The sequence below is a fragment of the Neoarius graeffei genome, chromosome 21, assembly GCF_027579695.1.
Source record: "Neoarius graeffei isolate fNeoGra1 chromosome 21, fNeoGra1.pri, whole genome shotgun sequence".
Classification (NCBI taxonomy): domain Eukaryota; kingdom Metazoa; phylum Chordata; class Actinopteri; order Siluriformes; family Ariidae; genus Neoarius; species Neoarius graeffei.
The window spans coordinates 63,257,642-63,401,820 of NC_083589.1; positions in this window are offsets into that span (position 1 = coordinate 63,257,642).

Consider the following 144,179-nt stretch of genomic DNA (forward strand, 5'->3'; position numbering starts at 1 on the left):
CAGTCAGACAAATTGTGTACAAATGGAGGAAATTCAAGACCATTGTTACCCTCGCCAGGAGTGGTCGACCAAAAAGATCACTCCAAGACCAAGGTGTGTAATAGTCAGCCAGGTCACAAAGGACCCCAGGGTAACTTCTAAGCAACTGAAGGCCTCTCTAACATTGGCTAATGTTAATGTTCATGAGTCCACCATCAGGAGAACACTGAACAACAATGGTGTGCATGGCAGGGTTGCAAGGAGAAAGCCACTGCTCTCCAAAAAGAATATTGCTGCTCATCTGCAGTTTGCTAAAGATCACGTGGACAAGCCAGAAGGCTATTGGAAAAATGTTTTGTGGACGGATGAGACCAAAATAGAACTTTTTGGTTTAAATGCGAAGCGTTATGTTTAGAGAAAGGAAAACACTGCACTCGAGCATAAGAACCTTATCCCATCTGTGAAACATGGTGGTGGTAGTATCATGGTTTGGGCCTGTTTTGCTGCATCTGGGCCAGGACGGCTTGCCATCATGAATGGAACAATGAATTCTGAATTATACCAGTGAATTCTAAAGGAAAATGTCAGGATAGCTGTCCATGAACTGAATCTCAAGAGAAGGTGGGTCATGCAGCAAGACAACGACCTTAAACACAAGTCATTCTACAACACCAATTACAAAAAAGTTGGGACAAAGTACAAATTGTAAATTAAAACGGAATGCAATGATGTGGAAGTTTCAAAATTTCATATTTTATTCAGAATAGAACATAGATGACATATCAAATGTTTAAACTGAGAAAATGCATCATTTAAAGAGAAAAATTAGGTGATTTTAAATTTCATAACAACAACACATCTCAAAAAGTTGGGACAAGGCCATGTTTCCCACTGTGAGACATCCCCTTTTCTCTTTACAACAGTCTGTAAACGTCTGGGGACTGAGGAGACAAGTTGCTCAAGTTTAGGGATAGGAATGTTAACCCATTCTTGTCTAATGTAGGATTCTAGTTGCTCAACTGTCTTAGGTCTTTTTTGTCGTATCTTCCGTTTTATGATGCACCAAATGTTTTCTATGGGTGAAAGATCTGGACTGCAGGCTGGCCAGTTCAGTACCCGGACCCTTCTTCTACGCAGCCATGATGCTGTAATTGATGCAGTATGTGGTTTGGCATTGTCATGTTGCAAAATGCAAGGTCTTCCCTGAAAGAGACGTCGTCTGGATGGGAGCATATGTTGCTCTAGAACCTGGATATACCTTTCAGCATTGATGGTGTCTTTCCAGATGTGTAAGCTGCCCATGCCACATGCACTAATGCAACCCCATACCATCAGAGATGCAGGCTTCTGAACTGAGCGCTGATAACAACTTGGGTCGTCCTTCTCCTCTTTAGTCCGAATGACACGGCGTCCCTGGTTTCCATAAAGAACTTCAAATTTTGATTCGCCTGACCACAGAACAGTTTTCCACTTTGCCACAGTCCATTTTAAATGAGCCTTGGCCCAGAGAAGACGTCAGCGCTTCTGGATCATGTTTAGATACGGCTTCTTTTTTGAACTATAGAGTTTTAGCTGGCAACGGCGGATGGCACGGTGAATTGTGTTCACAGATAATGTTCTCTGGAAATATTCCTGAGCCCATTTTGTGATTTCCAATACAGAAGCATGCCTGTATGTGATGCAGTGCCGTCTAAGGGCCCGAAGATCACGGGCACCCAGTATGGTTTTCCGGCCTTGACCCTTACGCACAGAGATTCTTCCAGATTCTCTGAATCTTTTGATGATATTATGCACTGTAGATGATGATATGTTCAAACTCTTTGCAATTTTACACTGTCGAACTCCTTTCTGATATTGCTCCACTATTTGTCAGTGTAGAATTAGGGGGATTGGTGATCCTCTTCCCATCTTTACTTCTGAGAGCCGCTGCCATTCCAAGATGCTCTTTTTATACCCAGTCATGTTAATGACCTATTGCCAATTGACCTAATGAGTTGCAATTTGGTCCTCCAGCTGTTCCTTTTTTGTACCTTTAACTTTTCCAGCCTCTTATTGCCCCTGTCCCAACTTTTTTGAGATGTGTTGCTGTCATGAAATTTCAAATGAGCCAATATTTGACATGAAATTTCAAAATGTCTCACTTTCGACATTTGATATGTTGTCTATGTTCTATTGTGAATACAATATCAGTTTTTGAGATTTGTAAATTATTGCATTCCGTTTTTATTTACAATTTGTACTTTGTCCCAACTTTTTTGGAATTGGGGTTGTACCAAAGAATGGTTAAAGAAGAATAAAGTTAATGTTTTGGAATGGCCAAGTCAAAGTCCTGACCTTAATCCAATGGAAATGTTGTGGAAGGACCTGAAGCGAAAAGTTCATGTGAGGAAACCCACCAACATCCCAGAGTTGAAGCTGTTCTGTACGGAGGAACGGGCTAAAATTCCTCCAAGCTGGTGCGCAGGACTGATCAACAGTTACCGCAAACGTTTAGTTGCAGTTATTGCTGCATAAGGGGGTCACACCAGATACTGAAAGCAAAGGTTCACATACTTTTGCCACTCACAGATATGTAATATTGGATCATTTCCCTCAATAAATAAATGACCAAGTATAATATTTTTGTCTCATTTGTTTAACTGGGTTCTCTTTATCTACTTTTAGGACTTGTGTGAAAATCTCATGATGTTTTAGGTCATATTTATGCAGAAATGTAGAAAATTCTAAAGGGTTCACAAACTTTCAAACACCACTATATTATTGTAAGTCCAGTTGTACGGTAGCTCTGGAAGAGGCAACCCTCAAGAGGACAGCTCAAGATAACACTGTGCAAAATACCCCAGAACCCACAGATGGTTTTGTCCGGATATTTCAAACTATGACCCTTATATGATGAAATCCATGGTGGGTACTTTCCAATCATGGTATTCTCAAAAACATCTCTAGATATGCTCCAGATATTATCCTGATTCTTGAAAGAATTTAAAAAGATATCTCCAGATTCTTGGGGTTTTGGCACAGACTAAGGTACCTCTTTAGAAGCCAGCTCCGCAGAAGCTAGCCCTTGAGACTGTATTACTATAAAAGGAGATGTTAGAGCTGGATAAGACAGTCCTGAGAGTTCAGTGAAGAAGGAGGGGCAAAACAGCCATAGAGAAGGGAGTTCTGGAGGCAATATCCTTAAGAAGGCAGCTGAAGATAGTCCTGAACTATGTAGCCCTGGAGAAGGTAGCTGTGGAGAAGGCAGTTCCATAGAAGTGTAGTTCTAAAGCAAGCAGCTCTACAGAAAGCAGGGATGTTGAAGGCACCCAAAGAAGGTAACCATTTGGAAGATAGCTCTGGAGAAGGCAGACATAGAAAAGGCCATTCTTGAGAAGACAACCAAAGAGAAGGCTTGAGAGAGTGTTAGATAAAACAGCTGCTCTTCTAGAGAAGGCAGCTGTAGACAAGGAAGCCCAGGAGAAGGCAGCTGTAGAAAAGGAATACTGGGAGAAGGAACCCAGGAAGGAAAAAGCTCCTTGAAAAGGCAACCCTAGAGATGACATACTGTATGTGTAGAAGGTAACTTTGGAGAGAGCATCTCAAGATAAAATAGTTGCATGGAAGACAATTCTGGAGAAGGTATGCCTTGAGTAGGCAATTCAGAAGAAAGCAGCTCTGGAGAAGTAAGGAATATAATAGGTAGCTTGAAAAAAAAGATGGCCAGCCAATGATGAGGTAGGTGTAAGGATGTTATCCCTGAAGATGACAATCTTCAGATAGGCATCATTGGAGAAGGTAGCCAATGATGTGTAAGCCATATGGAAGTTAGCCATGGAGAAGACACATGAAGAGAATGCAACTCTAGATTGGGCAGCTCTGGAGAAAGCCGGTCCCAATAAAGCAGCTCTGGGGAAGGCAGTTCTGGAGAAGGTAGCTCTGGTAAAGCGGCCCTGGAGAAGGAAGCTCTGGAGAAAGCTGTTCTGGAAAAAAAGCAGCACTGGAAAAGGTAGCTCTGGGGAAAAATGCAACTCTGGTGAAGCCACCCTGAAGAAGGCACCTCTGGAAATGGTAACTCTGGAAAAGGTAGCTCTGGTGAAGCAAGCCTGGAGAAGACACCTTTAGAGAAGGCACCTCTGGAAAAGGCATCCCTGGTAAAGAAACCCAGGAGAAGGCACCTCTGGAAAACAGCTCTGGTGACGTTAGCTGTAGAAAAGGTAGTTCTGGTGAAGGCAGATCTGGAAAAGTCAGTCCTGAGGAGGGAAGCTCTGAAAAGGCAATCCTGAAGAAGGTTTTTCTGGAAATTATAGCTTTGGACAAGACAGTGCTTGAGAACGTAGGCCGAGAAAAAGCAGCTCCAGAGAAAGTAACTCTAGAGAAGGCATAAGTATTCGTGCCATTTCATAAGACTTCAGGGCACTGTGTGTGTGTGTGTGTGTGTGTGTGTGTGTGTGTGTGTGTGTGTGTGTGAGAGAGAGAGAGAGAGAGAGAGAGAGAGAGAGACTATGATCTCTGCTTATGTGGAACATACTGTGTGTGTGTGAAGCAGAAAATGGAAGTGTTGGTCAATAAGATGGAAAGCGTTTGTGTGCTCCCGAGCCTGTGTGCTTTTTGTTGTCTCCCTTTTCGCTTCATCTCAAAATCTTGCAGCACTGACATTTGCGTCACAAACATTGTCACGGGATTAATCTCATATCATGCTGTGGTGGAGAAAAAAGTATCTCTTCCAAGAACTAAACACAATTTACCCATCATGCTCCCTCTTTCAGGACTAGAGACAAGCATAAATAATATCTCTGCGGTCCAGATTCACTAATTTATAAGCTTAGCATTTCCAAATGTTATTAGACGAGCCGAGGAGGTTTACGAAGCTGCTTCCGGCAGTGATTTGTTATCCGGCCCTTCAGTGTGTAAGTGTGTGTGTGTGTGAGAGAGAGAGAGAGAGAGAGAGAGAGAGAGAGAGAGAGAGAGAGATGGCATTAAAGAGACATACCTGACGCCCACCCCATCAGCCCTAACCTCAGGGGCATGCATTCTTCACTTGGCACTCGCTTCTCTTCTTTCTCCTCTGTCTTCCTACAGAGACACTCTCTCTCTATCTCTATCTCTCCCTCTCTGTCGCTCTCTTCCCCCTCTCTCTCTCCCTCTCTCTCTCTCTCTTCCTCTCTGTCTCTCTCTCTCTCCCTCTCTCTCTCTCTTCCTCTCTGTCTCTCTCTCTCTTCCCTCTCTCTCTCTCTCTCTTTGTGCCAACTCCAACCTGTACTGTTTTGCATTACAAAATCTACACGTTACACTCTTCCTTTCCAAAAGTAAATTATGACCATCAACGGAAAACAAATTCCCAGAACATTTTGTCAAGAATTCTGGCTTTTATTTATTTATTTATTTATTTTTTGTAAGATGTGGCCACACCTGAGCTGAGTGACTAGATGAAGATTTAATATCAGCATCTCTTCTTCTCTTCATCTGGCACCAACAAGGGGAACTTTTGTGATGGAATAAACAATCTAAGAAACTTTTTTTTCTTCTTGCTTTTTTTTTTCTCTGGCTTAGTCAATTACACTCAAATGTGTGTGTGTGTGTGTGTGTGTGTGTGTGTGTGTGTATATATAAGAATATTTAAAATATTATGAATTACAGTTATTTTCAACTGCTTACACACATTTTCAAAGCTCTGTGTCTTTTTCTCAAAACTTTACACACAAATCCAACTATTGCTCACACAAAATGCAAAAAGCGCGCTGTCTCCTGCGAAATGAAACACAGTATTCAGAATATTCTAAACACACCTCAAAAGCAAGCATTTGTCTCACATCATAAACACGTTTCCCACAGTATCACATACGTGTGTATATCATTTACACACTGTTGCTCTAAATCTAAAGCTCTTTTGTTTTTATGTTTTTTTATATATTGCCATACAAGAATGAAAATACAGTATTATGCAAATAGAAGTCAACACAAGCAATATTGGAACCAAAAATATTAAATTTTCTGAATAAATCGGTTGCTGTTGTGAATGCAGTATTGTACAGCATATAAGAAAAAAAGAAAGCAAAGTGCACCAACCACCACATAATGGTGATACAGCAACCAAAAAAATAGACATGCATGAAAAAGTGTGTGTGTGTGTGTGTGTGTGTGTGTGTGTGTGTGTGTGTGTGTGTGTGTTGATGGGGAGAGCAAGTTGGGTGTGTATTTAGGATCAATCTCTCCTCCGGGCTGGGTCTGGCCACAATATTTCATCAACATCGCATGCTATATTTTCTCTTGCCAAACATCGAGGAAAGAATCGTCTTGTGTGGCGTATCCAACCTTGGACAGAAGCAGCATCAATGTCACCACATGCTTCCTCCATTGCCTGGAGAAGTGTAAGGCGGGCATAGGGACGATGATCATACACTTTCCAACGCCATGTTGAGAAGAATTCTTCGATCGGGTTAAGAAATGGTGAATATGGAGGCAGGTTGACAACAGAAAAATGGGGATGTTTGACAAACCAATTTTGGACCAGCTGGAAGCGATGAAAACTGACATTATCCCATATAACCACAAATCTTGCCTGTTCTGGATTCTCTTCTTTTGGAGCAAGAATACCATGAATATTGTCCAGAAATGTTAGGATATGACCAGTGTTATAGGGGCCAAGTGTTGCGTGGTGGTGCAGGACACCATTCTGCATTATGGCGGCACACATGGTGACATTTCCTCCACGTTGGCCTGGGACATTGACAATTGCCCTCTGTCCAATGATGTTTCTCCCCCTCCATCTTGACTTTGTGAGGTTGAATCCCACCTCATCCACATAAATGTATTCATGGAGGATGGGGTGGGCATCCATCTCCAAAATTCTCTGTATTGGACAAAAGAATAGATTAGGATACGCACAATGCAACAGTCTGTCTCAGCAGGTGAAAGTCTGATGTACTGGCAGTGCTATGTACATACCTCCACATAGTCACGCCGCAGGTTCTTGACTCTGTCACAGTTCCTTTCAAATGGGACCCTGTACAGCTGCTTCATCCGTAACTGATTCCTCTGGAGGACCCGATGTATCGTAGATAGACTAACAGCATTAATATTGTTGAATATGGCGATGTCTTCCAAAATATGATTTTGAATCTCACAGATTCTAATGGCATTATTTGCCAAAACCATATTCACAACTGCCGTCTCCTGCTCTTGTGAAAATATACGACCTTGTCCTCCATGATGCTGTTGTCTTTCTACTCTAGAAAATTCAGAAATACAGTAGTACTGTAAGAGTGCTGTATAAAGTCAAGGTTGCACTGCCCTGTGACCATTCATACAGTGTAGTGCAGTAAAATGGATGCTTGGAGCTACAATAGTGTACATGTATTTTACAGCTATGCAGGAATGGCTATTACATGTACATTACAGTACTGTTGATTGTTGCATACCTGTTCTCATTTCAAAAAGTTCAAATTATGGCCGCCACTGTAAATCGACTCAAGTTGGGCTGGACTCTGAGTCCAGCTTCTCTCATGGTCAACCTATGATTGATCACGTGATCAATCAGAGTAGCCCTAATCTCATCAGAGACTATTCTTCTTGGTTCTTCGTCCCTTCCTCCTTCAACTCGTCCTCGTCCTCTTCCTGCTCCCCTTCCAAAGCGTCCTCCACAAACCCGAACTCCTCGTCGTCCTCTGTGCCTTCCTCTGACTCCCCTGGCTCTCTCTGCATTGTTGTTATCCATTGTTCAAGACTGATAACTTGACCTTTACCCTGTTTATAGGCCTATGACAGGCAGTGATTGGTTGGTGTTCATTAAAGCAATTATTGTTTGCACATATGAGGACACAGTCTGAGGCACTGATGAATAAGTGTGGCATTTTGATTGGTTGTGTTTGAAATAGGAAATCAAGTTACTTCCTGTTAGATTTTCGTGTGTTAGGTAGAGAATTGTGTGTATTGATTTGCAGAAAGTGAATAGCTAATTGAAAACTGTGTCAAGGCTGAGAATTAGTTTTTGGTTTTGCTGATTTGAGGCGGAGTTGTGAAGTTTGAGTGACAGAGTTTAGAAATAGTGTAATATAGAAAGGTTTTGTGTGTAAGCAATTGAAAAAAACTGTAAAAATCTTAATACTATTGCCTAGGTCCAGTACATGATATGAGAAGATTAACGTTTTTGCACAATTAACTACTGGCACATGATATTAAAAAATACAACTTTAAAAAAAACAATATGTTGGATCAAGTGCTATGTTGCGGAATAATTGGTGTTTTGCTTTTTAGTTTTTGTTAAATTAAACCACACTATACAGTGAGTGATGTCATTATTAAAGCTATGAGTATTCATGTAGTAATGTATTAGCAAAATAGATTTATTTCAATGCTCTATCTTCTCATTCGTTTATCATCATATTCTTCTTCAGTCTGTATTTTCCCCGTATTTTGAAGTGGTTTGTGTTTAAAGCTGCGTAACCCAACCCTGAATACACCTAACATTTCCATCATAAATAATGATGCTTACTCTGAACACAGCCTAAGAATGATTTAAACCCTGAAGCATGTGCAGATATTTTAATTAGCATGTCTTTTTTTTAAGTGTGTTTTATGACACTATACAGATCCCTCTCTTTGCATTTGTCACATTTTTCTGAACTGAACTCTGAAGGGATCTGTGTCAGCCCTTGTGTGTGTGCACAGTCACATGCGTTTGTTGTGATGTCGTCACATCATCATGCGCACGTGTTTATCAGGCTGAAACAGAAGACCAGAGCTGAGCTTAACATCACATGAGGCTGAAGCTCGCTCTGAAACCAGGCTTAGTGTCTTGCTGAAGCTCAGTGGGGGTTTCCTCATCAACTCATCTGTCATCTCCTAATATGATGAAGGTACAACATGATGAGTCTCTCACACACACACACACACACCTGTATACACCCGAGTCAGAGCAATACATGCTCACACACGACTGAAACTTTTCTAGGATGCGTTTTCTTCGAAAGCGTTATTACACAGAGTCGTTTTTGTTTAGCCCCGCCCTTTGACATTATTAATTTCTTCCACATGACCTTGCAACTTTCTTCTCTCTCCCTGGACAAGGTTCAAGGTTACTTTTCATACAACTATTTACACCAGAGCGCTGTTGAATTCTGGATTCTCATTGGTCCAAAGAAGGTTTTGATTCATTTTGTAAAACTGACAGTAGTGTAGCTGCAAATCACAGGTTTCTATAGTAACATTAAATCACTGATAGGCTGAGGATACTCAGTAGAAATGTTCATTTTCTCCTTTGGTCAGTTTTCCTTTGTTTTCTTACAGTCACCATCTGTTTTTTGTCATCTCGGCCCCATTTCTGACTCCATCAGGGTCTTTCAGAGGCGATTAATGTTGTGCAATTCACCTGCTATTGATCAATCCAAAGTTAAGTGTTTGTGCGACAACGTCTAATCACAATACAGTTTAGAATATATTTCATGTTCTCCCTCTCTCATATATATATATTCAGTGTTATCTATTTCATATTTTCTCAATTTGCCGATATAGAATAAATATTTGGCTTTGTTTCGAGCCGAGATCAAACAGACTTTCGACTTTCACAGCCCGCCCACTTCGCCGAGGTCACTGATGTGCGCCAACTTTGCAGCACTACACATTTCGTCACAACTTTAAGTCAAATTCTGTTTCAAAAGTTTTACTTTCAAAGAGACCTGTAGCTTTAGAAGGCCTCGAGAACCAAATCGCAAGATCACCCTTAACATCTAAAGCGCTCTAAATCAGTCCTGAGTGCAAATCTCCACTTTTAGATTCTTTATATTTTGGCACTTTTTGCCCATCGGCTATATCACAAGCAGGTGACAGGTGAGAAGGATCATGTATGTCCTGCGAATATGCATGAACACACACATACACACACACACACACACACACATACACAATGTGTAAATCGGTGTGTGTCTGGTGCCCACGCAGGCCTCGTTTCTCCCCTCGCCAAATCACAGGGTGCTGGCGGGGCTCAGAGAAAAGCGGCGGCGCAGTATCAATATCACGCCGCCGACGCCTGCCTGCTCTCGCTGGCACAGCATGGCCCGCCAAGCTCACACACACACACACACACACACACACACACACACACACACACACACACGCATGCAGACACACTTCTATCACCTTCAGCTCAGAGTGCTCACCATCTGCAGCACTGCTAACGCAACCGCAACGCCTGGCTGCTGCCAAAGCACAAGCCCCCGCACAGCCTCCGCCACACACACACACACACACACACACACACACACACACACACACACATATATATACAGAAACCATAAACACACCTCAGTGAAGCTTTTCTGTTGCTAGACCCTCAGCTGATAACGAGACAGGGGTTTAACCCCCAATCACAGCGCATTCCTGCGTCCTCTCGCTCCTGATTAGCTTCATGTTTTTTCGGCAGAACCGGCAGCTAGCCGCAGATCTCATCAGAGCATCTCACAGTAATTAGGAGGCTCTAGGTGATCTCTCTCTCGGGGGAAGAAGTAGTCAGGGCATGGTAATATTACACGCTGAATTACACAGTGGTGGTACCCTGAACTAATTTGGACATGGTAATTCACTTACGCTTGCTTTGCTGCTTCGACGTTCTGCAGTGGAGACGAATTAACTGTGGCCATTTTCACCGGTTCTGTACGTGGTTCTGTACATGAATGCTTACAGGCACTCGTACCAGAACTCTTCGAGGAGCTGATGCAGTTTAATGACTTATAATTAGATTCATAAAACAGGCTAAACTTGCTGAAAAAAAGGAACGAAAAGGAAGAAAAAAAAGAAATACGCTGACGACGAGCAGGCTTGACATTTGGCCTTGCGTAATTAGGAATGTGCCAGCTTTCCCTTCCCACTAAATCTCAGCACTAAATCATTATTCTCCACGGTGTTGACTTTGTCATGTTCGTTCGCTTAAGCTTGGGCGTTTTTCGTAAATATTGCAGCCAAAATTACATTGCGATTATTTTTTTTCTCCCCCTTAATTGCCTGCCCTCCAAACACAATCTGCTTTGGCAGTACATAAGATGGTATGCGAGTTAATAGAGGCAGTGAGTTGGCACGCAAGCTGCGCGTTCTGAAGGGAGAGCAGGGCTAAGAAGGGAAGACGAAGTGTTGAGGAGCTGGAGAGAGCTGATCACACAGGCAAGCTGCGGAGCAGCAGGCAGATGCCACCAGAGCACGAGCTGTCTGTCAGACGAACAGGCAGAACATGGAGAGAGAGAGAGAGAGAGAGAGAGAGAGAAACATGCACATGTTCTCTGCTTTTCAGCCTCTAACTGTAGACAGATACACAATGAATTATTAACTTGTATAGTGTTCGAGTACAGGAGCAGACTGTCCTCTATATCAAACTTTATTTAAATCTGTAAAATAATATTTCTTTGCCGCCTCACAGCTCCAGGGTTCAATCCCAATCTTGAGTTCCTGTCTGAGTTCCTGTGCATGTTCTCCATGTGGGTTTCCTCCTGGTTCTCCAGTTTCCTCCCACCTTCTAAAATATCCCAGTATGTGGATTTGCTGCTCTAAGTAATCTCTTAAGGCCTGGTCCCACAATACCGATAGCTATATAACTATATAACTATAACTATAACTATAAGGATAACTATAAATAAACTGGTCCCCTGCAGTTTATGTGGTCGGTGCTCACACCAGACCGATAATAATCCTTATAGCCCAGGCCTGGGTTTATCCGTATCGGTGCTTCTGGAGCGATTTTTCCAGGCCTGGACCTGATCCAATAAACATCTGACCAATCAGGTCATCATTTCCATGTGACGTTGTCTGAGCACGTGCTATTTTTCCCCGGGCGTCTTTGTACATCCTTGTTGCATCATGAAGTCACGGAATACGGATTCACAGAAAATAAAAAATATAATACAAAGCACAGATCTTTTATTCACGGATATGTGATTTTCTGTGAAATATCAATATTTAAAAATAAATTAATAAAGTAAACATATAAATGCAGGTAAGATATTTTAATTATGAATTTTGGCAGTCCAAACATTTAATTGTTTTAGACTTCTTAATTTTTTACCCATGATGCATCATCCATATGAAATCGGTAACCAATCTGTAATAAACTGAAACCTCCGTGACCAATCCGTAAATTATTAGCATCTGTGATGCAGCCATATTAAAATCCATAACCGCTCCGTATTTTGTATCCTTTTTTATTATATTTCTGTAATCCGTGACCTATCTGTATTTTATCAGCCACCGGAGTGTGTGTATGGGTTGTTTTGGAGTCCAAGCTGTACAGTACGACTCGGAATAACGTGCTACTGCTTGAAAAAAACTTCCATGACTATTCCTAAGGGGCGGCACGGTGGTGTAGTGGTTAGCGCTGTCGCCTCACAGCAAGAAGGTCCGGGTTCGAGCCCCGTGGCCGGCGAGGGCCTTTCTGTGCGGAGTTTGCATGTTCTCCCCGTGTCCGCGTGGGTTTCCTCCAGGTGCTCCGGTTTCCCCCACAGTCCAAAGACATGCAGGTTAGGTTAACTGGTGACTCTAAATTGAGCGTAGGTGTGAATGTGAGTGTGAATGGTTGTCTGTGTCTATGTGTCAGCCCTGTGATGACCTGGCGACTTGTCCAGGGTGAACCCCGCCTTTCACCCGTAGTCAGCTGGGATAGGCTCCAGCTTGCCTGCGACCCTGTAGAACAGGATAAAGCGGCTACAGATAATGAGATGAGAGGAGACTATTCCTAAGTTGCATGTGTTTATTTCCCTGAGTGTCGGGACCGAGTGATATTATAGTGGGGATTTTAGTTGTGGTGTTTCTGCTCCAGACTGGAACTAAATTAGGGAGAGTCAGAGTTGGAGTTACAGGTAGAGTTAGAGCTATCAGTGCTGTGGGACCGGGCCCTTAAGTACACTGTCAGAAACAGGGGTACAGTAGGAGTGCATTTCTGTCCCCCAAGGACAGAAATGTCTACACTAATTTACCCCTTAGGGCTCATTATTGGACCTCAGGGTAACTATGTGTAACTTTTTATGGTCAAAAAGGGACACATATGTTCCCAAGCAGTATATAAAGGGTACAAATAAGTACTGCAGAGGGTCCTGATCCAGTGACGAGCCGCTGTACCCCTAAAGATACTTTATTTTCTGATTGTACCGTATGAATGAGTATCTCAAAATGTGTGTGTGTGTGTGTGTGTGTGTGTGTGTGTGTGTGTGTGTGTGTGTGTGTGTGTGTGTGTGTGTGTGAGATTCCAGGTGCTCCTCACACACAGTATTCCCGAGATATGCTCCAGATTCACTGCAACCCTGATCACACTTAGATGAGTGAATTAATATTTTGTCTATTTATTTCCATTTTAATTCAATCACATCCATTTCACATGTTCAAAATGTTTCCTCCTGAGATCACACACATGAACAAAAGTAAATCTGGAAATACATGTGACCATGTATCACATCTGTGATAAATAAAGAAAAAAAATCACACAAGCATTTTTTTTTTTATTTCAACGTGTCTTTATAATAAACCTAACAAGCTGCTGAAACCTGAATTTAACTTGAGACCTGACATCACGTTTCATTTGCTGCACTCAACTCAACGTCTTGGCATTTCCAACCTCCAATTTGGACAAACCAAAGCAAACATTGTAAATAAATGTTTTATTATTGTAAATAAAAACGGAATGCAATAATTTACAAATCTCAAAAACTGATATTGTATTCACAATAGAACATAGACAACATATCAAATGTCGAAAGTGAGACATTTTGAAATTTCATGCCAAATATTGGCTCATTTGAAATTTCATGACAGCAACACATCTCAAAAAAGTTGGGACAGGGGCAATAAGAGGCTGGAAAAGTTAAAGGTACAAAAAAGGAACAGCTGGAGGACCAAATTGCAACTCATTAGGTCAATTGGCAATAGGTCATTAACATGACTGGGTATAAAAAGAGCATCTTGGAGTGGCAGCGGCTCTCAGAAGTAAAGATGGGAAGAGGATCACCAATCCCCCTAATTCTGCACCGACAAATAGTGGAGCAATATCAGAAAGGAGTTCGACAGTGTAAAATTGCAAAGAGTTTGAACATATCATCATCTACAGTGCATAATATCATCAAAAGATTCAGAGAATCTGGAAGAATCTCTGTGCGTAAGGGTCAAGGCCGGAAAACCATACTGGGTGCCCGTGATCTTCGGGCCCTTAGACGGCACTGCATCACATACAGGCATGCTTCTGTATTGGAAATCACAAAATGGGCTCAGGAATATTTCCAGAGAACATTATCTGTGAACACAATTCACCGTGCCATCCGCCGTTGCCAGCTAAAACTCTATAGTTCAAAGAAGAAGCCGTATCTAAACATGATCCAGAAGCGCAGACGTCTTCTCTGGGCCAAGGCTCATTTAAAATGGACTGTGGCAAAGTGGAAAACTGTTCTGTGGTCAGACGAATCAAAATTTGAAGTTCTTTATGGAAATCAGGGACGCCGTGTCATTCGGACTAAAGAGGAGAAGGACGACCCGAGTTGTTATCAGCGCTCAGTTCAGAAGCCTGCATCTCTGATGGTATGGGGTTGCATTAGTGCGTGTGGCATGGGCAGCTTACACATCTGGAAAGACCCCATCAATGCTGAAAGGTATATCCAGGTTCTAGAGCAACATATGCTCCCATCCAGACGACGTCTCTTTCAGGGAAGACCTTGCATTTTCCAACATGACAATGCCAAACCACATACTGCATCAATTACAGCATCATGGCTGCATAGAAGAAGGGTCCGGGTACTGAACTGGCCAGCCTGCAGTCCAGATCTTTCACCCATAGAAAACATTTGGCGCATCATAAAACGGAAGATACGACAAAAAAGACCTAAGACAGTTGAGCAACTAGAATCCTACATTAGACAAGAATGGGTTAACATTCCTCTCCCTAAACTTGAGCAACTTGTCTCCTCAGTCCCCAGACGTTTACAGACTGTTGTAAAGAGAAAAGGGGATGTCTCACAGTGGGAAACATGGCCTTGTCCCAACTTTTTTGAGATGTGTTGTTGTCATGAAATTTAAAATCACCTAATTTTTCTCTTTAAATGATACATTTTCTCAGTTTAAACATTTGATATGTCATCTATGTTCTATTCTGAATAAAATATGGAATTTTGAAACTTCCACATCATTGCATTCTGTTTTTATTTACAATTTGTACTTTGTCCCAACTTTTTTGGAATTGGGGCTGTAGTTTACTTTTTACTTTTGTTAGCATATCGCTTATCCTACGTGTATTACATCACTCTACCCAATGGAGAATGAGTGTTGAATATGGTTCACGATATTGCATGGTTGTCAAGACAACATGACATCACACATTGGAGATGTAAAACTTCTACACTAGTGAGCGACTGTGACAATTTGTAAACAAACAAGGCCGCCAGGTTTACTTCATTAAATACGGAAGATTTTGAGAGAATTCTGAAAGAGAAAAATGCGTTGAGCACCCAAAAGTAATGTGTATGTATAATAATAATAATAATAATAATGGATTTTTTTCATGGTCTATCAGATATATTCCATTCAGCTACTTGTCTTCAACCTGTTCAGTATCACGCTTGCTGACTGGAATATATATGATAGACCACAAAAAAAGCCAGACAATATTATTTAAATCTGTCACTCAGATCCATGATGTATTTTGTATAAAAAATGTGAGTTTTTCAACACGAGAAGATAAACTTCATATCTTCAAGCCAACATGTGATTTTTCTTTTTATTATATCGACACATTCACAAACAAAAAATCCCCAAATTTATCAAAACTATTCATTGATTTCCTCACGAGTGACAGATAGAGATTTATGTCCCGGTTTTGGTTCTCAGTGTCCCGGATGGATGAAAAATACCAGTGATGTATTTCACACTAAAACACTCATGTCTCTGTAATATATACACACACACACACACACACTAATTCGTAGCCATATTTAATTTGTGGCCACATTTTAATAACTTGTTTCCTCATTTTAATTAAATTGTGGTCAGGTTTTACTAATTTGTTGCCACATTTTAATAATTATTGGCCATGTTGTACTCGTTCCCTCCTTTTTGTTAAACCATGGTCACACAGGTTCTGTTCTGTCCATGCCATCAGGTGCAGATGTTTTCAGTGGCCTACATGAGAGCGATGTATTAATTAAGAGTAAATAATACAATTCAGAATGAATTAGTAAAACAGGGTCCTGAATTAATAAAATGTGACCACAATTTAACGAAACTGAAGGAACAAATGATTAAAACACAAGAATGAATCGATATCATGGGAACAAATTAGTAAACTGTGGCCACGATATATATATATTTTTTTCTTTTAAGATGGAATAACAGTGTAATGTCTTGAAATAATAAGCTTTAAGTTGAAATAATGTGTTAAAATGGCTTTCACAACTTTCAGTTTACAATTTCACACTTATGACCATAAAAGCTGGGGAGAAAAAAATAAATAAAGGATAAACACAAAGCCATTTTATAGAAAAAGCAAACCTCCCCTTCTTTAATCACCAAACTGATTTCCTTTCTGTCCCTCTCTTCAAAATAAATCCATCTTGCAGTTTCTCTGTGGAAGGAAACATCAAATGGAAGTGGGGATTTTAATGATTGGGATGGGGGGGGGGGGGGGGGGGGGTCAGTAGATGTTCCGGGGTGTTCTCCTGCTAAGCCACTCACTCTAAGCTGTAATCCCCGAGGGAAAATATGACACCCCGTAAATATCAATAACAAATAAAGCATCTGTAATGAGGCATGGCTTTATCTGTGTGATTTGAGCGTAGTTAATCTCCACGCTGCTTTTGACACTCAATTAAAAGTGAAGAATGCGATGCAGCTCCTCACTTTGCAAGCGAGCGTGTCCCATTCCTGAGCTGTTTTTTGTTTTTTTAATGTTTTTTGGGGGGTGGGGTTGCGTGATCTGTCATCGCTGCCTCATAGTGAAGTTGTCTGTTCTGGCGAAACATGTTCATCGAAACAAGACATTGCGCGACACACCCGGAGACCTCGGGGGCTTTTTGACTGCCTTGTTTAGCTTAACAGTGATGGGTCTGATGCTGACGTTGTCTAAGAGCCTTAAGCTAAGCTAATTCTCCAAGACATCCATGGTATCCAAGAATCCGAGATGAAGTGATGAAGCGGATTCTGGATGCAAAAATGAAAATGAAATTTACACATTAATGGGAATACTGTAGTGTTTCTCAACCACTGGGCCACGGCCCATTAGTGGGCCACGAAGTGCCATCTAGTGGGCTGTGATTTTTTTTTTCCAAATGGAAGCTATTTTTTTTCTTGTAGTAGGGTACAATTGCAGGTGGCACAGTGGTGTAGTGTTTATCACTGTCGCCTCACAGCAAGAAGGTTCTGAGTTTGAGCCCAGTGGCCGGCGAGGGCCTTTCTATGTGGAGTTTGTATGTTCTCCCCGTGTCTGTGTGGGTTTCCTCTGGGTGCTCTGGTTTCCCCCAAAGACATGCAGGTTAGGATAATTGGTGGCTCTAAATAGTCTCAGTGTTTAAGTCTCGGCTGAAAACATATCTGTTTAGTCAAGCCTTGTGTTAATGGTGTTTATGAGGTAAAGGTGTAGATCTGGAGGATCCTCAGACAGAGTGTTTTGGTAAACTGGGATGTATGGATGCTGTCAGTCCCCGCTCGCTTGCTCACTCGAGTTTGTTGACAGTGTAGTGGCTGCTGCTTTATGTCCCGGGGCCCCTCATGCCTGTGTTACTTTCTGGCTCTCCCCTTTTAGTTATGCTGTCATAGTTAGTTGCTGAAGTCCCTGCTTGTACTCAGTGCAATATGTATGGAATAGAATAGAATAGAATAGAATAGAATAGAATAGAATAGATAGTTTTCACATGACATCACAGAGTCGGGGATTCCCTAGTGGCAGCCATCTTGCGGGTCAAGCTTACCGTACGGGTGACTGAGCACACATTGTAACACGCGAGGACAAAGTCTTCAAAAGAACCCAAGCAGGCTATTTAAAGCTAGCAATTGTGCACACCTGTTGTATTCACAGTGTTGTAATAGGTCAGATGATGACGTCAAGTGGAGCTTTTATGGAATTCCCACTGTACGGGAGCACGAAGGCGAGCAAACAAAGAAACTCAGCATACAAAGGAGAAATCTATGGCTTGCGAGAATCAACTGCAAGGATTATCAGCCTTCCAAACACAGCAAAGTCTGCTCCGATCATTTTATAAGTGGTAAGTTGTTTAAATAAACAATCAATTGTGTTTAAGTTTGTTTTTGGAAACCAAAACATCATGTGAACAATCTCTGGAGAATGCCTAACTGGAACCGCTGAGTGTACGTTTACATTGTAATGTACACTTAATATCGCTCGTTTGTCACGTTTCTATTTGAAACTTGTCACTTCACTCACGCAAGGGTCATTTTTGAAAAACATTTTAGGTCTATTCTGTATGATTTGATTTGTGTTTGGGATGCAAACAGCGCGCCTTTTGGCGGATGCCGCCTGAATCGCGCAGATCCGATTTTTTTTTGGGGGGGGGGGCGTTGGAGTGTCTGATTATAATTTCAAAGTAAATTCTGTATTAAAATTACTAAATAAGCAAATCCGTTACAGTCCATGAAACAGGAAGTATAAGGATGAGAAAAAAACAGTTTAAATCGCAAAGCTGTGCACATTTGCGCAGTCCTGCACACCGCTCGGGCTGCGCAAATGTGTGCAGCTTTCCGATTTAAACTGTTTTTTTTCTCATCCTTATACTTCCTGTTTCATGGACTGTAATGGATTTGCTTATTTAGTAATTTTAATACAGAATTTACTTTGAAATTATAATCAGACACTCCAATGCCCCCGCTAAAAAAAAAAATTGGATCTGCGCGATTCAGGCGGCATCCGCCAAAAGGCGCGCTGTGAATATATAAAGTTGTATATATCAGACAGCCTTTAAAGTTTGATGAAGTCAGTTTCAGGCTTTGGCAGTTTCAGGCTTTGGCAGCCCTGCATAGTCACTTGAAAATGCATCTTTGTCCACTTCGTAGGGGTCAATTCCCCCAGTCAAGGCCAGTTTGGCTGCATACCGTTGTCGTGAGATGTCGTCTAATGTATCTATATACTTCTGTTTGCTTGATTTTGCCGACATTGATCTTTATTTTAGAAAACTGACTATATAACTTCATAAATTCATCCGAGATAACGTAGCCGGTAATGGCGATGGTCCGTTTTGTTTGCCCCACAAGATGGCGGCTGGAGGGCGTTCCCCGGAATGCTGTGACGTCAGTGAAAACTATCTATAGAATAGAATAGAATACCTTTATCGTCACTATACACATGTACAATGAGATTAAAGCATCTCCAATAACAGTGCAAACAGCGTGGGGGGGGAAGGGGGGGAGTGTGTCAGGGGGTAAGGTGCACAGTCCTGAGGTGTATGTGTTGTGTTACACATTATGGGTGAGGTATTGCTCATTGCACATATAAATTATTGCACAGAGAGAGTCACATTATAAATTATTGCATGAGAGATTCACATTACAAAATAAAATAAAATAAAATATTACACATTTATGAAGTATTGCAAGGTAAGGTAAGGTGCACAGACTTGAGGTGTGTGTTGTGTGTAAGGTGCACAGTCCTGAGGTGAGGTGAATGTGTTGCGTTTCACATTATGGAGTGAGGTATTGCACATTATAAAAGTATTGCACAGAGAGAGTCCCTTATAAAGTACTGCACATTATAAATTATTGCACGAGGAGAGTCACATAGAAAAATAAATAGACTATAAAGTCAGAGCATATCCGAGTTCAGGGCGGTTATGGCTTTTGGAAAGAAGCTGTTTTTGAATAGGTTTGTCTTTGTCCTGATGCACCTGTAGTGCCTCCCTGAGGGCAACAGGTCGAACAGATCAAAGCCAGGGTGGGAGCTGTCCTTGATAATATTCTTAGCTCTGCTAAGGCAGCAGGAGGTGTAAATGTCCATCAGGGATGGGAGAGGGCAGCCAATGATCTTCTGTGCTGCCTTAACTCCCCTCTGGAGCCTCTCCCTGTCTACAGCAGTGCAGCTGCCATACCATACTGTAATACAGTATGTCAGCAGGCTCTCGATGGATGAGCGGTAGAAGGTCAGCAGCAGGTTGGAGTTTAGGTTGTACTTCCTGAGGACCTCAGGAAGTGTAGCTGCTGCTGAGCCTTCTTAATGACTGCTGTGATGTTTACTGACCAGGAAATGTTGGCGGAGATGAGGACGCCAAGAAACCGGAAGGTGTGGACCCTCTCCACATACACGTTATTGATGTAGAGGGGGGCTAGGTCGGTGCTGTGCTTCCTGAAGTCAACAATGAGTTCTTTGGTTTTCTTGGTGTTCAGAGCAAGGTTATTTTCTGAACACCAGGCTGCCAACTTCAGGACCTCCTCTCTGTAGGCTGCCTCGTCTCCCTTTGAGATGAGTCTGACCACTGTGGTGTCGTCAGCAAACTTGACGACGAGGTTGTTGTTGTTGGTCGAACTACAGTCATGGGTGTAGAGGCAGTACAGGAGGGGGCTCAGCACACAGCCCTGTGGAGAGCCGGTGCTCAACGTGCAGGTGGAGGAGAAGTGGGGGCCAAGTCTCACAGTCTGGGGCCGGTTAGTAAGAAAGTCCTTTAACCAGGCACATGTGAGAGGGGGGAGGCCGAGAGTGTCCAGTTTTCTAATAAGGATGTCCAGGATTATTGTATTAAAAGCTGAACTGTAATCCACAAAGAGTATGCGGACGTAGCTCTGCTGCTGCTCCAGGTGATTTAGCGCAGAGTGGAGAGCTACGGCAATGGCATCCTCTGTGGATCTGTTTATGCGATATGCAAACTGTTAGGGGTCGAAGTCTGGGGGGAGGTGGTCCTTGATGTGCTGAAGAACTAGTCTCTCGAAGCACTTCATGATTACCGGGGTGAGGGCCACAGGATGGTAATCATTCAGGCTGGTGACGGGAGACTTCTTCGGCACTGGGATTATTGTTGCAGATTTTATGCAGGGCAGGATGACTGCCTGAGCCAGGGAGAGGTTAAAGATCCTGGTGAAGGTAGGGCGAGCTGGTGGGCGCACGCTCTGAGCACCTTACCAGGTACACCATCTGGGCCGGCAGCTTTCTTGGGGTTCACTGCCAGGAGCACCCATCTGGCATTGTGCTCCTGTACAGTGAAAGGAGTGGTGTAGGAACTGTGTGGTGGTGGGGGCAGGGCAGGAGTGGATGAGTGCTGCTGAGATGTTTCAAAGCGAGCAAAGAAGCGATTTAGCTCCTCTGCCAGCAGCGCACTCCAGTCTCCTGTTGATGCATCACAGTCTCTGAAGTTTGTGATGTCCTGAATGCCCTGCCACACCTCCCGTGTGTTGTTGCTGGACAGGTGGGATTCTATGCACAGCCTGTGGTCCACCTTGGCTTTATTTATGCCTCTTTTCAGATCAGCTCGAGCAGCTCTGTACAGAGCTCTATCACCTGACCTGAAGGCAACATCACGAGCCCTGAGGAGTGAGCAGACCTGGCTGGTCATCCAGGGTTTCTGGTTTGGGAAGACCCGGATGTTTTTATCCACCGTCACATTCCTGATGCAGAACTTGATATAGTCCAGCACCGCTTCTGTGAATGTCTCCAGCTCTTGGTGTTCAAATAAGTCCCAGTCTGTCTGTTCAAAGCAGTCCTGTAGTTTGGAGAGTGCATTGTCAGGCCAGGTTGTGATAGTCCTTGTGGTGGGCCTGGCTCTGCGTCTGAGGGGGGTGTAGGCTGGGGAGAGCAGGAGGGAAAGATGGTCTGACTGGCCGAGGTGGGGGAGGGGTATGGCTCTGTACATATGCTTGATGTTGGAGTAAGCATGATCCAGAGTGTTCTCCCTTCTAGTAGAACACTTAACATGTTGGTAAAACTTCGGCAGTACAGTCTTCAAGTTGGCCTTATTAAAGTCTCCTGCTATTATGTGAACACCGTCAGGGTGCGCCCGCTGCTGTTTGTTTACGGTGTTCAGCAGGAGAGAGAGCACTGTGTTTACACTGGTGTCAGGTGGAATGTACACAGCTGTGACAATCATCACAGTTAGCTCTCTCGGTAGAAAAAAAGGCCGGCATCTTACAGACATGTACTCGAGGTCTGGGGAACAGTGTTTATCTATAATTGTTCCGTTGTTACACCAATTGTCATGCAAGTAAATACAGAGCCCCCCTCCTCTACTCTTACTGGAGTTCTCATTTCTATCCCAGTGGAGCAGAGTGCGGCCTGCTAGCTGCAAGCTAGCATCGGGTATTTCCGGATGAAGCCAGGTTTCTGTGATAATTAAAACACAGCAGTCCCGAACATAGCGATTTCCAGTGAGTTGTAATTCCAGATCATCTGTTTTATGTACCAGGGATCTAGCATTGGAGAGATACAGGCTCGGTAGAGGTGGCTTGTGTGGTTGTCTTCTTAGCCTTAGCATAGCACCGGACCTGCAGCCCCACTTCTGCTTCCTCTCCCTCATCTGTCTGCGTCACCTCCTAGACCCAACAACAATCCACGGAGAGCCCGGTGGTCTCGCGATGTCATCTGGGATGTTATGTGTGAAGAGAAAGTCACTCGAAACAGATATCTGGTGTTGGTCACGATAGCTAAAAGTGTCTGGCGGCTGTACTGGATGTTCGCAGAACCGATGGTGCACAAACAAGCAAGAAAGAAATACAAAAACAAACAAAAAAAAGAGCATTGAAAAGGAGAGCCATAAGCCACTGCAACCATGCGCGCCGCCATCTTTGTATGTGTATACTGTTCCTACTTATTCAGGTGACATTGGGCATACCTAACAACCTGTGTTTTCTCTCTCTTCTCCCCCCCCCAAATCTGTCCCTCTGAGTTACATGTCAGTCCTGGGATTGAGATGCTGGCCTCTTCTGCTCCTCAGACCTGCCTGGTCCATCCTGGTGTCCTGTGTCTGGTTGGAGTCTCATCGCATCGCTCCTGTGGAGGACGGCCCCATGTGGACAGTTGGGGGTCGCACCTGGAGGACGCTCTGGACTCTTGCAGTGGCATTTTTGTGGCTGGGGACTGCAGTTGACTTGCTGACTTCAGGACTGCAGTTGACTTGCTGACTTTGGGACTGCGGTTGTTGTGAACGGTTTTGCACTCGGGTTTCCGTTGGTGGGGGGTTTATAGCATCAACGAAGCTGACTTTGTTAGGACTGTTAATGTTATAGTCATGCTGTCTGTTGTTGCCTGGATGGGGATGGGTTCCCTTTTGAGTCTGGTTCCTCTCAAGGTTTCTTCCTCATGTCGCCTGAGGGAGTTTTTCCTTGCCACCATCGCCACAGGCGTGCTCGTTGGGGATAGATTGGGGATAAAATTAGCTCATATTTTAAGTTATTCAAATTCTGTAAAGCTGCTTTGTGACAATGTTTATTGTTAAAAGCGCTATACAAATAAAATTGACTTAACTTAAATTGACCGTAGGTGTCAATGTGAGTGTGAATGGTTGAGTGTCTCTGTGTGTCGCCCTATGATGATCTGGTGACTTGTCCAGGGTGAACCCTGCCTCTCACCCATAGTCAGCTGGGATAGGATCCAGCCCACCTGCGACCCTGTAGAACAGGATAAGTGGCTACAGATAATGGATAGGTACAATTGCATCCGACGTCACATCCGCCTCATTAAACTACGGTCACACTACAGCTCGCAATGCTTTGTGATGGGTCATCGATGAAAACAAGCATTTTGGTGGTGATATACACATGAGCTAAAAGTTGTGGTCACACAGCAGGTGAACACTTGATTCTCACACCTTTGTGCACTTGGCGCAGCTTGAGCGGCCACACACGCTCACAAAGTATGTTGTGCACGCACTTGGGACCAAGTCATTATGGGAAACACCTGATACTGATTTGAGCGCAATCAGCACGCACAGATACGGACGCTGTTTTCACAAAGGCTTTGCAAAGTATTATCATTATCACAGTCATGTTTGTTTCTATCCATGTTTATAATGCTGCTTAAGTACTATGATTTTGCTTTTGTAAATATCACACCTGCTAATAAACACTTCCTGCACTTAGATCTGTCTCCCGTCGTCTATTTTGTAGTGTTCTGAGCCCCAGATCTTTAACCCAGACACATACATTTAAAAAGTTGTTCTCCTCCATGTTCTTGCAGGTTTCCATTTGTGTGTCCATGTAGAATGATGTCTGTAGCACCAGGGAGCCTGAGATGTTGGGGAAGTCAACGGATCAATCATTTTTCAACTCATAAGAAAAATCCTTCTTTGTTAGCGTGTAAGGATCTAATCCCATTGAGTGGTTTCTATATCCACTTCTTGATTTTAATAACTTGCTTGTTTGCTGAACACAAACATGGCAATAAGTTCTTGTGTTAATGGACCAGACTCCACTTTTGGATCATTAATCCCTTTTGACTGAGAATGACCTGCATGCATGGGTTTGGCTTCTGGCTCATCCACACAGTTTTAAATACAACGCCTACAACCTAAAAATTTGTTTTTATTGTGTTTATTTAAATTCCAATCTGTAACAGGGAGTGATGTCACATCCCATTAATACACTTTACAGTAGATCATTAGATTCTAATAGAATAGATGAGCCAAAATAATTGGGGGTCTTTTTTCATGGGCCCCGACTCATTACAGGTGTGAATAGGTGGGGCTCAGAGCAGAAAAGGTTGAGAACCCCTGTTGTAGAGGAATAGTGAAGATGTTCTAAGATGGTATTAATGATTTGCGATACCATTAAGGATCCTCAGAAAGCATGAACAGTGGGGGTTTTGGAGGGTTTTTTTTCTATCTAGGACAATCTAATAGTCAGTAAAAAGTCATTGATTCAAATAGAGGTGAAGATTTATGTCAGTTTTGGTTGCCAGATCTGTCCATGATGCTCAAAAACCTGATGCAGAATGCGAAGATTTCTGATTGGTCAAAAGATCTTGTGTGAAATCTGTGCATCTGTTATTTATAGAACAACTAACTTTCTTGTGCTGTTATTTAACAATTATTTGCCAAAGGTGAAGTGAATATCAGTGAATAATAACCGAGACAAAGTCAAGGATAATTGTTTTCATATAAATACACAGGCGATTGTATCAAAAAACTAAAAGAAATTGTGTTTAAAAAATTATTTATTTCAAACTTCAAAATCTTCATGTAAATGTAATAACTTTGTGGCACAGACTTGTGTCACTGATCGACTCCAAGTCACATAAAATACTTTGTTTTGAAATCAATAAAATAAATCCCAGTCCCATCTTCCCTTTAAATAGTTTTAGACCAAACTTCGGAGCATCTTTAGTGCTTTTAGGAACAGCATTTTCTTTCATCATCTGTAATTCTTCCTCACTTATGGTGACGAAGTGATTGGCCGCCATTTTGCTGAGTTGCTTGAGGTGATTATTGAGAAATAGTCCGAATCTCTCGACCAATCAGAGCGCACAATTTCCTATAATCACCTCATTTTTATACTGAAGAAAAATAAGACACCAAAGTTTATTATTATTTTCTGAGAGCGATCACAGCACTTCCTGAAGTGTTTTATTCCAATTATACCAGAGCAATTTGCTAACAATTACAAATGTCAGTAATTAAAGCAGTTTGTCATGTTACTGAGAAACCGCAAATCGTAAACTCCTCTGTCCTGAAGATGATGGAACACTTATTAGGCGCTGACACTGGAGACTCCTTCCATAAATTAAGAAATAAATAGAAAATGTTACCATATCACTGTATTGTTAACAAAACAATAAATTCAATCTTATACCATGGAAATGTTTCATTATTCATTATAATTTTGCTCGTATTTATTAGACCGGCGGTGGCTGTCCATCGCTAGCGATGATGACTGCTTCATTAGGATGCACAGAAACGGATATGGGCTGTGAGGCCCACACTAGAGCTCCTCTCCTAATGAAGCACCTTGCACAGTATGGTAAGACAAACAATGTCATGCTCCCATTGTGTTGTCTCTCTGGACCTCCAGACCTGATGCCAAGTGGTGCAAAAAAGTGCCACAGACCTGATGGGTATGGAAATTTCCCCACAGTGACAACTGACTTGCCAAGTGATGCCATCCATTGGCCATTTGAGTGACTCTTCCACATGCCATCTAGTGGTGTGCCAGTGACCCTGTTGGGTTCATCTGCCACATTGCACCAAAAAGCGCCCTGCTGCCAGCACCTTATTGGTGATTTAACCCATAGCTGGAACCCAGGCAGGTGCTACCACTCCGGGTCAGAGCAGACCTGGGAGCAATGGTGATTAAGGAAATCTTTTGGTGGAGAGGGTGGGGGCCTCGGCTGGCTATCATGGCCTGTGGGGGGTCGGCCGTCGGACGTTTTGTCGCATGTCCCAGGCCCGGTGGGGTGTGGCTGGGTTGTCTTGGCCGGCCCTGAGGGTCCCATCTGCATCTCATCATTGCTGGGGGGTGTGCTCCCGTCGCCCGGTCGGGCATCCGGCCAGAGCAGGTCATGATATTTTTTGCCATTGTTGTGTGTTATGCCTGATGTAAAGACTCTTGTCTCTGCGAGCCTCATTCTCATCTCATTATCTCTAGCCGCTTTATCCTTCTACAGGGTCGCAGGCAAGCTGGAGCCTATCCCAGCTGACTACGGGCGAAAGGCGGGGTACACCCTGGACAAGTCGCCAGGTCATCACAGGGCTGACACATAGACACAGACAACCATTCACACTCACATTCACACCTACGGTCAATTTAGAGTCACCGGTTAACCTAACCTGCATGTCTTTGGACTGTGGGGGAAACCGGAGCACCCGGAGGAAACCCACGCGGACACGGGGAGAACATGCAAACTCCACACAGAAAGGCCCTCGCCGGCCCCGGGGCTCGAACCCAGGACCTTCTTGCTGTGAGGTGACAGCGCTAACCACTACACCACCGTGCCGCCCTCTGCGAGCCTACCACACAGATTTAATACTTGTCATTTTTAGGGCATACCTAACAACCTGTGTTTTCTTTCTCTCTCTCTTCCCGCCCCAATCTGTCCCACTGAGTTACATGTTGATCCTGGGATTGAGATGCTGGCCTCTTCTGCCCCTCGGACCTGCTTGATCCATCCTGGTGCCCTGTGTCTGGTCGGAGTTTTATCGCACCACTCCTGTGAAGGACGGCCCCATGAGGACAGTTGAGGGTTATACCTGTTAAAACTGTTAATATTATAGTCAGGCTGTCTGTTGTTGCCCAAATGAGGATGGGTTCCCTTTTGAATCTGGTTCCTCTCGAGGTTTCTTCCTCATGTCGTCTGAGGGAGTTTTTCCTTGCTACCATCGCCACAGGCTTGCTCATTGGGGATAGATTAGGGATAAAATTAGCTCATGTTTTAAGTCGTTCAAATTCTGTAAAGCTGCTTTGCGACAATGTTTATTGTTAAAAGCGCTGTACAAATAAACTTGATTTGATTTGATTTGATTTGATTTGATTTGATTTGATTTGATTTGATTTGATTTGATTAAGGGGTAACTCCACTTTCCCTGATACTCAAGTCCTCCTGGACCTGAGACTCACCACTGGTTGCAGTTTAGAGTCACACCCAGGACTATATTAGACTCTAACATTTGTAGTATATTAGCTTGTTTGTTGTGTCCTTCATGTTAAGACCAATGGCTTCCTCATTGTTTGGTCACACCTTCCGAAAAAATGAAGATGTTTACAGTTGACCAGTATGTCAAGGGGAAGCAAGAAACAGTCCCCAAAACACACATTTCAGTCACATCATATGACCATGTCTTAGGCCTTGTGGTCATTGTGTTCGACTCTCGTCCGGGACATCGTGAGTTCTACCAAAGACCATCATAAAAATGGTATCTTCTACCATCTGGTGAGGCGCTGCAGTACAGATGCGAGTATGGAGTCAAACTCTTGTGGTTACCGGAGGACCCGTCCCCCCACTGTAACCCTAGTAATGTAATCAGTGAGAGGCCGAGGGCTACTGAAACAGAGATCAGCCCCACCCAGTGCACCTTAAAGGCCTGGTTAGTACTGGGGCAGGAGGCTACCTGAGAAGACCAGGTCCTGGCACAGGAGGGACTTGTTTTGACTTCACATTATTCAGGGTCGCATCATTCTTTTCTTTTTTAATTCTTTCTGAAATTCTGTTCCTCCGCCCTCTCAGGGGACCTCATTTGCACAGGTTTACCTTCCAACACCACACAATCTATCTATTTTTTCATTTATCCCACCAGAATGCTGTTATTTTATGTGTCTTGCTCTTAAATCCTCTGTTTCCTCGCCCCCAAAGACATACCTCTGTACGGCGCAGATAAATAGGAATCCCGAACTCCAATGCTTCATTTGTCATGGTCTGAATTTTTGAGAGTGGAATCTACAAATAGCTCCTGCAACGTTCATTTGCAATGCCTAAGGCCTGATATCATGTAGGAGGCTTTGGTGATATTTTGCTTCTTGCATATTTTGTTCAGAGCTTCTTTCTTTCTTTCTTTTTCATCGCAAAGCCAATGTGGATATACATACATCCCATTGCAAATGCTAAAAAAGAAAGAAAGAAACAAAGAAAAGAAAAAGGAAAAAAACTAGCTCCTGGGTTTTTTTTCTCCTGTAGAAAGCTATGCCCATTATTTTTGCTATGACATTACAGTTTTTTAATTGAATTGAACACAATTTACTGCTTAAGAAAACTTTTAATTAAACGCCATATGGACAGATTGTGGAGAGAAGTGGCCTCCATGAATTTTCCCTCAGGGAAAATTGTGGCATAATTAAGAATTTGAACTGTAATGACACACGTGGATTTAATGGAAACTTGCTATGCAAATAGGGCTATGTATAACTGCCATTTATCTGAAGGCACAAGCGGAGCTCGGAGTACCGAGTGAGACGCGTCTGGGAAACCTCGCTCCCCCGAGTCCGCCCGTCACATCGTAAGCAGAGAAATAAGAGGATGAGAGAGAGAGAGAGAGAGAGAGAGAGAGAAGTGTGGAGGAGGAAAGCAAAGGGACGGTTCATGTGAGGGGTCACGTGACCTCATGGTGATTAATGTTGTGTGCGCGGTGCTCGAGACGTGCGTATAAACAGAGCACGCCAGTCGCACACTGTGATTGTGATTCGTGGTGGAGTTTTCGTCACCTCCACTAACTATCCATCAATCAGCTCGGAAAAAAATATTCTTTCTGAAAGTTGGGCTTGGATCTCGAACTGCTTTAAAAAACTGATGTTTGATAAAAAGATACTGTAATTAGATGCACGATCAATTAGAGTTATAATTATAGAGGGACGCTGAATATATTTATATCGTACGGTTCCTTTGGGAAGGCTGAAGACTGCAACAGAGCCAAAGGTCTTTTATTTCCTGGCACAGAATCCTCGCTCCCAGATTAGTGCTCACTGTACTTCAGATGAGAAATACAAGGATTAGCATCCAGGACGACAACATCACAACAACACACAACATCACTGCAACACACAACATCACAACACACAGCATCACTGCAACAGACATCACAACAACACACAACATCACAACAACACACATCACTGCAACACACATCACAACAACACACAGCATCACAACAACACACATCACTGCAATACAAAACATCACTGCAACACAACATCACAACACACAGCATCACTGCAACACACAGCATCACAACAACACACATCACTGCAACACACAACATCACTGCAACACACAACATCACAACACACAGCATCACTGCAACACACATCACAACAACACACAACATCACAACAACACACATCACTGCAACACACAACATCACAACAACACACAACATCACAACAACACACATCACTGCAACACACAACATCACTGCAACACACAACATCACAACACACAGCATCACTGCAACACACATCACAACAACACACAACATCACAACAACACACATCACTGCAACACACATCACAACAACACACAGCATCACAACAACACACATCACTGCAACACACAACATCACTGCAACACAACATCACAACACACAGCATCACTGCAACACACATCACAACAACACACAACATCACTGCAACACACAACATCACTGCAACACACAACATCACTGCAACACACAACATCACAACACACACATCACTGCAACACACATCACAACAACACACAACATCACTGCAACACACAACATCACAACAAAACACAACATCACTGCAACACACAACATCACTGCAACACACAACATCACAACAAAACACAACATCACAACAACACACAACATCACAACAACACACAACATCGCAAGAACACACACCATCACAACAACACACAACATCGCAAGAACACACAACAGTGCTGCAACACACAACACCACAACAAGATTCAAGACTTTAATTGTCATTGAGCAGTTGCCTGAACAACGAAATTTAGCCAGCATGGCCACAAAGGTGCAAGAGAACATATAAAAAAATTCATAATAAATACAACAACATAAAAAGTAATCCTAGTAATAATAATAAAATTTAAAAAAAATAAAAATAGAGGTAGGCAGGTAGATATTGCACATTAGTATTGCACATGATATGGGTATGATCAGTAGCAGCAGTGTGGTGATCTACACACTCTCACTCACACACACACACACACACGCTCACTCATAGCAGCCTGTAAAAACAATTTGTTTGTTTGTTTGTTATTATTCTCATCTCTAGCCGCTTTATCCTGTTCTACAGGGTCGCAGGCGAGCTGGATCCTATCCCAGCTGACTACGGGTGAAAGGCGGGGTTCACCCTGGACAAGTCGCCAGGTCATCACAGGGCTGACACATAGACACAGACAACCATTCACACTCACATTCACACCTACGCTCAATTTAGAGTCACCAGTTAACCTAACCTGCATGTCTTTGGACTGTGGGGGAAACCGGAGCACCCGGAGGAAACCCACGCGGACACGGGGAGAACATGCAAACTCCACACAGAAAGGCCCTCGCCGGCCACGGGGCTCGAACCCAGAACCTTCTTGCTGTGAGGCAACAGTGATAACCAGTACACCACCATGCCACCCGCGTTTGTTATTATTATTATTATTATTATTATTATTATTATTATTATTTAAAGTGCATTTAAAGTTCTGACTGCCCAAGGGAGGAAGCTGTTCTTGAATCTGTTGGTTTTACATCTGAAGGAACTAAACCTTTTCCCAGAGGGCAGCATGCTAAACAGGTGATGGTTGGGATGAAAGTGATCTTTTATGATCGCCTTAGCTCTGGTGAGACACCTGGAGCTGGCGATTGCGTCCAGGGAGGGGAGTGGACAGCCAATCACCCTCTCTGCAGTTCTGGTGACCCTCTGTAGCCTCTTTCTGTTGGCCACTGTGCAGCCAGCGTACCACACTGGGATGGCGTGCACGAGCACGCTCTCAATCGTGGCCTGATAGAATGAGACCAACAAATCAGTCTGCAGCCTGTTCCGTGTCAGGACCCTCAGAAAATGGAGGCACTGCTGGGCTTTCTTTACTAGGGCAGTTGTGTTAGCCGCCCAAGACAGGTCCCCAGAAATGTGGGTCCCCAGGAACTTAAAGGTGGGCACTCTCTCCGCTATGTTGCCTTTTATGAGGGGGGGGGGGGGTCGTCGTTGCTCTTACAGAAGTCCGTGACCACCTCCTTGGTCTTTCTGGTGTTGAGGGTAAGGTTGTTGCTGTCACACCACTCTGTCAGTCTCTGGACCTCATCTCTGTAAGCAGAGTCGTCATTTTTTGTGATGAGTCTGACCAGAGTGGTGTCATCAGCGAATTTTCTGATGATGTTACAGGGGTGTGTAGGTGTACAGTCATGTGTGTGTATGGTGTACAGGAGAGGGCTCAGCACACAGCCCTGTGGAGAGCCAGGGCTGAGGGTCAGAGTGGATGAGCTCCTGTTACCACAACACACAAACTTGGAACACACAATATCACAAAAACACACATCGCAACAACACACAACATCACAACAACACACAACATCGCTCCAACACAAAACATCACTGCCGCACACAACATCACTGCCGCACACAACATCACTGCCACACACAACATCACTGCAACACACAACATCACTACAACACACAACATCACTGCCACACACAACATCACTGCAACACACAACATCACTGCTACACACAACATCACTGCAACACACAGCATCACTGCAACACACAACATCACTGCAGCACACAACATCACTGCAACACACATCACTGCAACACACAACATCACTGCAACACACAACATCACTGCTGCACACAACATCACTGCAACACACAACATCACTGCAACACACAACATCAATGCCGCACACAACATCACTGCAACACACAACATCACTGCAACACACAACATCACTGCAACACGCAACATCACTGCAACACACAACATCACTGCCGCACACAACATCACTGCAACACACAACATCACTGCTACACACAACATCACTGCAACACACAGCATCACTGCAACACACAACATCACTGCAGCACACAACATCACTGCAACACACATCACTGCAACACACAACATCACTGCAACACACAACATCACTGCAACACGCAACATCACTGCAACACGCAACATCACTGCCGCACCCAACATCACTGCCGCACACAACATCACTGCAACACACAACATCGCTGCAATACACAACATCACTGCAACACACATCATAACTGGATCACACAACATCACTGCCGCACACAACATCACTGCAACACACAACATCACTGCAACACACAACATCACTGCCACACACAACATCACTGCAACACACAACATCGCTGCAACACACAACATCACTGCCGCACACAACATCACTGCAACACACAACATCACTGCAACACACATCACTGCCGCACACAACATCACTGCCGCACACAACATCACTGCAACACACATCATCACTGCCGCACGCAACATCACTGCAACACACAACATCACTGCAGCACACAATATCACTGCAACACACAACATCACTGCCGCACACAACATCACTGCAACACACAACATCACTGCAACACACAACATCACTGCCACACACAACATCACTGCCGCACACAACATCACTGCCACACACCACATCGCAACAACACGCAACATCACTGCCACACACAACATCACTGCAACACACATCACTGCCGCACACAACATCACTGCAACACACAACATCACTGCCGCACGCAACATCACTGCAACACACAACATCACTGCCGCACACGTCACTGCAACACACAACATCACTGCCACACACAACATCGCGACAACACGCAACATCACTGCAACACACAACATCACTGCAACACACAACATCACTGAAACACACAACATCGCTGCAACACACAACATCACTGCAACACACAACATCACTGGAACACACAACATCGCTGCAACACACAACATCACTGCCACACACAACATCACTGCAACACACAACATCACTGGAACACACAACATCGCTGCAACACACAACATCACTGCCACACACAACATCACTGCTGCACACAACATCACTGCCGCACACAACATCACTGCCGCACACAACATCACTGCAACACACAACATCACTGCCACACACAACATCATTGCCGCACACAACATCACTGCAACACACAACATCACTGCAACACAACATCACTGCAACACACATCACTGCCGCACACAACATCACTGCAACACACATCACTGCCGCACACAACATCACTGCAACATACAACATCACTCCCGCACACAACATCACTGCCGCACACAACATCACTGCAACATACAACATCACTCCCGCACACAACATCACTCCCGCACACAACATCACTGCCGCACACAACATCACTGCAACACACAACATCACTGCAACACACATCACTCCCGCACACAACATCACTGCCGCACACAACATCACTGCAACACACAACATCACTGCAACACACAACATCACTCCCGCACACAAGATCACTCCCGCACACAACATCACTCCCGCACACAACATCACTCCCGCACACAACATCACTGCCGCACACAACATCACTCCCACACACAACATCACTCCCGCACACAACATCACTGCAACACACAACATCACTCCCGCACACAACATCACTCCCGCACACAACATCACTCCCGCACACAACATCACTGCCGCACACAACATCACTGCAACACACAACATCACTGCCACACACAACATCACTCCCGCACAAAACATAATTGCCACACACAACATCTCTGCAACACACATCACTGCCGCACACAACATCACTGCAACATACAACATCACTCCTGCACACAACATCACTGCCGCACACAACCTCACTGCAACAAACAACATCACTGCAACACACATCACTGCCGCACACAACATCACTGCAACACACATCACTGCCACACACAACATCACTGCAACATACAACATCACTCCCGCACACAATATCACTGCTGCACCCAACATCACTGCAACACACAACATCACTGCAACACACATCACTGCCGCACACAACATCTCTGCCACACACAACATCACTGCAACACACAACATCACTGCCACACACAACATCACTGCAACACACATCACTGCCACACACAACATCACTGCTGCACACAACATCACTGCCGCACACAACATCACTGCCACACATAACATCACTGCAACACACATCACTGCCGCACACAACATCACTGCCGCACACAACATCACTGCAACACACAACATCACTGCCGCACGCAACATCACTGCAACACACAACATCACTGCCGCACGCAACATCACTGCAACACACAACATCACTGCCACACACCACATCGCAACAACACGCAACATCACTGCCACACACAACATCACTGCAACACACATCACTGCTGCAAACAACATCACTGCCGCCCACAACATCACTGCAACACACAACATCACTGCAACACACAACATCACTGCCGCACGCAACATCACTGCAACACACAACATTGCTGCAACACACAACATCACTGCCGCACACAACATCACTGCCACACACTACATCACTGCAACACACATCACTGCTGCACACAACATCACTGCCACACACAACATCACTGCCGCACACAACATCACTGCAACACACATCATCACTGCCGCACGCAACATCACTGCCGCACGCAACATCACAGCAACACACAACATCACTGCAGCACACAACATCACTGCAACACACAACATCACTGCCACACACCACATCGCAACAACACGCAACATCACTGCCACACACAACATCACTGCAACACACATCACTGCTGCACACAACATCACTGCCGCACACAACATCACTGCAATAGACAACATCACTGCAGCACACAACATCACTGCAACACACATCACTGCCACACACCACATCGCAACAACACGCAACATCACTGCCACACACAACATCACTGCAACACATATCACTGCTGCACACAACATCACTGCCGCACACAACATCACTGCAACACACAACATCACTGCCGCACGCAACATCACTGCAACACACAACATCACTGCCACACACATCACTGCAACACACAACATCACTGCCACACACAACATCGCGACAACACGCAACATCACTGCCACACACAACATCACTGCAACACAAAACATCACTGCAACACACAACATCACTGCAACACACATCACTGAAACACACAACATCGCTGCAACACACAACATCACTGCCACACACAACATCACTGCAACACACATCACTGCCGCACACAACATCACTGCCGCACACAACATAACTGGAACACACAACATCACTGCCGCACACAACATCACTGCAACACACAACATCACTGCAACACACAACATCACTGCCACACACAACATCACTGCAACACACAACATCACTGCCGCACACATCACTGCAACACAGAACATCACTGCAACACGCAACATCACTGCAACACGCAACATCACTGCCGCACCCAACATCACTGCCGCACACAACATCACTGCAACACACAACATCGCTGCAACACACAACATCACTGCAACACACAACATCACTGCCGCACACAACATCACTGCAACACACAACATCACTGCAAAACACAACATCACTGCCACACACAACATCACTGCCGCACACAACATCACTGCAACACACAACATCACTGCAACACACAACATCACTGCCGCACAGAACATCACTGCAACACACAACATCACTGCAACACACAACATCACTGCGGCACACATCACTGCAACACAGAACATCACTGCAACACGCAACATCACTGCAACACGCAACATCACTGCCGCACCCAACATCACTGCCGCACACAACATCACTGCAACACACAACATCGCTGCAACACACAACATCGCTGCAACACACAACATCGCTGCAACACACAACATCGCTGCAAAACACAACATCACTGCCGCACACAACATCACTGCAACACACAACATCACTGCCGCACACAACATCGCTACAACATGCAACATCACTGCCGCACACAACATCACTGCTGCACACAACATCACTGCCGCACACAACATCACTGCAACACACAATATCACAGCAACACTCAACATCACTGCAACACACAACATCACTGCAACACCCAACATCACTGCCGCACACAACATCACTGCAACACACAACATCACTGCAACACACAACATCACTGCCGCACACATCACTGCAACACAGAACATCACTGCAACACGCAACATCACTGCAACACGCAACATCACTGCCGCACCCAACATCACTGCCGCACACAACATCACTGCAACACACAACATCGCTGCAACACACAACATCGCTGCAACACACAACATCGCTGCAACACACAACATCGCTGCAAAACACAACATCACTGCCGCACACAACATCACTGCAACACACAACATCACTGCCGCACACAACATCGCTACAACATGCAACATCACTGCCGCACACAACATCACTGCTGCACACAACATCACTGCCGCACACAACATCAATGCAACACACAACATCACTGCTGCACACAACATCACTGCTGGACACAACATCACTGCAACACACAACATCAATGCAACACACAACTTCGCTGCAATACACAACATCACTGCAACACACAACATCACTGCCACACACCACATCGCAACAACACGCAACATCACTGCCACACACAACATCACTGCAACACACATCACTGCTGCACACAACATCACTGCCGCCCACAACATCACTGCAACACACAACATCACTGCCGCACGCAACCTCACTGCAACACACAACATCACTGCCGCACACAACATCACTGCAACACACAACATCGCTGCAACACACAACATCACTGCCGCACACAACATCACTGCCACACACAACATCACTGCAACACACATCACTGCCGCACACAACATCACTGCCGCACACAACATCACTGCAACACACATCATCACTGCCGCACGCAACATCACAGCAACACACAACATCACTGCAGCACACAACATCACTGCAACACACAACATCACTGCCACACACAACATCACTGCAACACACATCACTGCTGCACACAACATCACTGCCGCACACAACATCACTGCAACACACAACATCAATGCAACACACAACTTCGCTGCAATACACAACATCACTGCCACACACCACATCGCAACAACACGCAACATCACTGCCACACACAACATCACTGCAACACACATCACTGCTGCACACAACATCACTGCTGGACACAACATCACTGCAACACACAACATCAATGCAACACACAACTTCGCTGCAATACACAACATCACTGCAACACACAACATCACTGCCACACACCACATCGCAACAACACGCAACATCACTGCCACACACAACATCACTGGAACACACATCACTGCTGCACACAACATCACTGCCGCCCACAACATCACTGCCGCACACAACATCACTGCAACACACAACATCGCTGCAACACACAACATCACTGCCGCACACAACATCACTGCCACACACAACATCACTGCAACACACATCACTGCTGCACACAACATCACTGCCGCACACAACATCACTGCAACACACAACATCACTGCCGCACGCAACATCACTGCCACACACAACATCACTGCCACACACATCACTGCAACACACAACATCACTGCCACACACAACATCGCGACAACACGCAACATCACTGCCACACACAACATCACTGCAACACAAAACATCACTGCAACACACAACATCACTGCAACACACATCACTGAAACACACAACATCGCTGCAACACACAACATCACTGCCACACACAACATCACTGCAACACACATCACTGCCGCACACAACATCACTGCCGCACACAACATAACTGGAACACACAACATCACTGCCGCACACAACATCACTGCAACACACAACATCACTGCAACACACAACATCACTGCCACACACAACATCACTGCAACACACAACATCACTGCCGCACACATCACTGCAACACAGAACATCACTGCAACACGCAATATCACTGCAACACGCAACATCACTGCCGCACCCAACATCACTGCCGCACACAACATCACTGCAACACACAACATCGCTGCAACACACAACATCACTGCAACACACAACATCACTGCCGCACACAACATCACTGCAACACACAACATCACTGCAAAACACAACATCACTGCCACACACAACATCACTGCCGCACACAACATCACTGCAACACACAACATCACTGCAACACACAACATCACTGCAAAACACAACATCACTGCCACACACAACATCACTGCCGCACACAACATCACTGCAACACACAACATCACTGCAACACACAACATCACTGCCGCACACAACATCACTGCAACACACAACATCACTGCAAAACACAACATCACTGCCACACACAACATCACTGCCGCACACAACATCACTGCAACACACAACATCACTGCAACACACAACATCACTGCAACACACAACATCACTGCCGCACACAACATCACTGCAACACACAACATCACTGCAACACACAACATCACTGCCGCACACATCACTGCAACACAGAACATCACTGCAACACGCAACATCACTGCAACACGCAACATCACTGCCGCACCCAACATCACTGCCGCACACAACATCACTGCAACACACAACATCGCTGCAACACACAACATCGCTGCAACACACAACATCGCTGCAACACACAACATCGCTGCAAAACACAACATCACTGCCGCACACAACATCACTGCAACACACAACATCACTGCCGCACACAACATCGCTACAACATGCAACATCACTGCCGCACACAACATCACTGCTGCACACAACATCACTGCCGCACACAACATCACTGCAACACTCAACATCACTGCAACACACAACATCACTGCCGCACCCAACATCACTGCAACACACAACATCACTGCTGGACACAACATCACTGCAACACACAACATCAATGCAACACACAACTTCGCTGCAATACACAACATCACTGCAACACACAACATCACTGCCACACACCACATCGCAACAACACGCAACATCACTGCCACACACAACATCACTGCAACACACATCACTGCTGCACACAACATCACTGCCGCCCACAACATCACTGCAACACACAACATCACTGCCGCACACAACATCACTGCAACACACAACATCACTGCCGCACACAACATCACTGCAACACACAACATCGCTGCAACACACAACATCACTGCCGCACACAACATCACTGCCACACACAACATCACTGCAACACACATCACTGCTGCACACAACATCACTGCCGCCCACAACATCACTGCAACACACAACATCACTGCCGCACGCAACATCACTGCAACACACAACATCACGCCGCACACAACATCACTGCAACACACAACATCACTGCCGCACACAACATCACTGCTGGACACAACATCACTGCAACACACAACATCAATGCAACACACAACTTCGCTGCAATACACAACATCACTGCAACACACAACATCACTGCCACACACCACATCGCAACAACACGCAACATCACTGCCACACACAACATCACTGCAACACACATCACTGCTGCACACAACATCACTGCCGCCCACAACATCACTGCAACACACAACATCACTGCCGCACGCAACCTCACTGCAACACACAACATCACTGCCGCACACAACATCACTGCAACACACAACATCACTGCCGCACACAGCATCACTGCCACACACAACATCACTGCAACACACATCAGTGCCGCACACAACATCACTGCCGCACACAACATCACTGCAACACACATCATCACTGCCGCACGCAACATCACAGCAACACACAACATCACTGCAGCACACAACATCACTGCAACACACAACATCACTGCCACACACCACATCGCAACAACACGCAACATCACTGCCACACACAACATCACTGCAACACACATCACTGCTGCACACAACATCACTGCCGCACACAACATCACTGCAACACACAACATCAATGCAACACACAACTTCGCTGCAATACACAACATCACTGCCACACACCACATCGCAACAACACGCAACATCACTGCCACACACAACATCACTGCAACACACATCACTGCTGCACACAACATCACTGCTGGACACAACATCACTGCAACACACAACATCAATGCAACACACAACTTCGCTGCAATACACAACATCACTGCAACACACAACATCACTGCCACACACCACATCGCAACAACACGCAACATCACTGCCACACACAACATCACTGCAACACACATCACTGCTGCACACAACATCACTGCCGCCCACAACATCACTGCAACACACAACATCACTGCCGCACGCAACATCACTGCAACACACAACATCACTGCCGCACACAACATCACTGCAACACACAACATCGCTGCAACACACAACATCACTGCCGCACACAACATCACTGCCACACACAACATCACTGCAACACACATCACTGCTGCACACAACATCACTGCCGCACACAACATCACTGCAACACACAACATCACTGCCGCACGCAACATCACTGCAACACACAACATCACTGCCACACACATCACTGCAACACACAACATCACTGCCACACACAACATCGCGACAACACGCAACATCACTGCCACACACAACATCACTGCAACACAAAACATCACTGCAACACACAACATCACTGCAACACACATCACTGAAACACACAACATCGCTGCAACACACAACATCACTGCCACACACAACATCACTGCAACACACATCACTGCCGCACACAACATCACTGCCGCACACAACATAACTGGAACACACAACATCACTGCCGCACACAACATCACTGCAACACACAACATCACTGCAACACACAACATCACTGCCACACACAACATCACTGCCACACACAACATCACTGCCGCACACATCACTGCAACACAGAACATCACTGCAACACGCAACATCACTGCAACACACAACATCACTGCCACACACAACATCATTGCCGCACACAACATCACTGCCGCACACATCACTGCAACACACAACATCACTGGAACACACAACATCGCTGCAACACACAACATCACTGCCACACACAACATCATTGCCGCACACAACATCACTGCAACACACAACATCGCTGCAACACACAACTTCACTGCTGCACACACCATCACTGCCGCACACAACCTCACTGCCGCACACATCACTGCAACACACAACATCACTGCCACACACAACATCATTGCCGCACACAACATCACTGCAACACACAACATCACTGCAACACACAACATCACTGCCACACACAACATCACTCCCGCACACAACATCACTGCCGCACACAACATCACTGCAACACACATCACTGCTGCACACAACATCACTGCAACATACAACATCACTCCCGCACACAACATCACTGCCGCACACAACATCACTGCAACACACATCACTGCCGCACACAACATCACTGCAACACGTCACTGCCGCACACAACATCACTGCAACACACAACATCACTCCCGCACACAACATCATTGCCGCACACAACATCACTGCAACACACAACATCACTGCAACACACAACATCACTGCCACACACAACATCACTCCCGCACACAACATCACTGCCGCACACAACATCACTGCAACACACATCACTGCTGCACACAACATCACTGCAACACACAACATCACTGCCACACACAACATCACTACAACACACAACATCACTGCCGCACACAACATCACTGCAACACACAACATCACTGCAACACACAACATCACTGGAACACACAACATCGCTGCAACACACATCGCTGCAACACACAACATCACTGCAACACACAACATCACTGGAACACACAACATCGCTGCAACACACAACATCACTGCAACACACAAAATCACTCCCGCACACAAAATCACTGCAACACACAACATCACTGCAACCCACAACATCACTGGAACACACAACATCGCTGCAACAAACAACATCACTGCAACACACAACATCACTGCCGCACACAACATCACTGCCGCACACAACATCACTGCCACACACATCACTGCCAAACTCAACATCACTGCAACACACATCACTGCCGCACACAACATCACTGCAACATACAACATCACTCCCGCACACAACATCACTGCCGCACACAACATCACTGCAACACACATCACTGCCGCACACAACATCACTGCAACACGTCACTGCCGCACACAACATCACTGCAACATACAACATCACTCCCGCACACAACATCACTGCCTCACACAACATCACTGCAACACACATCACTGCCGCACACAACATCCCTGCAATATACAACATCACTCCCGCACACAACATCACTGCAACACACAACGTCACTGCAACACACAACATAACTGGAACACACAACATCACTGCCACACACCACATCGCAACAACACGCAACATCACTGCCACACACAACATCACTGCAACACACATCACTGCTGCACACAACATCACTGCCGCACACAACATCACTGCAACACACAACATCAATGCAACACACAACTTCGCTTCAATACACAACATCACTGCCACACACCACATCGCAACAACACGCAACATCACTGCCACACACAACATCACTGCAACACACATCACTGCTGCACACAACATCACTGCTGGACACAACATCACTGCAACACACAACATCAATGCAACACACTACTTCGCTGCAATACACAACATCACTGCAACACACAACATCACTGCCACACACCACATCACAACAACACGCAACATCACTGCCACACAGAACATCACTGCAACACACATCACTGCTGCACACAACATCACTGCCGCCCACAACATCACTGCAACACACAACATCACTGCCGCACGCAACATCACTGCAACACACAACATCACTGCCGCACACAACATCACTGCAACACACAACATCGCTGCAACACACAACATCACTGCCGCACACAACATCACTGCCACACACAACATCACTGCAACACACATCACTGCTGCACACAACATCACTGCCGCACACAACATCACTGCAACACACAACATCACTGCCGCACGCAACATCACTGCAACACACAACATCACAGCCACACACATCACTGCAACACACAACATCACTGCCACACACAACATCGCGACAACACGCAACATCACTGCCACACACAACATCACTGCAACACAAAACATCACTGCAACACACAACATCACTGCAACACACATCACTGAAACACACAACATCGCTGCAACACACAACATCACTGCCACACACAACATCACTGCAACACACATCACTGCCGCACACAACATCACTGCCGCACACAACATAACTGGAACACACAACATCACTGCCGCACACAACATCACTGCAACACACAACATCACTGCAACACACAACATCACTGCCACACACAACATCACTGCAACACACAACATCACTGCCGCACACATCACTGCAACACAGAACATCACTGCAACACGCAACATCACTGCAACACGCAACATCACTGCCGCACCCAACATCACTGCCGCACACAACATCACTGCAACACACAACATCGCTGCAACACACAACATCACTGCAACACACAACATCACTGCCGCACACAACATCACTGCAACACACAACATCACTGCAAAACACAACATCACTGCCACACACAACATCACTGCCGCACACAACATCACTGCAACACACAACATCACTGCAACACACAACATCACTGCCGCACACAACATCACTGCAACACACAACATCACTGCAACACACAACATCACTGCCGCACACATCACTGCAACACAGAACATCACTGCAACACGCAACATCACTGCAACACGCAACATCACTGCCGCACCCAACATCACTGCCGCACACAACATCACTGCAACACACAACATCGCTGCAACACACAACATCGCTGCAACACACAACATCGCTGCAACACACAACATCGCTGCAACACACAACATCACTGCTGCACACAACATCACTGCTGGACACAACATCACTGCAACACACAACATCAATGCAACACACAACTTTGCTGCAATACACAACATCACTGCAACACACAACATCACTGCCACACACCACATCGCAACAACACGCAACATCACTGCCACACACAACATCACTGCAACACACATCACTGCTGCACACAACATCACTGCCGCCCACAACATCACTGCAACACACAACATCACTGCCGCACGCAACATCACTGCCGCCCACAACATCACTGCAACACACAACATCACTGCCGCACGCAACATCACTGCAACACACAACATCACTGCCGCACACAACATCACTGCAACACACAACATCGCTGCAACACACAACATCACTGCCACACACAACATCACTGCCGCACACAACATCACTGCAACACACAACATCGCTGCAACACACAACATCACTGCCACACACAACATCACTGCAACACACATCACTGCCGCACACAACATCACTGCCGCACACAACATCACTGCAACACACATCATCACTGCCGCACGCAACATCACAGCAACACACAACATCACTGCAGCACACAACATCGCAACAACACGCAACATCACTGCCACACACAACATCACTGCAACACACATCACTGCTGCACACAACATCACTGCCGCCCACAACATCACTGCAACACACAACATCACTGCCGCACGCAACATCACTGCAACACACATCACTGCCGCACACAACATCACTGCCGCACACAACATCACTGCAACACACATCATCACTGCCGCACGCAACATCACAGCAACACACAACATCACTGCCACACACCACATCGCAACAACACGCAACATCACTGCCACACACAACATCACTGCAACACACATCACTGCTGCACACAACATCACTGCCGCCCACAACATCACTGCAACACACAACATCACTGCCGCACGCAACATCACTGCCGCCCACAACATCACTGCAACACACAACATCACTGCCGCACGCAACATCACTGCAACACACAACATCACTGCCGCACACAACATCACTGCAACACACAACATCGCTGCAACACACAACATCACTGCCACACACAACATCACTGCAACACACATCACTGCCGCACACAACATCACTGCCGCACACAACATCACTGCAACACACATCATCACTGCCGCACGCAACATCACAGCAACACACAACATCACTGCAGCACACAACATCACTGCAACACACAAAATCACTGCCACACACCACATCGCAACAACACGCAACATCACTGCCACACACAACATCACTGCAACACACATCACTGCTGCACACAACATCACTGCCGCACACAACATCACTGCAACACACAACATCACTGCCGCACGCAATATCACTGCCGCACGCAACATCACTGCAACACACAACTTCACTGCCGCACACAACATCACTGCAACACACAACATCGCTGCAACACACAACATCACTGCCGCACACAATATCACTGCCACACACAACATCACTGCAACACACATCACTGCCGCACACAACATCACTGCCGCACACAACATCACTGCAACACACATCATCACTGCCGCACGCAACATCGCTGCAACACACAACATCACTGCAGAACACAACATCACTGCCACACACCACATCGCAACAACACGCAACATCACTGCCACACACAACATCACTGCAACACACATCACTGCTGCACACAACATCACTGCCGCACACAACATCACTGCAACACACAACATCACTGCCGCACGCAACATCACTGCCACACACAACACCACTGCCGCACACATCACTGCAACACACAACATCACTGCCACACACAACATCGTGACAACACGCAACATCACTGCCACACACAACATCACTGCAACACAAAACATCACTGCAACACACAACATCACTGCAACACACATCACTGAAACACACAACATCGCTGCAACACACAACATCACTGCCACACACAACATCACTGCAACACACATCACTGCCGCACACAACATAACTGGAACACACAACATCACTGCCGCACACAACATCACTGCAACACACAACATCACTGCAACACACAACATCACTGCCACACACAACATCACTGCAACACAACATCACTGCCGCACACATCACTGCAACACAGAACATCACTGCAACACGCAACATCACTGCAACACGCAACATCACTGCCGCACCCAACATCACTGCCGCACACAACATCACTGCAACACACAACATTGCTGCAACACACAACATCACTGCAACACACAACATCACTGCCACACACAACATCGCGACAACACGCAACATCACTGCCACACACAACATCACTGCAACACACAACATCACTGCAACACACATCACTGAAACACACAACATCGCTGCAACACACAACATCACTGCCACACACAACATCACTGCAACACAAAACATCACTGCAACACACAACATCACTGCAACACACATCACTGAAACACACAACATCGCTGCAACACACAACATCACTGCCACACACAACATCACTGCAACACACATCACTGCCGCACACAGCATCACTGCCGCACACAACATAACTGGAACACACAACATCACTGCCGCACACAACATCACTGCTACACACAACATCACTGCAACACACAACATCACTGCCACACACAACATCACTGCAACACACAACATCACTGCCGCACACATCACTGCAACACAGAACATCACTGCAACACGCAACATCACTGCAACATGCAACATCACTGCCGCACCCAACATCACTGCCGCACACAACATCACTGCAACACACAACATCGCTGCAACACACAACATCACTGCAACACACAACATCACTGCCGCACACATCACTGCAACACAGAACATCACTGCAACACGCAACATCACTGCAACACGCAACATCACTGCCGCACCCAACATCACTGCCACACACAACATCACTGCAACACACAACATCGCTGCAACACACAACATCGCTGCAACACACAACATCGCTGCAAAACACAACATCACTGCCGCACACAACATCACTGCAACACACAACATCACTGCCGCACACAACATCGCTACAACATGCAACATCACTGCCGCACACAACATCACTGCTGCACACAACATCACTGCTGCACACAACATCACTGCAACACACAATATCACAGCAACACACAACATCACTGCCGCACACAACATCACTGCAACACACAACATCACTGCTGCACACAACATCACTGCTGGACACAACATCACTGCAACACACAACATCAATGCAACACACAACTTCGCTGCAATACACAACATCACTGCAACACACAACTTTGCTGCAACACACAACATCACTGCAACACACAACATCACTGCAACACAACATCACTGCAACACACATCACTGCTGCACACAACATCACTGCTGGACACAACATCACTGCAACACACAACATCAATGCAACACACAACTTCACTGCAATACACAACATCACTGCAACACACAACATCACTGCCACACACCACATCGCAACAACACGCAACATCACTGCCACACACAACATCACTGCAACACACATCACTGCTGCACACAACATCACTGCCGCCCACAACATCACTGCAACACACAACATCACTGCCGCACGCAACATCACTGCAACACACAACATCACTGCCGCACACAACATCACTGCAACACACAACATCGCTGCAACACACAACATCACTGCCGCACACAACATCACTGCCACACACAACATCACTGCAACACACATCACTGCTGCACACAACATCACTGCCGCACACAACATCACTGCAACACACAACATCACTGCCGCACGCAACATCACTGCAACACACAACATCACTGCCACACACATCACTGCAACACACAACATCACTGCCACACACAACATCGCGACAACACGCAACATCACTGCCACACACAACATCACTGCAACACAAAACATCACTGCAACACACAACATCACTGCAACACACATCACTGAAACACACAACATCGCTGCAACACACAACATCACTGCCACACACAACATCACTGCAACACACATCACTGCCGCACACAACATCACTGCCGCACACAACATAACTGGAACACACAACATCACTGCCGCACACAACATCACTGCAACACACAACATCACTGCAACACACAACATCACTGCCACACACAACATCACTGCCACACACAACATCACTGCCGCACACATCACTGCAACACAGAACATCACTGCAACACGCAACATCACTGCAACACACAACATCACTGCCACACACAACATCATTGCCGCACACAACATCACTGCCGCACACATCACTGCAACACACAACATCACTGGAACACACAACATCGCTGCAACACACAACATCACTGCCACACACAACATCATTGCCGCACACAACATCACTGCAACACACAACATCGCTGCAACACACAACTTCACTGCTGCACACACCATCACTGCCGCACACAACCTCACTGCCGCACACAACATCACTGCAACACACAACATCACTGCCACACACAACATCATTGCCGCACACAACATCACTGCAACACACAACATCACTGCAACACACAACATCACTGCCACACACAACATCACTCCCGCACACAACATCACTGCCGCACACAACATCACTGCAACATACAACATCACTCCCGCACACAACATCACTGCCGCACACAACATCACTGCAACACACATCACTGCCGCACACAACATCACTGCAACACGTAACTGCCGCACACAACATCACTGCAACACACAACATCACTCCCGCACACAACATCATTGCCGCACACAACATCACTGCAACACACAACATCACTGCAACACACAACATCACTGCCACACACAACATCACTCCCGCACACAACATCACTGCCGCACACAACATCACTGCAACACACATCACTGCTGCACACAACATCACTGCAACACACAACATCACTGCCACACACAACATCACTACAACACACAACATCACTGCCGCACACAACATCACTGCAACACACAACATCACTGCAACACACAACATCACTGGAACACACAACATCGCTGCAACACACATCGCTGCAACACACAACATCACTGCAACACACAACATCACTGGAACACACAACATCGCTGCAACACACAACATCACTGCAACACACAAAATCACTCCCGCACACAAAATCACTGCAACACACAACATCACTGCAACCCACAACATCACTGGAACACACAACATCGCTGCAACAAACAACATCACTGCAACACACAACATCACTGCCGCACACAACATCACTGCCGCACACAACATCACTGCCACACACATCACTGCCAAACTCAACATCACTGCAACACACATCACTGCCGCACACAACATCACTGCAACATACAACATCACTCCCGCACACAACATCACTGCCGCACACAACATCACTGCAACACACATCACTGCCGCACACAACATCACTGCAACACGTCACTGCCGCACACAACATCACTGCAACATACAACATCACTCCCGCACACAACATCACTGCCTCACACAACATCACTGCAACACACATCACTGCCGCACACAACATCCCTGCAATATACAACATCACTCCCGCACACAACATCACTGCAACACACAACGTCACTGCAACACACAACATAACTGGAACACACAACATCACTGCCACACACCACATCGCAACAACACGCAACATCACTGCTGCACACAACATCACTGCCGCACACAACATCACTGCAACACACAACATCAATGCAACACACAACTTCGCTTCAATACACAACATCACTGCCACACACCACATCGCAACAACACGCAACATCACTGCCACACACAACATCACTGCAACACACATCACTGCTGCACACAACATCACTGCTGGACACAACATCACTGCAACACACAACATCAATGCAACACACTACTTCGCTGCAATACACAACATCACTGCAACACACAACATCACTGCCACACACCACATCACAACAACACGCAACATCACTGCCACACAGAACATCACTGCAACACACATCACTGCTGCACACAACATCACTGCCGCCCACAACATCACTGCAACACACAACATCACTGCCGCACGCAACATCACTGCAACACACAACATCACTGCCGCACACAACATCACTGCAACACACAACATCGCTGCAACACACAACATCACTGCCGCACACAACATCACTGCCACACACAACATCACTGCAACACACATCACTGCTGCACACAACATCACTGCCGCACAAAACATCACTGCAACACACAACATCACTGCCGCACGCAACATCACTGCAACACACAACATCACAGCCACACACATCACTGCAACACACAACATCACTGCCACACACAACATCGCGACAACACGCAACATCACTGCCACACACAACATCACTGCAACACAAAACATCACTGCAACACACAACATCACTGCAACACACATCACTGAAACACACAACATCGCTGCAACACACAACATCACTGCCACACACAACATCACTGCAACACACATCACTGCCGCACACAACATCACTGCCGCACACAACATAACTGGAACACACAACATCACTGCCGCACACAACATCACTGCAACACACAACATCACTGCAACACACAACATCACTGCCACACACAACATCACTGCAACACACAACATCACTGCCGCACACATCACTGCAACACAGAACATCACTGCAACACGCAACATCACTGCAACACGCAACATCACTGCCGCACCCAACATCACTGCCGCACACAACATCACTGCAACACACAACATCGCTGCAACACACAACATCACTGCAACACACAACATCACTGCCGCACACAACATCACTGCAACACACAACATCACTGCAAAACACAACATCACTGCCACACACAACATCACTGCCGCACACAACATCACTGCAACACACAACATCACTGCAACACACAACATCACTGCCGCACACAACATCACTGCAACACACAACATCACTGCAACACACAACATCACTGCCGCACACATCACTGCAACACAGAACATCACTGCAACACGCAACATCACTGCAACACGCAACATCACTGCCGCACCCAACATCACTGCCGCACACAACATCACTGCAACACACAACATCGCTGCAACACACAACATCGCTGCAACACACAACATCGCTGCAACACACAACATCGCTGCAACACACAACATCACTGCTGCACACAACATCACTGCTGGACACAACATCACTGCAACACACAACATCAATGCAACACACAACTTTGCTGCAATACACAACATCACTGCAACACACAACATCACTGCCACACACCACATCGCAACAACACGCAACATCACTGCCACACACAACATCACTGCAACACACATCACTGCTGCACACAACATCACTGCCGCCCACAACATCACTGCAACACACAACATCGCTGCAACACACAACATCACTGCAACACACAACATCACTGCCGCACACAACATCACTGCAACACACAACATCACTGCAAAACACAACATCACTGCCACACACAACATCACTGCCGCACACAACATCACTGCAACACACAACATCACTGCAACACACAACATCACTGCCGCACACAAAAATCACTGCAACACACAACATCACTGCAACACACAACATCACTGCCGCACACATCACTGCAACACAGAACATCACTGCAACACGCAACATCACTGCAACACGCAACATCACTGCCGCACCCAACATCACTGCCGCACACAACATCACTGCAACACACAACATCGCTGCAACACACAACATCGCTGCAACACACAACATCACTGCAACACACAACATCGCTGCAACACACAACATCACTGCTGCACACAACATCACTGCTGGACACAACATCACTGCAACACACAACATCAATGCAACACACAACTTTGCTGCAATACACAACATCACTGCAACACACAACATCACTGCCACACACCACATCGCAACAACACGCAACATCACTGCCACACACAACATCACTGCAACACACATCACTGCTGCACACAACATCACTGCCGCCCACAACATCACTGCAACACACAACATCACTGCCGCACGCAACATCACTGCCGCCCACAACATCACTGCAACACACAACATCACTGCCGCACGCAACATCACTGCAACACACAACATCACTGCTGCACACAACATCACTGCAACACACAACATCGCTGCAACACACAACATCACTGCCACACACAACATCACTGCCGCACACAACATCACTGCAACACACAACATCGCTGCAACACACAACATCACTGCCACACACAACATCACTGCAACACACATCACTGCCGCACACAACATCACTGCCGCACACAACATCACTGCAACACACATCATCACTGCCGCACGCAACATCACAGCAACACACAACATCACTGCAGCACACAACATCGCAACAACACGCAACATCACTGCCACACACAACATCACTGCAACACACATCACTGCTGCACACAACATCACTGCCGCCCACAACATCACTGCAACACACAACATCACTGCCGCACGCAACATCACTGCCGCCCACAACATCACTGCAACACACAACATCACTGCCGCACGCAACATCACTGCAACACACATCACTGCCGCACACAACATCACTGCCGCACACAACATCACTGCAACACACATCATCACTGCCGCACGCAACATCACAGCAACACACAACATCACTGCCACACACCACATCGCAACAACACGCAACATCACTGCCACACACAACATCACTGCAACACACATCACTGCTGCACACAACATCACTGCCGCCCACAACATCACTGCAACACACAACATCACTGCCGCACGCAACATCACTGCCGCCCACAACATCACTGCAACACACAACATCACTGCCGCACGCAACATCACTGCAACACACAACATCACTGCCGCACACAACATCACTGCAACACACAACATCGCTGCAACACACAACATCACTGCCACACACAACATCACTGCAACACACATCACTGCCGCACACAACATCACTGCCGCACACAACATCACTGCAACACACATCATCACTGCCGCACGCAACATCACAGCAACACACAACATCACTGCAGCACACAACATCACTGCAACACACAAAATCACTGCCACACACCACATCGCAACAACACGCAACATCACTGCCACACACAACATCACTGCAACACACATCACTGCTGCACACAACATCACTGCCGCACACAACATCACTGCAACACACAACATCACTGCCGCACGCAATATCACTGCCGCACGCAACATCACTGCAACACACAACATCACTGCCGCACACAACATCACTGCAACACACAACATCGCTGCAACACACAACATCACTGCCGCACACAATATCACTGCCACACACAACATCACTGCAACACACATCACTGCCGCACACAACATCACTGCCGCACACAACATCACTGCAACACACATCATCACTGCCGCACGCAACATCGCTGCAACACACAACATCACTGCAGAACACAACATCACTGCCACACACCACATCGCAACAACACGCAACATCACTGCCACACACAACATCACTGCAACACACATCACTGCTGCACACAACATCACTGCCGCACACAACATCACTGCAACACACAACATCACTGCCGCACGCAACATCACTGCCACACACAACACCACTGCCGCACACATCACTGCAACACACAACATCACTGCCACACACAACATCGTGACAACACGCAACATCACTGCCACACACAACATCACTGCAACACAAAACATCACTGCAACACACAACATCACTGCAACACACATCACTGAAACACACAACATCGCTGCAACACACAACATCACTGCCACACACAACATCACTGCAACACACATCACTGCCGCACACAACATAACTGGAACACACAACATCACTGCCGCACACAACATCACTGCAACACACAACATCACTGCAACACACAACATCACTGCCACACACAACATCACTGCAACACATAACATCACTGCCGCACACATCACTGCAACACAGAACATCACTGCAACACGCAACATCACTGCAACACGCAACATCACTGCCGCACCCAACATCACTGCCGCACACAACATCACTGCAACACACAACATTGCTGCAACACACAACATCACTGCAACACACAACATCACTGCCACACACAACATCGCGACAACACGCAACATCACTGCCACACACAACATCACTGCAACACAAAACATCACTGCAACACACAACATCACTGCAACACACATCACTGAAACACACAACATCGCTGCAACACACAACATCACTGCCACACACAACATCACTGCAACACAAAACATCACTGCAACACACAACATCACTGCAACACACATCACTGAAACACACAACATCGCTGCAACACACAACATCACTGCCACACACAACATCACTGCAACACACATCACTGCCGCACACAACATCACTGCCGCACACAACATAACTGGAACACACAACATCACTGCCGCACACAACATCACTGCTACACACAACATCACTGCAACACACAACATCACTGCCACACACAACATCACTGCAACACACAACATCACTGCCGCACACATCACTGCAACACAGAACATCACTGCAACACGCAACATCACTGCAACACACAACATCACTGCCACACACAACATCACTGCCGCACACAACATCACTGGAACAGACAACATCGCTGCAACTCACATCATCGCTGCAACACACAACATCACTGCAACACCCAACATCACTCCCTCACACAAGATCACTGCCGCACACAACATCACTGCCACACACAACATCACTGCAACACACAACATCACTCCCGCACACAACATCACTGCCACACTCAACATCACTGCAACACACAACATCACTGCAACATACAACATCACTCCCGCACACAACATCACTGCCGCACACAACATCACTGCAACACACAACATCACTGCAACACACATCACTGCAACACACAACATCACTGCAACACACATCACTGCCGCACACAACATCACTGCCGCACACAACATAACTGGAACACACAACATCACTGCCGCACACAACATCACTGCTACACACAACATCACTGCAACACACAACATCACTGCCACACACAACATCACTGCAACACACAACATCACTGCCGCACACATCACTGCAACACAGAACATCACTGCAACACGCAACATCACTGCAACATGCAACATCACTGCCGCACCCAACATCACTGCCGCACACAACATCACTGCAACACACAACATCGCTGCAACACACAACATCACTGCAACACACAACATCACTGCCGCACACATCACTGCAACACAGAACATCACTGCAACACGCAACATCACTGCAACACGCAACATCACTGCCGCACCCAACATCACTGCCACACACAACATCACTGCAACACACAACATCGCTGCAACACACAACATCGCTGCAACACACAACATCGCTGCAAAACACAACATCACTGCCGCACACAACATCACTGCAACACACAACATCACTGCCGCACACAACATCGCTACAACATGCAACATCACTGCCGCACACAACATCACTGCTGCACACAACATCACTGCTGCACACAACATCACTGCAACACACAATATCACAGCAACACACAACATCACTGCCGCACACAACATCACTGCAACACACAACATCACTGCTGCACACAACATCACTGCTGGACACAACATCACTGCAACACACAACATCAATGCAACACACAACTTCGCTGCAATACACAACATCACTGCAACACACAACTTTGCTGCAACACACAACATCACTGCAACACACAACATCACTGCAACACAACATCACTGCAACACAACTTTGCTGCAACACACAACATCAGTGCCGCACACATCACTGCAACACACAACATCGCTACAACACGCAACATCACTGCAACACAACTTTGCTGCAACACACAACATCAGTGCCGCACACATTACTGCAACACACAACATCGCTACAACACACAACATCACTGCAACACACAACATCACTGCAACACAACTTTGCTGCAACACACAACATCAGTGCCGCACACATCACTGCAACACACAACATCGCTGCAACACACAACATCACTGCCTCATGCAACATCACTGCAACACACAACATCACTGCAACACACAACATCACTGCCGCACACAACATCACTGCAACACACGACATCACTGCTGCACACAACATCACTGCCGCACACAACATCACTGCAACACACAACATCACTGCAACACGCAACATCACTGCAACACACAACATCACTGCCTCACGCAACATCACTGCAACACACAACATCACTGCAACACACAACATCACTGCCGCACACAACATCACTGCTGCACACAACATCACTGCTGCACACAACATCACTGCAACACACAACATCACTGCAACACACAACTTCGCTGCAACACACAACATCACTGCAAAACACAACTTTGCTGCAACACACAACATCACTGCAACACACAACATCACTGCAACACAGTTTGCTGCAACACACAACTTTGCTGCAACACACAACATCAGTGCCGCACACAACATCACTGCCACACACAACATCACTACAACACACAACATCACTGCAACACACAACATCACTGCAACACACAACTTTGCTGCAACACACAACATCACTGCCACACACAACATCACTGCAACACACAACATCACTGCAACACACAACATCACTGCAACACACAACATCGCTACAACACACAACATCACTGCCACACACAACATCACTGCAACACACAACATCACTGCAACACACAACTTTGCTGCAACACACAACATCACTACAACACACAACATCACTAAAACACGCAACATCACTGCCGCACACAACATCACTGCAACACAAAACATCACTGGAACACACAACATCGCTGCAACACACAACATCGCTGCAACACAACATCACTGCAACAAACAAAATCACTGCCGCACACAACATCACTGCAACACACAACATCACTGCAACACACAACATCACTGCAACACGCAACATCACTGCCGCACACAACATCACTGCCATATGCAACATCACTGCAACACACAACATCACTGCAACACACAACATCTTGCAACACACAACATCACTGCTGCACACAACATCACTGCAACACACAACATCACTGCTGCACACAAAATCACTGCAACAAACAACATCACTGCAACACACAACATCACTGCAACACACAACTTTGCTGCAACACACAACATCACTGCAACACACAACTTTGCTGCAACAGACAGCATCACTGCAACACACAACATCACTGCAACACACAACATCACTGCCGCACGCAACATCACTGCAACACACAACATCGCTGCAACACACAACATCACTGCCGCACACAACATCACTGCCACACACAACATCACTGCAACACACATCACTGCCGCACACAACATCACTGCCGCACACAACATCACTGCAACACACATCATCACTGCCGCACGCAACATCACTGCAACACACAACATCACTGCAGCACACAACATCACTGCAACACACAACATCACTGCCACACACCACATCGCAACAACACGCAACATCACTGCCACACACAACATCACTGCAACACACAACATCACTGCCACACACCACATCGCAACAACACGCAACATCACTGCCACACGCAACATCACTGCCACACACAACATCACTGCAGCACACAACATCACTGCCGCACGCAACATCACTGCAACACACAACATCACTGCCACACACAACATCGCGACAACACGCAACATCGCTGCCACACACAACATCACTGCAACACACAACATCACTGCCACACACAACAACACTGAAACACACAACATCGCTGCAACACACAACATCACTGCAACACACAACATCACTGGAACACACAACATCGCTGCAACACACAACATCACTGCAACACACATCACTGCTGCACACAACATCACTGCCGCCCACAACATCACTGCAACACACAACATCACTGCCGCACGCAACATCACTGCAACACACAACATCACTGCCGCACACAACATCACTGCAACACACAACATCGCTGCAACACACAACATCACTGCCGCACACAACATCACTGCCACACACAACATCACTGCGACACACATCACTGCCGCACACAACATCACTGCCGCACACATCATCACTGCAACACACATCACTGCCGCACGCAACATCACAGCAACACACAACATCACTGCAGCACACAACATCACTGCAACACTCAACATCACTGCCACACACCACATCGCAACGACACGCAACATCACTGCCACACACAACATCACTGCAACACACATCACTGCTGCACACAACATCACTGCCGCACACAACATCACTGCAACACACAACATCACTGCCGCACGCAATATCACTGCCGCACGCAACATCACTGCAACACACAACATCACTGCCGCACACAACATCACTGCAACACACAACATCGCTGCAACACACAACATCACTGCCGCACACAACATCACTGCCACACACAGCATCACTGCAACACACATCACTGCCGCACACAACATCACTGCAACACACATCATCACTGCCGCACGCAACATCACTGCAACACACAACATCACTGCAGCACACAACATCACTGCAACACACAACATCACTGCCACACACCACATCGCAACAACACGCAACATCACTGCCACACACAACATCACTGCAACACACATCACTGCTGCACACAACATCACTGCCGCACACAACATCACTGAAACACGCAACATCACTGCAACACACAACATCACTGCCGCACACATCACTGCAACACACAACATCACTGCCACACACAACATCGCGACAACACGCAACATCACTGCCACACACAACATCACTGCAACACAAAACATCACTGCAACTCACAACATCACTGCAACACACATCACTGAAACACACAAACATCGCTGCAACACACAACTTCACAGCCACACACAACATCACTGCAACACACAACATCACTGGAACACACAACATCGCTGCAACACACAACATCACTGCCACACACAACATCATTGCCGCACACAACATCACTGCAACACACAACATCACTGCAACACACATCACTGAAACACACAACATCGCTGCAACACACAACTTCACTGCTGCACACACCATCACTGCCGCACACAACATCACTGCCGCACACAACATCACTGCAACACACAACATCACTGCCACACACAACATCACTGGAACACACAACATCGCTGCAACAAACAACATCACTGCAACAAACAAAATCACTGCCGCACACAACATCACTGCCGCACACAACATCACTGCCACACACAACATCACTGCCAAACTCAACATCACTGCAACACACTTCACTGCCGCACACAACATCACTGCAACATACAACATCACTCCCGCACACAACATCACTGCCGCACACAACATCACTGCAACACACATCACTGCTGCACACAACATCACTGCAACACATGTCACTGCCGCATACAACATCACTGCAACATACAACATCACTCCCGCACACAACATCACTTCCGCACACAACATCACTGCAACACACATCACTGCCGCACACAACATCCCTGCAATATACAACATCGCTCCCGCACACAACATCACAGCAACACACAACGTCACTGCAACACACAACATAACTGGAACACACAACATCGCTGCAACACACAACATTGCTGCATCACACAACATCACTGCAACACACAACATCACTCCCGCACACAACATCACTGCAACACACAACATCACTGAAACACACAACATCACTGCAACACACAACATCACTGCCACACACAACATCACTGGAACACACAACATCACTGCCGCACACAACATCACTGCAACACACAACATCACTCCAACACACAACATCACTGCAACACACAACATCACTGCAGCACACAACATCACTGCCGCACACAACATCACTGCAGCACACAACATCACTGCAACACACAACATCGCTGCAACACACAACATCGCTGCAACACACAACATCACTGCAACACACAACATCACTGCTGCACACAACATCGCTGGAACACACAACATCGCTACATCACACAACATCGCTGCAACACACAACATCACTGCAACACACAACAGCACTCCTGCACACAACATCACTGCCGCACACAACATCACTGCCACACTCAACATCACTGCAACACACATCACTGCCACACACAACATCGCTGCAACACACAACATCACTGCAACACACAACATCACTGCTGCACACAACATCGCTGGAACACACAACATCGCTACATCACACAACATCGCTGCAACACACAACATCACTGCAACACACATCACTCCTGCACACAACATCACTGCCGCACACAACATCACTGCCACACTCAACATCACTGCAACACACATCACTGCCGCAAACAACATCACTGAAACACACATCACTGCCGCACACAACATCACTGCAACACACATCACTGCCGCACAGAACATCACTGCAACATACAACATCACTCCCGCACACAACATCACTGCCGCACACAACATGACTGCAACGCACAACATCACTGCAACACACATCACTGCCGCACACAACATCACTGCAACACACATCACTGCTACACACAACATCACTGCAACATACAACATCACTCCCGCACACAACATCACTGCAACACACAACATCACTGCAACACACATCACTGCCGGACACAACATCACTGCAACACACATCACTCCCGCACACAACATCGCTGCAACACACAACATCGCTGCAACACACAACATCACTGCAACACACAACATCACTGCCACACACAACATCACTGCCGCACACAACATCACTGGACCAGACAAGATCGCTGCAACTCAACATCACTGCAACACACAACATCACTGCAACACCCAACATCACTCCCTCACACAAGATCACTGCCGCACACAACATCACTGCCACACACAACATCACTGCAACACACATCACTGCCGCACACAACATCACTGCAACATACAACATCACTCCCGCACACATCACTGCCACACACAACATCGCTACAACACACAACATCACTGCAACACACAACATCACTGCAACACACAACTTTGCTGCAACACACAACATCACTGCCACACACAACATCACTGCAACACACAACATCACTGCAACACACAACATCACTGCAACACACAACATCGCTACTACACACAACATCACTGCCGCACACAACATCACTGCAACACACAACATCACTGCAACACACAACTTTGCTGCAACACACAACATCACTACAACACACAACATCACTAAAACACGCAACATCACTGCCGCACACAACATCACTGCAACACAAAACATCACTGGAACACACAACATCGCTGCAACACACAACATCGCTGCAACACAACATCACTGCAACAAACAAAATCACTGCCGCACACAACATCACTGCAACACACAACATCACTGCAATACACAACATCACTGCAACACGCAACATCACTGCCGCACACAACATCACTGCCATATGCAACATCACTGCAACACACAACATCACTGCAACACACAACATCTTGCAACACACAACATCACTGCTGCACACAACATCACTGCAACACACAACATCACTGCTGCACACAAAATCACTGCAACAAACAACATCACTGCAACACACAACATCACTGCAACACACAACTTTGCTGCAACACACAACATCACTGCAACACACAACTTTGCTGCAACAGACAGCATCACTGCAACACACAACATCACTGCAACACACAACATCACTGCCGCACGCAACATCACTGCAACACACAACATCGCTGCAACACACAACATCACTGCCGCACACAACATCACTGCCACACACAACATCACTGCAACACACATCACTGCCGCACACAACATCACTGCCGCACACAACATCACTGCAACACACATCATCACTGCCGCACGCAACATCACTGCAACACACAACATCACTGCAGCACACAACATCACTGCAACACACAACATCACTGCCACACACCACATCGCAACAACACGCAACATCACTGCCACACACAACATCACTGCAACACACAACATCACTGCCACACACCACATCGCAACAACACGCAACATCACTGCCACACGCAACATCACTGCCACACACAACATCACTGCAGCACACAACATCACTGCCGCACGCAACATCACTGCAACACACAACATCACTGCCACACACAACATCGCGACAACACGCAACATCGCTGCCACACACAACATCACTGCAACACACAACATCACTGCCACACACAACAACACTGAAACACACAACATCGCTGCAACACACAACATCACTGCAACACACAACATCACTGGAACACACAACATCGCTGCAACACACAACATCACTGCAACACACATCACTGCTGCACACAACATCACTGCCGCCCACAACATCACTGCAACACACAACATCACTGCCGCACGCAACATCACTGCAACACACAACATCACTGCCGCACACAACATCACTGCAACACACAACATCGCTGCAACACACAACATCACTGCCGCACACAACATCACTGCCACACACAACATCACTGCGACACACATCACTGCCGCACACAACATCACTGCCGCACACATCATCACTGCAACACACATCACTGCCGCACGCAACATCACAGCAACACACAACATCACTGCAGCACACAACATCACTGCAACACTCAACATCACTGCCACACACCACATCGCAACGACACGCAACATCACTGCCACACACAACATCACTGCAACACACATCACTGCTGCACACAACATCACTGCCGCACACAACATCACTGCAACACACAACATCACTGCCGCACGCAATATCACTGCCGCACGCAACATCACTGCAACACACAACATCACTGCCGCACACAACATCACTGCAACACACAACATCGCTGCAACACACAACATCACTGCCGCACACAACATCACTGCCACACACAGCATCACTGCAACACACATCACTGCCGCACACAACATCACTGCAACACACATCATCACTGCCGCACGCAACATCACTGCAACACACAACATCACTGCAGCACACAACATCACTGCAACACACAACATCACTGCCACACACCACATCGCAACAACACGCAACATCACTGCCACACACAACATCACTGCAACACACATCACTGCTGCACACAACATCACTGCCGCACACAACATCACTGAAACACGCAACATCACTGCAACACACAACATCACTGCAACACACAACATCACTGCCACACACAACATCGCGACAACACGCAACATCACTGCCACACACAACATCACTGCAACACAAAACATCACTGCAACTCACAACATCACTGCAACACACATCACTGAAACACACAAACATCGCTGCAACACACAACTTCACAGCCACACACAACATCACTGCAACACACAACATCACTGGAACACACAACATCGCTGCAACACACAACATCACTGCCACACACAACATCATTGCCGCACACAACATCACTGCAACACACAACATCACTGCAACACACATCACTGAAACACACAACATCGCTGCAACACACAACTTCACTGCTGCACACACCATCACTGCCGCACACAACATCACTGCCGCACACAACATCACTGCAACACACAACATCACTGCCACACACAACATCACTGGAACACACAACATCGCTGCAACAAACAACATCACTGCAACAAACAAAATCACTGCCGCACACAACATCACTGCCGCACACAACATCACTGCCACACACAACATCACTGCCAAACTCAACATCACTGCAACACACTTCACTGCCGCACACAACATCACTGCAACATACAACATCACTCCCGCACACAACATCACTGCCGCACACAACATCACTGCAACACACATCACTGCTGCACACAACATCACTGCAACACATGTCACTGCCGCATACAACATCACTGCAACATACAACATCACTCCCGCACACAACATCACTTCCGCACACAACATCACTGCAACACACATCACTGCCGCACACAACATCCCTGCAATATACAACATCGCTCCCGCACACAACATCACAGCAACACACAACGTCACTGCAACACACAACATAACTGGAACACACAACATCGCTGCAACACACAACATTGCTGCATCACACAACATCACTGCAACACACAACATCACTCCCGCACACAACATCACTGCAACACACAACATCACTGAAACACACAACATCACTGCAACACACAACATCACTGCCACACACAACATCACTGGAACACACAACATCACTGCCGCACACAACATCACTGCAACACACAACATCACTCCAACACACAACATCACTGCAACACACAACATCACTGCAGCACACAACATCACTGCCGCACACAACATCACTGCAGCACACAACATCACTGCAACACACAACATCGCTGCAACACACAACATCGCTGCAACACACAACATCACTGCAACACACAACATCACTGCTGCACACAACATCGCTGGAACACACAACATCGCTACATCACACAACATCGCTGCAACACACAACATCACTGCAACACACAACAGCACTCCTGCACACAACATCACTGCCGCACACAACATCACTGCCACACTCAACATCACTGCAACACACATCACTGCCACACACAACATCGCTGCAACACACAACATCACTGCAACACACAACATCACTGCTGCACACAACATCGCTGGAACACACAACATCGCTACATCACACAACATCGCTGCAACACACAACATCACTGCAACACACATCACTCCTGCACACAACATCACTGCCGCACACAACATCACTGCCACACTCAACATCACTGCAACACACATCACTGCCGCAAACAACATCACTGAAACACACATCACTGCCGCACACAACATCACTGCAACACACATCACTGCCGCACAGAACATCACTGCAACATACAACATCACTCCCGCACACAACATCACTGCCGCACACAACATGACTGCAACGCACAACATCACTGCAACACACATCACTGCCGCACACAACATCACTGCAACACACATCACTGCTACACACAACATCACTGCAACATACAACATCACTCCCGCACACAACATCACTGCAACACACAACATCACTGCAACACACATCACTGCCGGACACAACATCACTGCAACACACATCACTCCCGCACACAACATCGCTGCAACACACAACATCGCTGCAACACACAACATCACTGCAACACACAACATCACTGCCACACACAACATCACTGCCGCACACAACATCACTGGACCAGACAAGATCGCTGCAACTCAACATCACTGCAACACACAACATCACTGCAACACCCAACATCACTCCCTCACACAAGATCACTGCCGCACACAACATCACTGCCACACACAACATCACTGCAACACACATCACTGCCGCACACAACATCACTGCAACATACAACATCACTCCCGCACACATCACTGCCACACACAACATCGCTACAACACACAACATCACTGCAACACACAACATCACTGCAACACACAACTTTGCTGCAACACACAACATCACTGCCACACACAACATCACTGCAACACACAACATCACTGCAACACACAACATCACTGCAACACACAACATCGCTACTACACACAACATCACTGCCGCACACAACATCACTGCAACACACAGCATCACTGCAACACACAACTTTGCTGCAACACACAACATCACTACAACACACAACATCACTAAAACACGCAACATCACTGCCGCACACAACATCACTGCAACACAAAACATCACTGGAACACACAACATCGCTGCAACACACAACATCGCTGCAACACACAACATCACTGCAACAAACAAAATCACTGCCGCACACAACATCACTGCAACACACAACATCACTGCAACACGCAACATCACTGCCGCACACAACATCACTGCCATATGCAACATCACTGCAACACACAACATCACTGCAACACACTACATCACTGCCGCACACAACATCACTGCAACACACAACATCACTGCAACACACAACATCTTGCAACACACAACATCACTGCTGCACACAACATCACTGCAACACACAACATCACTGCTGCACACAACATCACTGCAACAAACAACATCACTGCAACACACAACATCACTGCAACACACAACTTTGCTGCAACACACAACATCACTGCAACACACAACTTTGCTGCAACAGACAGCATCACTGCAACACACAACATCACTGCAACACACAACATCACTGCCGCACGCAACATCACTGCAACACACAACATCGCTGCAACACACAACATCACTGCCACACACAACATCACTGCCACACACAACATCACTGCAACACACATCACTGCCGCACACAACATCACTGCCGCACACAACATCACTGCAACACACATCATCACTGCCGCACGCAACATCACTGCAACACACAACATCACTGCAGCACACAACATCACTGAAACACACAACATCACTGCCACACACCACATCGCAACAACACGCAACATCACTGCCACACACAACATCACTGCAACACACATCACTGCCGCACACAACATGACTGCAACACACAACATCACTGCCGCAAGCAACATCACTGCAACACACAACATCACTGCCACACACAACATCGCGACAACACGCAACATCACTGCCACACACAACATCACTGCAACAAACAACATCACTGCCACACACAACATCACTGAAACACACAACATCGCTGCAACACACAACATCACTGCAACACACAACATCACTGGAACACACAACATCGCTGCAACACACAACATCACTGCAACACACATCACTGCTGCACACAACATCACTGCCACCCACAACATCACTGCAACACACAACATCACTGCCGCACGCAACATCACTGCAACACACAACATCACTGCCGCACACAACATCACTGCAACACACAACATCGCTGCAACACACAACATCACTGCCGCACACAACATCACTGCCACACTCAACATCACTGCAACACACATCACTGCCGCACACAACATCACTGCCGCACACAACATCACTGCAACACACATCATCACTGCCGCACGCAACATCACAGCAACACACAAAATCACTGCAGCACACAACATCACTGCAACACTCAACATCACTGCCACACACCACATCGCAACAACACGCAACATCACTGCCACACACAACATCACTGCAACACACATCACTGCTGCACACAACATCACTGCCGCACACAACATCACTGCCGCACGCAATATCACTGCCTCACGCAACATCGCTGCAACACACAACATCACTGCCGCACACAACATCACTGCAACACACAACATCGCTGCAACACACAACATCACTGCCGCACACAACATCACTGCCACACACAGCATCACTGCAACACACATCACTGCCGCACACAACATCACTGCAACACACATCATCACTGCCGCACGCAACATCACTGCAAGACACAACATCACTGCAGCACACAACATCACTGCAACACACAACATCACTGCCACACACCACATCGCAACAACACGCAACATCACTGCCTCACACAACATCACTGCCGCCCACAACATCACTGCAACACACAACATCACTGCCGCACGCAACATCACTGCCACACTCAACATCACTGCAACACACATCACTGCCGCAAACAACATCACTGAAACACACATCACTGCCGCACACAACATCACTGCAACACACATCAATGCCGCACAGAACATCACTGCAACATACAACATCACTCCCGCACACAACATCACTGCCGCACACAACATGACTGCAACGCACAACATCACTGCAACACACATCACTGCCGCACACAACATCACTGCAACACACATCACTGCTACACACAACATCACTGCAACATACAACATCACTCCCGCACACAACATCACTGCAACACACAACATCACTGCAACACACATCACTGCCGGACACAACATCACTGCAACACACATCACTCCCGCACACAACATCGCTGCAACACACAACATCGCTGCAACACACAACATCACTGCAACACACAACATCACTGCCACACACAACATCACTGCCGCACACAACATCACTGGACCAGACAACATCGCTGCAACTCAACATCACTGCAACACACAACATCACTGCAACACCCAACATCACTCCCTCACACAAGATCACTGCCGCACACAACATCACTGCCACACACAACATCACTGCAACACACATCACTGCCGCACACAACATCACTGCAACATACAGCATCACTCCCGCACACAACATCACTGCCACACACAACATCGCTACAACACACAACATCACTGCAACACACAACATCACTGCAACACACAACTTTGCTGCAACACACAACATCACTGCCACACACAACATCACTGCAACACACAACATCACTGCAACACACAACATCACTGCAACACACAACATCGCTACTACACACAACATCACTGCCGCACACAACATCACTGCAACACACAGCATCACTGCAACACACAACTTTGCTGCAACACACAACATCACTACAACACACAACATCACTAAAACACGCAACATCACTGCCGCACACAACATCACTGCAACACAAAACATCACTGGAACACACAACATCGCTGCAACACACAACATCGCTGCAACACACAACATCACTGCAACAAACAAAATCACTGCCGCACACAACATCACTGCCGCACACAACATGACTGCAACACACAACGTCACTGCAACACACAACATAACTGGAACACACAACATCGCTGCAACACACAACATTGCTGCATCACACAACATCACTGCAACACACAACATCACTCCCGCACACAACATCACTGCAACACACAACATCACTGAAACACACAACATCACTGCAACACACAACATCACTGCTGCACACAACATCACTGCCGCACACAACATCACTGGAACACAGAACATCACTGCCGCACACAACATCACTGCAACACACAACATCACTGCAACACACAACATCACTGCAACACACAACATCACTGCAGCACACAACATCACTGCCGAACACAACATCACTGCAGCACACAACATCACTGCAACACACAACATCGCTGCAACACACAACATCGCTGCAACACACAACATCACTGCAACACACAACATCACTGCTGCACACAACATCGCTGGAACACACAACATCGCTGCAACACACAACATCGCTGCAACACACAACATCACTGCAACACACAACATCACTCCTGCACACAACATCACTGCCGCACACAACATCACTGCCACACTCAACATCACTGCAACACACATCACTGCCGCACACAACATCACTGCAACACACAACATCACTGCAACACACATCACTGCCGCACACAACATCACTGAAACACACATCACTGCCGCACACAACATCACTGCAACACACATCACTGCCGCACACAACATCACTGCAACATACAACATCACTCCCGCACACAACATCACTGCCGCACACAACATGACTGCAACGCACAACGTCACTGCAACACACATCACTGCCGCACACAACATCACTGCAACACACATCACTGCTGCACACAACATCACTGCAACATACAACATCACTCCCGCACACAACATCACTGCCGCACACAACATCACTGCAACACACAACATCACTGCAACACACATCACTGCCGGACACAACATCACTGCAACACACATCACTCCCGCACACAACATCGCTGCAACACACAACATCGCTGCAACACACAACATCACTGCAACACACAACATCACTGCCACACACAACATCACTGCCGCACACAACATCACTGGAACAGACAACATCGCTGCAACTCAACATCGCTGCAACACACAACATCACTGCAACACCCAACATCACTGCAACACACAACATCACTGCAACACACAACATCACTCCCGCACACAACATCACTGCCACACACAACATCACTGCCACACACAACATCACTGCCACACACAACATCACTGCCGCACACAACATCACTGGAACAGACAACATCGCTGCAACTCAACATCGCTGCAACACACAACATCACTGCAACACCCAACATCACTGCAACACACAACATCGCTGCAACACACAACATCACTGCCGCACACAACATCACTGCCACACACAACATCACTGCAACACACAACATCACTCCCGCACACAACATCACTGCAACACACAACATCACTGAAACACACAACATCACTGCAACACACAACATCACTGCCACACACAACATCACTGGAACACACAACATCACTACCGCACACAACATCACTGCAACACACAACATCACTGCAACACACAACATCACTGCAACACACAACATCACTGCAGCACACAACATCACTGCCGCACACAACATCACTGCAGCACACAACATCACTGCAACACACAACATCGCTGCAACACACAACATCGCTGCAACACACAACATCACTGCAACACACAACATCACTGCTGCACACAACATCGCTGGAACACACAACATCGCTACAACACACAACATAGCTGCAACACACAACATCACTGCAACACACAACATCACTCCTGCACACAACATCACTGCCGCACACAACATCACTGCCACACTCAACATCACTGCAACACACATCACTGCCGCACACAACATCACTGGAAGACACAACATCACTGCAACACACATCACTGCCGCAAACAACATCGCTGCAACACACATCACTGCCGCACACAACATCACTGCAACACACATCACTGCCGCACAGAACATCACTGCAACATACAACATCACTCCCGCACACAACATCACTGCCGCACACAACATGACTGCAACGCACAACATCACTGCAACACACATCACTGCCGCACACAACATCACTGCAACACACATCACTGCTACACACAACATCACTGCAACATACAACATCACTCCCGCACACAACATCACTGCAACACACAACATCACTGCAACACACATCACTGCCGGACACAACATCACTGCAACACACATCACTCCCGCACACAACATCGCTGCAACACACAACATCGCTGCAACACACAACATCACTGCAACACACAACATCACTGCCACACACAACATCACTGCCGCACACAACATCACTGGACCAGACAACATCGCTGCAACTCAACATCACTGCAACACACAACATCACTGCAACACCCAACATCACTCCCTCACACAAGATCACTGCCACACACAACATCACTGCCACACACAACATCACTGCAACACACATCACTGCCGCACACAACATCACTGCAACATACAACATCACTCCTGCACACAACATCACTGCCACACACAACATCGCTACAACACACAACATCACTGCAACACACAACATCACTGCAACACACAAATTTGCTGCAACACACAACCTCACTGCCCCACACAACATCACTGCAACACACAACATCACTGCAACACACAACATCACTGCAACACACAACATCGCTACTACACACAACATCACTGCCGCACACAACATCACTGCAACACACAGCATCACTGCAACACACAACTTTGCTGCAACACACAACATCACTACAACACACAACATCACTAAAACACGCAACATCACTGCCGCACACAACATCACTGCAACACAAAACATCACTGGAACACACAACATCGCTGCAACACACATCGCTGCAACACACAACATCACTGCAACAAACAAAATCACTTCCGCACACAACATCACTGCAACACACAACATCACTGCAACACGCAACATCACTGCCGCACACAACATCACTGCCATATGCAACATCACTGCAACACACAACATCACTGCAACACACAACATCACTGCCGCACACAACATCACTGCAACACACAACATCACTGCAACACACAACATCTTGCAACACACAACATCACTGCTGCACACAACATCACTGCAACACACAACATCACTGCTGCACACAACATCACTGCAACAAACAACATCACTGCAACACACAACATCACTGCAACACACAACTTTGCTGCAACACACAACATCACTGCAACACACAACTTTGCTGCAACAGACAGCATCACTGCAACACACAACATCACTGCAACACACAACATCACTGCCGCACGCAACATCACTGCAACACACAACATCGCTGCAACACACAACATCACTGCCACACACAACATCACTGCCACACACAACATCACTGCAAGACACATCACTGCCGCACACAACATCACTGCCGCACACAACATCACTGCAACACACATCATCACTGCCGCATGCAACATCACTGCAACACACAACATCACTGCAGCACACAACATCACTGAAACACACAACATCACTGCCACACACCACATCGCAACAACACTCAACATCACTGCCACACACAACATCACTGCAACACACATCACTGCCGCACACAACATGACTGCAACACACAACATCACTGCCGCACGCAACATCACTGCAACACACAACATCACTGCCACACACAACATCGCGACAACACGCAACATCACTGCCACACACAACATCACTGCAACACACAACATCACTGCCACTCACAACATCAGTGAAACACACAACATCGCTGCAACACACAACATCACTGCAACACACAACATCACTGGAACACACAACATCGCTGCAACACACAACATCACTGCAACACACATCACTGCTGCACACAACATCACTGCCACCCACAACATCACTGCAACACACAACATCACTGCCGCACGCAACATCACTGCAACACACAACATCACTGCCGCACACAACATCACTGCAACACACAACATCGCTGCAACACACAACATCACTGCCGCACACAACATCACTGCCACACTCAACATCACTGCAACACACATCACTGCCGCACACAACATCACTGCCACACACAGCATCACTGCAACACACATCACTGCCGCACACAACATCACTGCCGCACACAACATCACTGCAACACACATCATCACTGCCGCACGCAACATCACAGCAACACACAACATCACTGCAGCACACAACATCACTGCAACACTCAACATCACTGCCACACACCACATCGCAACAACACGCAACATCACTGCCACACACAACATCACTGCAACACACATCACTGCTGCACACAACATCACTGCCGCACACAACATCACTGCAACACACAACATCACTGCCGCACGCAATATCACTGCCGCACGCAACATCGCTGCAACACACAACATCACTGCCGCACACAACATCACTGCAACACACAACATCGCTGCAACACACAACATCATTGCCGCACACAACATCACTGCCACACACAGCATCACTGCAACACACATCACTGCCGCACACAACATCACTGCCGCACGCAACATCACTGCAACACACATCATCACTGCCGCACGCAACATCACTGCAACACACAACATCACTGCAGCACACAACATCACTGCAACACACAACATCACTGCCACACACCACATCGCAACAACACGCAACGTCACTGCCTCACACAACATCACTGCCGCCCACAACATCACTGCAACACACAACATCACTGCCGCACGCAACATCACTGCAACACACAACATCACTGCCGCACACAACATCACTGCCACACACAGCATCACTGCAACACACATCACTGCCGCACACAACATCACTGCCGCACACAACATCACTGCAACACACATCATCACTGCCGCACGCAACATCACTGCAACACACAACATCACTGCAGCACACAACATCACTGCAACACACAACATCACTGCCACACACCACATCGCAACAACACACAACATCACTGCAACACACATCACTGCTGCACACAACATCACTGCAACACACAACATCACTGCAACACAAAACATCACTGCAACACACAACATCACTGCAACACACATCACTGAAACACACAACATCGCTGCAACACACAACTTCACTGCCACACACAACATCACTGCAACACACAACATCGCTGCAACACACAACATCGCTGCAACACACAGCATCACTGCAACACACAACATCACTGCCGCACACAACATCACTGCAACACACAACATCATTGCCGCACACAACATCACTGCAACACACAACATCACTGCAACACACATCACTGCAACACACAACATCGCTGCAACACACAACTTCACTGCTGCACACACCATCACTGCCGCACACAACATCACTGCCGCACACAACATCACTGCAACACACAACATCACTGCCACACACAACATCATTGCCGCACACAACATCACTGCAACACACAACATCACTGCAACACACAACATCACTGCCACACACAACATCACTCCCGCACACAACATCACTGCCGCACACAACATCACTGCAACACACAACATCACTGCAACACACATCACTGCTGCACACAACATCACTGCAACACACAACATCACTGCCGCACACAACATCACTACAACACACAACATCACTGCCGCACACAACATCACTACAACACACAACATCACTGCAACACACAACATCACTGCAACACACAACATCACTGGAACACACAACATCGCTGCAACACACATCGCTGCAACACACAACATCACTGCAACACACAACATCACTGGAACACACAACATCGCTGCAACACACAACATCACTGCAACACACAAAATCACTCCCGCACACAAAATCACTGCAACACACAACATCACTGCAACCCACAACATCACTGGAACACACAACATCGCTGCAACAAACAACATCACTGCAACACACAACATCACTGCCGCACACAACATCACTGCCGCACACAACATCACTGCCACACACAACATCACTGCCAAACTCAACATCACTGCAACACACATCACTGCCGCACACAACATCACTGCAACATACAACATCACTCCCACACACAACATCACTGCCGCACACAACATCACTGCAACACACATCACTGCCGCACACAACATCACTGCAACACATGTCACTGCCGCACACAACATCACTGCAACATACAACATCACTCCCGCACACAACATCACTGCCGCACACAACATCACTGCAACACACATCACTGCCGCACACAACATCCCTGCAATATACAACATCACTCCCGCACACAACATCACTGCAACACACAACGTCACTGCAACACACAACATAACTGGAACACACAACATCGCTGCAACACACAACATTGCTGCATCACACAACATCACTGCAACACACAACATCACTGCCGCACACAAAATCACTGCAACACACAACATCACTGAAACACACAACATCACTGCAACACACAACATCACTGCTGCACACAACATCACTGCCGCACACAACATCACTGGAACACACAACATCACTGCCGCACACAACATCACTGCAACACACAACATCACTGCAACACACAACATCACTGCAACACACAACATCACTGCAGCACACAACATCACTGCCGTACACAACATCACTGCAGCACACAACATCACTGCAACACACAACATCGCTGCAACACACAACATCGCTGCAACACACAAAATCACTGCAACACACAACATCACTGCTGCACACAACATCGCTGGAACACACAACATCGCTGCAACACACAACATCGCTGCAACACACAACATCACTGCAACACACAACATCACTCCTGCACACAACATCACTGCCGCACACAACATCACTGCCGCACACAACATCACTGCCACACACAACATCACTGCCAAACTCAACATCACTGCAACACACATCACTGCCGCACACAACATCACTGCAACATACAACATCACTCCCACACACAACATCACTGCCGCACACAACATCACTGCAACACACATCACTGCCGCACACAACATCACTGCAACACATGTCACTGCCGCACACAACATCACTGCAACATACAACATCACTCCCGCACACAACATCACTGCCGCACACAACATCACTGCAACACACATCACTGCCGCACACAACATCCCTGCAATATACAACATCACTCCCGCACACAACATCACTGCAACACACAACGTCACTGCAACACACAACATAACTGGAACACACAACATCGCTGCAACACACAACATTGCTGCATCACACAACATCACTGCAACACACAACATCACTGCCGCACACAACATCACTGCAACACACAACATCACTGAAACACACAACATCACTGCAACACACAACATCACTGCTGCACACAACATCACTGCCGCACACAACATCACTGGAACACACAACATCACTGCCGCACACAACATCACTGCAACACACAACATCACTGCAACACACAACATCACTGCAACACACAACATCACTGCAGCACACAACATCACTGCCGTACACAACATCACTGCAGCACACAACATCACTGCAACACACAACATCGCTGCAACACACAACATCGCTGCAACACACAAAATCACTGCAACACACAACATCACTGCTGCACACAACATCGCTGGAACACACAACATCGCTGCAACACACAACATCGCTGCAACACACAACATCACTGCAACACACAACATCACTCCTGCACACAACATCACTGCCGCACACAACATCACTGCCACACTCAACATCACTGCAACACACATCACTGCCGCACACAACATCACTGCAACACACAACATCACTGCAACACACATCACTGCCGCACACAACATCACTGAAACACACATCACTGCCGCACACAACATCACTGCAACACACATCACTGCCGCACACAACATCACTGCAACATACAACATCACTCCCGCACACAACATCACTGCAGCACACAACATGACTGCAACGCACAACGTCACTGCAACACACATCACTGCCGCACACAACATCACTGCAACACACATCACTGCTGCACACAACATCACTGCAACATACAACATCACTCCCGCACACAACATCACTGCCGCACACAACATCACTGCAACACACAACATCACTGCAACACACATCACTGCCGGACACAACATCACTGCAACACACATCACTCCCGCACACAACATCACTGCAACACACAACATCGCTGCAACACACAACATCACTGCAACACACAACATCACTGCCACACACAACATCACTGCCGCACACAACATCACTGGAACAGACAACATCGCTGCAACTCAACATCGCTGCAACACACAACATCACTGCAACACCCAACATCACTCCCTCACACAAGATCACTGCCGCACACAACATCACTGCCACACACAACATCACTGCAACACACAACATCACTCCCGCACACAACATCACTGCCACACTCAACATCACTGCAACACACAACATCACTGCAACATACAACATCACTCCCGCACACAACATCACTGCCGCACACAACATCACTGCAACACACAACATCACTGCAACACACATCACTGCCGCACACAACATCACTGCAACACACATCACTGCCGCACACAACATCACTGCAACATACAACATCACTGCCGCACACAACATCACTGCAACACACAACATCACTGCAACACACATCACTGCCGCACACAACATCACTGCCGCACACAACATCACTGCAACACACAACATCACTGCCACACACAACATCACTGCAACACACATCACTGCCGCACACAACATCATTGCAACACACAACATCACTGCCGCACACAACATCACTGCCGCACACAACATCACTGCAACACACATCACTCCCGCACACAACATCACTGCCGCACACAACATCACTGCCACACTCAACATCACTGCAACACACATCACTGCCGCACACAACATCACTGCCGCACACAACATCACTGCAACACACAACATCACTGCAACACACATCACTGCCGCACACAACATCACTGCAACACAAATCACTGCCGCACACAACATCACTGCAACATACAACATCACTCCCGCACACAACATCACTGCTGCACACAACATCACTGCAACACACAACATCACTGCAACACACATCACTGCCGCACACAAAATCACTGCAACATACAACATCACTGCAACACACAACATCACTGCTGCACACAACATCGCTGGAACACACAACATCGCTGCAACACACAACATCGCTGCAACACACAACATCACTGCAACACACAACATCACTCCTGCACACAACATCACTGCTGCACACAACATCACTGCCACACTCAACATCACTGCAACACACATCACTGCCGCACACAACATCACTGCAACACACAACATCACTGCAACACACATCACTGCCGCACACAACATCACTGAAACACACATCACTGCCGCACACAACATCACTGCAACACACATCACTGCCGCACACAACATCACTGCAACATACAACATCACTCCCGCACACAACATCACTGCCGCACACAACATCACTGCAACGCACAACATCACTGCAACACACATCACTGCCACACACAACATCACTGCAACACACATCACTGCCGCACATAACATCACTGCAATATACAACATCACTCCCGCACACAACATCACTGCCGCACACAACATCACTGCAACACACAACATCACTGCAACACACAACATCACTGCCACACACAACATCACTGCAACACACATCACTGCCGCACACAACATCACTGCAACATACAACATCACTCCCGCACACAACATCACTGCCGCACACAACATCACTGCAGCACACAACATCACTGCAACACACAACATCACTGCCACACTCAACATCACTGCAACACACAACATCACTGCCACACTCAACATCACTGCAACACACATCACTGCTGCACACAACATCACTGCAACATACAACATCACTCCCGCACACAACATCACTGCCACACACAACATCACTGCAACACACAACATCACTGCAACACACAACATCACTGCCACACACAACATCACTGAAACACACAACATCGCTGCAACACACAACATCACTGCAACACACAACATCACTGGAACACACAACATCACTGCAACACACAACATCACTGCCGCACGCAACATCACTGCAACACACAACATCACTGCCGCACACAACATCACTGCAACACACAACATCGCTGCAACACACAACATCACTGCCGCACACAACATCACTGCCACACTCAACATCACTGCAACACACATCACTGCCGCACACAACATCACTGCCGCACACAACATCACTGCAACACACATCATCACTGCCGCACGCAACATCACAGCAACACACAACATCACTGCAGCACACAACATCACTGCAACACTCAACATCACTGCCACACACCACATCGCAACAACACGCAACATCACTGCCACACACAACATCACTGCAACACACATCACTGCTGCACACAACATCACTGCCGCACACAACATCACTGCAACACACAACATCACTGCCGCACGCAATATCACTGCCGCACGCAACATCGCTGCAACACACAACATCACTGCCGCACACAACATCACTGCAACACACAACATCGCTGCAACACACAACATCACTGCCGCACACAACATCACTGCCACACACAGCATCACTGCAACACACATCACTGCCGCACACAACATCACTGCCGCACACAACATCACTGCAACACACATCATCACTGCCGCACGCAACATCACTGCAACACACAACATCACTGCAGCACACAACATCACTGCAACACACAACATCACTGCCACACACCACATCGCAACAACACGCAACATCACTGCCTCACACAACATCACTGCCGCCCACAACATCACTGCAACACACAACATCACTGCCGCACGCAACATCACTGCAACACACAACATCACTGCCGCACACAACATCACTGCCACACACAGCATCACTGCAACACACATCACTGCCGCACACAACATCACTGCCGCACACAACATCACTGCAACACACATCATCACTGCCGCACGCAACATCACTGCAACACACAACATCACTGCAGCACACAACATCACTGCAACACACAACATCACTGCCACACACCACATCGCAACAACACACAACATCACTGCAACACACATCACTGCTGCACACAACATCACTGCCGCACACATCACTGCAACACACAACATCACTGCCACACACAACATCGCGACAACACGCAACATCACTGCCACACACAACATCACTGCAACACAAAACATCACTGCAACACACAACATCACGGCAACACACATCACTGAAACACACAACATCGCTGCAACACACAACTTCACTGCCACACACAACATCACTGCAACACACAACATCACTGGAACACACAACATCGCTGCAACACACAACATCATTGCCGCACACAACATCACTGCAACACACAACATCATTGCCGCACACAACATCACTGCAACACACAACATCACTGCAACACACATCACTGCAACACACAACATCGCTGCAACACACAACTTCACTGCTGCACACACCATCACTGCCGCACACAACATCACTGCCGCACACAACATCACTGCAACACACAACATCACTGCCACACACAACATCATTGCCGCACACAACATCACTGCAACACACAACATCACTGCAACACACAACATCACTGCCACACACAACATCACTCCCGCACACAACATCACAGCAACACACAACATCACTGCAACACACATCACTGCTGCACACAACATCACTGCAACACACAACATCACTGCCGCACACAACATCACTACAACACACAACATCACTGCCGCACACAACATCACTACAACACACAACATCACTGCAACACACAACATCACTGCAACACACAACATCACTGGAACACACAACATCGCTGCAACACACATCGCTGCAACACACAACATCACTGCAACACACAACATCACTGGAACACACAACATCGCTGCAACACACAACATCACTGCAACACACAAAATCACTCCCGCACACAAAATCACTGCAACACACAACATCACTGCAACCCACAACATCACTGGAACACACAACATCGCTGCAACAAACAACATCACTGCAACACACAACATCACTGCCGCACACAACATCACTGCCGCACACAACATCACTGCCACACACAACATCACTGCCAAACTCAACATCACTGCAACACACATCACTGCCACACACAACATCACTGCAACATACAACATCACTCCCACACACAACATCACTGCCGCACACAACATCACTGCAACACACATCACTGCCGCACACAACATCACTGCAACACATGTCACTGCCGCACACAACATCACTGCAACATACAACATCACTCCCGCACACAACATCACTGCCGCACACAACATCACTGCAACACACATCACTGCCGCACACAACATCCCTGCAATATACAACATCACTCCCGCACACAACATCACTGCAACACACAACGTCACTGCAACACACAACATAACTGGAACACACAACATCGCTGCAACACACAACATTGCTGCATCACACAACATCACTGCAACACACAACATCACTCCCGCACACAACATCACTGCAACACACAACATCACTGAAACACACAACATCACTGCAACACACAACATCACTGCTGCACACAACATCACTGCCGCACACAACATCACTGGAACACACAACATCACTGCCGCACACAACATCACTGCAACACACAACATCACTGCAACACACAACATCACTGCAACACACAACATCACTGCAGCACACAACATCACTGCCGTACACAACATCACTGCAGCACACAACATCACTGCAACACACAACATCGCTGCAACACACAACATCGCTGCAACACACAACATCGCTGCAACACACAACATCACTGCAACACACAACATCACTGCTGCACACAACATCGCTGGAACACACAACATCGCTGCAACACACAACATCGCTGCAACACACAACATCACTGCAACACACAACATCACTCCTGCACACAACATCACTGCCGCACACAACATCACTGCCACACTCAACATCACTGCAACACACATCACTGCCGCACACAACATCACTGCAACACACAACATCACTGCAGCACACAACATCACTGCAACACTCAACATCACTGCCACACACCACATCGCAACAACACGCAACATCACTGCCACACACAACATCACTGCAACACACATCACTGCTGCACACAACATCACTGCCGCACACAACATCACTGCAACACACAACATCACTGCCGCACGCAATATCACTGCCGCACGCAACATCGCTGCAACACACAACATCACTGCCGCACACAACATCACTGCAACACACAACATCGCTGCAACACACAACATCACTGCCGCACACAACATCACTGCCACACACAGCATCACTGCAACACACATCACTGCCGCACACAACATCACTGCCGCACACAACATCACTGCAACACACATCATCACTGCCGCACGCAACATCACTGCAACACACAACATCACTGCAGCACACAACATCACTGCAACACACAACATCACTGCCACACACCACATCGCAACAACACGCAACATCACTGCCTCACACAACATCACTGCCGCCCACAACATCACTGCAACACACAACATCACTGCCGCACGCAACATCACTGCAACACACAACATCACTGCCGCAAACAACATCACTGCCACACACAGCATCACTGCAACACACATCACTGCCGCACACAACATCACTGCCGCACACAACATCACTGCAACACACATCATCACTGCCGCACGCAACATCACTGCAACACACAACATCACTGCAGCACACAACATCACTGCAACACACAACATCACTGCCACACACCACATCGCAACAACACACAACATCACTGCAACACACATCACTGCTGCACACAACATCACTGCAACACACAACATCACTGCCGCACACATCACTGCAACACACAACATCACTGCCACACACAACATCGCGACAACACGCAACATCACTGCCACACACAACATCACTGCAACACAAAACATCACTGCAACACAAAACATCACTGCAACACACAACATCACTGCAACACACATCACTGAAACACACAACATCGCTGCAACACACAACTTCACTGCCACACACAACATCACTGCAACACACAACATCACTGGAACACACAACATCGCTGCAACACACAACATCATTGCCGCACACAACATCACTGCAACACACAACATCATTGCCGCACACAACATCACTGCAACACACAACATCATTGCCGCACACAACATCACTGCAACACACAACATCACTGCAACACACATCACTGCAACACACAACATCGCTGCAACACACAACTTCACTGCTGCACACACCATCACTGCCGCACACAACATCACTGCCGCACACAACATCACTGCAACACACAACATCACTGCCACACACAACATCATTGCCGCACACAACATCACTGCAACACACAACATCACTGCAACACACAACATCACTGCCACACACAACATCACTCCCGCACACAACATCACTGCCGCACACAACATCACAGCAACACACAACATCACTGCAACACACATCACTGCTGCACACAACATCACTGCAACACACAACATCACTGCCGCACACAACATCACTACAACACACAACATCACTGCCGCACACAACATCACTACAACACACAACATCACTGCAACACACAACATCACTGGAACACACAACATCGCTGCAACACACATCGCTGCAACACACAACATCACTGCAACACACAACATCACTGGAACACACAACATCGCTGCAACACACAACATCACTGCAACACACAAAATCACTCCCGCACACAAAATCACTGCAACACACAACATCACTGCAACCCACAACATCACTGGAACACACAACATCGCTGCAACAAACAACATCACTGCAACACACAACATCACTGCCGCACACAACATCACTGCCGCACACAACATCACTGCCACACACAACATCACTGCCAAACTCAACATCACTGCAACACACATCACTGCCGCACACAACATCACTGCAACATACAACATCACTCCCACACACAACATCACTGCCGCACACAACATCACTGCAACACACATCACTGCCGCACACAACATCACTGCAACACATGTCACTGCCGCACACAACATCACTGCAGCATACAACATCACTCCCGCACACAACATCACTGCCGCACACAACATCACTGCAACACACATCACTGCCGCACACAACATCCCTGCAATATACAACATCACTCCCGCACACAACATCACTGCAACACACAACGTCACTGCAACACACAACATAACTGGAACACACAACATCGCTGCAACACACAACATTGCTGCATCACACAACATCACTGCAACACACAACATCACTCCCGCACACAACATCACTGCAACACACAACATCACTGAAACACACAACATCACTGCAACACACAACATCACTGCTGCACACAACATCACTGCCGCACACAACATCACTGGAACACACAACATCACTGCCGCACACAACATCACTGCAACACACAACATCACTGCAACACACAACATCACTGCAACACACAACATCACTGCAGCACACAACATCACTGCCGTACACAACATCACTGCAGCACACAACATCACTGCAACACACAACATCGCTGCAACACACAACATCGCTGCAACACACAACATCACTGCAACACACAACATCACTGCTGCACACAACATCGCTGGAACACACAACATCGCTGCAACACACAACATCGCTGCAACACACAACATCACTGCAACACACAACATCACTCCTGCACACAACATCACTGCCGCACACAACATCACTGCCACACTCAACATCACTGCAACACACATCACTGCCGCACACAACATCACTGCAACACACAACATCACTGCAACACACATCACTGCCGCACACAACATCACTGAAACACACATCACTGCCGCACACAACATCACTGCAACACACATCACTGCCGCACACAACATCACTGCAACATACAACATCACTCCCGCACACAACATGACTGCAACGCACAACGTCACTGCAACACACATCACTGCCGCACACAACATCACTGCAACACACATCACTGCTGCACACAACATCACTGCAACATACAACATCACTCCCGCACACAACATCACTGCCGCACACAACATCACTGCAACACACAACATCACTGCAACACACATCACTGCCGGACACAACATCACTGCAACACACATCACTCCCGCACACAACATCGCTGCAACACACAACATCGCTGCAACACACAACATCACTGCAACACACAACATCACTGCCACACACAACATCACTGCCGCACACAACATCACTGGAACAGACAACATCGCTGCAACTCAACATCGCTGCAACACACAACATCACTGCAACACCCAACATCACTCCCTCACACAAGATCACTGCCGCACACAACATCACTGCCACACACAACATCACTGCAACACACAACATCACTCCCGCACACAACATCACTGCCACACTCAACATCACTGCAACACACAACATCACTGCAACATACAACATCACTCCCGCACACAACATCACTGCCGCACACAACATCACTGCAACACACAACATCACTGCAACACACATCATTGCCGCACACAACATCACTGCAACACACATCACTGCCGCACACAACATCACTGCAACATACAACATCACTGCCGCACACAACATCACTGCAACACACAACATCACTGCAACACACATCACTGCCGCACACAACATCACTGCAGCACACAACATCACTGCCACACACAACATCACTGCAACACACATCACTGCCGCACACAACATCATTGCAACACACAACATCACTGCCGCACACAACATCACTGCAACACACATCACTCCCGCACACAACATCACTGCCGCACACAACATCACTGCCACACTCAACATCACTGCAACACACATCACTGCCGCACACAACATCACTGCCGCACACAACATCACTGCAACACACAACATCACTGCAACACACATCACTGCCGCACACAACATCACTGCAACACACATCACTGCCGCACACAACATCACTGCAACATACAACATCACTCCCGCACACAACATCACTGCTGCACACAACATCACTGCAACACACAACATCACTGCAACACACATCACTGCCGCACACAACATCACTGCAACATACAACATCACTGCAACACACAACATCACTGCTGCACACAACATCGCTGGAACACACAACATCGCTGCAACACACAACATCGCTGCAACACACAACATCACTGCAACACACAACATCACTCCTGCACACAACATCACTGCTGCACACAACATCACTGCCACACTCAACATCACTGCAACACACATCACTGCCGCACACAACATCACTGCAACACACAACATCACTGCAACACACATCACTGCCGCACACAACATCACTGAAACACACATCACTGCCGCACACAACATCACTGCAACACACATCACTGCCGCACACAACATCACTGCAACATACAACATCACTCCCGCACACAACATCACTCCCGCACACAACATCACTGCAGCACACAACATCACTGCAACACACAACATCACTGCCACACTCAACATCACTGCAACACACAACATCACTGCCACACTCAACATCACTGCAACACACATCACTGCTGCACACAACATCACTGCAACATACAACATCACTCCCGCACACAACATCACTGCCGCACACAACATCACTGCAACACACAACATCACTGCAACACACAACATCACTGCCACACACAACATCACTGAAACACACAACATCGCTGCAACACACAACATCACTGCAACACACAACATCACTGGAACACACAACATCGCTGCAACACACAACATCACTGCAACACACATCACTGCTGCACACAACATCACTGCCACCCACAACATCACTGCAACACACAACATCACTGCCGCACGCAACATCACTGCAACACACAACATCACTGCCGCACACAACATCACTGCAACACACAACATCGCTGCAACACACAACATCACTGCCGCACACAACATCACGGCCACACTCAACATCACTGCAACACACATCACTGCCGCACACAACATCACTGCCGCACACAACATCACTGCAACACACATCATCACTGCCGCACGCAACATCACAGCAACACACAACATCACTGCAGCACACAACATCACTGCAACACTCAACATCACTGCCACACACCACATCGCAACAACACGCAACATCACTGCCACACACAACATCACTGCAACACACATCACTGCTGCACACAACATCACTGCCGCACACAACATCACTGCAACACACAACATCACTGCCGCACGCAATATCACTGCCGCACGCAACATCGCTGCAACACACAACATCACTGCCGCACACAACATCACTGCAACACACAACATCGCTGCAACACACAACATCACTGCCGCACACAACATCACTGCCACACACAGCATCACTGCAACACACATCACTGCCGCACACAACATCACTGCCGCACACAACATCACTGCAACACACATCATCACTGCCGCACGCAACATCACTGCAACACACAACATCACTGCAGCACACAACATCACTGCAACACACAACATCACTGCCACACACCACATCGCAACAACACGCAACATCACTGCCTCACACAACATCACTGCCGCCCACAACATCACTGCAACACACAACATCACTGCCGCACGCAACATCACTGCAACACACAACATCACTGCCGCACACAACATCACTGCCACACACAGCATCACTGCAACACACATCACTGCCGCACACAACATCACTGCCGCACACAACATCACTGCAACACACATCATCACTGCCGCACGCAACATCACTGCAACACACAACATCACTGCAGCACACAACATCACTGCAACACACAACATCACTGCCACACACCACATCGCAACAACACACAACATCACTGCAACACACATCACTGCTGCACACAACATCACTGCAACACACAACATCACTGCCGCACACATCACTGCAACACACAACATCACTGCCACACACAACATCGCGACAACACGCAACATCACTGCCACACACAACATCACTGCAACACAAAACATCACTGCAACACACAACATCACTGCAACACACATCACTGAAACACACAACATCGCTGCAACACACAACTTCACTGCCACACACAACATCACTGCAACAAACAACATCACTGGAACACACAACATCGCTGCAACACACAACATCATTGCCGCACACAACATCACTGCAACACACAACATCATTGCCGCACACAACATCACTGCAACACACAACATCACTGCAACACACATCACTGCAACACACAACATCGCTGCAACACACAACTTCACTGCTGCACACACCATCACTGCCGCACACAACATCACTGCCGCACACAACATCACTGCAACACACAACATCACTGCCACACACAACATCATTGCCGCACACAACATCACTGCAACACACAACATCACTGCAACACACAACATCACTGCCACACACAACATCACTCCCGCACACAACATCACTGCCGCACACAACATCACAGCAACACACAACATCACTGCAACACACATCACTGCTGCACACAACATCACTGCAACACACAACATCACTGCCGCACACAACATCACTACAACACACAACATCACTGCCGCACACAACATCACTACAACACACAACATCACTGCAACACACAACATCACTGCAACACACAACATCACTGGAACACACAACATCGCTGCAACACACATCGCTGCAACACACAACATCACTGCAACACACAACATCACTGGAACACACAACATCGCTGCAACACACAACATCACTGCAACACACAAAATCACTCCCGCACACAAAATCACTGCAACACACAACATCACTGCAACCCACAACATCACTGGAACACACAACATCGCTGCAACAAACAACATCACTGCAACACACAACATCACTGCCGCACACAACATCACTGCCGCACACAACATCACTGCCACACACAACATCACTGCCAAACTCAACATCACTGCAACACACATCACTGCCGCACACAACATCACTGCAACATACAACATCACTCCCACACACAACATCACTGCCGCACACAACATCACTGCAACACACATCACTGCCGCACACAACATCACTGCAACACATGTCACTGCCGCACACAACATCACTGCAACATACAACATCACTCCCGCACACAACATCACTGCCGCACACAACATCACTGCAACACACATCACTGCCGCACACAACATCCCTGCAATATACAACATCACTCCCGCACACAACATCACTGCAACTCACAACGTCACTGCAACACACAACATAACTGGAACACACAACATCGCTGCAACACACAACATTGCTGCATCACACAACATCACTGCAACACACAACATCACTCCCGCACACAACATCACTGCAACACACAACATCACTGAAACACACAACATCACTGCAACACACAACATCACTGCTGCACACAACATCACTGCCGCACACAACATCACTGGAACACACAACATCACTGCCGCACACAACATCACTGCAACACACAACATCACTGCAACACACAACATCACTGCAACACACAACATCACTGCAGCACACAACATCACTGCCGTACACAACATCACTGCAGCACACAACATCACTGCAACACACAACATCGCTGCAACACACAACATCGCTGCAACACACAACATCACTGCAACACACAACATCACTGCTGCACACAACATCGCTGGAACACACAACATCGCTGCAACACACAACATCGCTGCAACACACAACATCACTGCAACACACAACATCACTCCTGCACACAACATCACTGCCGCACACAACATCACTGCCACACTCAACATCACTGCAACACACATCACTGCCGCACACAACATCACTGCAACACACAACATCACTGCAGCACACAACATCACTGCAACACTCAACATCACTGCCACACACCACATCGCAACAACACGCAACATCACTGCCACACACAACATCACTGCAACACACATCACTGCTGCACACAACATCACTGCCGCACACAACATCACTGCAACACACAACATCACTGCCGCACGCAATATCACTGCCGCACGCAACATCGCTGCAACACACAACATCACTGCCGCACACAACATCACTGCAACACACAACATCGCTGCAACACACAACATCACTGCCGCACACAACATCACTGCCACACACAGCATCACTGCAACACACATCACTGCCGCACACAACATCACTGCCGCACACAACATCACTGCAACACACATCATCACTGCCGCACGCAACATCACTGCAACACACAACATCACTGCAGCACACAACATCACTGCAACACACAACATCACTGCCACACACCACATCGCAACAACACGCAACATCACTGCCTCACACAACATCACTGCCGCCCACAACATCACTGCAACACACAACATCACTGCCGCACGCAACATCACTGCAACACACAACATCACTGCCGCACACAACATCACTGCCACACACAGCATCACTGCAACACACATCACTGCCGCACACAACATCGCAACAACACACAACATCACTGCAACACACATCACTGCTGCACACAACATCACTGCAACACACAACATCACTGCCGCACACATCACTGCAACACACAACATCACTGCCACACACAACATCGCGACAACACGCAACATCACTGCCACACACAACATCACTGCAACACAAAACATCACTGCAACACTCAACATCACTGCAACACACATCACTGAAACACACAACATCGCTGCAACACACAACTTCACTGCCACACACAACATCACTGCAACACACAACATCACTGGAACACACAACATCGCTGCAACACACAACATCATTGCCGCACACAACATCACTGCAACACACAACATCATTGCCGCACACAACATCACTGCAACACACAACATCACTGCAACACACATCACTGCAACACACAACATCGCTGCAACACACAACTTCACTGCTGCACACACCATCACTGCCGCACACAACATCACTGCCGCACACAACATCACTGCAACACACAACATCACTGCCACACACAACATCATTGCCGCACACAACATCACTGCAACACACAACATCACTGCAACACACAACATCACTGCCACACACAACATCACTCCCGCACACAACATCACTGCCGCACACAACATCACAGCAACACACAACATCACTGCAACACACATCACTGCCGCACACAACATCACTGCCGCACACAACATCACTGCAACACACATCATCACTGCCGCACGCAACATCACTGCAACACACAACATCACTGCAGCGCACAACATCACTGCAACACACAACATCACTGCCACACACCACATCGCAACAACACGCAACATCACTGCCTCACACAACATCACTGCCGCCCACAACATCACTGCAACACACAACATCACTGCCGCACGCAACATCACTGCAACACACAACATCACTGCCGCACACAACATCACTGCCACACACAGCATCACTGCAACACACATCACTGCCGCACACAACATCGCAACAACACACAACATCACTGCAACACACATCACTGCTGCACACAACATCACTGCAACACACAACATCACTGCCGCACACATCACTGCAACACACAACATCACTGCCACACACAACATCGCGACAACACGCAACATCACTGCCACACACAACATCACTGCAACACAAAACATCACTGCAACACTCAACATCACTGCAACACACATCACTGAAACACACAACATCGCTGCAACACACAACTTCACTGCCACACACAACATCACTGCAACACACAACATCACTGGAACACACAACATCGCTGCAACACACAACATCATTGCCGCACACAACATCACTGCAACACACAACATCATTGCCGCACACAACATCACTGCAACACACAACATCACTGCAACACACATCACTGCAACACACAACATCGCTGCAACACACAACTTCACTGCTGCACACACCATCACTGCCGCACACAACATCACTGCCGCACACAACATCACTGCAACACACAACATCACTGCCACACACAACATCATTGCCGCACACAACATCACTGCAACACACAACATCACTGCAACACACAACATCACTGCCACACACAACATCACTCCCGCACACAACATCACTGCCGCACACAACATCACAGCAACACACAACATCACTGCAACACACATCACTGCTGCACACAACATCACTGCAACACACAACATCACTGCCGCACACAACATCACTACAACACACAACATCACTGCCGCACACAACATCACTACAACACACAACATCACTGCAACACACAACATCACTGCAACACACAACATCACTGGAACACACAACATCGCTGCAACACACATCGCTGCAACACACAACATCACTGCAACACACAACATCACTGGAACACACAACATCGCTGCAACACACAACATCACTGCAACACCCAAAATCACTCCCGCACACAAAATCACTGCAACACACAACATCACTGCAACCCACAACATCACTGGAACACACAACATCGCTGCAACAAACAACATCACTGCAACACACAACATCACTGCCGCACACAACATCACTGCCGCACACAACATCACTGCCACACACAACATCACTGCCAAACTCAACATCACTGCAACACACATCACTGCCGCACACAACATCACTGCAACATACAACATCACTCCCACACACAACATCACTGCCGCACACAACATCACTGCAACACACATCACTGCCGCACACAACATCACTGCAACACATGTCACTGCCGCACACAACATCACTGCAACATACAACATCACTCCCGCACACAACATCACTGCCGCACACAACATCACTGCAACACACATCACTGCCGCACACAACATCCCTGCAATATACAACATCACTCCCGCACACAACATCACTGCAACACACAACGTCACTGCAACACACAACATAACTGGAACACACAACATCGCTGCAACACACAACATTGCTGCATCACACAACATCACTGCAACACACAACATCACTCCCGCACACAACATCACTGCAACACACAACATCACTGAAACACACAACATCACTGCAACACACAACATCACTGCTGCACACAACATCACTGCCGCACACAACATCACTGGAACACACAACATCACTGCCGCACACAACATCACTGCAACACACAACATCACTGCAACACACAACATCACTGCAACACACAACATCACTGCCGTACACAACATCACTGCAGCACACAACATCACTGCAACACACAACATCGCTGCAACACACAACATCGCTGCAACACACAACATCACTGCAACACACAACATCACTGCTGCACACAACATCGCTGGAACACACAACATCGCTGCAACACACAACATCGCTGCAACACACAACATCACTGCAACACACAACATCACTCCTGCACACAACATCACTGCCGCACACAACATCACTGCCACACTCAACATCACTGCAACACACATCACTGCCGCACACAACATCACTGCAACACACAACATCACTGCAACACACATCACTGCCGCACACAACATCACTGAAACACACATCACTGCCGCACACAACATCACTGCAACACACATCACTGCCGCACACAACATCACTGCAACATACAACATCACTCCCGCACACAACATCACTGCTGCACACAACATGACTGCAACGCACAACGTCACTGCAACACACATCACTGCCGCACACAACATCACTGCAACACACATCACTGCTGCACACAACATCACTGCAACATACAACATCACTCCCGCACACAACATCACTGCCGCACACAACATCACTGCAACACACAACATCACTGCAACACACATCACTGCCGGACACAACATCACTGCAACACACATCACTCCCGCACACAACATCGCTGCAACACACAACATCGCTGCAACACACAACATCACTGCAACACACAACATCACTGCCACACACAACATCACTGCCGCACACAACATCACTGGAACAGACAACATCGCTGCAACTCAACATCGCTGCAACACACAACATCACTGCAACACCCAACATCACTCCCTCACACAAGATCACTGCCGCACACAACATCACTGCCACACACAACATCACTGCAACACACAACATCACTCCCGCACACAACATCACTGCCACACTCAACATCACTGCAACACACAACATCACTGCAACATACAACATCACTCCCGCACACAACATCACTGCCGCACACAACATCACTGCAACACACAACATCACTGCAACACACATCACTGCCGCACACAACATCACTGCAACACACATCACTGCCGCACACAACATCACTGCAACATACAACATCACTGCCGCACACAACATCACTGCAACACACAACATCACTGCAACACACATCACTGCCGCACACAACATCACTGCAACATACAACATCACTGCCGCACACAACATCACTGCAACACACAACATCACTGCAACACACATCACTGCCGCACACAACATCACTGCCGCACACAACATCACTGCAACACACAACATCACTGCCACACACAACATCACTGCAACACACATCACTGCCGCACACAACATCATTGCAACACACAACATCACTGGCGCACACAACATCACTGCCGCACACAACATCACTGCAACACACATCACTGCCGCACACAACATCATTGCAACACACAACATCACTGGCGCACACAACATCACTCCCGCACACAACATCACTGCCGCACACAACATCACTGCCACACTCAACATCACTGCAACACACATCACTGCCGCACACAACATCACTGCCGCACACAACATCACTGCAACACACAACATCACTGCAACACACATCACTGCTGCACACAACATCACTGCAACACACATCACTGCCGCACACAACATCACTGCAACATACAACATCACTCCCGCACACAACATCACTGCTGCACACAACATCACTGCAACACACAACATCACTGCAACACACATCACTGCCGCACACAACATCACTGCAACATACAACATCACTGCAACACACAACATCACTGCTGCACACAACATCGCTGGAACACACAACATCGCTGCAACACACAACATCGCTGCAACACACAACATCACTGCAACACACAACATCACTCCTGCACACAACATCACTGCTGCACACAACATCACTGCCACACTCAACATCACTGCAACACACATCACTGCCGCACACAACATCACTGAAACACACATCACTGCCGCACACAACATCACTGCAACACACATCACTGCCGCACACAACATCACTGCAACATACAACATCACTCCCGCACACAACATCACTGCTGCACACAACATCACTGCAACGCACAACATCACTGCAACACACATCACTGCCACACACAACATCACTGCAACACACATCACTGCCGCACATTACATCACTGCAATATACAACATCACTCCCGCACACAACATCTCTGCCGCACACAACATCACTGCAACACACAACATCACTGCAACACACAACATCACTGCCACACACAACATCACTGCAACACACATCACTGCCGCACACAACATCACTGCAACATACAACATCACTCCCGCACACAACATCACTGCCGCACACAACATCACTGCAGCACACAACATCACTGCAACACACAACATCACTGCCACACTCAACATCACTGCAACACACAACATCACTGCCACACTCAACATCACTGCAAAACACATCACTGCTGCACACAACATCACTGCCACACTCAACATCACTGCAACATACAACATCACTCCCGCACACAACATCACTGCCGCACACAACATCACTGCAACACACAACATCACTGCAACACACATCACTGCCGCACACAACATCACTGCAACACACATCACTCCCGCACACAACATCGCTGCAACACACAACATCGCTGCAACACACAACATCACTGCAACACACAACATCACTGCCACACACAACATCACTGCCGCACACAACATCACTGGAACAGACAACATCGCTGCAACTCACAACATCGCTGCAACACACAACATCACTGCAACACCCAACATCACTCCCTCACACAAGATCACTGCCGCACACAATATCACTGCCACACACAACATCACTGCAACACACAACATCACTCCTGCACACAACATCACTGCCACACTCAACATCACTGCAACACACAACATCACTGCAACATACAACATCACTCCCGCACACAACATCACTGCTGCACACAACATCACTGCAACACACAACATCACTGCAACACACATCACTGCCGCACACAACATCACTGCAACACACATCACTGCCGCACACAACATCACTGCAACATACAACATCACTCCCGCACACAACATCACTGCCGCACAGAACATCACTGCAACACACAACATCACTGCAACACACATCACTGCCGCACACAACATCACTGCCGCACACAACATCACTGCAACACACAACATCACTGCCACACACAACATCACTGCAACACACATCACTGCCGCACACAACATCACTGCAACACACAACATCACTGCCGCACACAACATCACTGCCGCACACAACATCACTGCCGCACACAACATCACTGCAACACACATCACTCCCGCACTCAACATCACTGCCGCACGCAACATCACTGCCACACTCAACATCACTGCAACACACATCACTGCCGCACACAACATCACTGCCGCACACAACATCACTGCAACACACAACATCACTGCAACACACATCACTGCCGCACACAACATCACTGCAACACACATCACTGCCGCATACAACATCACTGCAACATACATCACTCCCGCACACAACATCACTGCTGCACACAACATCACTGCAACAGACAACATCACTGCAACACACATCAGTGCCGCACACATCACTGCAACATACAACATCACTCCCGCACACAACATCACTGCTGCACACAACATCACTGCAACACACATCACTGCAACACACATCACTGCCGCACACAACATCACTGCAACATACAACATAACTCCCGCACACAACATCACTGCCGCACACAACATCACTGCAACACAGAACATCACTGCAAAACACATCACTGCCGCACACAACATCACTGCCGCACACAACATCACTGCAACACACAACATCACTGCCGCATGCAACATCACTGCAACACACAGCATCACTGCAGCACACAACATCACTGCCACACACAACATCGCGACAACACGCAACATCACTGCCACACACAACATCACTGCAACACACAACATCACTGCCACACACAACATCACTGCCGCACACAACATCACTGCAATACACAACAGCACTGGAACACACAACATCGCGACAACACGCAACATCACTGCAACACACAACATCACTCCCGCACACAACATCACTGCTGCACACAACATCAGTCCCGCACACAACATCACTGCAACACACAACCTCACTGCAACACACATCACTGCCGCACACAACATCACTGCAACACACAACATCACTGCCACACACAACATCACTGCAACACACATCACTGCCGCACACAACATCACTGCAACAGACAACATCACTGCCACACACATCACTGCAACATACAACATCACTCCCGCACACAACATCACTGCCGCACACAACATCACTGCAACACACAACATCACTGCAACACACATCACTGCCGCACACAACATCACTGCAACACACATCACTGCCACACACAACATCACTGCTGCACACAACATCACTGCAACACACAACATCACTGCCACACACAACATCACTCCCGCACACAACATCACTGCCGCACACAACATCACTGCCGCACACAACATCACTGCAACATACAACATCACTCCCGCACACAACATCACTGCCGCACACAACATCACTGCAACACACAACATCACTGCAACACACAACATCACTGCCACACACGACATCTCTCCCGCACACAACATCACTGCCGCACACAACATCACTGCCGCACACAACATCACTGCAACACACATCACTGCCGCACACAACATCACTGCCGCACACAACATCACTGCCGCACACAACATCACTGCAACATACAACATCACTCCCGCACACAACATCACTGCCGCACACAACATCACTGCAACACACAACATCACTGCAACACACAACATCACTGCCACACACGACATATCCCACACACAACATCACTGCCACACACAACATCACTGCCGCACACAACACCACTGCAACATACAACATCACTCCCGCACACAACATCACTGCCGCACAAAACATCACTGCAACACACAACATCACTGCAACACACATCACTGCTGCACACAACATCACTGAAACACACAACATCACTGCAACACACATCACTGCCACACAGAACATCACTGCAACACACAACATCACTGCCACACACAACATCACTGCAACACACATCACTGCCACACACAATATCACTGCAACATACAACATCACTCCCGCACACAACATCATTGCCACACACAACATCACTGCAACACAACATCACTGCCGCACACAACATCACTGCAACATACAACATCACTCCCGCACACAACATCACTGCCGCACACAACATCACTGCCGCACACAACATCACTGCAACACACAACATCACTGCAACACACATCACTGCCGCACACAACATCACTGCCGCACACAACATCACTGCAACACACAACATCACTGCCACACACAACATCGCTACAACACGCAACATCACTGCCACACACAACATCACTGCAACACACAACATCACTGAAACACACAACATCACTGCAACACACAACATCGCTGCAACACACAGCATCACTGCCACACACAACATCACTGCAACACACAACATCACTGGAACACACAACATCGCTGCAACACACAACATCGCTGCAACACACAGCATCACTGCCACACACAACATCACTGCCGCACACAACATCACTGCCGCACACAACATCACTGCCGCACACAACATCACTGCAACACACATCATCACTGCCGCACGCAACATCACAGCAACACACAACATCACTGCAGCACACAACATCAATGCAACACACAAAATCACTGCCACACACCACATCGCAACAACACGCAACATCACTGCCACACACAACATCACTGCAACACACATCACTGCTGCACACAACATCACTGCCGCACACAACATCACTGCAACACACAACATCACTGCCGCACGCAATATCACTGCCGCACGCAACATCACTGCAACACACAACATCACTGCCACACACAACATCACTGCAACACATAACATCACTGCCGCACACATCACTGCCGCACACAACATCGCTACAACACACAACATCGCTGCAACACACAACATCACTGCCGCACACAACATCACTGCCACACACAACATCACTGCAACACACATCACTGCCGCACACAACATCACTGCTGCACACAACATCACTGCAACACACATCATCACTGCCGCACGCAACATCACTGCAACACACAACATCACTGCAGAACACAACATCACTGCCACACACCACATCGCAACAACACGCAACATCACTGCCACACACAACATCACTGCAACACACATCACTGCTGCACACAACATCACTGCCGCACACAACATCACTGCAACACACAACATCACTGCCGCACGCAACATCACTGCCACACACAACACCACTGCCGCACACATCACTGCAACACACAACATCACTGCCACACACAACATCGTGACAACACGCAACATCACTGCCACACACAACATCACTGCAACACAAAACATCACTGCAACACACAACATCACTGCAACACACATCACTGAAACACACAACATCGCTGCAACACACAACATCACTGCCACACACAACATCACTGCAACACACATCACTGCCGCACACAACATCACTGCCGCACACAACATAACTGGAACACACAACATCACTGCCGCACACAACATCACTGCAACACACAACATCACTGCAACACACAACATCACTGCCACACACAACATCACTGCAACACATAACATCACTGCCGCACACATCACTGCAACACAGAACATCACTGCAACACGCAACATCACTGCAACACGCAACATCACTGCCGCACCCAACATCACTGCCGCACACAACATCACTGCAACACACAACATTGCTGCAACACACAACATCACTGCAACACACAACATCACTGCCACACACAACATCGCGACAACACGCAACATCACTGCCACACACAACGTCACTGCAACACAAAACATCACTGCAACACACAACATCACTGCAACACACATCACTGAAACACACAACATCGCTGCAACACACAACATCACTGCCACAAAAAACATCACTGCAACACAAAACATCACTGCAACACACAACATCACTGCAACACACATCACTGAAACACACAACATCGCTGCAACACACAACATCACTGCCACACACAACATCACTGCAACACACATCACTGCCGCACACAACATCACTGCAACATACAACATCACTCCCGCACACAACATCACTGCCGCACAGAACATCACTGCAACACACAACATCACTGCAACACACATCACTTCCGCACACAACATCACTGCCGCACACAACATCACTGCAACACACAACATCACTGCCACACACAACATCACTGCAACACACATCACTGCCGCACACAACATCACTGCAACACACAACATCACTGCCGCACACAACATCACTGCCGCACACAACATCACTGCCGCACACAACATCACTGCAACACACATCACTCCCGCACTCAACATCACTGCCGCACGCAACATCACTGCCACACTCAACATCACTGCAACACACATCACTGCCGCACACAACATCACTGCCGCACACAACATCACTGCAACACACAACATCACTGCAACACACATCACTGCCGCACACAACATCACTGCAACACACATCACTGCCGCACACAACATCACTGCAACATACATCACTCCCGCACACAACATCACTGCTGCACACAACATCACTGCAACACACAACATCACTGCAACACACATCAGTGCCGCACACATCACTGCAACATACAACATCACTCCCGCACACAACATCACTGCTGCACACAACATCACTGCAACACACATCACTGCAACACACATCACTGCCGCACACAACATCACTGCAACATACAACATAACTCCCGCACACAACATCACTGCCGCACACAACATCACTGCAACACAGAACATCACTGCAAAACACATCACTGCCGCACACAACATCACTGCCGCACACAACATCACTGCAACACACAACATCACTGCCGCATGCAACATCACTGCAACACACAGCATCACTGCAGCACACAACATCACTGCCACACACAACATCGCGACAACACGCAACATCACTGCCACACACAACATCACTGCAACACACAACATCACTGCCACACACAACATCACTGCCGCACACAACATCACTGCAACACACAACATCACTGCCACACACAACATCACTGCCGCACACAACATCACTGCAACACACAACATCACTGCCACACACAACATCGCTGCAATACACAACAGCACTGGAACACACAACATCGCTGCAACACACAACATCACTGCAACACACAACATCACTCCCGCACACAACATCACTGCCGCACACAACATCACTGCCACACTCAACATCACTGCAACACACATCACTGCTGCACACAACATCAGTCCCGCACACAACATCACTGCAACACACAACATCACTGCAACACACATCACTGCCGCACACAACATCACTGCAACACACAACATCACTGCCACACACAACATCACTGCAACACACATCACTGCCGCACACAACATCACTGCAACAGACAACATCACTGCCACACACATCACTGCAACATACAACATCACTCCCGCACACAACATCACTGCCGCACACAACATCACTGCAACACACAACATCACTGCAACACACATCACTGCCGCACACAACATCACTGCAACACACATCACTGCCACACACAACATCACTGCTGCACACAACATCACTGCAACACACAACATCACTGCCACACACAACATCACTCCCGCACACAACATCACTGCCGCACACAACATCACTGCCGCACACAACATCACTGCAACATACAACATCACTCCCGCACACAACATCACTGCCGCACACAACATCACTGCAACACACAACATCACTGCAACACACAACATCACTGCCACACACGACATCTCTCCCGCACACAACATCACTGCCGCACACAACATCACTGACGCACACAACATCACTGCAACACACATCACTGCCGCACACAACATCACTGCCGCACACAACATCACTGCCGCACACAACATCACTGCAACATACAACATCACTCCCGCACACAACATCACTGCCGCACACAACATCACTGCAACACACAACATCACTGCAACACAACATCACTGCCACACACGACATCTCCCACACACAACATCACTGCCACACACAACATCACTGCCGCACACAACACCACTGCAACATACAACATCACTCCCGCACACAACATCACTGCCGCACAAAACATCACTGCAACACACAACATCACTGCAACACACAACATCACTGCAACACACATCACTGCCGCACACAACATCACTGCCGCACACAACATCACTGCAACACACAACATCACTGCCACACACAACATCGCTACAACACGCAACATCACTGCCACACACAACATCACTGCAACACACAACATCACTGAAACACACAACATCACTGCAACACACAACATCACTGCCACACACAACATCACTGCAACACACAACATCACTGGAACACACAACATCGCTGCAACACACAACATCGCTGCAACACACAGCATCACTGCCACACACAACATCACTGCCGCACACAACATCACTGCCGCACACAACATCACTGCCGCACACAACATCACTGCAACACACATCATCACTGCCGCACGCAACATCACAGCAACACACAACATCACTGCAGCACACAACATCACTGCAACACACAAAATCACTGCCACACACCACATCGCAACAACACGCAACATCACTGCCACACACAACATCACTGCAACACACATCACTGCTGCACACAACATCACTGCCGCACACAACATCACTGCAACACACAACATCACTGCCGCACGCAATATCACTGCCGCACGCAACATCACTGCAACACACAACATCACTGCCACACACAACATCACTGCAACACATAACATCACTGCCGCACACATCACTGCCGCACACAACATCGCTACAACACACAACATCGCTGCAACACACAACATCACTGCCGCACACAACATCACTGCCACACACAACATCACTGCAACACACATCACTGCCGCACACAACATCACTGCTGCACACAACATCACTGCAACACACATCATCACTGCCGCACGCAACATCACTGCAACACACAACATCACTGCAGAACACAACATCACTGCCACACACCACATCGCAACAACAAGCAACATCACTGCCACACACAACATCACTGCAACACACATCACTGCTGCACACAACATCACTGCCGCACACAACATCACTGCAACACACAACATCACTGCCGCACGCAACATCACTGCCACACACAACACCACTGCCGCACACATCACTGCAACACACAACATCACTGGAACACACAACATCGTGACAACACGCAACATCACTGCCACACACAACATCACTGCAACACAAAACATCACGGCAACACACAACATCACTGCTACACACATCACTGAAACACACAACATCGCTGCAACACACAACATCACTGCCACACACAACATCACTGCAACACACATCACTGCCGCACACAACATCACTGCCGCACACAACATAACTGGAACACACAACATCACTGCCGCACACAACATCACTGCAACACACAACATCACTGCAACACACAACATCACTGCCACACACAACATCACTGCAACACATAACATCACTGCCGCACACATCACTGCAACACAGAACATCACTGCAACACGCAACATCACTGCAACACGCAACATCACTGCCGCACCCAACATCACTGCCGCACACAACATCACTGCAACACACAACATTGCTGCAACACACAACATCACTGCAACACACAACATCACTGCCACACACAACATCGCGACAACACGCAACATCACTGCCACACACAACGTCACTGCAACACAAAACATCACTGCAACACACAACGTCACTGCAACACACATCACTGAAACACACAACATCGCTGCAACACACAACATCACTGCCACACACAACATCACTGCAACACAAAACATCACTGCAACACACAACATCACTGCAACACACATCACTGAAACACACAACATCGCTGCAACACACAACATCACTGCCACACACAACATCACTGCAACACACATCACTGCCGCACACAACATCACTGCCGCACACAACATAACTGGAACACACAACATCACTGCCGCACACAACATCACTGCTACACACAACATCACTGCAACACACAACATCACTGCCACACACAACATCACTGCAACACACAACATCACTGCCGCACACATCACTGCAACACAGAACATCACTGCAACACGCAACATCACTGCAACATGCAACATCACTGCCGCACCCAACATCACTGCCGCACACAACATCACTGCAACACACAACATCGCTGCAACACACAACATCACTGCAACACACAACATCACTGCCGCACACATCACTGCAACACAGAACATCACTGCAACACGCAACATCACTGCAACACGCAACATCACTGCCGCACCCAACATCACTGCCACACACAACATCACTGCAACACACAACATCGCTGCAACACACAACATCGCTGCAACACACAACATCGCTGCAAAACACAACATCACTGCCGCACACAACATCACTGCAACACACAACATCACTGCCGCACACAACATCGCTACAACATGCAACATCACTGCCGCACACAACATCACTGCTGCACACAACATCACTGCTGCACACAACATCACTGCAACACACAATATCACAGCAACACACAACATCACTGCCGCACACAACATCACTGCAACACACAACATCACTGCTGCACACAACATCACTGCTGGACACAACATCACTGCAACACACAACATCAATGCAACACACAACTTCGCTGCAATACACAACATCACTGCAACACACAACTTTGCTGCAACACACAACATCACTGCAACACACAACATCACTGCAACACAACATCACTGCAACACAACTTTGCTGCAACACACAACATCAGTGCCGCACACATCACTGCAACACACAACATCGCTACAACACGCAACATCACTGCAACACAACTTTGCTGCAACACACAACATCAGTGCCGCACACATTACTGCAACACACAACATCGCTACAACACACAACATCACTGCAACACACAACATCACTGCAACACAACTTTGCTGCAACACACAACATCAGTGCCGCACACATCACTGCAACACACAACATCGCTGCAACACACAACATCACTGCCTCACGCAACATCACTGCAACACACAACATCACTGCAACACACAACATCACTGCCGCACACAACATCACTGCAACACACAACATCACTGCTGCACACAACATCACTGCCGCACACAACATCACTGCAACACACAACATCACTGCAACACGCAACATCACTGCAACACACAACATCACTGCCTCACGCAACATCACTGCAACACACAACATCACTGCAACACACAACATCACTGCCGCACACAACATCACTGCTGCACACAACATCACTGCTGCACACAACATCACTGCAACACACAACTTCGCTGCAACACACAACTTCGCTGCAACACACAACATCACTGCAACACACAACATCACTGCAACACACAACATCACTGGAACACACAACATCACTGCCACACACCTTTGCTGCAACACACAACATCACTGCAACACACAACTTTGCTGCAACACACAACATCACTGCAACACACAACATCACTGCAACACAGTTTGCTGCAACACACAACTTTGCTGCAACACACAACATCAGTGCCGCACACAACATCACTGCCACACACAACATCACTACAACACACAACATCACTTCAACACACAACATCACTGCAACACACAACTTTGCTGCAACACACAACATCACTGCCACACACAACATCACTGCAACACACAACATCACTGCAACACACAACATCACTGCAACACACAACATCGCTACAACACACAACATCACTGCCACACACAACATCACTGCAACACACAACATCACTGCAACACACAGCATCACTGCAACACACAACTTTGCTGCAACACACAACATCACTACAACACACAACATCACTAAAACACGCAACATCACTGCCGCACACAACATCACTGCAACACAAAACATCACTGGAACACACAACATCGCTGCAACACACAACATCGCTGCAACACAACATCACTGCAACAAACAAAATCACTGCCGCACACAACATCACTGCAACACACAACATCACTGCAACACACAACATCACTGCAACACGCAACATCACTGCCGCACACAACATCACTGCCATATGCAACATCACTGCAACACACAACATCACTGCAACACACAACATCACTGCCGCACACAACATCACTGCAACACACAACATCACTGCAACACACAACATCTTGCAACACACAACATCACTGCTGCACACAACATCACTGCAACACACAACATCACTGCTGCACACAACATCACTGCAACAAACAACATCACTGCAACACACAACATCACTGCAACACACAACTTTGCTGCAACACACAACATCACTGCAACACACAACTTTGCTGCAACAGACAGCATCACTGCAACACACAACATCACTGCAACACACAACATCACTGCCGCACGCAACATCACTGCAACACACAACATCGCTGCAACACACAACATCACTGCCGCACACAACATCACTGCCACACACAACATCACTGCAACACACATCACTGCCGCACACAACATCACTGCCGCACACAACATAACTGCAACACACATCACTGCTGCACACAACATCACTGCAACACATGTCACTGCCGCATATAACATCACTGCAACATACATCACTCCCGCACACAACATCACTGCCGCACACAACATCACTGCAACACACATCACTGCCGCACACAACATCCCTGCAATATACAACATCACTCCCGCACACAACATCACTGCAACACACAACGTCACTGCAACACACAACATAACTGGAACACACAACATCGCTGCAACACACAACATTGCTGCATCACACAACATCACTGCAACACACAACATCACTCCCGCACACAACATCACTGCAACACACAACATCACTGAAACACACAACATCACTGCAACACACAACATCACTGCCACACACAACATCACTGGAACACACAACATCACTGCAACACACAACATCACTGCAACACACAACATCACTGCAACACACAACATCACTGCCGCACACAACATCACTGCAGCACACAACATCACTGCAACACACAACATCGCTGCAACACACAACATCGCTGCAACACACAACATCACTGCCGCACACAACATCACTGCCACACACAACATCGCTGCAACACACAACATCACTGCCGCACGCAACATCACAGCAACACACAACATCACTGCAGCACACAACATCACTGCAACACACAAAATCACTGCCACACACCACATCGCAACAACACGCAACATCACTGCCACACACAACATCACTGCAACACACATCACTGCTGCACACAACATCACTGCCGCACAAAACATCGCTGCAACACACAACATCACTGCCGCACGCAATATCACTGCCGCACGCAACATCACTGCAACACACAACATCACTGCCGCACACAACATCACTGCAACACACAACATCGCTGCAACACACAACATCACTGCCGCACACAACATCACTGCCGCACACAACATCACTGCAACACACATCATCACTGCCGCACGCAACATCACTGCAACACACAACATCACTGCAGAACACAACATCACTGCCACACACCACATCGCAACAACACGCAACATCACTGCCACACACAACATCACTGCAACACACATCACTGCTGCACACAACATCACTGCCGCACACAACATCACTGCAACACACAACATCACTGCCGCACGCAACATCACTGCCACACACAACACCACTGCCGCACACATCACTGCAACACACAACATCACTGCCACACACAACATCGTGACAACACGCAACATCACTGCCACACACAACATCACTGCAACACAAAACATCACTGCAACACACAACATCACTGCAACACACATCACTGAAACACACAACATCGCTGCAACACACAACATCACTGCCACACACAACATCACTGCAACACACATCACTGCCGCACACAACATCACTGCCGCACACAACATAACTGGAACACACAACATCACTGCCGCACACAACATCACTGCAACACACAACATCACTGCAACACACAACATCACTGCCACACACAACATCACTGCAACACATAACATCACTGCCGCACACATCACTGTAACACAGAACATCACTGCAACACGCAACATCACTGCAACACGCAACATCACTGCCGCACCCAACATCACTGCCGCACACAACATCACTGCAACACACAACATTGCTGCAACACACAACATCACTGCAACACACAACATCACTGCCACACACAACATCGCGACAACACGCAACATCACTGCCACACACAACATCACTGCAACACAAAACATCACTGCAACACACAACATCACTGCAACACACATCACTGAAACACACAACATCGCTGCAACACACAACATCACTGCCACACACAACATCACTGCAACACAAAACATCACTGCAACACACAACATCACTGCAACACACATCACTGAAACACACAACATCGCTGCAACACACAACATCACTGCCACACACAACATCACTGCAACACACATCACTGCCGCACACAACATCACTGCCGCACACAACATAACTGGAACACACAACATCACTGCCGCACACAACATCACTGCTACACACAACATCACTGCAACACACAACATCACTGCCACACACAACATCACTGCAACACACAACATCACTGCCGCACACATCACTGCAACACAGAACATCACTGCAACACGCAACATCACTGCAACACGCAACATCACTGCCGCACCCAACATCACTGCCACACACAACATCACTGCAACACACAACATCGCTGCAACACACAACATCGCTGCAACACACAACATCGCTGCAAAACACAACATCACTGCCGCACACAACATCACTGCAACACACAACATCACTGCCGCACACAACATCGCTACAACATGCAACATCACTGCCGCACACAACATCACTGCTGCACACAACATCACTGCTGCACACAACATCACTGCAACACACAATATCACAGCAACACACAACATCACTGCCGCACACAACATCACTGCAACACACAACATCACTGCTGCACACAACATCACTGCTGGACACAACATCACTGCAACACACAACATCAATGCAACACACAACTTCGCTGCAATACACAACATCACTGCAACACACAACTTTGCTGCAACACACAACATCACTGCAACACACAACATCACTGCAACACAACATCACTGCAACACAACTTTGCTGCAACACACAACATCAGTGCCGCACACATCACTGCAACACACAACATCGCTACAACACGCAACATCACTGCAACACAACTTTGCTGCAACACACAACATCAGTGCCGCACACATTACTGCAACACACAACATCGCTACAACACACAACATCACTGCAACACACAACATCACTGCAACACAACTTTGCTGCAACACACAACATCAGTGCCGCACACATCACTGCAACACACAACATCGCTGCAACACACAACATCACTGCAACACACAACATCACTGCAGCACACAACATCACTGCAGCACACAACATCACTGCAACACACAACATCGCTGCAAAACACAACATCACTGCCGCACACAACATCACTGCAACACACAACATCACTGCCGCACACAACATCGCTACAACATGCAACATCACTGCCGCACACAACATCACTGCTGCACACAACATCACTGCTGCACACAACATCACTGCAACACACAATATCACAGCAACACACAACATCACTGCCGCACACAACATCACTGCAACACACAACATCACTGCTGCACACAACATCACTGCTGGACACAACATCACTGCAACACACAACATCAATGCAACACACAACTTCGCTGCAATACACAACATCACTGCAACACACAACTTTGCTGCAACACACAACATCACTGCAACACACAACATCACTGCAACACAACATCACTGCAACACAACTTTGCTGCAACACACAACATCAGTGCCGCACACATCACTGCAACACACAACATCGCTACAACACGCAACATCACTGCAACACAACTTTGCTGCAACACACAACATCAGTGCCGCACACATTACTGCAACACACAACATCGCTACAACACACAACATCACTGCAACACACAACATCACTGCAACACAACTTTGCTGCAACACACAACATCAGTGCCGCACACATCACTGCAACACACAACATCGCTGCAACACACAACATCACTGCAACACACAACATCACTGCAGCACACAACATCACTGCCGCACACAACATCACTGCAGCACACAACATCACTGCAACACACAACATCACTGCAACACACAACATCACTGCCGCACACAACATCACTGCAACACACAACATCACTGCAACACACAACATCACTGCCGCACACATCACTGCAACACAGAACATCACTGCAACACGCAACATCACTGCAACACGCAACATCACTGCCGCACCCAACATCACTGCCGCACACAACATCACTGCAACACACAACATCGCTGCAACACACAACATCGCTGCAACACACAACATCGCTGCAACACACAACATCGCTGCAACACACAACATCACTGCTGCACACAACATCACTGCTGGACACAACATCACTGCAACACACAACATCAATGCAACACACAACTTTGCTGCAATACACAACATCACTGCAACACACAACATCACTGCCACACACCACATCGCAACAACACGCAACATCACTGCCACACACAACATCACTGCAACACACATCACTGCTGCACACAACATCACTGCCGCCCACAACATCACTGCAACACACAACATCACTGCCGCACGCAACATCACTGCCGCCCACAACATCACTGCAACACACAACATCACTGCCGCACGCAACATCACTGCAACACACAACATCACTGCCGCACACAACATCACTGCAACACACAACATCGCTGCAACACACAACATCACTGCCGCACACAACATCACTGCCACACACAACATCGCTGCAACACACAACATCACTGCCGCACGCAACATCACAGCAACACACAACATCACTGCAGCACACAACATCACTGCAACACACAAAATCACTGCCACACACCACATCGCAACAACACGCAACATCACTGCCACACACAACATCACTGCAACACACATCACTGCTGCACACAACATCACTGCCGCACACAACATCGCTGCAACACACAACATCACTGCCGCACGCAATATCACTGCCGCACGCAACATCACTGCAACACACAACATCACTGCCGCACACAACATCACTGCAACACACAACATCGCTGCAACACACAACATCACTGCCGCACACAACATCACTGCCGCACACAACATCACTGCAACACACATCATCACTGCCGCACGCAACATCACTGCAACACACAACATCACTGCAGAACACAACATCACTGCCACACACCACATCGCAACAACACGCAACATCACTGCCACACACAACATCACTGCAACACACATCACTGCTGCACACAACATCACTGCCGCACACAACATCACTGCAACACACAACATCACTGCCGCACGCAACATCACTGCCACACACAACACCACTGCCGCACACATCACTGCAACACACAACATCACTGCCACACACAACATCGTGACAACACGCAACATCACTGCCACACACAACATCACTGCAACACAAAACATCACTGCAACACACAACATCACTGCAACACACATCACTGAAACACACAACATCGCTGCAACACACAACATCACTGCCACACACAACATCACTGCAACACACATCACTGCCGCACACAACATCACTGCCGCACACAACATAACTGGAACACACAACATCACTGCCGCACACAACATCACTGCAACACGCAACATCACTGCAACACGCAACATCACTGCCGCACCCAACATCACTGCCGCACACAACATCACTGCAACACACAACATCGCTGCAACACACAACATCACTGCAACACACAACATCACTGCCGCACACAACATCACTGCAACACACAACATCACTGCAAAACACAACATCACTGCCACACACAACATCACTGCCGCACACAACATCACTGCAACACACAACATCACTGCAACACACAACATCACTGCCGCACACAACATCACTGCAACACACAACATCACTGCAACACACAACATCACTGCCGCACACATCACTGCAACACAGAACATCACTGCAACACGCAACATCACTGCAACACGCAACATCACTGCGGCACCCAACATCACTGCCGCACACAACATCACTGCAACACACAACATCGCTGCAACACACAACATCGCTGCAACACACAACTTTGCTGCAACACACAACATCACTGCCACACACAACATCACTGCAACACACAACATCACTGCAACACACAACATCACTGCAACACACAACATCGCTACTACACACAACATCACTGCCGCACACAACATCACTGCAACACACAGCATCACTGCAACACACAACTTTGCTGCAACACACATCACTACAACACACAACATCACTAAAACACGCAACATCACTGCTGCACAGAACATCACTGCAACACAAAACATCACTGGAACACACAACATCGCTGCAACACACAACATCGCTGCAACACACAACATCACTGCAACAAACAAAATCACTGCCGCACACAACATCACTGCAACACACAACATCACTGCAACACGCAACATCACTGCCGCACACAACATCACTGCCATATGCAACATCACTGCAACACACAACATCACTGCAACACACAACATCACTGCCGCACACAACATCACTGCAACACACAACATCACTGCAACACACAACATCTTGCAACACACAACATCACTGCTGCACACAACATCACTGCAACACACAACATCACTGCTGCACACAACATCACTGCAACAAACAACATCACTGCAACACACAACATCACTGCAACACACAACTTTGCTGCAACACACAACATCACTGCAACACACAACTTTGCTGCAACAGACAGCATCACTGCAACACACAACATCACTGCAACACACAACATCACTGCCGCACGCAACATCACTGCAACACACAACATCGCTGCAACACACAACATCACTGCCACACACAACATCACTGCCACACACAACATCACTGCAACACACATCACTGCCGCACACAACATCACTGCCGCACACAACATCACTGCAACACACATCATCACTGAAACACACAACATCACTGCCACACACCACATCGCAACAACACGCAACATCACTGCCACACACAACATCACTGCAACACACATCACTGCCGCACACAACATGACTGCAACACACAACATCACTGCCGCACGCAACATCACTGCAACACACAACATCACTGCCACACACAACATCGCGACAACACGCAACATCACTGCCACACACAACATCACTGCAACACACAACATCACTGCCACACACAACATCACTGAAACACACAACATCGCTGCAACACACAACATCACTGCAACACACAACATCACTGGAACACACAACATCGCTGCAACACACAACATCACTGCAACACACATCACTGCTGCACACAACATCATTGCCACCCACAACATCACTGCAACACACATCACTGCCGCACACAACATCACTGCAACACACATCACTGCTACACACAACATCACTGCAACATACAACATCACTCCCGCACACAACATCACTGCAACACACAACATCACTGCAACACACATCACTCCCGCACACAACATCGCTGCAACACACAACATCGCTGCAACACACAACATCACTGCAACACACAACATCACTTCCACACACAACATCACTGCCGCACACAACATCACTGGACCAGACAACATCGCTGCAACTCCACATCACTGCAACACACAACATCACTGCAACACCCAACATCACTCCCTCACACAAGATCACTGCCGCACACAACATCACTGCCACACACAACATCACTGCAACACACATCACTGCCGCACACAACATCACTGCAACATACAACATCACTCCCGCACACAACATCACTGCCACACACAACATCGCTACTACACACAACATCACTGCAACACACAACATCACTGCAACACACAACTTTGCTGCAACACACAACATCACTGCCACACACAACATCACTGCAACACACAACATCACTGCAACACACAACATCACTGCAACACACAACATCGCTACTACACACAACATCACTGCCGCACACAACATCACTGCAACACACAGCATCACTGCAACACACAGCATCACTGCAACACACAACTTTGCTGCAACACACAACATCACTACAACACACAACATCACTAAAACACGCAACATCACTGCCGCACAGAACATCACTGCAACACAAAACATCACTGGAACACACAACATCGCTGCAACACACAACATCGCTGCAACACACAACATCACTGCAACAAACAAAATCACTGCCGCACACAACATCACTGCAACACACAACATCACTGCAACACGCAACATCACTGCCGCACACAACATCACTGCCATATGCAACATCACTGCAACACACAACATCACTGCAACACACAACATCACTGCCGCACACAACATCACTGCAACACACAACATCACTGCAACACACAACATCTTGCAACACACAACATCACTGCTGCACACAACATCACTGCAACACACAACATCACTGCTGCACACAACATCACTGCAACAAACAACATCACTGCAACACACAACATCACTGCAACACACAACTTTGCTGCAACACACAACATCACTGCAACACACAACTTTGCTGCAACAGACAGCATCACTGCAACACACAACATCACTGCAACACACAACATCACTGCCGCACGCAACATCACTGCAACACACAACATCGCTGCAACACACAACATCACTGCCACACACAACATCACTGCCACACACAACATCACTGCAACACACATCACTGCCGCACACAACATCACTGCCGCACACAACATCACTGCAACACACATCATCACTGCCGCACGCAACATCACTGCAACACACAACATCACTGCAGCACACAACATCACTGAAACACACAACATCACTGCCACACACCACATCGCAACAACACGCAACATCACTGCCACACACAACATCACTGCAACACACATCACTGCCGCACACAACATGACTGCAACACACAACATCACTGCCGCACGCAACATCACTGCAACACACAACATCACTGCCACACACAACATCGCGACAACACGCAACATCACTGCCACACACAACATCACTGCAACACACAACATCACTGCCACACACAACATCACTGAAACACACAACATCGCTGCAACACACAACATCACTGCAACACACAACATCACTGGAACACACAACATCGCTGCAACACACAACATCACTGCAACACACATCACTGCTGCACACAACATCATTGCCACCCACAACATCACTGCAACACACAACATCACTGCCGCACGCAACATCACTGCAACACACAACATCACTGCCGCACACAACATCACTGCAACACACAACATCGCTGCAACACACAACATCACTGCCGCACACAACATCACTGCCACACTCAACATCACTGCAACACACATCACTGCCGCACACAACATCACTGCCGCACACAACATCACTGCAACACACATCATCACTGCCGCACGCAACATCACAGCAACACACAACATCACTGCAGCACACAACATCACTGCAAATCTCAACATCACTGCCACACACCACATCGCAACAACACGCAACATCACTGCCACACACAACATCACTGCAACACACATCACTGCTGCACACAACATCACTGCCGCACACAACATCACTGCAACACACAACATCACTGCCGCACGCAATATCACTGCCGCACGCAACATCGCTGCAACACACAACATCACTGCCGCACACAACATCACTGCAACACACAACATCGCTGCAACACACAACATCACTGCCGCACACAACATCACTGCCACACACAGCATCACTGCAACACACATCACTGCCGCACACAACATCACTGCCGCACACAACATCACTGCAACACACATCATCACTGCCGCACGCAACATCACTGCCGCACACAACATCACTGCAACATACAACATCACTCCCGCACACAACATCACTGCCACACACAACATCGCTACTACACACAACATCACTGCAACACACAACATCACTGCAACACACAACTTTGCTGCAACACACAACATCACTGCCACACACAACATCACTGCAACACACAACATCACTGCAACACACAACATCACTGCAACACACAACATCGCTACTACACACAACATCACTGCCGCACACAACATCACTGCAACACACAGCATCACTGCAACACACAACTTTGCTGCAACACACAACATCACTACAACACACAACATCACTAAAACACGCAACATCACTGCCGCACAGAACATCACTGCAACACAAAACATCACTGGAACACACAACATCGCTGCAACACACAACATCGCTGCAACACACAACATCACTGCAACAAACAAAATCACTGCCACACACAACATCACTGCAACACACAACATCACTGCAACACGCAACATCACTGCCGCACACAACATCACTGCCATATGCAACATCACTGCAACACACAACATCACTGCAACACACAACATCACTGCCGCACACAACATCACTGCAACACACAACATCACTGCAACACACAACATCTTGCAACACACAACATCACTGCTGCACACAACATCACTGCAACACACAACATCACTGCTGCACACAACATCACTGCAACAAACAACATCACTGCAACACACAACATCACTGCAACACACAACTTTGCTGCAACACACAACATCACTGCAACACACAACTTTGCTGCAACAGACAGCATCACTGCAACACACAACATCACTGCAACACACAACATCACTGCCGCACGCAACATCACTGCAACACACAACATCGCTGCAACACACAACATCACTGCCACACACAACATCACTGCCACACACAACATCACTGCAACACACATCACTGCCGCACACAACATCACTGCCGCACACAACATCACTGCAACACACATCATCACTGCCGCACGCAACATCACTGCAACACACAACATCACTGCAGCACACAACATCACTGAAACACACAACATCACTGCCACACACCACATCGCAACAACACGCAACATCACTGCCACACACAACATCACTGCAACACACATCACTGCCGCACACAACATGACTGCAACACACAACATCACTGCCGCACGCAACATCACTGCAACACACAACATCACTGCCACACACAACATCGCGACAACACGCAACATCACTGCCACACACAACATCACTGCAACACACAACATCACTGCCACACACAACATCGCTACTACACACAACATCACTGCAACACACAACATCACTGCAACACACAACTTTGCTGCAACACACAACATCACTGCCACACACAACATCACTGCAACACACAACATCACTGCAACACACAACATCACTGCAACACACAACATCGCTACTACACACAACATCACTGCCGCACACAACATCACTGCAACACACAGCATCACTGCAACACACAACTTTGCTGCAACACACAACATCACTACAACACACAACATCACTAAAACACGCAACATCACTGCCGCACAGAACATCACTGCAACACAAAACATCACTGGAACACACAACATCGCTGCAACACACAACATCGCTGCAACACACAACATCACTGCAACAAACAAAATCACTGCCGCACACAACATCACTGCAACACACAACATCACTGCAACACGCAACATCACTGCCGCACACAACATCACTGCCATATGCAACATCACTGCAACACACAACATCACTGCAACACACAACATCACTGCCGCACACAACATCACTGCAACACACAACATCACTGCAACACACAACATCTTGCAACACACAACATCACTGCTGCACACAACATCACTGCAACACACAACATCACTGCTGCACACAACATCACTGCAACAAACAACATCACTGCAACACACAACATCACTGCAACACACAACTTTGCTGCAACACACAACATCACTGCAACACACAACTTTGCTGCAACAGACAGCATCACTGCAACACACAACATCACTGCAACACACAACATCACTGCCGCACGCAACATCACTGCAACACACAACATCGCTGCAACACACAACATCACTGCCACACACAACATCACTGCCACACACAACATCACTGCAACACACATCACTGCCGCACACAACATCACTGCCGCACACAACATCACTGCAACACACATCATCACTGCCGCACGCAACATCACTGCAACACACAACATCACTGCAGCACACAACATCACTGAAACACACAACATCACTGCCACACACCACATCGCAACAACACGCAACATCACTGCCACACACAACATCACTGCAACACACATCACTGCCGCACACAACATGACTGCAACACACAACATCACTGCCGCACGCAACATCACTGCAACACACAACATCACTGCCACACACAACATCGCGACAACACGCAACATCACTGCCACACACAACATCACTGCAACACACAACATCACTGCCACACACAACATCACTGAAACACACAACATCGCTGCAACACACAACATCACTGCAACACACAACATCACTGGAACACACAACATCGCTGCAACACACAACATCACTGCAACACACATCACTGCTGCACACAACATCATTGCCACCCACAACATCACTGCAACACACAACATCACTGCCGCACGCAACATCACTGCAACACACAACATCACTGCCGCACACAACATCACTGCAACACACAACATCGCTGCAACACACAACATCACTGCCGCACACAACATCACTGCCACACTCAACATCACTGCAACACACATCACTGCCGCACACAACATCACTGCCGCACACAACATCACTGCAACACACATCATCACTGCCGCATGCAACATCACAGCAACACACAACATCACTGCAGCACACAACATCACTGCAAAACTCAACATCACTGCCACACACCACATCGCAACAACACGCAACATCACTGCCACACACAACATCACTGCAACACACATCACTGCTGCACACAACATCACTGCCGCACACAACATCACTGCAACACACAACATCACTGCCGCACGCAATATCACTGCCGCATGCAACATCGCTGCAACACACAACATCACTGCCGCACACAACATCACTGCAACACACAACATCGCTGCAACACACAACATCACTGCCGCACACAACATCACTGCCACACACAGCATCACTGCAACACACATCACTGCCGCACACAACATCACTGCCGCACACAACATCACTGCAACACACATCATCACTGCCGCACGCAACATCACTGCAACACACAACATCACTGCAGCACACAACATCACTGCAACACACAACATCACTGCCACACACCACATCGCAACAACACGCAACATCACTGCCTCACACAACATCACTGCCGCCCACAACATCACTGCAACACACAACATCACTGCCGCACGCAACATAACTGCAACACACAACATCACTGCCGCACACAACATCACTGCCACACACAGCATCACTGCAACACACATCACTGCCGCACACAACATCACTGCCGCACACAACATCACTGCAACACACATCATCACTGCCGCACGCAACATCACTGCAACACACAACATCACTGCAGCACACAACATCACTGCAACACACAACATCACTGCCACACACCACATCGCAACAACACACAACATCACTGCAACACACATCACTGCTGCACACAACATCACTGCAACACACAACATCACTGCCGCACACATCACTGCAACACACAACATCACTGCCACACACAACATCGCGACAACATGCAACATCACTGCCACACACAACATCACTGCAACACAAAACATCACTGCAACACACAACATCACTGCAACACACATCACTGAAACACACAACATCGCTGCAACACACAACTTCACTGCCACACACAACATCACTGCAACACACAACATCACTGGAACACACAACATCGCTGCAACACACAACATCGCTGCAACAGACAGCATCACTGCAACACACAACATCACTGCCGCACACAACATCACTGCAACACACAACATCATTGCCGCACACAACATCACTGCAACACACAACATCACTGCAACACACATCACTGCAACACACAACATCGCTGCAACACACAACTTCACTGCTGCACACACCATCACTGCCGCACACAACATCACTGCCGCACACAACATCACTGCAACACACAACATCACTGCCACACACAACATCATTGCCGCACACAACATCACTGCAACACACAACATCACTGCAACACACAACATCACTGCCACACACAACATCACTCCCGCACACAACATCACTGCCGCACACAACATCACTGCAACACACAACATCACTGCAACACACATCACTGCTGCACACAACATCACTGCAACACACAACATCACTGCCGCACACAACATCACTACAACACACAACATCACTGCCGCACACAACATCACTACAACACACAACATCACTGCAACACACAACATCACTGCAACACACAACATCACTGGAACACACAACATCGCTGCAACACACATCGCTGCAACACACAACATCACTGCAACACACAACATCACTGGAACACACAACATCGCTGCAACACACAACATCACTGCAACACACAAAATCACTCCCGCACACAAAATCACTGCAACACACAACATCACTGCAACCCACAACATCACTGGAACACACAACATCGCTGCAACAAACAACATCACTGCAACACACAACATCACTGCCGCACACAACATCACTGCCACACACAACATCACTGCCAAACTCAACATCACTGCAACACACATCACTGCCGCACACAACATCACTGCAACATACAACATCACTCCCACACACAACATCACTGCCGCACACAACATCACTGCAACACACATCACTGCCGCACACAACATCACTGCAACACATGTCACTGCCGCACACAACATCACTGCAACATACAACATCACTCCCGCACACAACATCACTGCCGCACACAACATCACTGCAACACACATGACTGCCGCACACAACATCCCTGCAATATACAACATCACTCCCGCACACAACATCACTGCAACACACAACGTCACTGCAACACACAACATAACTGGAACACACAACATCGCTGCAACACACAACATTGCTGCATCACACAACATCACTGCAACACACAACATCACTCCCTCACACAACATCACTGCAAAACACAACATCACTGAAACACACAACATCACTGCAACACACAACATCACTGCTGCACACAACATCACTGCCGCACACAACATCACTGGAACACACAACATCACTGCCGCACACAACATCACTGCAACACACAACATCACTGCAACACACAACATCACTGCAACACACAACATCACTGCAGCACACAACATCACTGCCGTACACAACATCACTGCAGCACACAACATCACTGCAACACACAACATCGCTGCAACACACATCGCTGCAACACACAACATCACTGCAACACACAACATCACTGCTGCACACAACATCGCTGGTACACACAACATCGCTGCAACACACAACATCGCTGCAACACACAACATCACTGCAACACACAACATCACTCCTGCACACAACATCACTGCCGCACACAACATCACTGCCACACTCAACATCACTGCAACACACATCACTGCCGCACACAACATCACTGCAACACACAACATCACTGCAACACACATCACTGCCGCACACAACATCACTGAAACACACATCACTGCCGCACACAACATCACTGCAACACACATCACTGCCGCACACAACATCACTGCAACATACAACATCACTCCCGCACACAACATCACTGCCGCACACAACATGACTGCAACGCACAACGTCACTGCAACACACATCACTGCCGCACACAACATCACTGCAACACACATCACTGCTGCACACAACATCACTGCAACATACAACATCACTCCCGCACACAACATCACTGCCGCACACAACATCACTGCAACACACAACATCACTGCAACACACATCACTGCCGGACACAACATCACTGCAACACACATCACTCCCGCACACAACATCGCTGCAACACACAACATCGCTGCAACACACAACATCACTGCAACACACAACATCACTGCCACACATAACATCACTGCCGCACACAACATCACTGGAACAGACAACATCGCTGCAACTCAACATCGCTGCAACACACAACATCACTGCAACACCCAACATCACTCCCTCACACAAGATCACTGCCGCACACAACATCACTGCCACACACAACATCACTGCAACACACAACATCACTCCCGCACACAACATCACTGCCACACTCAACATCACTGCAACACACAACATCACTGCAACATACAACATCACTCCCGCACACAACATCACTGCCGCACACAACATCACTGCAACACACAACATCACTGCAACACACATCACTGCCGCACACAACATCACTGCAACACACATCACTGCCGCACACAACATCACTGCCGCACACAACATCACTGCCGCACACAACATCACTGCAACACACAACATCACTGCAACACACATCACTGCCGCACACAACATCATTGCAACACACAACATCACTGCCGCACACAACATCACTGCCGCACACAACATCACTGCAACACACATCACTCCCGCACACAACATCACTGCCGCACACAACATCACTGCCACACTCAACATCACTGCAACACACATCACTGCCGCACACAACATCACTGCCGCACACAACATCACTGCAACACACAACATCACTGCAACACACATCACTGCCGCACACAGCATCACTGAAACACACATCACTGCCGCACACAACATCACTGCAACATACAACATCACTCCCGCACACAACATCACTGCTGCACACAACATCACTGCAACACACAACATCACTGCAACACACATCACTGCCGCACACAACATCACTGCAACATACAACATCACTGCAACACACAACATCACTGCTGCACACAACATCGCTGGAACACACAACATCGCTGCAACACACAACATCACTGCAACACACAACATCACTCCTGCACACAACATCACTGCTGCACACAACATCACTGCCACACTCAACATCACTGCAACACACATCACTGCCGCTCACAACATCACTGCAACACACAACATCACTGCAACACACATCACTGCCGCACACAACATCACTGAAACACACATCACTGCCGCACACAACATCACTGCAACACACATCACTGCCGCACACAACATCACTGCAACATACAACATCACTCCCGCACACAACATCACTGCCGCACACAACATCACTGCAACGCACAACATCACTGCAACACACATCACTGCCACACACAACATCACTGCAACACACATCACTGCCGCACATAACATCACTGCAATATACAACATCACTCCCGCACACAACATCACTGCCGCACACAACATCACTGCAACACACAACATCACTGCAACACACAACATCACTGCCACACACAACATCACTGCAACACACATCACTGCCGCACACAACATCACTGCAACATACAACATCACTCCCGCACACAACATCACTGCCGCACACAACATCACTGCAACACACAACATCACTGCAACACACAACATCACTGCCACACACAACATCATTGCCGCACACAACATCACTGCAACACACAACATCGCTGCAACACACAACTTCACTGCTGCACACACCATCACTGCCGCACACAACATCACTGCCGCACACAACATCACTGCAACACACAACATCACTGCCACACACAACATCATTGCCGCACACAACATCACTGCAACACACAACATCACTGCAACACACAACATCACTGCCACACACAACATCACTCCCGCACACAACATCACTGCCGCACACAACATCACTGCCGCGCACAACATCACTGCTGCACACAACATCACTGCAACATACAACATCACTCCCGCACACAACATCACTGCCGCACACAACATCACTGCAACACACATCACTGCCGCACACAACATCACTGCAACACGTCACTGCCGCACACAACATCACTGCAACACACAACATCACTCCCGCACACAACATCATTGCCGCACACAACATCACTGCAACACACAACATCACTGCAACACACAACATCACTGCCACACACAACATCACTCCCGCACACAACATCACTGCCGCACACAACATCACTGCAACACACATCACTGCTGCACACAACATCACTGCAACACACAACATCACTGCCGCACACAACATCACTACAACACACAACATCACTGCCGCACACAACATCACTGCAACACACAACATCACTGCAACACACAACATCACTGGAACACACAACATCGCTGCAACACACATCGCTGCAACACACAACATCACTGCAACACACAACATCACTGGAACACACAACATCGCTGCAACACACAACATCACTGCAACACACAAAATCACTCCCGCACACAAAATCACTGCAACACACAACATCACTGCAACCCACAACATCACTGGAACACACAACATCGCTGCAACAAACAACATCACTGCAACACACAACATCACTGCCGCACACAACATCACTGCCGCACACAACATCACTGCCACACACATCACTGCCAAACTCAACATCACTGCAACACACATCACTGCCGCACACAACATCACTGCAACACACAACATCACTCCCGCACACAACATCACTGCCGCACACAACATCACTGCAACACACATCACTGCCGCACACAACATCACTGCAACACGTCACTGCCGCACACAACATCACTGCAACATACAACATCACTCCCGCACACAACATCACTGCCTCACACAACATCACTGCAACACACATCACTGCCGCACACAACATCCCTGCAATATACAACATCACTCCCGCACACAACATCACTGCAACACACAACGTCACTGCAACACACAACATAACTGGAACACACAACATCACTGCCACACACCACATCGCAACAACACGCAACATCACTGCCACACACAACATCACTGCAACACACATCACTGCTGCACACAACATCACTGCCGCACACAACATCACTGCAACACACAACATCAATGCAACACACAACTTCGCTTCAATACACAACATCACTGCCACACACCACATCGCAACAACACGCAACATCACTGCCACACACAACATCACTGCAACACACATCACTGCTGCACACAACATCACTGCTGGACACAACATCACTGCAACACACAACATCAATGCAACACACTACTTCGCTGCAATACACAACATCACTGCAACACACAACATCACTGCCACACACCACATCACAACAACACGCAACATCACTGCCACACAGAACATCACTGCAACACACATCACTGCTGCACACAACATCACTGCCGCCCACAACATCACTGCAACACACAACATCACTGCTGCACGCAACATCACTGCAACACACAACATCACTGCCGCACACAACATCACTGCAACACACAACATCGCTGCAACACACAACATCACTGCCGCACACAACATCACTGCCACACACAACATCACTGCAACACACATCACTGCTGCACACAACATCACTGCCGCACACAACATCACTGCAACACACAACATCACTGCCGCACGCAACATCACTGCAACACACAACATCACAGCCACACACATCACTGCAACACACAACATCACTGCCACACACAACATCGCGACAACACGCAACATCACTGCCACACACATCACTGCAACACAAAACATCACTGCAACACACAACATCACTGCAACACACATCACTGAAACACACAACATCGCTGCAACACACAACATCACTGCCACACACAACATCACTGCAACACACATCACTGCCGCACACAACATCACTGCCGCACACAACATAACTGGAACACACAACATCACTGCCGCACACAACATCACTGCAACACACAACATCACTGCAACACACAACATCACTGCCACACACAACATCACTGCAACACACAACATCACTGCCGCACACATCACTGCAACACAGAACTTCACTGCAACACGCAACATCACTGCAACACGCAACATCACTGCCGCACCCAACATCACTGCCGCACACAACATCACTGCAACACACAACATCGCTGCAACACACAACATCACTGCAACACACAACATCACTGCCGCACACAACATCACTGCAACACACAACATCACTGCAAAACACAACATCACTGCCACACACAACGTCACTGCCGCACACAACATCACTGCAACACACAACATCACTGCAACACACAACATCACTGCCGCACACAACATCACTGCAACACACAACATCACTGCAACACACAACATCACTGCCGCACACATCACTGCAACACAGAACATCACTGCAACACGCAACATCACTGCAACACGCAACATCACTGCCGCACCCAACATCACTGCCGCACACAACATCACTGCAACACACAACATCGCTGCAACACACAACATCGCTGCAACACACAACATCGCTGCAACACACAACATCGCTGCAACACACAACATCACTGCTGCACACAACATCACTGCTGGACACAACATCACTGCAACACACAACATCAATGCAACACACAACTTTGCTGCAATACACAACATCACTGCAACACACAACATCACTGCCACACACTACATCGCAACAACACGCAACATCACTGCCACACACAACATCACTGCAACACACATCACTGCTGCACACAACATCACTGCCGCCCACAACATCACTGCAACACACAACATCACTGCCGCACGCAACATCACTGCCGCCCACAACATCACTGCAACACACAACATCACTGCCGCACGCAACATCACTGCAACACACAACATCACTGCCGCACACAACATCACTGCAACACACAACATCGCTGCAACACACAACATCACTGCCGCACACAACATCACTGCCACACACAACATCGCTGCAACACACAACATCACTGCCGCACGCAACATCACAGCAACACACAACATCACTGCAGCACACAACATCACTGCAACACACAAAATCACTGCCACACACCACATCGCAACAACACGCAACATCACTGCCACACACAGCATCACTGCAACACACATCACTGCTGCACACAACATCACTGCCGCACACAACATCGCTGCAACACACAACATCACTGCCGCACGCAATATCACTGCCGCACGCAACATCACTGCAACACACAACATCACTGCCGCACACAACATCACTGCAACACACAACATCGCTGCAACACACAACATCACTGCCGCACACAACATCACTGCCGCACACAACATCACTGCAACACACATCATCACTGCCGCACGCAACATCACTGCAACACACAACATCACTGCAGAACACAACATCACTGCCACACACCACATCGCAACAACACGCAACATCACTGCCACACACAACATCACTGCAACACACATCACTGCTGCACACAACATCACTGCCGCACACAACATCACTGCAACACACAACATCACTGCCGCACGCAACATCACTGCCACACACAACACCACTGCCGCACACATCACTGCAACACACAACATCACTGCCACACACAACATCGTGACAACACGCAACATCACTGCCACACACAACATCACTGCAACACAAAACATCACTGCAACACACAACATCACTGCAACACACATCACTGAAACACACAACATCGCTGCAACACACAACATCACTGCCACACACAACATCACTGCAACACACATCACTGCCGCACACAACATCACTGCCGCACACAACATAACTGGAACACACAACATCACTGCCGCACACAACATCACTGCAACACACAACATCACTGCAACACACAACATCACTGCCACACACAACATCACTGCAACACATAACATCACTGCCGCACACATCACTGCAACACAGAACATCACTGCAACACGCAACATCACTGCAACACGCAACATCACTGCCGCACCCAACATCACTGCCGCACACAACATCACTGCAACACACAACATTGCTGCAACACACAACATCACTGCAACACACAACATCACTGCCACACACAACATCGCGACAACACGCAACATCACTGCCACACACAACATCACTGCAACACAAAACATCACTGCAACACACAACATCACTGCAACACACATCACTGAAACACACAACATCGCTGCAACACACAACATCACTGCCACACACAACATCACTGCAACACAAAACATCACTGCAACACACAACATCACTGCAACACACATCACTGAAACACACAACATCGCTGCAACACACAACATCACTGCCACACACAACATCACTGCAACACACATCACTGCCGCACACAACATCACTGCCGCACACAACATAACTGGAACACACAACATCACTGCCGCACACAACATCACTGCTACACACAACATCACTGCAACACACAACATCACTGCCACACACAACATCACTGCAACACACAACATCACTGCCGCACACATCACTGCAACACAGAACATCACTGCAACACGCAACATCACTGCAACACGCAACATCACTGCCGCACCCAACATCACTGCCACACACAACATCACTGCAACACACAACATCGCTGCAACACACAACATCGCTGCAACACACAACATCGCTGCAAAACACAACATCACTGCCGCACACAACATCACTGCAACACACAACATCACTGCCGCACACAACATCGCTACAACATGCAACATCACTGCCGCACACAACATCACTGCTGCACACAACATCACTGCTGCACACAACATCACTGCAACACACAATATCACAGCAACACACAACATCACTGCCGCACACAACATCACTGCAACACACAACATCACTGCTGCACACAACATCACTGCTGGACACAACATCACTGCAACACACAACATCAATGCAACACACAACTTCGCTGCAATACACAACATCACTGCAACACACAACTTTGCTGCAACACACAACATCACTGCAACACACAACATCACTGCAACACAACATCACTGCAACACAACTTTGCTGCAACACACAACATCAGTGCCGCACACATCACTGCAACACACAACATCGCTACAACACGCAACATCACTGCAACACAACTTTGCTGCAACACACAACATCAGTGCCGCACACATTACTGCAACACACAACATCGCTACAACACACAACATCACTGCAACACACAACATCACTGCAACACAACTTTGCTGCAACACACAACATCAGTGCCGCACACATCACTGCAACACACAACATCGCTGCAACACACAACATCACTGCCTCATGCAACATCACTGCAACACACAACATCACTGCAACACACAACATCACTGCCGCACACAACATCACTGCAACACACATCACTGCTGCACACAACATCACTGCCGCACACAACATCACTGCAACACACAACATCACTGCAACACGCAAGATCACTGCAACACACAACATCACTGCCTCACGCAACATCACTGCAACACACAACATCACTGCAACACACAACATCACTGCCGCACACAACATCACTGCTGCACACAACATCACTGCTGCACACAACATCACTGCAACACACAACATCACTGCAACACACAACTTCGCTGCAACACACAACATCACTGCAACACACAACTTTGCTGCAACACACAACATCACTGCAACACACAACATCACTGCAACACAGTTTGCTGCAACACACAACTTTGCTGCAACACACAACATCAGTGCCGCACACAACATCACTGCCACACACAACATCACTACAACACACAACATCACTGCAACACACAACATCACTGCAACACACAACTTTGCTGCAACACACAACATCACTGCCACACACAACATCACTGCAACACACAACATCACTGCAACACACAACATCACTGCAACACACAACATCGCTACAACACACAACATCACTGCCACACACAACATCACTGCAACACACAACATCACTGCAACACACAGCATCACTGCAACACACAACTTTGCTGCAACACACAACATCACTACAACACACAACATCACTAAAACACGCAACATCACTGCCGCACAAAACATCACTGCAACACAAAACATCACTGGAACACACAACATCGCTGCAACACACAACATCGCTGCAACACAACATCACTGCAACAAACAAAATCACTGCCGCACACAACATCACTGCAACACACAACATCACTGCAACACACATCACTGCAACACGCAACATCACTGCCGCACACAACATCACTGCCATATGCAACATCACTGCAACACACAACATCACTGCAACACACAACATCTTGCAACACACAACATCACTGCTGCACACAACATCACTGCAACACACAACATCACTGCTGCACACAAAATCACTGCAACAAACAACATCACTGCAACACACAACATCACTGCAACACACAACTTTGCTGCAACACACAACATCACTGCAACACACAACTTTGCTGCAACAGACAGCATCACTGCAACACACAACATAACTGCAACACACAACATCACTGCCGCACGCAACATCACTGCAACACACAACATCGCTGCAACACACAACATCACTGCCGCACACAACATCACTGCCACACACAACATCACTGCAACACACATCACTGCCGCACACAACATCACTGCCACACACAACATCACTGCAACACACATCATCACTGCCGCACGCAACATCACTGCAACACACAACATCACTGCAGCACACAACATCACTGCAACACACAACATCACTGCCACACACCACATCGCAACAACACGCAACATCACTGCCACACACAACATCACTGCAACACACAACATCACTGCCACACACCACATCGCAACAACACGCAACATCACTGCCACACGCAACATCACTGCCACACACAACATCACTGCAGCACACAACATCACTGCCGCACGCAACATCACTGCAACACACAACATCACTGCCACACACAACATCGCGACAACACGCAACATCGCTGCCACACACAACATCACTGCAACACACAACATCACTGCCACACACAACAACACTGAAACACACAACATCGCTGCAACACACAACATCACTGCAACACACATCACTGCCGGACACAACATCACTGCAACACACATCACTCCCGCACACAACATCGCTGCAACACACAACATCGCTGCAACACACAACATCACTGCAACACACAACATCACTGCCACACACAACATCACTGCCGCACACAACATCACTGGAACAGACAACATCGCTGCAACTCAACATCGCTGCAACACACAACATCACTGCAACACCCAACATCACTCCCTCACACAAGATCACTGCCGCACACAACATCACTGCCACACACAACATCACTGCAACACACAACATCACTCCCGCACACAACATCACTGCTACACTCAACATCACTGCAACACACAACATCACTGCAACATACAACATCACTCCCGCACACAACCTCACTGCCGCACACAACATCACTGCAACACACAACATCACTGCAACACACATCACTGCCGCACACAACATCACTGCAACACACATCACTGCCGCACACAACATCACTGCAACATACAACATCACTGCCGCACACAACATCACTGCAACACACAACATCACTGCAACACACATCACTGCCGCACACAACATCACTGCAACACACAACATCACTGCCACACACAACATCACTGCAACACACATCACTGCCGCACACAACATCATTGCAACACACAACATCACTGCCGCACACAACATCACTGCCGCACACAACATCACTGCAACACACATCACTCCCGCACACAACATCACTGCCGCACACAACATCACTGCCACACTCAACATCACTGCAACACACATCACTGCCGCACACAACATCACTGCCGCACACAACATCACTGCAACACACAACATCAGTGCAACACACATCACTGCCGCACACAACATCACTGCAACACACATCACTGCCGCACACAACATCACTGCAACATACAACATCACTCCCGCACACAACATCACTGCTGCACACAACATCACTGCAACACACAACATCACTGCAACACACATCACTGCCGCACACAACATCACTGCAACATACAACATCACTGCAACACACAACATCACTGCTGCACACAACATCGCTGGAACACACAACATCGCTGCAACACACAACATCGCTGCAACACACAACATCACTGCAACACACAACATCACTCCTGCACACAACATCACTGCTGCACACAACATCACTGCCACACTCAACATCACTGCAACACACATCACTGCCGCACACAACATCACTGCAACACACAACATCACTGCAACACACATCACTGCCGCACACAACATCACTGAAACACACATCACTGCCGCACACAACATCACTGCAACACACATCACTGCCGCACACAACATCACTGCAACATACAACATCACTCCCGCACACAACATCACTGCAACGCACAACATCACTGCAACACACATCACTCCCGCACACAACATCACTGCAACGCACAACATCACTGCAACACACATCACTGCCACACACAACATCACTGCAACACACATCACTGCCGCACATAACATCACTGCAATATACAACATCACTCCCGCACACAACATCACTGCCGCACACAACATCACTGCAACACACAACATCACTGCAACACACAACATCACTGCCACACACAACATCACTGCAACACACATCACTGCCGCACACAACATCACTGCAACATACAACATCACTCCCGCACACAACATCACTGCCGCACACAACATCACTGCAGCACATAACATCACTGCAACACACAACATCACTGCCACACTCAACATCACTGCAACACACAACATCACTGCCACACTCAACATCACTGCAACACACATCACTGCTGCACACAACATCACTGCAACATACAACATCACTCCCGCACACAACATCACTGCCGCACACAACATCACTGCAACACACAACATCACTGCAACACACATCACTGCCGCACACAACATCACTGCAACACACATCACTCCCGCACACAACATCGCTGCAACACACAACATCGCTGCAACACACAACATCGCTGCAACACACAACATCACTGCAACACACAACATCACTGCCACACACAACATCACTGCCGCACACAACATCACTGGAACAGACAACATCGCTGCAACTCACATCATCGCTGCAACACACAACATCACTGCAACACCCAACATCACTCCCTCACACAAGATCACTGCCGCACACAACATCACTGCCACACACAACATCACTGCAACACACAACATCACTCCCGCACACAACATCACTGCCACACTCAACATCACTGCAACACACAACATCACTGCAACATACAACATCACTCCCGCACACAACATCACTGCCGCACACAACATCACTGCAACACACATCACTCCCGCACACAACATCGCTGCAACACACAACATCGCTGCAACACACAACATCGCTGCAACACACAACATCACTGCAACACACAACATCACTGCCACACACAACATCACTGCCGCACACAACATCACTGGAACAGACAACATCGCTGCAACTCACATCATCGCTGCAACACACAACATCACTGCAACACCCAACATCACTCCCTCACACAAGATCACTGCCGCACACAACATCACTGCCACACACAACATCACTGCAACACACAACATCACTCCCGCACACAACATCACTGCCACACTCAACATCACTGCAACACACAACATCACTGCAACATACAACATCACTCCCGCACACAACATCGCTGCAACACACAACATCACTGCAACACACATCACTGCCGCACACAACATCACTGCCGCACACAACATCACTGCAACACACAACATCACTGCCACACACAACATCACTGCAACACACATCACTGCCGCACACAACATCACTGCAACACACAACATCACTGCCGCACACAACATCACTGCCGCACACAACACCACTGCAACACACATCACTCCCGCACACAACATCACTGCCGCACGCAACATCACTGCCACCCTCAACATCACTGCAACACACATCACTGCCGCACACAACATCACTGCCGCACACAACATCACTGCAACACACAACATCACTGCAACACACATCACTGCCGCACACAACATCACTGCAACACACATCACTGCCGCACACAACATCACTGCAACATACAACATCACTCCCGCACACAACATCACTGCTGCACACAACATCACTGCAACACACAACATCACTGCAACACACATCAGTGCCGCACACATCACTGCAACATACAACATCACTCCCGCACACAACATCACTGCTGCACACAACATCACTGCAACACACATCACTGCAACACAAATCACTGCCGCACACAACATCACTGCAACATACAACATAACTCCCGCACACAACATCACTGCCGCACACAACATCACTGCAACACAGAACATCACTGCAAAACACATCACTGCCGCACACAACATCACTGCCGCACACAACATCACTGCAACACACAACATCACTGCCGCATGCAACATCACTGCAACACACAGCATCACTGCAGCACACAACATCACTGCCACACACAACATCACGACAACACGCAACATCACTGCCACACACAACATCACTGCAACACACAACATCACTGCCACACACAACATCACTGCCGCACACAACATCACTGCAACACACAACATCACTGCCACACACAACATCACTGCCGCACACAACATCACTGCAACACACAACATCACTGCCACACACAACATCGCTGCAACACACAACAGCACTGGAACACACAACATCGCTGCAACACACAACATCACTGCAACACACAACATCACTCCCGCACACAACATCACTGCCGCACACAACATCACTGCCACACTCAACATCACTGCAACACACATCACTGCTGCACACAACATCAGTCCCGCACACAACATCACTGCAACACACAACATCACTGCAACACACATCACTGCCGCACACAACATCACTGCAACACACAACATCACTGCCACACACAACATCACTGCAACACACATCACTGCCGCACACAACATCACTGCAACAGACAACATCACTGCCACACACAACATCACTGCAACATACAACATCACTCCCGCACACAACATCACTGCCGCACACAACATCACTGCAACACACAACATCACTGCAACACACATCACTGCCGCACACAACATCACTGCAACACACATCACTGCCACACACAACATCACTGCTGCACACAACATCACTGCAACACACAACATCACTGCCACACACAACATCACTCCCGCACACAACATCACTGCCGCACACAACATCACTGCCGCACACAACATCACTGCAACATACAACATCACTCCCGCACACAACATCACTGCCGCACACAACATCACTGCAACACACAACATCACTGCAACACACAACATCACTGCCACACACGACATCTCTCCCGCACACAACATCACTGCCGCACACAACATCACTGCCGCACACAACATCACTGCAACACACATCACTGCCGCACACAACATCACTGCCGCACACAACATCACTGCCGCACACAACATCACTGCAACATACAACATCACTCCCGCACACAACATCACTGCCGCACACAACATCACTGCAACACACAACATCACTGCAACACACAACATCACTGCCACACACGACATCTCCCACACACAACATCACTGCCACACACAACATCACTGCCGCACACAACACCACTGCAACATACAACATCACTCCCGCACACAACATCACTGCCGCACACAACATCACTGCAACACACAACATCACTGCAACACACATCACTGCCGCACACAACATCACTGCAACACACAACATCACTGCAACACACATCACTGCCGCACACAACATCACTGCAACACACAACATCACTGCCACACACAACATCACTGCAACACACATCACTGCCACACACAACATCACTGCAACATACAACATCACTCCCGCACACAACATCATTGCCACACACAACATCACTGCAACACAACATCACTGCCGCACACAACATCACTGCAACATACAACATCACTCCCGCACACAACATCACTGCCGCACACAACATCACTGCCGCACACAACATCACTGCAACACACAACATCACTGCAACACACATCACTGCCGCACACAACATCACTGCCGCACACAACATCACTGCAACACACAACATCACTGCAACACACAACATCACTGCCACACACAACATCGCTACAACACGCAACATCACTGCCACACACAACATCACTGCAACACACAACATCACTGCAACACACAACATCACTGAAACACACAACATCACTGCAACACACAACATCACTGCCACACACAACATCACTGCAACACACAACATCACTGGAACACACAACATCGCTGCAACACACAACATCGCTGCAACACACAGCATCACTGCCACACACAACATCACTGCCGCACACAACATCACTGCCGCACACAACATCACTGCAACACACAACATCACTGGAACACACAACATCGCTGCAACACACAACATCGCTGCAACACACAGCATCACTGCCACACACAACATCACTGCCGCACACAACATCACTGCCGCACACAACATCACTCCCACACACAACATCACTGCCGCACACAACATCACTGCAACACACAACATCACTGCAACACACAACATCACTGCCACACACAACATCACTGCCGCACACAACATCACTGCCGCACACAACATCACTCCCGCACACAACATCACTGCCGCACACAACATCACTGCAACACACAACATCACTGCAACACACAACATCACTGCCACACACAACATCACTGCCGCACACAACATCACTGCAACACACAACATCACTGCCACACACAACATCACTGCAACACACAACATCACTGCCACACACAACATCACTCCCGCACACAACATCACTGCCGCACACAACATCACTGCAACACACAGCATCACTGCCACACACAACATCACTGCAACACACATCACTGCCGCACACAACATCACTGCAACACACAACATCACTGCTGCACACAACATCACTGCAACACACAACTTCGCTGCAACACACAACATCGCTGCAACTCACAACATCACTGCAACACACAACATCACTCCCGCACACAACATCACTGCAACACACAACATCACTGCAACACACAACATCACTGCCGCACACAACATCACTGCAACACACATCACTGCAACACACATCACTGCAACACACAACATCACTGCAACACACAACATCACTGGAACACACAACATCACTGCAACACACATCACTGCCGCACACAACATCGCTGCAACACACAACATCACTGCAGCACACATCGCTGCAACATGCATCATTGCAACACACAACATCACTCCAACACACAACTTTGCTGCAACACACATCATTGCTACAACACACAACATCTACAATATCTGCATAAGCCTTTTTTTATTTTCTTAAAGAAAGAAACAAAAATGCATCTCTTGCCTTTAGTCCTGCCGCGTGATTTATGTCTTTAATAGTGCTATCATCACGTTTATTATGATCAATGTGACAAATCCAAACACATTATTCGAAATGAACAGATCATACGTTCTGAACAAATACAGATACAAATCTGAGGAACACTTGTGTGGGTTTTCTTTCTCAGAAATGTTCACAGGGCATGTGGTTTAGACTTGAGATGTTTGTTGGGACGCAACAGAAAGTTCACGTTAGGGAGCAGTGAGATATGAAGCTTGCAGCACAAACAAAGAGCACGTTCATTAACACGTCCACCGTTCGTTCATCCTGAGTACCTGCCTGCTTGGGGCTGAAGCACTTTAAATCAGGCTTGTAGTTTGTTTATATTTTGTGATAACAACAAATTCATTCAAAAATCTCGTCTCGTCTCGTCTCGTCTTCTTCCGCTTATCCAGGACCGGGTCGCGGAGGCAGCAGTCTAAGCATGGAAGCCCAAACTTCCCTTTCCCCAGACACCTCGGCCAGCTCCTCGGGAAGAACACCGAGGCGTTCCCAGGCCAGCCGAGAGACATAGTCCCTCCAGCGTGTCCTGGGTCTTCCCCGGGGCCTCCTCCCGGGGGGACATGCCTGGAACACCTCCCCAGGGAGGCGTCCAGGAGGCATCCGAAAAAGATGCCCGAGCCACCTCAGCTGGTTCCTCTCGATGTGGAGGAGCAGCGGCTCTACTCCGAGCTCCTCCCGAGTGACTGTGCTTCTCACCCTATCTCTAAGGGAGCGCCCAGCCACCCTGCGAAGGAAACTCATTTCAGCCGCTTGTATCCGCGATCTTGTTCTTTCTGTCATTACCCAAAGCTCATGACCATAGGTGAGAGTCGGAACGTAGATCGACCGGTAAATTGAGAGCTTCGCCTTTTGGCTCAGCTCCTTCTTCACCACGACGGACCGGTAAAGCAACCGCATCACTGCGGAGGCTGCACCGATCCGCCTGTCGATCTCACGCTACATCCTTCCCTCACTCGTGAACAAGATCCCGAGATACTTAAACTCCTCCACTTGAGGCAGGACTTCTCCACCAACCTGGAGAGGGCAAGCCACCCTTTTCCGGTCGAGAACCATGGCCTCGGACTTGGAGGTGCTGATTCTCATCCCAGCCGCTTCACACTCGACTGCAAACCGCCCCAGTGCATGCTGAAGGTCCTGGTTTGAAGAAGCCAACAGGACAGCATCATCCGCAAAAAGCAGAGATGAAATCCTGTGGTTCCCAAACAGGATTCCTTCCGGCCCCTGGCTGCGCCTAGAAATTCTGTCCATAAAAATTATGAACAGAACCGGTGACAAAGGGCAGCCCTGACGGAGTCCAACATGCACTGGGAACAGGTCTGACTTACTGCCGGCAATGCGAACCAGACTCCTGCTCCATTCGTACAGGGACCGGACAGCCCTTAGCAAAGAGCCCCGAACCCCGTACTCCCGAAGCACCCCCCACAGAATACCACGGGGGACACGGTCGAATGCTTTCTCCAGATCCACAAAGCACATGTGGACTGGTTGGGCAAACTCCCATGAACCCTCGAGCACCCTATGAAGGGTATAGAGCTGGTCCAGTGTTCCGCGACCAGGACGAAAACCGCATTGTTCCTCCTGGATCCGAGGTTCGACTATTGGTCGAATTCTCCTCCAGTACCCTTGAGTAAACTTTCCCTGGGAGGCTGAGAAGTGTGATTCCCCTATAATTGGAGCACACTCTCCGGTCCCCTTTCTTAAAAAGAGGGACCACCACCCCAGTCTGCCACTCCAGAGGCACTGTCCCCGACCGCCACGCGATGTTGCAGAGGCGTGTCAACCAAGACAGCCCCACAACATCCAGAGACTTAAGATACTCAGGGCGGATCTCATCCACCCCCGGTGCCTTGCCACCGAGGAGCTTGCAAACCACCTCAGTGACTTCGGCTTGGGTAATGGACGAGTCCACCTCTGAGTCATCAGCCTCAGTCTCCTCAGTGGAAGACATTCAAAAATATCAAACAAAAACAATAAATGAAAGACATCAGTGGGATTTTTTGAGCAGGTCTTGAGTTCTGACCTGAAGTGATGTAGCTGAATTTGAGGAACTGTCAGAGCCAGGAGTCCCACACCATACTGACATTTCTACATCCTGATAGATGTTGTAGTGATAGATTTCATATTTAACATTTAAAAAAATAACACATAAATAATCCCTTGAGGTTTATTGGTGTAAAGGCCACACCCATTTTGAGTGTTAGACAGAAATAGAGTCAGTCAGATTATGGCTAGTGTTGCCACCTGTCCCGGTTTTTCCTGATTGTCCCGGATTTTCATGATCTGTCCCGGAAAAAAATATATAAAAATCCGGGACACTGAATGTCACGGTTTTTTGTACATAATGGGCAAAATGTGTATTTCAACTTGCGAGCCAGCTGAGAACCAGTTTGCTTTTCTGTAGCTCGCCGTGCTAAGCGGAGCCACGTCATTACATCGCTGAATACGTCACTTATGTCGCTGTATACATCAGTTATGGCGCCACGTTTACATAAACCTTGGCATGAATGTCGAAGCAAAAACAACACGGAAGAAGCAACAGCAATAATAATAATAATGGATGACTTCCCGTTTGTACAGCTGCTGCTTCTCGGTGCTTAAAAATGTCGATCTTTCGCGGTCTTGTTATTGTTGTTGGTCTTAACAACTCGGCCCCCCCGCTGACGTAAGCGGTTCTTTCCTCTGGCCCAGCAGAGAGTTGGTGCTAGCCTGGAACCGGCTTGGACTGATAAAAGAAACAGACTCTCTGTTGCAATGGTGAAGGCTGAGCTTCAAGTCAGGCTAAACTTTCAGTTGTCCTGTACTGAGTTCAAGACATTCATTGAAAATCAGCCAGGACTCATAGCAGCAGCAAAGAAAAACACCAAATATAAATGGAAGATTAGGTAAGGTTTTGGTGAATTAAATGATATAGTGTAGTACAGGGGTTTTCAAAGTGTGGGAGAGTCAGCCCCCCCTCAGAGAGCAAATAAACAACAGCGCCCCCCCTTACAATTTTTGTTGTTGCTATACTTAATGTTCCATTCTTATTTAAAAAAAAAAGGTTGTTGTACACATTATTTTTTTCTTTTACACATTTTAAACATCTGTGCTTTTTGAAAACATTTTTTACACATTTAAAACATCTGTGCTTTTTAAAAATCTTTTTTTTACACATTTTAAACACCTGTGCTTAAAAAAAAACATCTTGTTTTACACATTTTAAACATCTCATAGCATCGTTAGCTAGCACCTCTTGGCAGACAACACACTGTGGCAGTGGAGCATCTTCAGATCCAGTCCATGAAAATCCAAACTTTAAATAATCGTGGTCATACTTCCTTCTTTTTTTGCTTGGCCCAGACTCTGTCTCCTCACTCACTGTAGCTTTAGGTACTAAAAATCGATCCATTTTGTCTCTGGCAAAGGCTAGTTGAAGTTCGCTAAGTGTCCGTAATAGTAACTTATTCTGGTTTATTTTTCCTCACATTGCGCCCCCCCCCGAAGAACTCTGGCGCCCCCTAGGGGAGGCACGCCCCACACTTTGAAAAGCCCTGGTGTAGTACATACTCCTGTATGTACTGTATGTGCCCAGTTATATCAGTTACATGTCCTCCTATGTATTTGTTTAGCCAAGAGCAGCAAGCAGCAGAGGCACAAGCAAAGCACACACCACACTCTAAGCAATCAGGTAAGCTGTTTGACACTACACCTCACATTGTTACATTCAGGTATTCTTAGATACAATGAAAAATTAGATTATTTATTTTTATTCCACATAAGCAAACAAACAGAACTTAATTATGTATTCCCCTTTTACCTGTGCCCACTACTGCCCCCAGGTGTCCACAACAAAAAACTGTTGGAAATAAACCAAAATAATGAAGACCTGCTATATTATGTAAAGCAATTAACTAAACAAATAACTAGCAAAAGCATCATTTTTACTAATTAGAGCAATACAATTTCAGCATAGAAGGGCGATTTTTGTCTTGGGTTAGATGTGCGAAGGGCGCTGTTGCTTACAAGCAAAAAGGTCGATTGGATGGTCAAAATGTCCAGGATTTTTGTCAGACACAGGTGGCAACCCTAATTATGGCTGAGTTATGATGTTTTATACAACAGTTATGTCTGTGAAGATTCTCAATCATCCAGGTCATAGTAAACTGTGGGTGGTAGAAATGGGCAACTGGACTTGCTTGAAGATTCTTGAAAATGTTTCACCTCTCGTCCAAAAGGCTTCCTCAGTTCTGTCTGACTAATAGGGAGTATCAGATATTTATCCTCTCCTGGATCAGAATCAGAATTCTGATGGCCAGCTCATCTAAGGTGTCATTGAGGCATCATGTTGGTATGGGTCACTGGAGGCTGGGTGTGAACAGCGAGTCATTAGGGTGATCAAAGGATTGCCCATTAGGGTGATCAATGGCAAATTGAGGCATCATGTTGGTATGGGTCACTGGAGGCTGGGTGTGAACGGCGAGTCATTAGGGTGATCAAAGGATTGCCTGTTAGGGTGATCAATGGCAATCTGACTCGCCATTGATCACCCTAACGGGCAATCCTTTGATCACCCTAATGACTTGCCATTCACACCCAGCCTCCAGTGACCCATACCAACATGATGCCTCAGTGACACCTTAGATGAGCTGGTCATCAGAATTCTGATTTTGATTCTGATCCAGGAGAGGATAATATCTGATACTCCCTATTAGTCAGACAGAACTGAGGAAGCCTTTTGGACGAGAGGTGAAATGTTTTCAAGAATCTTCAAGCAAGTCCAGTTGCCCATTTCTACCACCCACAGTATACAACAGTTAGTTCCGTTCCACTCATTTGATTGGTCCAGAGGTGTTCCAAGAGTTCTGATATTTAGTATAGCAGTGTGTCTAACTCCGCCCCCCTGTGTTTGGCAGGTAAAACTCCACCTCCTTATATGAAATACCCTGTGTCCGAAATTGCTCACTCGTTCACTACTCCCTACTCACTATCTAGGGAATTCTATATAGAAAACAATACAGTGAGCTCATTGGTAAAATGTAAAAACACTTTGGGACACTACTCCACCATGCCGTTATTTACATCATTACTGTCGCACAATTAAAACATGCCAGATCAGTCAGCTGGTGGGTTTTCAAAATAGTAAACACATGCATGTTGTGGCAGTGGGGGCGTGGCCAAGCAGCACTCTGTGAATGGAGGGCGGGGTCGGGGAAGGTAAGTGGCTAAGTCATTCCACCTGCTGTCAATTAATGTGTGTGTGTGTTTGTTACAGGGACGGAGCATAAAAGGAGGGGTAGAGCAGAGAAAAGGGGCTCCCTCCCAACCACAACTCATGAGTGAGTGAGTGAGTGAGTGAGTGAGTGAGTGAGAGAAAAAGAAAGAAAGAAAGAAAGAAAGAAAGAAAGAAAGAAAGAAAGAAAGAAAGAAGTGAAATAGTTTGTGTGTGACCATCAACTCTCGCCTTCCGTGCTTCTGTGCTCCACCCAAATCAGGAACTGCTACAGTGGTGCCAAAGCCCAGGACGCACAGAAGGGAACCACCACATGGAGTACTCCCCATTCAAAGAGCTCATCCTTGCCCTTGCTACCACCCAGCAGAACCAGCATCAAGCGCTGACCACCCTCCAAAAGGAACAAGAGCAACACTTCGAAGTCTTGATGCTGGCCCAGCAGGAAGATCGCCAGGCGTTCCGGCACCTGCTCATGTCAGCAGGGGTATCGACCATCACCGCAGCCGGCAC